Genomic DNA, 121,896 nt, shown 5'->3' with positions numbered 1-121,896 from the left:
TATTGACATGGAAAAATGTCCATGTTATACTGGTAATTAAAAAAAGAAAAAAAAGGATGTTGTAGACACTGTGACCAATATAATCCCATTTTTACTTTTAAATAGAACGATAATATATCGACAGAAAAAAGTAGTTGGAGGAATACATACTTAACTATTGCCTGTGAGATTTTTTGAAAAGTTGAGATTTTGAAGGCATGGATCATCTCTATTATATACTTATGAAATGTCTGATATTTGAATGATGGTTACGTCTGTAGTCAGATAAGTAATAGTTTTTTTTTCAAAGAAGAGAGGGACATGATCTTTGGAGTCAAACAGACTGCTTTTATATCATGATCTACCAACTATCAGCTGGGTGACCTTGGACAAGTTACTTCATGTCTCTGAACCACAATTTCCACATCCATAAAATGGAGAAATTAATATTAGCCTCATAAGAATGTTGTACCTACCTCATCAGTTTCATCACATACCATCATTCTCTTAGTATGCTCTAGAATAGGGGTTGGCAAACTAGTGCCCTTAAGCCAAACTGGACCCTGTTTTTGTAAAATAAAGTTTTATCATACAGCCACAGCCATCTGTTTACATGTCTATGCCTGCTTTTGCACTACAACAGCAAAGTTGAGTAGTTACTACAAGGACCATATGGCTTGAAAGACTGAAATATTCATATCTGGCCCTTTGCAGAAAAAGTCTATTGACTGACCCCTGCTCTAGGAAGAATACACTGGCATTCTTTCTCCTCTTCACCATGGGACCTTTGCACACACTGTTCCCTTTGCCTAAAATGACACTCCCACACCCCACATCTAATCCTTTTCTGTCAGTCTTACTCATCTCTTCATTACCTTGGGGAAGCCTTTGCTGATCCCACCCCACAACTGAACTAGAGTACCTTTCCTGTTATACATTCTCATAGCATTCCTCACAGAGCTTATCATGATGGCAATTACCCTAACTATCTGTGCCCTTATTTATTTAATGTTTGACTCACTATAGACTGCGAATCCATAAAAAAAATTGTCTTTTTCAATCCTGAATCTCCAGTGCCTAACAAAGTACCTGTAATATAATGGATAGGTACATTCATGCATGAATGATATAATTTGTAAAAGGTACTTATTGTCTGATATATACTGTATAAAGTATACTTTATAACAAATACTTTACCTAGTAGACGTGCAAATGGTTAAGAGCATAGATTAGGAGTTCAACATCCTGAGATCAAATCCCAATTCTTCCATTTAATATATGAGGAACATTAGACAAGCCCCTTAACCTTTTTTGCCAGTGTCCCATCTGTAAAATGGGAATAATATTAGTACCAACCTCATGAAGTCTGTAATGAAGATTTATAATGTAATTAATATTATCTACATAAAGCATTTAGCATAGAGCCTGGTACACATTAAGTGTTCAATAGATTCTATCTATAATTATAATTATTAATTATTTTTATGAGTGCAAGTCTTTGATGGACAGCAGATATTGTTACGACCCCAACAAAGTTGACTCCAGCTTGCCTGGAGTCAGGGCTACTGGGACAAGGTGAGCCAAGGTCTCCTCTCTCAGTCCCACTCCCAACACAGCCAAACAGAAATCAAGTCAGAGCCGTGGTTAAGCAATATTCTTTCTTTAATTCCCCTTTGCAAATGGAAGCCCCTGAGCTGGTCCCCACCCCCACCCCTACCCCACACCTTGGGCCCACCCCAGATGAAAGGCCCCCAAATCAACCTGATGGGAGGAGGAGAGGAGCACCTCCTCCCTAGGACGGTCCATTTAAAAAATCCTAGTCATTTCAGAAGTGAGGCTGGGGACAGGAGAAGGGAGCTGGAAAACAAGGCCAGGTAAGGCCCAGCTGGAGATGCTGGGGTAGTTAGGACCCTTGAGAAGGGTTTGCAAGCACAGCCCTAAGCTCAGGGCCTGCATGGCTAAGGAAAAGGAGACAGACAGACAGATAGTCTGACTCCTCAAGGTCCTGCCTGCCTGGTCGTGGACACTGCCACTCACCACCACTGCCACCACCACAGGCCTCCAGATGGAGAATTTTCCAGTTACTCCGAGATAGGGTTTGCTAAGCATCCCCTCTGGCCCCTGATCTGGGGCATCCCTGGGGTCCCTCTGAGACCAAACCTGGGAGAAGGAGGGACTCTAGGAACATGCAAAGGCGGGGAGAAGAGACCCCCGCCCCACCCTGCTGCTCTACAGGATGGTAGCTCCGGCTGCATCTGGGCTCCGAGGGTCCTTCACACCGATGATGAAGTTATTGGTTCTCCGGCTGCCATGGACCCAGGACAAGACGTCTACCTTCTCCACGTGGTGACCCCTGGCTTCCAGGAACTCAATCTCTTCCTCTGTGAACTCACCTGAAAACCATTCCCCAACATATACACATTCAGAGAGTTTAGAGCACTGGCTCAGGGGTCTGACGGTCAGACCTGAGTCCTGGTCCTGGATGTCCTACTAAGGAGCTGTATGACCTTGGGCAAATTGCTTTACTTCTCTGAGCCTCAGTCTCATCATGTATAATAAAATGGGTATTATCTGAGAACCTACCACATAAAGTTGTTGCAGGGATTAAAGAAGACAATGCACACAATGCACAAAGCTCAGAGCCTTGCATATAGTAAGTGATTGATAATGTATAGTCATCCTTAATATTGGAAAAAGGACTTGGCTTTAGGGGTCTTCATTCCACCTGCCTAGGCCAAGCTGCCATCATTACTTGCCAGGATTACCACATAGCCCACCAATGGGTCTTTCTGCTTCCAGTCCTGCTTCCTTACAGCCTATTCACACAGCAGCCATTAGTCAGCCCATGTCACTTGCCCTGCTCAAAACCTTCCAACAACTTTGATGACTCTTAGAATAAAATCCAAAGTCCTTACCAAGGCCTCTAATGCCCAACATCATCTGGAAACTTGTAACTCTCTAAACTCCTCTCCTCATTTCCTTCTACTCTCTCCCTTGCCTAACTCTGCTCTAGCCTCCTTGCTGTCCCTCAAGTAGGTCAAACATGCTCCTACCTCAGGGCCTTTGCACTTGCTGTTCTCTCTGCCTAGAATGCTCTCCTACTAGATAATCACAAAACTGGCTCCCTTACTTCATTCCAGTCTTCAGGAACTTCCTTGGCCACTATCTAAAATAGCGGCCCCTGTCATCTTTACCTTGCTTTATTTTCTTTCAAAGTACTTACTGCTACCTGCATCTTATTTATTTATTTACTGTGTCTCTCTCCACTAGAATGTAAATTTTTTGAAGGCAAGAATGTTGTCTTGTTCACTATTGAGTCCCAGTGCCTAGAACAGGGTGAGGACACAGTAAATGTTAAACAAGTATTTTCTAGATAAATGAACAAATCCCCACTCTCTTGCATAAGTTCAGGCCTTCATCATCTCTTGCCTGGACCATTATCCCAGATTCTTCTTGTGTTTCTCTGACTTAAGTTCTCCTCCCTTCAATCCACCTCCCCTACATAAAACAAATCGAGTCATATCCCTCCCCTGCTCAACTAGATAAAGTCCAGACTTCTTAACATGAACCTCCATGGTAAGCCCTGTAACCTCACCTCCTACTGCTCCTCAACAAAAATCTGATCTTCTTACTTCCCCAAATGGGATGATTTGGGGTAGTTCTTGAGATAAAGACACACATTAAATAGCATTACATCACCAAGTTGGAAATGTATTCCCTTTGTGGTTCACTTTCAATCCTTTTGATAACAGAAAGGACTATGTTCCAGTCTGGTCTCCAACATTTCTAATCTCCTTTAAAAGAGAGCAGACCTCAGAACATTCTATGGGCAAAAATGTCTAACTAAAACCTAGAAACATTTGATTTTTTTGTAGCTGTTTATCATCTATTTGTGGCAAATGATGCCATTTTTCCATTTGTGATTATGATGTAAGGTTTACTTTTAAAATACATTCAGGTTTAAAAGGAAATCCATTTGTAGACACACATCATGTAAATAATGCTTTAGATGGTGTGCAAATCTGTCAAAAGTCATGAAGGTACTGGATAAATTCTGAAGTTTGGGAAACAATGTCTCTAGTCCAGCTGGCTCCCTGGCTGTTCTCTGAGCCATTTTTTCTGGCTTTGCCCAAGCTGTTCCCCCCAACAACCCGACCCCATCCAGAGTGTTCTTTACCTCCACATGCCAAATTCCTGCTCATACATCAAGGTCCAGCCAGTTGTCACCTCTTCCATTAAGCCTCCCGGAGCCCTCAGGTGGGTGAACTTTCCCTTCACCAAGCCTCTGCTCGTCATAGCCTGTCTTAGACTGTGTGCCCCTCAAGGGAGGGCTGGGATGAGCACCCTCACCCCCACAGTAACTGAGCACAGAGCCTTATATTCTACAGAGACCTAAAGATGTTAGTTGAGCAATATTCATTTTCAACGACTTGGCCTCATCACCCATCAGCTGGGATCCAAGTGTCACTAAGCAACCACAGGGTGTGACTACTGAGGAATTAGGTCTGTGGCTTCTACCATGCTTCAGTCCAGGAGGTATCAAGAGCCATGCGGTAAAGAACTGAGTCTTTGGTATGATACCAGGTACGTATCTGATATCAATTCTGCCACTTATTGGTTTGTCTTTGACTAGTTTATAACCTCTGTGAGCATCAGTTTCTTTATCTGTAAAATGGGGAGATTGAATAAGCAAGGACCATGTCTCACGCAATTTTGTATCCCCTTTGGACTAGCATAATACATTGTTCTAATAAAAACTCCTCAAAGGTGCACATACTTTCCCAGTTATGAAATTAAGCTGTGTCCAAAATTAAGCACCCGTCCTTTTTAGAGGAAAGTCTATCTCCTCACCATAATCTGTAAGGTCTATGATCTGGCCCCGGCCTGCTTTCTGATCTTAGCTTACCCTCACTCACCCTGGTTTCCTTTCTACTCCTAAACCACCAAGCCCATTCCTGCAGTGAGTTCTCTGCATTTGCATTTCCCTTGGCCTACAAAGCCTGCCACAGTTCTCTGCTTGGTGGGCTCTTTCTCACTCTTCAGATCTCAGCTTAAATGTCACCAAAGAGGACGCTTCCCCAGTCATCGAGTTAGTCATATACATCATCCTGCTTTAATGCTCTGCAGAGCATTTGTTTTGCTTTTTCATATTTCTTGATTCCTTTTCCTGTCTGCCTGTAAATGCAGTATCCCTAGCACCTAGGATAATACCTAGCACACAGTAGGTATTCAATACAAACTGTTGAATGAATGGTTTGCAAAATGAACAACTATATCTTACTTTACAAATGAGAAAACCGAGGCTCAGAGTGGAGATGTGAATTTCCCAAGGCCACAGCCAGGAAATGGCAGGACAGGTTCCAATCCGCAGATCTTCCACTGTTCCAGTAGGAGTTGGTTAAAAGAAACCAAACTTTCACTGGCATGGAGTTGGTGCTGGTAGAGGCAGGGGCACCCTTGGGAGGAGCCCCTTCCTCCACCCTGCCCTGTGCCCACCCCATGGGGACCTTTGCTCTTCACTCACTGTCCACCTGCAGGAGGTTGGTCTGCAGGTCGGGGTGCAGGCGGCCACGGGCCAGGCTGTCACTCAGGTTCCGGTTCAAGGTCAGGACGTTCAGCAGGACCTGTAGGCAGCCAAGGGGCAGAAGTCAGGGCTGTCCCAGAGGTGTGGGTTCAGGAATCCACAGCCTTCGTCCCTGGTCCAGACTCCTTAGTCTTTAGAACACTTACACCAGGGATGTCATCTGAGTTTCTCAACAGCCCCAGAAAACAGGCAGGCCTGTAATGACTGTCTCCATTTTACAGAGGGGAAACCAAGGGCCAGAGAAGAAAAGCAATTCATTCCAGAGTTTGGAGAGAGCTAGGGAGGAGGCATCACTAGCACCCAGTCTCCTTTAATACAACCCAAGGCTCTCCTCCCTTCTTCTTGGCCAGGAGAGGGCTAAGAGCTGGGGCTGGTCTAGGGCATAATGTGGGTACTTTCAGCTTAGTGGCTGGAAGTATAGGTAGGCTCTGTAACCAAACTGTCTGCCCATTCTTACTAAACTGAACCTAACTTCTTAACTTCTCTGGGTCTCAGTTTCCTCATCTATGAAATAGAAATAAGGATTCCTCCCAAAGTTGGGAAGCTTAAAAGGGTTACCACATGTAACACTGTGCCTGGCACTTAGTAAAATCTCCATAAATGTTAGCTATTTGTTATTATCTTCATTTTACAGATGAGGAGACTGAGGTTAAGAGAGGTTAAGTGAATTCCCCAACACCACACAGTTGGAAACTGGCAGCACTTAGGCTGAGCCCAGAGGTGTCTGATTCCAAAGCTCAGGTTTGTTAACTCACCACCTGCCAAAGTACGGGCCTGACACATATATCAGATGCTCAAGACATTCATGGAACTGTTGTGTTTTAGAAGGTAGCAGGCCCTTCCTTTCAAAAGCAGACTCTAAAGAAAGCTGCTTGTTGTTCAGATGTTGACTAGAGGCATGATGGGACTAGAGATTGACAGAACCCAGGCAGCCCAGATGTTCTATCACCTCTCAATTCTACTGGTCCTGCGATTTCCCTGCAACCTGAGAAGACATGGCGAATCAGGGCTCCCTTTTCGCTAAAAACAATGTAGTTCATGTCCCCAGTGCTCAGGAGGGGCCTGGCACAAAGCAGCCTCAGCCCATGTTTGCTGCGTGAGATAAGGACAAGTCAGAGACATGAGGGGCATCTGCAGCCCAGGTCACAGCTTGCCTCCTGGCCACAAAAGGCCCATCACGGGGGAAAACTCACCTGGGTCAGGCCGCTGAGGCCCCGGGCAGCTCCATTGGCCCCCAGGGCAAGGTAGGTCCCACAGAGTCCTTCTGCTGGCCGGACCACAGTGGGCAGCAGGAAAGACAGTGGCCGCTTCCCTGGCTGCACCGAGTTCTCCTGTTGTCAGAGGACCGAGACCACAGGGGAATAAGAGGCGGGGCAAGACAGGAAAGGGCTACTCCACCACTCTTCCAACATCTCTCTCTCCTGAATCTTCCACAGGCGCAGTCTTCATGGGGACTGGCCCATCCCCAGGCCACAGTCTGCTGTTTGTGAAATGGGCAGGGTCCCTGGATAACTGAGGTAGATAATGGACTCACTGAGCTAAGGGGCTGCTATGGGGCTACCATGGGTGGCAGGAGAGGGATCAAGCCAAGAAAGATGACTATGAGAAAGAACAGAATAATCCCCACCCTGGTCATCTCTATCTGTCTTTGTCCTGCTGGGGTCCTAGCCTGCAGGGAGTTAAGAATGCTGCTCTCACAATAGACAGTAATTCACATCTCCTTTCTTCTTGGGTCCCTCTTCAGTGCCCCTTTAGTGCTCAGCATCACACAGTCATAAACTACTAATGCTGAAAAGTACCCAAAGCATCAAAAGGGGGCCAATATCCTCACTGTAAAGTAGGTGAAGAAACTGAGGACCAGAGAGGGGGCAAGACTTTCCCTGTGTCACACAGTGAGACGGTAGCAGAATGGGACGAGGTTTCTTTGCACCCAACAGGCTCCAAGCCCTGGACTTGGGCTGGAGATGAAGTGGACACCTTGTTTAGGCTGTTTTTCTTTATAATATAATTTCCTAGAAGAAGTGGGGAGGGAGGAGCAGTCATACTACTGCACCTTCTACCTAGCCTCAGGGTCCCCAGGGGAGGAGGAAAGCAAGGCCCTACCAGGCTGGGCGCAGGGTGGTTAGCAGTCCTGTTAGGCCAAGAGAAGTCCAGCATCTGGCTGTTGAGCAGGATCCCCGAGGGGGTGATGAGGCCGCTGCCAAAGGGCCGGTTCAGGGAGCTGGGGGCCGAGGTTAGGGCCAGGTGAGCCCTGTGCCTGCCCTCACTCCCACCCCTACCCCCCCACCTCCTTCCTGGTCCAGATGATCTCTTGTGCCAGGTTCTGAGTCTGAGCTGGCATACCTGACCATGGCTACAATGAAGTCGTCAGGGCCCATGATCAGCACCTGGGCAGCCGTGGGAGCCCCATTTAACTCATAGATGGGCAGGAGCGGGACAGGGGCTGCTTGGGAGTCATTGATCTGGCCCCGGAAGTAGGCAGCCTCCACTTTGCTGAAAAGACAAGAGGTAGGAGATGAACACACAACAGGCTCTCATTACACCCCACCTACCACACTTTGTGCTGTTTGTGCAATTATTTGATTAATATCTGCCTCCCCCACTGAACTGTTAGGTCTATGAGAGCAGAGGCTCATTTATTCCTAGCATATAGGGAATAAACAGGAAATAGTTATTGAACTGAATGAATTTACTTAGGTGTTATTCAGGTTTTCTTCTAGAGGCAGTGTTGAATTTATTTCATGCTTAAATCAAGTCTTTTAGTTACTTGACTATATTCATTTAATCCTTTCTATGAAAGTACCTGGAGCATAGGGGATGCTCAGAAAATATTTGTTTTGAATGAACAAACTGAATTCATTTAACCTAGCGTTTGTAGTCCAGTACTGAAGTTTTATTAAGAGTTTAGCTAGAGGAGGGTTTTGTATACAGGGACCTTTACTTGCTATTAGAATTTTTTCTTCAAGGCACAGGAGGACTTGGCACAGCAGTAACTATTTATTGGATAAATTAAATTAATTTAACATCGGTGTTTGTGTTTTAGAGCTAAATTTGCACTGATCTTGAAAACATGCAATTTTCTATTTTTAAAGTTCAACTGAGGGTTTCTTAGCTGATAATGGTTAGTTAGTTATTCTAACTGACTAGAGAATGACACGTTACCAAGGATTACTGAGGACGTCCATTCAGTTTTCAACCACGAGGGCTAGTGGCCACACAGAGGGTTTTGTTTCAAGTGGTTTGGGGGCAGGCGGGGGGGAAGGCTTGGTTTTTAGGCTTTATCTTTGTGGCCTTGAGCTGGTTTTTGTTTTTGGTTGCTGCTGTTTCTGCTTTTTAATTATTAGCTGTTCATTTAGTCTCATCATTTGCAACTTAATTCATAGAGGGTTGTTTGAGTATCGGTATAAATTTATATGAACTATATTTTTGGCTTCTGATTTTTCCTTTAGCTAGCCTTTAAGTCAGTTATAGTAGCAGCTAAATAGTAATCAATCTTACCTCTATTGCCAATTGAGAATAACAATGATATTCGTTGAATATTTATTATGTGCCAGACAACTTGCTAAGTGCTTTGCATGTATGATCTTGTTTAGTCCGCACCACAACCTCATGAGGCTGGCACTGTTAATGGCAGGCCCTTGTAGAAACTGAGACTTAGAGAGTTTAAATGACTTGCCCAAGGCTGCACAGCTAGTGAATGGTGAGGCTGGGATTTGAACTGAGACAGTCCGACTAGAGCCCACAATCTTACTACTATGTTATGCTGCTAATGTAAGTACATTTGAATCAAAATCCCCACCACCTCTAGTATTTGCTTGGGGGCTCTTTTCATTGTTATTAGGCTTTCTTTTTCTACTCAAAAGGGGGAACAGATGGGTCCATATAGGTGCCCTGCTAGGGCCAAAAACATTTGAGAGCTATATATAGTAGACCACCTTGTTGTACAGATGTGGAAACTAAGGCGCAAGGTGAGGCAACTAGTGTCACACTGTGAGTTGGGGTTGAGCTGAAATGGACTTGGGCCTTCAGGCCTTATTGCTCCACCAGCTGCTTTTCACCTGATTCTTTCCCCACACCTGCCACCGCCGCCTCTGCAGTACCCAGGGTCCTGCCCCTCGGGACCCACCTGAGCATGTCATCCATGCTCTCAGTGATGGTAGAATCGTAGGCGGGATCTCCCAGTCTGCTGGCCAGAGCTAATGCAATCTTCAGGGTCTGAAAACAGAGGAGGGGTGTGGAAGAGGTTGCCAAGCCCCTCCCAGCACCCACACCAGGTGCTGTGTGAGAAAACTTGCAGGTGATTTAGTCAGGCCTTCTGACACTACCCCATTCCCCCCACTCTTAGTGTCCCCAGACCCAGGGTGGAGTGGAGGGGTCAGCCTTACCTCTGCCACCCAGTGAAGAGCCTGTTCTCGGGATACCAGGCTGGTGAGGTTGAAGCCCTCGAGGATGTTGAGAGCACTGATGAGGGCAGGGCCTGTGTGTGGGGGTCGGGGACTGAGAACCAGGTGGCCTGAAAGGACAGGAAATTACCGACAGCAGGGGAGAGGTCAAGGCATCTCCACATCTCTCCATCACACAGACTGAAACCACTGCACTGACCCCCCTCATCAGGTAGGAAAACTACACTGGGAGGCAAAGGGACCCACCCAAGTTCACATGGCAAGTCAAGGGCAGGGCCAGGACTCCAACCCAGAACACTTGTCTTTAGTTTCCTCGTCCATATGAGGAAACTAAGGCTCAAGAAAACTGTGATTTGCCCAGAGTCACACTGCAGTCCATTGGCAGAGCAGGGACAGGTGTCCAGATGTCCAGTGTCCTGGTCCACTATGTGTCTCCTTTCAGCTCCTCCCTTAGGCCAGGATATTATTCAGGGCTCCTGCTGGTCCCACCCCTGAAACTTCCTGGAAACAGCAAACTTCTCTTTCTATTTGAGGCCCCTGTTATTGGATGTCTGGACATCAAAGGAACAATAATAATACTTGACACATGACAGTTACGTTAACTAATTAACTCATTTAATCCTCATAATGGGTTCTGTTATCATCCCCATTTTACAGGTAAGGAAACTGAGGTAACAAAGAGGCAAGCTGGTCCAAAGTTACAAGAGGTAAGGGGAGCCCAGAGTACTCAAGGTACTGGCATTGCCAAGAGAACCCAGGCTGCGGAGGGCAAATGGAAATCAAATACTACACATTCAGTGCCCATTCTGATCAGGATAACTTCCAACATCATCTCATCACCTCCTCGTGGGCACCCTGAGCAGTAGGCACTATTATTATCTCCATTTTAAGGAGGGAAACAAGGCTCTGAGTGGGAAGTGGCTTGTTCAAGGTGAATGGCACAGCTGGTACTCAAACCCAGGTCTTCCTGGCTCCAAAGCTATGCTCTTCCTCTGCTCAGTATAATACCACTTCTGGTAGAAGAATCAGGCTTAAGAGATTGAGGCCTGGAATCCTGAATGCAGAGGCAGCCTCTCCTGGAGCTTGAGGTTATCTGGGTCTCCTCGAGGGGAGAAAGCCTGAGAACCTTCTGAGGGACTCAGGAACCTACCACTTTGGGTTTGCAAACATGGAGTTTACCCATGTCATAAGCTTGGATTTCTGGGTTCCTCACTGGTTTTGAGTTTGGCAGGCTAAGTTCCATTCCTCCCCTGGGCCTCAGTTTCCTTTTGGCAAAATGAGGGGGCAGGTCTCTGACTGTCTTGAAGGGTTTGTTCTAACCTGAAGCTAAGATGGATTTTGGTCTTATGGACTCTTCTTAGGAAGCATAGGGCAGTGAGAGTGGGGCTGGGGAGCGGGCTGAGGCAACACAGACCCTGAATCAAGAAAACCTATGGGGCTTCCCTGGTGGTGCAGTGGTTGAGAGTCCCCCTGCCAATGCAGGGGACACGGGTTCGAGCCCTGGTCCGGGAGGATCCCACATGCCGCGGAGCAACTAGGCCCGTGCGCCACAGCTACTGAGCCTGCGCTCTGGAGCCCGCGAGCCACAACTGCTGAAGCCCGCACGCCTGGAGCCTGTGCTCCACAACAAGAGAAGCCACCGCAATGAGAGGCCCTTGCACCGCAACGAAGAGTAGCCCCTGCTCACTGCAACTAGAGAAAGCCCGTGCACAGCAATGGAAGACCAAACGCAGCCAATAAATAAATACATAAATAAAATAAATCTATTAAAAAAAAAAAGAAAACCTACGGCCAGAACCCCAAATTCCAGGCCTTAGCCTTTGACCAGACCTCCCTCCCCATATCCTAAATATTTGGGGTAACTGACTCCACAACTACTTTAGAAGTAGGCTGATTCTGGCTTGCTTCAACGGTTGGCTGTTTAGGCAGCTCATTGCTTCGGTTTCTCTCTTGTGAAATGGGGAGGAGCCATTAGGCCAAAAGGATGTGGCCGTGGACTGGGAGGCTTCTCCTGAGTGGGGACCCTGGGAGCTGGGGGAGAGGTCACCTCTGTACACGCCACACACAGGCTTCTCCAAGAGGGCACTGTAGTTGCTGAAGTCCTCCTCAGTTATGACACCCCCTGCATGCTGAGCCTGGAGGGGAGAGAATGACCCCCACCACTGTGAGTCACACACCACACTGTGAGCATGCAGTTTAGCCTAAGGTATATGTTTGGATCATACACAGATCAAATGGTTATAAATATTGTGCCTTCTGCAGTTCCCATCATGGCCTTTAGGGACCCCATCAGCTGTGGGTACCCCAGGAAAAAGGAAGGGGAAAAGCACTAACAATAAGCACCCATTATGTGCCAGACATTGTACTGGATACAATCTATGAATGACCTCCTTAGCTTGGCATTCAAGGCCCTTTGTGATCTGGCCCCTGCCTACTTCTCCCACTTCACGTCCTGCTATTCCCCAATGAGCTCTATTCAGCGACCCAGAGTGACTTGCAGGTCCTGAACTCATGACTACATGTCTTTGCACATACTGCCCTCTGCCTATGTAGAAGGAAGATTTTCCACTTACAGCAGCACTTGCCTAGGAGATATCAAAACTGAATTCTGCATTTCACTATAACCAACTAAAGCCACTCCAAAACCATGAACTCTGGATGACCCTCGCAGGACAACCCTTACTGGACGTAACCGAGCACTCTACTGACCAATGATCTAATCTTGTACAAACTGATGGGCTCATTCTATCCAGCATGCTAATTTTTAATCCTAAATTAGCATAACCACTAGGAATCCTCTCCTTTTTTAGTACTTTTAAGTACCTGAAGCTCGTGACTTCTAATCTACCCTCAGTGACCTACACACTGAATTTCTTGGCTTTGTCTGGTAAGTTAATAAACTCAGCTTTGGGTTTTCTCTCTTAAAGCTCTGATGGTCTTTGTTAGAGTTTCCTTCATCCCCTTCTCCACCACCAGGAGAGGATATGCAACCCAGGTCTGGCTAATCAGATCATTCCTTTTCTGTGCTACCATGACTGGTTTGGGAATAGTCATGAGACCTATGATGGGCTGATGAGACATAACCTTGAGGCTTTGCTGGAACTATTTGAATGAGAAAGGCTCATTCTCTGGGACGGCCTGCCGGAAGGATGGCTGGTGGAGAGCAGGTGTGGAAAGGATCTGACAGAATGATTTCAAACAGCGGAAAGTAGAGTTGTGAGACCGAAAGGAAGAGAGACAGAACAAGTCCTTACAATGTAGATGGAGTCCCTGGACCCAGTAGATCTAAAACCAGTATGCTGCTGGACTTTCCAGGGATGTCCATTTGAGACAGGCACCTATCACCACATCCATAACTCCAATGCCCAGCACAGAAGCTGGCACAAAGCAGGCTCTCCATGAAAGTAGAATGAATGATGGACCTGTTTAATTCCCACAACTGTATGGCAGAGATAGATACAACCACCCGCATTGCACAGATGAGACAATCACTGAGTTGGTCTGTGTATCCTTATCTAGAACAAAATTTTCCGTTAGTGGTTTCGAACTACCAACAATAGTTCTCAGAACCCATTATTGCCTCAGACTAAGACTCTTTGGGGTTGGGTGGTAAGCCCTTGTGTCAATCCTCCCCAGTCCTGACAGTCACCAGTGAAGATGGTGTCTCCCTCGGTCCCTAGAAAATCCAGGGAGCAGGGTGGGATTGTGGGCTCAGGGAAGCTGAGGCTGATCATGGGTCTCCACCAGGCCTGGGAGGGCCAGGACAGGCCACTATACAGGTTGGTACCAGCCCTGGGGAGCTCAAAGGTACCGCTCTCAATCAAGACAAAATATTCTCATCACCCTAGGAGGTTCTTTGTGCCTCATCCCAGTCAACCCCTCCAATCCCCCAAACTACTGATCTGATTCTGAGGTTAGTTTTGTCTATTCTAGAATTTCAAGTAAATGGAATCCGCAGTAAATATATGCAGAAAGAAAGACAGGGAAGTAAGGGGGAAGAGGACTTCTCTGCAGTAGGGTCCTCCGCCACAGGGCCGGGGGTGCCCCACACGCTCACCTCTGCCACCATCTCCAGCGTGAGGTTGCCACCGGCATAGAAGGCAGCGGGGCCATAGGTGCCAAGCACATCCAGCACCGCCGCCAGGTCAGGCCGTCGCAGCAGTGAGCCAGGTAGTGGCGGGTGACCCAAGGGCAGGAACGTCTCACGGAAGTGCTCAGATGCATTGGGTGGTGGCTGTTCGGCCAGGGCTTGGGCTGCGGGCAGGGACACGAGGCTGGGGTGGGGGTGTTGGGACTGTACACGCAACAGGTCGGGTGGATGAGGGCTGAGAGGCCGGCCCTAAGCCCCCCGGCCCCCCAGGAGCCTGTTACAGAGGAGGTGGGGGTAGTGGTGGTGTATATGGGCCATTCCCAGATCCCCCCTCCATTGGAGGATCCCTCCCAGTGAAGGTAGGGTGGTGTGGGGAGGGGGTCTGAGGAGCAAACTGGAAGAGAGGCACTTCCTGGCTTAGGACCTAAATCGCAGAGGTTCCCTCTCCCCTCTCCATCAAACTCATGCTTTTCCCTCCACCCCCAGGCCCCACTGACCTAGATCATGGGTCATGTTGAAGCCATCTTGGGCCACAGCTGCTGCGAAGGCGAGGACTTGGGACCATGGCAGCCTGGGGGAGCCGGAGAGCAGGGGGTGGAGGAGGTCCTGGGGGGAGGAAGAAGGGTCCTGGGGGGGGAGGGGGGTTCCAGGGAAGGAGAGTCCTGGCAAGGGAAGGGGATATTAGGAGGGGGGAGTTGGGAAGGGAAGAATCCAGGAAGGTAGGAGAAGGCCACCCAAGGAGGAGTGCAGGCAGGGGCCCCTGGTCCCCAGGGGGAGAACCTTTACCTGCCATAGAGCTGGTGAGCTTCGTGTAGCCCCTTCACCATTCCGGGAACCCCCACCAAGAGCCCAGGCTGGGCAAGGCGGGCAGGTGAGGGAGAGAGGAGACCAGGTCACTGGAAGGGGGGGCGCTGGGCTGAATTCCGCAGAGCCCCAAGCCAGGGATGGGGGGCTGGCACAGGGGAGAGACACAGGCCAAGTATCCCAGAGGAGGGACAAGCTGTCCCCAGCAGGCATCCCTCCCACCTCCCTGACTTCCTATCAGCAAATGCAGAAAGGCCTCCTTTATCTGTCATAGCTGAGGGATTTATAAATTAAGCAAACCCTTTTAAGAGCCAAAACATAACAATTTAGATGGAAAGCTGTCTAGATTGGATTATACCTACTCTTGCCTTTTAAAACAGTGGACAAGTGACCTTCATTTAACGTTTTCATTAACACACCACCATTACTCTGAACTGTGATAATTCAGGGGTGTGTTTGGATTTTGCCACTGCACTAAATATCTATTTTTCCAAGTAATTCTATTTCCTCCTTTGCTCTCAGTAGATAGCGGGTTTGACTCCAGCAGTTCCTCTGTAATCTTCCAGTACGTCATGGGCTAGGAAAGTTACGAATTACAGCCTCAGAATGAGATGTGTGAGTGATAGTGCTGCTACTTTGTAACATCTCAGACTGCTCAGTGGCTCTTTTTCTTCCTTCTTATGTGCCAGATAGGCAAGGTCACCAGAGAAGTAAGGTGGTGCTGCACTGCCTGTTATCAAACATTCAGATTTTCTGGTTCATTATTATTATTATTTTTGGCTGCACCTTGCAGCATGCGGGATCTTTCCCCTACCGGGGATCGAACCTGCATCCCCTGCAGTGGAAGCGTGGAGTCTTAACCACTGGACCGCCAGGGAAGTCCTGGTTCATTATTTTATTTTGGGGGCTGCCTATCTCCCTCAGAGCCTAAGAGCATCCTGCTTAACTCTTTCCCTCACCTCCATAGTAAATATTCAGCAAGGTAATGCTTGGGTTAGCAGAAGGGCAATGAAGGGAGACACCCCCTCTTCTCACCAGGCTCCCCACCTTGGTCTCCCAGGATCTCTGCAGGGCCTCTTCTCTGAGAGCCCCTGGTGCAGACTCCCGGAAATCAATTAGGTGGCTCTTATTCCGTCGGATGTCATGTACCAGCATCACACCCCCACTAGGAGAGACACGGAAGGGGGAGGGTGATGATAAGATGCCACTCCTCTGAACAATTAACCTGCCGTTCCTCAAGCCCCCCACGCTGATGGCTAAAGGTTCAGTCTGTCATCAGGAGTCAGGTGTCTGAGCTCCCTCCCCAGCAGAGATTCAGAGACTCAGCTACCCTATCAGGGTGGGGAGTGAAATCAAGGGGGTGGGGGACCCAGAGTCCATGGACCTCTTCCAGCCCGTTATTGGAGCCTTTAATCCCTGATGAGGGAAAATCCAGAGACTGGGAGAGCGGGATGTTCTGCTCCCCCTCCACCCCCACCTCCCACCACAGTTGGACCCCTGCCAGCTTCCTGCACCTGCCTCTGTGGTACGTCCCTCTCCCTCTCCCAGGACTGAATTATGTAAGGACAGACTGTACACAACCAAAAGTGGAATTTCTTTCATAGGGCCTGGAAGGCTGGTCTTTCAGGAGCCAAGATATGGACTTAGTCAGCTTGTCCCTTTTCTGTGGTTTGCTTCCATCTGAGACAGGGGTTACATCTGAGATAACTGGCCTGCCAGCTAACATAATAGGGAAAGCAGGACAGCTAAACAAAAGGGAGTGGTAGGAACTATGGCCAAGTGGACAGTACAAGCCCCATCATGGGAAACAGCTTCTATTCAGCTCCAGATAACTGCAGCCAGGTGAGAATGTAGGCCCAATGTTATTAGGTCTCCTGATTGTTCAAGAAATGTTAGAAATCTGGATTTTTATGAAAATTCTCAACTTTTTAACATCAACAACCAAATTTTTAAAAATTTAAGTGTGTAAACTAAACCAGGCTGTGTGCCGGGTGTAGCCCATGGGTGGCCGGTTTATAGTCTCTGTTTTAAGAGGTCTTACCCTGGAGTGTATTTTTGGAGGATAGAGGATCCATTGCTTTCATCAGACTCACAGGGATTTGTTTTAAGGATTTGTAAACCCTAAAAGTTGAAGTATCACAGCCTTAATTAATGACAGTATACCCCCAACTGTGTACCTCGCTTTAGAGTTTATGAAATCCTTTTCCCAGTTAAAGAAAAATCTTCTGAAAACACCTCCTTGGACTCCATGTAAACAGAAGGGGTAAGATTGGGTGTAGAAAGAGAAAATGCAAGGAGATGGGGCCCAGTTGCCCCTCTGCTCAAACTTGGAGAAGCGCACATGAGGCCCACAGACCAAGAGACAGAAGGAGGCCTGGGGCACCCCAACCTCCGCAGCTGGGAGCTTCTTACCCGCCCAGGCCAGAACTGTGAGGAGCCACGATCCCCAAACACAAGGCTGCTGCCACAGCTGCATCCACAGAAGATCCCTGTTTACTGAGCACCTCTATGCCCAGCGATGTGCAGTGGGCGGCATCAGTCACCACAGCGCCCTGGTGAAAGATCTGGAAGGGGGAGGGGACTAGGTGGGCGCAGAAGGGGCCCCCTGCCTCCCTAAGGCACCTCCACTAACCCCAGAACCTCCAACAGAGGGTGGGGATGGGAGCCTTGCCCTTTTATCCCCTTGACTCTCCCCTACGAGTCTTCTTTCCTTACCTCAAGTGCCTCCTACCTGATCAGTTCCCTTCTTTGAGCTCTGTCCGCCTCACGCCCAGGAGGCCCCCCCTTGAGACCTTCCTCTCCCATGTCACCGCCCTCTCCCCTTTCCATTTGCTGGCCCCCTTTCACCACTCAGACATTCCTCAGTTCCCAAGGTCTCCTTAAGCGCTTCTTCACCCCTCCTCCCAAGGTTCTCTCTTCTCCCCCTCCGCTTCCTCCTCACCTGGGGGTCCCCGAAGTAGATCTGCATGATGAGCGCCACAGTGACACCGGTGGCAAAGGTGAGGCAGGCCGTGACGATGACCGTGAGCCCGTCCTGGCGGCAGGAGCACTCAGACGCTGCCGCGGAGAACGGGTCTTTGCGCGTCTCCCGCAACGGCGACCCGTCCTGGCTGCCCATCTCCGACGACGACGACGGCAGCCGCTGCAGCCGCGCTGACTTCAGGAAGGAGTCCGGGTCTGCGGGCGGCGGGGGTCGGTCTGGGCGCCTCTTACCCGGCCCTGCCCGCCCTCTAGGCGGAGCTATTCCGTGTCCCCACCTCTCTCTGCCTCCCACCCCCCCAGTCAAACTCCACTAGACAGCACTGCTCCCCTTTCAGCGTCTCCCCATGTACCCCAGGGAGGGCCGTGGGGGGTGGTCCCCGCTTGGAAGAGACAGGCACCCCCAACTGGGCATCAGGGCGGCTGGATTCCGATCCCTAGGCCACAATGCCCGGGACCCAGGACCCAGGGCTGAGAACACTTCCTGGAGAGGCAGGGGTTGGGCCCTCCCTGGAAACCAGATCTTGCCCCAGCTGGGGCCCAGCCTTCTGTGCAAGGAGGCAGCTCCATAAACTGAGCGGAGGGGCCCTGTCTTCCAACCTTGTTTTCGGGTTCCATCCATCCATTCATTCATTCAACAAATATGGAGGGTCTGCTATTTGTCTGGTCCCATGCTAGATGCTAGGGGAAAGGAACAAACAGTTCCTGCCCTCATGGGTTTTGAAAACCAGTGGAGGAAGAAGATAATAAACAAGTAAAGGAGTATATCATTACAAGCTGTGGCAGGTGCTATGAAGAAAGAGAAGGATGACAAGGTCCTACTGTATAGCACAGGGAACTATATTCAATATCCTGTGATAAGCCATAATGGAGGGACTACCCTGGTGGTGCTGTGGTTAAGAATCTGCCTGCCAATGCAGGGGACACGGGTTCGAGCCTCGTCCGGGAAGATCCTGTGCCGGGATGCCACGGAGCAACTAAGCCCGTGCGCCACAACTACTGAACCTGCGCTCTAGAGCCCGCGAGCCACAACTACTGAGCCTGTGGGTCACAACTACTGAATGAAGCCCACGCGCCTAGAGCCCATGCTCCGCAACAAGAGAAGCCACCGCAATGAGAAGCACACGCACCACAACAAAGAGTAGCCCCGCTCGCCGCAACTAGAGAAAGCCTGTGCGCAGCAACGAAGACCCAACACAGCCAAAACTAACTAACTAACTAACTAACTAAATATTTTTAAAAAGCCATAATGGAAAAGAATGTGAAAAAGATGTATATATGGGGCTTCCCTGGTGGCGCAGTGGTTGAGAGTCCGCCTGCTGATGCAGGGGACACGGGTTCGTGCCCCGGTCCGGGAAGATCTCACATGCCGCGGAGCGGCTGGGCCCGTGAGCCATGGCCGCTGAGCCTGCGCGTCCGGAGCCTGTGCTCCGCAACGGGCGATGCCACAACAGTGAGAGGCTGGCGTACCGCAAAAAAAAAAAAAAAAGAAGAAGAATGTATATATGTATAACTGAGTCACTTTGCTGTACAGCAGTAATTAACACAACATTGTAAATCAACTATACTTCAAATAAAAAAAAGAATAGAATTATAACAACAACAAAAAAGGATGAAATGATAGAGAATAATGGTACATGTTGGAGGCACTTAGCTGGGGAAGTCAGGCAAGGACTCTCGCAGAGGCGACTTTTAAGCTGAGAACTAAGGGATGAGGAGCTGGCCATATGTAGAGCAAGGAGTGAGTGTGTAGAGTGTTCCACAAAGAAGGAACAGCAGGTGCAAAGGCCTTAATGTAGGAATAAGTTTGGTGCATTAGAAAACAAATAACCAAGGTTGGGGTGGCTCTGGTGTGCTGAGCAAGGGGAAAGGAAGAGTAGTAGGTGGAGGCTAGGGCAGATGCGCTGGGCCCTGAGGGCTTAGTGAGAAGGTTGGATTTTACCCTGAGAGCCACAGGAGGCCACTGGAAAGTTTTAAGCAAGAATGTGAAGCCCTCTGTTTTGTGTTTTTAAAAGATCCCTCTGGCTGCTATCTGGAGAATGGATCTAAGGATAATAAAAGTAGAGGCAGGGGACATTTGAAAGCTACTTACTTGCTGGGTGACTATGGACAAGTCATTTCAAATCATGAGCCTCACTTTCCTCATCCTAATAATGGAGCTGATCCCTAACTGGCTGGATGGGTACAAGGATTCAAAAAGGTGATGTATACCAGGCACTCTGTAGGTTCTCACTCAAAGTTATTTCTATTTCTTTTCCACCCTGGCCAGGGACGAGACCCTCTTCCATCCCATAGCTTCCTTCCTCTGGGATATATTAGCCTTGAACCTAGGTCTCTAAATGGTCTAAGGGTCCTGGGTGCTTGTGAATAGTAAAGAAATAGCCTGATACCTTGACCTTAATATGTGACTGTACTCAAAATGTGTTTTTAAAAGTTCATTCATTCAAAATATTGTTGAACACTTGCTACTATAGCCTAGGAGTATAACCCCTTTAAAAGTCTGTGGGATCATATTAAGAATTGACTGTTATATTTTCCTGTTTAAAATACTATCATGGTTCATCAATGCCAAAATGATAAAAATCCAAGCTCCTTAACCTGGTGTTCAAGGACCTCCATAATCCATACTCCCCTCTTTTGTATAAATAAGAAACCACATACATATATAGATAATTTTTAGAAATTCTTCATGGTGGTTACTTTTGGGGGAAGATAGTGAAGATGGGAATGAGATGGAGTGGGAGAATTTTTTGTTTAAAATTTTTACCACTTACATATATGTCTTTTGTTTTTTAAAATCAATACATATATTTTTAAATAAACAGGAAAAACTGCAGGAGATAAGAATGGAGAAGAGGACGTTTACTTTTTCTCACTGTTCTTTTTTTTCACCATGAACATATAATTTGTTTTTAAATTTCTATTTAAAAAAAGAGACTTGTCTTCTGGAAGCCCCCCCTCAGTTGATCATGCTTGCTTCTAACCCTCAGCACCAGCACCAGAGTCTGTAAAGAAAACTGATTTACAGTTGATAAACTAATTCAAGTTGATATTTCCAGGCACTTATCCTTAAATCTGTTTTCTCCAATCAGATATGAGGAGCCAGGAGAGTTAGATATATTCAAGACTTGGCCCCATCAGAGTTAGATATATTCAAGACTTCTTATTCTACCAATAATTTATTATGAATATATAATATAAATATAAATGAATATTGTTAGCTATTTATTCAATAAAAATATTTACTGAGTACCAACTGTGTAAGTGGTGGGGAAGCAATACCATTGATTTTGCTGATGTGTAAGGACAACAGCAGGACATTGGGAAAAGGCTAGTTTGGGACCAGAAGAAACAAGTCGTTTGGGAGAAAAAGGGTGAGTTTAATTTTGGCTATTCTGAATTTGTGGGACAACAGCAGGAGTTGTCTGAAGGCAGTTGGCTTAGTAAGCATCTAATTTTTTTTTTTTTTTTTTTTTTTTGCTGTACGCGGGCCTCTCACTATTGTGGCCTCTCCCATTGCGGAGCACAGGCTCCGGACGTGCAGGCTCAGCGGCTGTGGCTCACGGGCCCAGCCGCTCCGCAGCATATGGGATCTTCCTGGACAGGGGCACGAACCCGTATCCCCTGCATCAGCAGGCGGACTCTCAACCACTGTGCCACCAGGGAAGCCCAAGCATCTAATTTTTATCTGCTTGGTCACCATTCCCCACTCAATTTTCTTTTAGAGAACACCAAATCCCCTCTCTCCTTCCTCATTCCCTCATTCCTGATCAGAGTGAGTATATGACCTAGGCCTAGCCAATCAGAACAGGCACCTCTGTACAGTGATTCGTTCAGGTTCACGTGACCAGCACCAGCACCAATGATATTCAAACTCTGTTTTGTTTTGTTTTTTGCTAAAATATTGGGAAAGAGAAAGACTTTCTTGTCTAGATTGCTAACGTGGTAAGATGTAAGCCTGTTGCTGCTGGGGGCATCTTGCTCCCACAAGATGGGAGGTTTCCTGAAGATGAAGCCCATAAAAATGAAGGCAAAGCAAAAGATGGAGAAAATCCAAATCTTTTTCAGGTACCTCAATGCAGCTATGCCTGAAGCCCTATATCCTGAACTTTTCAGTTATGCTACCCAATAAAATTCTCTTTTTAGATGTAGCTCAGTTTTAGCTGGGTTTATGACAAATGAACCCTGAACAGAGTTGACTCGGTCCCTGGCTTGCTTACTCCCCTAAGGGGAGAATCACTAAAGATTTTTGAAACAGGGAGTGACATGATCAGAAAAGCAGGGTGCTGGATGGATTGGGTTGGGAGGGGGTGGGGGAGAGTCAGGAAGCAGGAAGAATAGCTAGAAGCCTATGGGTAATAGAGATAAGAGAGGATGGTGGCTTAGTTAGTCTACAGTGGTGATGACAGGGATGGTGAGATGGAATTTAGAAGATACTTAGGAGGAAGACAGAGAGCATCTGACCACTATTTAGAAGTGAGCAGAAGGGAAAGAATCATGGGTGGCTCCTAGGCTTCTACCTTGGGGACTGGATGGATGGCAGTGTCATTAATTGAGAATGACATTGGGGGAAGAACAGTTGTATGGGGAAGAGAGGATGAGTACAGCATGGAACATGTTGAAGGTGAGGGACTTGCAGGACATCTAGAGGCAGATGTCTGGGAGAGAGAAGAACACACGGGCCTGGAGCTCAGAAAAGAGCAAAGAAAGTTTTCGCCAATCTTGGAGTGGTCACCATCTAGCTCTGTTTTCCACAGGGCCTGCTGTGGGGTGCCTGGCACTTGGTTCTGTGGAATGGCAGGCTAGAGGCTGGCTGGGCACAACCAAAGTCCTGCATAAGAGGATGGGGCAGTACCATCAGGTGGCACCAGCAGGTTGAGAACATAGGGGGTCATGTTAGCCAGCAGGCTGGTCCAGATGGGCCAGAGGAGCCTTGGGGCTTGGAAGTAGTGCTGGGAGACATGGTATTGAAATGACTACACAGGCAGGATGGCAAGGTCCTTGGAACCTTAGTGCACAACTTGGCATAAGGTGCAGCTCCCTAGAAACTCAGGTGACCAGGGTCTCTGCTGGATTTTTATACAGCTGAGGGCAGAGCCTGTATTAACTCCTCAAGGAACTCCCTGAGGTTTGAGAACTCCCTCCCTTGCCATTCTTTCATCCTGAGATCTTCTCTTTCATTCAATTATTTCTTCAACAGTTTTTATTGAGAGCTTAGCACTGTGCTCGATGGTGCAGAAAGGATGGTGAACAAGACAGTCATGATCCCATCCTCACAGGGCTTATAGACATGGGGTAATCAAAGGTTGAACAAATAAATAATCACAGGTTTTGATAAATGCTAAGACATTCATAGGAAAGGAGGATAAAACATATCAGGGGTTTCCAATCTCTAGATTGGGAGCGATAGGCATTCCCAGTTGAGCTGGAAGAGGAAACTAAGACCTAGGTCAGGGTAGGTGTGCCCATTGTCACACAGTGAGTCAGGGCAGTGCTGGGACCATAAGTGGTATTCTTGGCTCCTGAACAAAGGACCTGGTTTCAGGCTGGTATCCACCAGGACACATCCTCCCACTTCTCTCCCTGCTGCCTCCTGATTCCAGGGCTACTCCCTTCAGAAAAGAAGCTTTAATCTGAGGCTTTGACATGTGATGACCATAAGCCTCCCCACCCTCCCCTCAAACCCCCTCCAGGAAGGGTACAAGATAGTCAGGTTGGCAGGGGCTGCTGGTCAGGGCCAGGTGACTGGAGAATTGTGGAGGGGGAAAGAATTTGGGGCCGTCAGGCTAGGAGTAGCCACAGAAGGGCCAGGCCAGAGAGGGCTGGGCAAGAGAAGCAGGATCTGCCAGGCTGGTGAGGGATAGGGCTCAAGTGCAGGCACTGAGAGGAAGAGAGAGTGAAGTAGAAGGAGGCTCTAATGCCAGGAAGTGACGTTGAGGGAATGGGGGATGGAGGATGGAGGGTGAAGAATGGAGGGGAGGAGAGAAGCTGAGCCACATGGACAGGAGAAAGAGCATTAGGGAAGAAATGTTTGGACAGCTCTCAGCCCCAGGTGTCCACCAAGCCCTGTCTCCTCCCTCCCTACTCTCACCCCTTGCAGTTCCCGCAGAGGGTTGAAGAGAATACAGTAAAATTCTGGAGCCTGCTTCCTAGGGGGCAGGGTACCTTACTAACATCCTGGCCTGATCCACTGCTCTGGGAGGGGTGAGGTATCCACAGGGCAGTGAAGGTGCTCTGGTCCCCAAGGACTTTGAGAGGTCATGCAGTCCATCCCCCTGTCTCCCAGTACCCATCACTCGCAGATGGATGGGAATCATATTCTCTTTACCCCTCCCTGGACACGAAGAGATGCTCAGCTTCTTCTCATGGTCTCTCCTTCCCACAATCCCTGGCTGTGGGGAAGTTCTTCTCAAGATCTAGCCTCTATCCATCCTGCTGCAGTCTCTGCCTGGGTTTCTCCTATCCTATTCTCTGTGACTAGAGAAAATTCTCTTCTAGGTGATCACAGCTGTTCCTTAGGAACTCCCCGCCAACATTCCTTCCTTATTAGTTGGTTCTTCCCAAGGGGGTAACCCCCACCCCTCCTACTGCAGTCCCTAGCATCGTTCTCCCTTGTCGCATCCTAAGCCTCCAAGGCAGAAATGCATCCCCAGCCCCACCAGATAATTAAGACACAAGGGAGGAGAAGGGAGAGGTCCAGGAGGAAGGGAATGAATTAGGGAGATGGAGCTGGAGGTGATGCTTCGCGTACATGAAGGAGGACCGGGGACGTCCCAGGGGGCAGGGACGGGGCCAGCGGGCCTCACCGGTATCTGGGTCTCCCAGGAAGGCGTCCTCGTCCTTGCGGCTCCTCAGAGGGGCCGCGGGCGCCGGCTCGTCCTCCGGCAGCCTCGGGAAGCTGGTGATGCTCATGTAGTCCACCGGCGAGTAGGCGCCCAGGGCGCTCTCCTGACTGGCCTCGTTCTCTGCCGCCATCCTCGCCCGCGCCCCCAGCAGCGCAGCGCCTGCCGGAAGTGGGGCGGCGGGGGCCGGGCTGGGGCTGGGGTGGGTGGGGGGGAAGGTGGGGAGGAGGGAGGAGGGCGGGGCCTGAGCTCCTGGACCGCCGGGAGGGGGCGCCTCAAACCCGGACCCTGGAGGGTGTCGGGTTTTGACTCGGCCCCGCCTGCTTAGCGTTGTCAGCCTGCATTCAGAGCGCAGGTTGGGGTGTGGGTGTGGATGCAGAGCCTGGAGGACGGGTCCGGGTCGCGCAGTCGGGGATCAGGAGGGAAGAGCACGCGGTAAGCGCGACCTTAGTGGCTCAGGGCACCTTAACGTAGCCCAGGGACCAAACCCCTTCCTCCTTCCAGTTTGAGCTAGGATCCTCGTCAGACTCCAGGCTCCTTCCTCGGCTCGCAGTCCCTTTCACTGACTGCAAACCTCCTGTCGACCCCAGATACTGTCTCTAATGCCAAACTCCTCGAACCTCAGACCCCTTCTTGGACTCCAAGATCCTTATCCTCCTATCTCAGACTCTTCCTCCGACCCCAGACCCCTCTTTCGACTTCAGACTCCGCCTTCACCCCCGACCCCCAGCCCCAGCCCCTACTTCATGTGCAACCTGCTTCATTTCGAGGACCCTCCTTGGACATCTCTCCTCGGACGTCAGATCCTTCCCTGGACCCCCCACACTTCGTCGACTCCTCTTTCAATCACAACCCCTTCTAGAACCCCTGACCTATCAGCATAGGGCAGTGAGCCTAAACTTGAGTTTGTCTTAGGATCTTAAAAGCGGCTCCCTAGATTCCACTCTAGTGATCATGCTTTAATTGGCTGGAATGGGGTCTCTGGAACTTGCATATTTACCATTATTTAAAGAGCTTTTATTTTATGTGGTTCTGGAAAGGAAACTTTGAGAAAGAAATCATGGTGGTGGTGATATGGTAGGAGTGGGCTGGGTTGGGGGAGGATAAAAGGGTAGGGAATGGGTCTAAAGTCTAGGTATCTGGGTTCTATTCCCTCTGCTACAGCTTACAAACTGTGTGATCTTGGGCAAAACACTTAATCTCTTTGAGTATGGGTTTCTTCATTTGTAAAATGGAGAGAATGACAGTATCCATCTCTGGGTGGTGAGGACTAAATAACACACGGAAAGTTTTTAGTATATGGCTTGACACCTACTTAATACAGTAAATGCCATAATCATTATTAATATTTTTTTCTTAATCTCGTGGATTCTCATCTTGTCCAACCCGATCCATCCTCTTCCCACTGAGGAATTCCAACTACACCATAGTTTGCACTACTACCCCATTTCCAGGGATGGGGTGTTGGTTCCCTATATTATTAGGCCTCTTGTCCAGACTTCCATTTCACAGTCCACAGGCAGAGGGAGGGGACTGGTCAAGCCCCTGGCCACACATCCCCTCCTTCCCCAACCCCAGGCTCCAGGCTCAGAGATGACCTGAAAGGCTTGTAAATCCATTATGGGCCCAGCATCTGCAGTGCCACCTGTAGACAGGAGAGGGCAGCAGTGTGTCGGGAACAGCTCTGGGGCCTGAAAGAAGGGCTGGGAAGAGAGGGAGAAGGGAGAGGGCTGCCCAGAACTTTGTGTGTGGGATGGAAAGATGACCATTTATACTAGGACTGTGTGCCATTGCATGTGCCTTTCTCTTCACAGAGAGGTTCCTATCTCCTCAGTGAGGTCCATAGGGCTTATTATGCTTCAGTGAAGTCTGATCCCTTGAGTAGGGTCTGTCCCCACTAAATAAGGTCTGTGCCCCCTCAGTGGTGTGCATTCCCTCAGTGTAGTAAGAGGCCCTTCAGTGGGGTTGAGTCCTCTCAGTGGGGTTCATGTTTCTTTAGTAAAGTCTATATGTTTTGTATCTCTTTGGAGAAAGCCCATGTCCCCTCAGTAAGGTCAGTGACCTTCAATGCCATTCATGTCCTATTAGCAGGGTCCACAGTCCTTCAGTGAGATCTGAGATGCCCCAGTAAGATCTGTGTTCCCTTAATGGAGTCCACGTACCTTCAGTGAAGTGTGTGTCCCTTTTGTGCAGTTAATGCCTCCTCGATGAAGTATCGTCTTCTCAGTGGGGTCCATGTCTATTCCATGAGGTCTGTATCCCTTCCGGGAGCCCTGAGACCCTTTCCTCAGGATTGGGTAGGCTCTGGATTAAGGTCTGACCATGGAGAGGTTTGTTTGTTTTGTTTTGTTTTCCAGTTTAGGGTGTGCTGGCCTTGCGACTAGCTGGACAAAGAACAAGACTGCAGGTGGGAAGGGAGGCTGGGCCAGGTGGGGTCCTGTGTAGGCTTCAGGAAGTGGGGGCTGCCTGCTTCCGGGCCTCAGAATCACTCTTGGAGTTAGATACTTAAGGATCCTTCCTGCCTTGACGGCCATTCTGTGAACCGATGGGCAAGAGTGGGCCCTTCTTGGTGGTAAGTGCAGGTGGGAGATGGAGGGTCCTGGCTGGTCTCTCCTTTCTGGAGTGGAAGGGATAGAGGGAAGCCAGAGGTATCTGAGCCCAGGTGTGGCAGGGGAAGGGTCTCTTGGTGAAGTAAGAGACTGGGAAGGAAAGAAGGGTGTGAGTGATTCCTTCTACTTGCATAGACTTTGTCATTTCACAAGCCTTAGCGTCAGCCTGGTGAGGCGGTAAAAATACCTGGAGTCAGGAGACCTAGGTTTGGTCCAAGTTACGGTCGTTGTATTTTCTGGGACCTTGTACAAAGCCCTCCCTTTCCCTGAGTTTACCATGTATGCAATGAAATGGGTTTATTAGCAAAGACTGAAGGCGCCTCCTAGTCTTCACTTAATGAGTCTTTGCATTTTAGGTCTGGATGGAAATTCGTAGACCCTGTCACAGCCAGCCTCGCCACGCCCCGTCACTCCATGGGCCCACCCCCTCTCCCGTCACGCCTGGCCCCTCCCCTTCTGCTTTCACGCTGCGGTTCCACCCCTTCCGCAAGTCAGCTCCGCCCCATCACCCAAGCAATGCTCGACTTTTGCCTATCGGTTTCTTTGCTAGCCCTGGTCCCACCTCCACCAAGCATGGCTCCGCCCCTCCGGGCCGCCCCCCGCCACATGCCTAAGCCACGCCTCTGCTGTCAGGCCCCGCCCCTTCTCTGAAGGCCCCGCCCCTCGGTCGGCCTGTTTTCCCCCTCCTGGCAGCCCGCTGAGACCACCAAGGCTGATACGGTGTTCGGAACTTGAGGTGATGGGGCTTCCCGAGGAGCGGGGCCGGAGCGGCGGTGGGAGCGGGGTCCGGGAGGAGTCCGGAGCCCGGAGCCGGGCGCGGAGTTGGTCTCCGCCGCCCGAGGTCAGCCGTTCCGCGCACGTCCCCTCGCTGCAGCGATACCGCGAGCTGCACAGGCGCTCCTTGGAGGAGCCGAGAGGTGAGGCCGGGCCCGGGCGGGCCTGAGAGACGTCAGGGAGGAGAGAAGTGGGGGGCTCACAGGAGAGTGAGGAGTTGGGGGTTCTCTTGGGAAACTGAGGGGTCCGTGAGAAGATAGAGGTTTTGTAAGGGAAGAATTGCGGTTCTTTAAGGGAGACGGAAAAGGGGTTCCGGGAGGAGAGGGGGGTTCTCTGAGAAGGAGGGTTCTGTAGAAAATGAGGGTTCCCTAGGAATTGGGGGGGTTCCTTGGCGGCTTGGGGGTTTCGTGAGGAGTTGCATGTTTTGTGAGGAGAGTGAAAGTGTCCTAAGAAGAGAACAGTTCCTCAGGTGAAAAGGCGGGTTCTTAAGGGCGCAGAGCGCCTTGAGGAGAGGCGGGCCACAAAGAGAATTTTCTTTGCCGCTTTTCAGACCAGCCCACCCAGTGCCTCCTGACACCTTTAACCTGTGAGTTAAGTCTCCACTGCTGCGGGGCAGTAGGGTCCCATCCCGGGGTCCCCAAATTAGTAATGGAGTCCCAGATCTATTTTTAGTATTTCAGAAATCCCAATGGAAACTACCATATAAGACTGAACAAGTCACTAAAATGTTGTCTTTTCAAAAAAATTAGGGATGGGATTGTAATGACTCAGAAATTCTGATAGGTAGTTCCATGTCTTTAAGAACGTGTGGGGAAAATTCCCCACCTGTGCCCTCAAGCTGGGTTAGGGGTCACAACTGTAGCTGAGGTGGGAGGCAGCATGATGTTGGCAGTGGGACAAGCATGAGCCACCGAATCAAACTCAGAAAAATCTAGATTTAGATCCTGGCTCTACCACTCATTTACTGTGTGGTCTTAGGCAGATTTAAAAACCTGTCTGAAATTCCTTTTCTTTATCTATAAGACAGAGGTAATAATACCTGCCTCACAGTTTCGTTTGAGGGCAAAAATGAGTAATAAGTGGCATGTGAATTATAGAGTGCCTGATGCACAGTAGCATCCACTAAATAGCGGTTAGTCTGATAACAATAAGAACAAAGTGGATGAAGCAATTATTGAGTAATGCAGGATAAGACTGAATCAAGTGTAGAGTGGTTGATCGCTGCATGCAGTGTCCAAGTTTGAGTCCTCAGACCTCTTTTATTTTTTTTAAGGTGTTCATATAGATATTTATTGACTAAATTTGCCTACATAGAGAGTGTCTTACTGCTCATTAATGTATACCACACCTTAGACAAATATTACACTTAAAAGAGTCAACTGGTTGGTAATTCTTTCCTTGCCAAAAGTTTCTACTCTTTATAAAAGAATTCACAGTAGGCTTCCTTTAATAGGGAAATGAGCTAATATCTTTAAATAAAAACACAATCACATGGAACTTTCATAAAACACATTTATATCACACACCTGTATCCACCAATCATTCCAGGATTCTGACTTCTTGGGATAACACCATGTTTTTGTTGGGATTCTCTAGGAATAAAATATAAAGACCAATTAATATACTGGTCCTATAATAATATCATATCTTCATTTTTCCAATGGAGACTGCCTGGTTGGCTCTCAGAGAGGTGATCTAATCTATAGTCTCACCCCCTAATCTAAGTTCACTTTCAGGTTAGATGTCCCCAGCTTGTTTCTTTTCTTTTCTTTCTTTCTTTTTTTTTTTTTTAATTGAAGTATAGTTGATTTACAATGTTGTGTTAGTTTTAAGTATACAGCAAAGTCATTCAGTTATTTATGTATATCCTTTTTCAGACTCTTTTCCCTTATAGGTTATTACAAAATATTGAGTATAGTTCCCTGTGCTACACAGTAGTTCCTTATTGGTTATCTATTTTGCATATAGTAGTGTGTATACATTAATCCCAATCTCCTAATTTATCCCTCCCCTCCTACCTCAGACCTCTTTTCACTTCTCTTCCCTCTCTATTTTCTCCTGTCATGAGTTCATCTGTTTCCCAGGGGTGAGCTTTTTTTTTTAATTGAGGTAACATTATTTAAGTTCCCTGTGTACAGTGTTATATTTCTACTTCTGTATACACTACAGTGTGATCACCACCAAAAATTTAGTTTCCATACATCACCATATAGTTACCCTCTTTACTCATTTTCCCCTCCCCAGCCTTCCCCTCTGGTAACCACTAATCTGTTCTCTGTATCTATGTGTTTGTTTTTGTTTAGTTTGGTTTGTTCATTTATTTTGTTTTGTTTGTTTTTTATATACCACATATGAGGGAAAGCATATGGTATTCGTCTTTGTCTAACTGTCTGAAATGGTGAGATTTCATTCTTTTTATGGTTGAGTAATATTCATATATCCATATAATAAATATATATCACATCTTCTTCATCATTCATCTATCAATAGACACTTAGGTTGCTTTCATATCTTGGCTATTTATTGTAAATACTACTACAATGAACATAGGAGTACATATATCTTTTCAAAATAGTGTTTCTGTTTTCTTCAGAAAAATACTCAGAAGTGGAATAATGGATTGTATAATAGTTCTATTCTTTTTTTTTTTCTTCTTCTTTTTTGTGGTACGCTGGCCTCTCACTGTTGTGGCGTCTCCCGTTGCGGAGCACAGGCTCCGGACGTGCAGGCTCAGCGGCCATGGCTCACAGGCCCAGCCGCTCCGCGGCATGTGGGATCTTCCTGGACTGGGGCACGAACCCGCGTCCCCTGCATCGGCAGGCAGACTCTCAACCACTGCGCCACCAGGGAAGCCCAATAGTTCTATTCTTAATTTTTTGAGGAATCGCCATACTCCAAAGTGGCTGCACCAATATACATTCCCACCAACAATGTCTTAGGGTTTCGTCTCTCCATATCCTTTCCAACACGTGTTATTTCTTGCCTTTTTGATAATAGCCATTCAAACGGGTGGAGGTGATATCTCATTGTGGTTTTGATTTGCATTTCCCTAATAATTAGTAATATTGAACATTTTTTCATGTGCCTGTTGCCCATCTGTATGTCTTCTTTGGAAAAATGTCTATTCAGCACCTATGCTCATTTTTAAATTGGGTTGTTTGTTTTTTTGTTGTTGAGTTGTATGAGTTCTTTATATATTTTGAATACTAACCCTTTATTGGATATATGATTTGCAAATATCTTCTCCCCAGGGGTGAGCTATTACTGTCAAAAGAACTCCTTTTCTACATATTTAGCTCTGTATCCAGGATCTCACTTTTGCTCTAGTCTCAAATTTCATAGGTCTGTAGAGCAGTTTATTCACACACCCTGTTGTTATACCATATTTAATATGACTGTGTCTCAGATTTACCAATTTTCCCTTCCAAACCTGCTTTCCTCCCTAATTTTCTAATCCCTGTCAATGGCACCATCCCAAATCTTATCTATCTGTATATCTTATTTATTTATAGATTGCTTACTGCTTACTAGACACAAATTCTGTTTGATTTGATGTAGAGACTATTATCCCCATTTTATGGAGAAGGATACTGAAGCTTAGAGAGGTTAACTTAATTGCACAAGGTCACACAGGTACTTAGTGGTGGAGCTGTGATTTGAACCAAGGTAGTTTTGATTGCAGAACCTGTTCTCCCAATAGCTATGCTGTTCCTCTTCCCTGATCCACAGGCTGCCTTTCACCAAATTCTGTCAAATACTCTTTCAAAATCTCTCTCAGGTTACCTTTTCTTCCATTCCCATAGACCCTTTTAACTCAAGGGAGCAGCCTCCTAATTGGTTCTCTCTCCACTAGTCTCACTCATTTCCAATATTTCTGGTAGATTTAGATTTAGATTTATCTAAACACTCTTAGCCTGATATTATGGAAACACTGCTTTCATATGCCACTTCAAAAACTTGCAATAGTTCCCTATTTCCTACAGCTTCAAATTAAAATTCTGCCTTTCTTTCAGAGTCTCTGGATAACTAGCCCACCCCACCTTTCTATTCTTATCTTCCGCTACTCCCTACCATATACCCCTCATTCTACAACAGGTCATTCTTGTTGATATACTGGATACACAAAAGTCCCTTTCCCATCTCCTTGCCTTTGCCCATTCCCTTCTGTGTTCCTCTCTACTTAGTCAAACCCTAACAATTCCACAGAGCATTCCCTGATCATCCCAGACCATTTTCATCTTTTCCTCTTCTAAACTTCTTCAGTACTTAGAACGTGTGCCAAAGAAACACCCATAGTTCAACAGCTCCACCAGAAAAAAACAAAAACAAAAGCTAAGTGATCATGGACTTCCCTGGCGGTCCAGTGTTTAAGACTCCGAGCTTCCACTGCAGGGCGCACGGGTTTGATCCCTGGTTGGGGAACTAAGATCCCATATGCAGTGTGGCGTGGCCAAAAAACAAAACAAAGCAAAGCAAAACAAAAAAAACTAAGTGATCATAAAACTCAGTTTTCTTCACTCCTTGTTGATGGACGTAAATGTGGTTCAAATATAGTTTTACATAGTTTATGCCTACTAATTATCACTTTAAAATATTTTTGAGTATACACACATACTCAGTGTAGTTGTAACAGCATGGACTTTAGAGTTAGATCCATTTGTTCCCTCTTTAATGGCCATTTAGTATTCTATTGTTATCACTACCAGTATTGCTAGTTTTTATCAGTTTTTTCATTATTGGGCTTTAGTGTTGTTTCTAGTTTCACTATTATAAATAGTGTTAGTATAAACATCTATTGAGTAATCTCTTTTTTTCCTTTGGTATTACTTTCTTAGAGTGGGTTCCCCAAAGTTGAGTTAGCAGATGAAAGGTTATTAAAAATGTTATGATTCTTGTCAGGCATTGCCCTGCTGTTCAGTAAACTGTGCTAATTTCTTATAATGCTGTTATCATATAAGAGTATCTGTTTTCTAGGGCCACTCAGGCATTGAGTTTAATCTTTCTTTTAGTCTTTGCTAGTTTTATTGGCATCTAATGGCACCTTGGGGTTGATTTAATTTGGATTTCTTTAATTCATTGCAAGTTGTACTCCATGCGATTTAGCTTTCAATTATATTCTGTCTTGTATATTCAAAAATATTTTATGTTAGTCTTGTCTCTTTAATCAGATTATATAAACTAAATCATCTAACCTTGAACAAGTCACTTTACCTCTATAAATTTGATTTCTTATCAGTAAAATGAGGGGGTGATAACCTCTAAAGTTCCTTCCATTGTTATGGTTCTAAGTGTCTCTGTCTCCTCTAGCTCCTGATCCAGTACTGAGATTATCCTAGGTGTTCTGCAGTTGTATGTTTAACCTGTTGAGTACTTTTTCTCCAAAGTAGCCAGGCAAATATTTCAAGATTATAAATCTGATCATGTCCTTTTCCTGATTCAACTCCTATGATGGCTTTCCATTGCTCTTAGGGTAAACAGCAAATTCCTTATGCTTAGAAGGATTGCGTTATCTGCCCAGTTTATGCATCAGTTCCTGCTATTCTTTCTGTAATTCTCAGTGCTTCGGCCTAAGGGAGTTCCTCTTAACACATACCCTTGGTTCTTTTCTGTCCCATAGTAATGTCTTTCTTGGTGGGGGAGTGGAGAAAAACTCCTATTCATCTGTCAGATTTTAGCAACAATGTCTTCCTCAGGGCAGTTCAAATGGTGACTTAGTAAATGTATAACCTTGGGCAAATTATTTAACCTCTCTGAGCCTGGATTTTCAAATCAATAAAATAAGAATGGAAATAAGGCCTGCCTCCTAGGGTTGTAGTAAGAACTAAATAAGATAATGCATTTAAGGAGCTTAAAGCAACATCTGGCACTCAGCAAGTAACACTTGGGCAAGTAGTAGTAGGAGAAAGAGATGCTCATTTTAAATAATTGCTGAGAGTGAATGAACAAAGTAAGCCTCCTATGTCATGGAAGGCTCTGTGGGTAAAGGATTTGTTCCTTTCACTAATTAGTTCATTTAAAAAGTTACTGATTGACTACAATGTACTAGGCATTGTGGCTACAATTTAAATAGACAGTGAAGGGCCTCCCTGGTGGCGCAGTGGTTGAGAGTCCGCCTGCCGATGCAGGGGATACGGGTTCGTGCCCCGGTCTGGGAGGATCCCATATGCCGCGGAGCGGCTGGGCCCGTGAGCCATGGCCGCTGGGCCTGCGCGTCCGGAGCCTGTGCTCCGCAACGGGAGAGGCCACAACAGTGAGAGGCCCGCATACCGCAAAAAAAAAAAAAAAAAAAAGAAAAGAAAATAAATAAATAAATAAATAAATAAATAGACAGTGAAAAATGGAGTGGCAGTTTTGAGAAGGGAGGGAAGAAATTTGAGTCAAGATTCAGCCCATGGGAATAGAAGGTGGTTTAGGAGTATGGTGGGTGTTAAGATTTGATAGGTAGGTAGAGGAGGGACCCAGGTGGTAGGTCCTAGAGTACAGGGCAGATTTGTGACTTGGTCCTGTGCATAGACTGGTAAGCCATCTGAGGAGAAATATGTCTGAGAAGCTAAGTGATGTCTGGGCTTCCTTTTCTGTTGCAGAGTTTTGGGGAGACATTGCCAAGGAATTTTACTGGAAGACCCCATGTCCTGGTCCATTCCTCCAGTACAACTTTGATGTGACTAAAGGGAAAATCTTTATTGAGTGGATGAAAGGAGCAACTACCAACATCTGCTACAATGTACTGGATCGAATTGTCTACGAGAAAAAACTTGGCGATAAAGTTGCTTTTTACTGGTAAAAACATCTATTTTATAGCCTGTGGCAGATAAAAAGTCATCCTCACATTTATATAGTGTTTTGTAGTTCACAAAGTACCTTAAAAATCCATGAATTCATTTGTTGCTTACAACAACCCAGAAGAATAAGCAAAGTATCTTTAACTTAATGTCTCAGGTGAGGAAAAATACCTCAAGTAAGTTAAATGACTTCCCTAAAATCACATAACTAGAATGTGACAGAATTGACATTCAAAGCCAAGTGTCCTGACTTCTAGTCTAGTGTTCTCAACTTGGAGAGGAACAAGGTGAGAGGGTAAATGGAAGCAAACAGTACTAAGTAGCTTTCTTTCTCATTCTTGCTTTGGGAGAAAAATGGATATTGGATTTTTTACTACCACTACCACTGTTATCATCATTACCTTTGGTTGAGCTGTATGACAGACACTGTGCTCAAGTGCTTAGCAAATATTATCATATTTGATGCTCACAGCAACTAAGAATACATTATTTATTTTCCTCATTTTACATATGTGAAAACTGAAATTCTGAGATGTAGATAAATGACTTATCTGAAGTCATACAACTAGTAAGAAGCAGGGCTAAGATTCAAACCCCGGTAGCACAATTCCAGAGTTTATACTCTTAACCATGACACTATACTATCCTTTTAATTTCTTATACTAGCCTCCCAACTTAGCTTTGCAAAGTAGGTATTCTTTGCTCCATTTTATAGCTGAAGAAATGAAGCACACATCTGTGCTTCATAGTGAATAAGGTCATAGCATGAGTAACTGGTAGAGCCAGGATTCAAACCCAAGTCTGTCTGATTCCTTGCTTTTAACACAGGCCACACTGCCTCCCCAACTGAAACTGAGAACCCCCCTCCTCCTAGCAACATAGCTTAGAGGAGGTGTAACAAAACTGAACCTGAAATAAGATCTTGAAGTTCCAGTTATTGGAGTGTTGCTTCTGCCACCAACCATGAGCACTTTGGGAATTGATCTATTTTTCTTTAAGTAAGCCAATGGGAGCACGTTGGTATTTCATGGAAGAATTAAATTGGTAGTCAGTAAAAATTTGCCCAGTTTGTGTGATATATTGAGAAAAACCCTAACCTGAGAGATAGGAAACTCAGATTCTTATTCCAACTGTGCCATTCACTTGCTGTGTAACCCTAGGCAAGGCATTTAACTCTCTGAAAGTCAGTTTCCTCATTCATAAAATGGGGGTAATAATTCTACCCTTGTCTTTATCACTAGATTGTTATGAGAATCAAATATGATATTGTAAAAGCATTTATTTGTTCATTGGAAAACAACATACAGATGTGAGTGGTCTGTTATCACATTACCATTGTTCAATTTGGGGTCACTTTGCCACTGAAAGTCATGGCCTATTATGCCTGTTGAGACTTTGTTTAGCTCCTACCCTGGGACTTTATGCTTCAGCTCCAGCTGACACTTGGGCCCACCTCCTAGGTTCCTTAGGGATCAAAAAACCTTTAAAGATTTGCAGAGGAGATGCTTTTGTCTAAATTTGTTACCTGGTTTGAAATAATTCAGGTGCAAGGGGAAAGCACAGGCCAGAGTTGTCCAGTCACTGGATATTGCTGCAGGGTGCTGAGGCCCTTCTTTTAGTTCCCCTACCATCCATACCTGAACAGAGCCTGTCTCCACATTTGTAAAATGAAAGGAGTAGATTAGATCGGTGTTCTCCCAAGAATGCTCTAGGAACCACTCACTAACTAGTAGACATATTAGCAGGGGCTTCTTGATTCATGAAACAAATGAGACTGAGAAGTAATACATAATAAATTACGTTTGTGGGATTCCCAATGTATATTAGTATAGTAAAGACTCCAAGAAGTCCTACAGTAAAGATACCTGATTAATTTTAACATGGGATTTCTAAAGTTTATTTGAGCCTCAAACACATTTTGCAGCATGCTATTAACATCAAAAGAAGCAGTATTCCATGGAACACCAATTTGGGAAGCACTCAATTATATAATCTCTACATTTACTTCCAGTGCAAAATTCTGTAACTCTATATATAACAAGACATTTTCACTCCAGTTTTACATTGGTCACTCAACCAATAAGAATTTTTAAAGATATTGGTTATACAGCCCTATGTTAGGTGTTATGGTACAAGGGTAAGAAGAGTGGAGACAAGTACCACACTGGCCATTATTATTCAATTCTCAAGCTACAGATAAATCACATTTGTTAAAAGAAAGTAAAGTGAAAACATGCGAGATACTTGGTTACTTCCCTTTTTTACCTCCATATTTTAAAAATAATATGCTTAAACTGCTATTTCTTCATCTTTTTTTTAGAAAGTATTGACTTCCTTTTATGATAGATGAGAATTCAGTTCTTGTATATTCCTCCAGCTTCCTTCTCTTATCTCCTCAGTATAATTATACCTCTGTTTTTGAGTTGATTTAAAAATCAATGTTTATGTTAGAATAATCTATCACAGTTGCATTTCCTTTTATGTAAAGATTTTTTTTTCACAGAAGTTAAAAATTGCCTGCCATTTTTCTTGCACTATTTGCCTTTGTCGTACACTCAATTTTTTTCAAACTCTCTATCATATAATTTATTCTCTGAAGTGCTCTTTTTCTCCTTTTTCCTTTGTCTTGGAGCCCACCTTCTTCCTGCTCTAATTTCTATTAATGCTTTTAAAGTGACATCTTTTCAGTGATTTGCTCCAGTTGATATACTTCTTATGGAGCCATAGTATGACTTTCTTTTCAACCTAGGCATTTACATAGCTATTAGAAAACCACATTTGTAGGTCACTTCTTGTTTTAGGGCATATCTTATATACATACTGAAATAATCCACAAAGGAAATAGTGCTCTTAGGAAAGTACTCCAATAAGCCAAAAAAGAACAATATTAAGGAAGAACTTGGCCTTTTACTTTTGGCTTGACACATTGTAAATACTCATGGAAGAACAGTATTTTTAGAATTTGAAGTGACTGTCTTAGAGTCCATCTAGGCCAGCTCTCTTTACAGATGGGTAGATTAAGGATCAGAGAAGCTAAGTGATTTGCTTAAGGGTGATAAACCTGCTTGGAGACAGAGCTGAGACTAATCTCCAGATATCCTCACTCCTAGTCAACTTCTCTTTTTACCATATGATACTACAGTGGACCCTTGAACAACTCGAGGGTTAGAGGTGCCAACCCTTGCACAATCCAATCTGCATGTAATTTATAGCTGGCCCTCCATAGCCTCTGTATCCGAGGTTCCACATTCACGGATTCAACCAACAGTGGATCATGTAGTACTGTAGTATTTACAATTGAAAAAAATCTGCATATAAATGTATTCATGCATTTCAAACCCGTGTTGTTCAAGGGTCAACAGTACTTCATTATTCTAGCTGTGCAGTACTTGGCTGTGACCAGTGAAAAGAGAAATTAGTCCTATTAGTTAAATTAACTTTAAGTTAATTTGCTTAAAAATGTAAAATAAATGGTGTCATCAGGTTTAAATGGCCCAGACCCTTTAATGAATGTAAAATAGATTTACATTCTATTGGGGAAGACCAGACAGGCCTACATGAAACAGCCTGAAAGCAATTATGGGTCAAATTGCAAAGAGCCACTTTTACAAATAGTTCACAGAAGGGAGAAAGCATTGCAGGGAGGCAGTATAACATAAAATTAGGAGAATGTGTTTTGGTGTCAAACTAACCTAATTTGAGTCCTGTTTCTGCCACTAACTAGCTTTATGATTTTGCACAAGTTACTTAGCCTCTTTGAGCCTCAGTTTTCTCAACTGTGAAATGTGGATAAAAATAGTTTTTATCTCATGGAGTTGTCAACTGAACAGGATTGAAAAGGATAACAACCCATGTGTCCAATTCCTGGCACATTGAAAGCACTCAAATATTAGCCGCCATTATTATTATATTGGGACAGTGAGATGACCAAGTCTGTCTAGAGTAAAGGGTTTATGTAGGGAACAATTTATTCATTCAATACTTATTAAGAACTTACTATGTACCAGGAAGTATTCTGAACAAACAGGCAAACTCTCTGCCCTCATGGAGATTATATTCCAGCCTAAGGAGACAGACAATAAACAAACCAACCAACAAATATGTGACAGGTAGTGATAAGTGCTATAGAAAAATACAAAGCAGTTTAAGGAAAAAGGAATGACAATGAAGAATGGGGATTGATAAGGGAAGCACTCTCTGATAAAGGTGACATTTGAGCAGAGATATGAAGGAAATGGAGAGTGTTATGCCCATAGCTGGATTGGGAAAGGGAAATATTCCAGGTACATGGAAGAGCAAGTGCAAAGGCCCTGAGATGGGAGTGTTCTGCTACCTGGGGTGTTTGAATGCTAGCTAGGAAGTTAGTGTAGCTGAAGCAGTATTAGCTAGAAAAACAGAGTAGTAGGGAATGAGGTCAGCAAGACACTAGATTGTATAGAACCCTGAAAGACTTTTGGGTTTTATTAACAGTGAAATGGGGAACCACTGGACAATCTTGAGCATAGAAGTGAAAATGATTTGACTTATGTTTAGAATCTGTCTTTGTGTTGAGAATAGACTGTAGAAGGGCAAGAATAGAAGCACGGAGATCAATTGTGAGGCTATTATAGAAGTCCAGCTGAACAATGATGGTGATTTAGACTTTAGTAGTAGCTTGAAGGTGGTTAAAAGTGGTCAAAATCTGGATTTATTTTGAGTGAAGAGCCCATGGAATTTGCTGACTTGGATTGGATTTGAGGAGTGAGAGAGAGAGGAGTCAAGGTTATCTTCAGCAGTGGATGAGGTCCAGGAATGGGACATCTTGAGTATTTTTGGAGACCTATGAAAAGATTTTATGCAGGGGAATGATGCAGTCACAGCTGGGTTTAAGAAGATTAATCTGGATTCATATGGAAGTGAGAGTGGAAAGTCAGAGAACTGAGAGTTTTGTTATTCAAGGTAGAGATGCCTGAACTGGGATATTGCTGGTGGGAATGGAATTGAACAGTGAAATGTTAGAGTAATTTAGAGGAAAGAAACCAACATAGGTAACTGGGTGTGTAGATGGTGGGGGCACCAACAGAGAAAGTGAGAGAGGTGTCAAGGGTCCCCTTAGTCTATATAACACTTTACCTCTTTCAGAGGCACACAGTCATCTGATCCAGGGGCTAATTTGCCCTCAAGACTTTGGTTTTAACCTCTCTTGCACTTTCTTCCCCCTAACATGGCAGGTAGAAGTGTTAGTGGGGATTTATGTGTATACGTGTGAGAAGGAAATCAGTAACAAAGTTATTAGAAAAGTCATTCAGGGAGAGATAGTCAGTGAGGGATATTAGAGGTAGCTCAAGGAGTTAAAGGGATACTGGCAAACAGTGGGAGATTGGGGGATTAAGTAAACAGTGGGAGATTATGGGGAGTGGGTGGAAAGAGTGGTTGATGGCTATTATTCTGGTGATTTATATGAGCTGTTCAGTCTCTAGGTTATTCCAGGAGAGGAACCCAGTCTCCAAAGCTCAAAATATTTGGTATAGTCCATTCCTTCTACTTTTTGCTTTGGGTTGCCTATGGCTATCGTTATCTCTATACCATCTCCCCCTTCAACCTCAGCTGAAATCACTGAAATATCTCTCCACAGGCTCTGACTATTATTCAGTCCTTCCTTAGAAACTTCTGAGAAGCAGGTGACTTTAGAACAGAAGCTCTGCTCTCAGGATCCCTGTATGTTCCTGAGTATGAGTTCCAAAATATGATATTTAGAACTGTCCAGATCCTGGTGGGGTATGTGTGAGTGTGTGTATTTGAGGAGGTGGGGATGGTTGGGAAGGTGAGATAAGCCCATGGTCTGACAAGGAGAAGATTGTCAAGGTGACGTGGAAAACCAGAGCCCTAGAGTGTGTTGCCTTAGCATTCATGTCCAAGGACTGCGTTAATTATCTAGGTCCATGTTCTGGAGTTCATTTCAGTGAACTAGATGATCACTAGTTGATCACTAGTTCAGTGAACTAGATGATCACTATGGGAAGGGAGGGACTTTTTTGTCCTCCATCTATATCTCCACTGGTTTCACAATAGTGTATTTATTTATTCAAATATACCATTTGACCCTTGAACAATGTGGGTTTGAACTGCATGGGTCCACTTATACGGAGATAATTTTCAACAGTAAATACTACAGTACTGCGTGGTCTGTGGTTGGTTAAATCAGCAGATATGGAGGAATCAAGGATATGGAGAGGCAACTGTAAGTTATATGCAGATTAACCCCTATGTTGTTCTAGGGTCAACTGTACTTGCTAAGGAAAAATACTCATTTGAGAAAGAAGATGGCCTCAGACCATTATCTTCCCCTCTCTGGGCCTTCCCTTTGTGGGAGTGGTGGGAGATGAACTACTGATACTCTGCAAGGTCCCTTTCAACACTGACGTTTCAGGATTCTGTGACTGTTTCTGAAGAGGAAGTTGTTTTTAGAAGTTCTATTGCAACCTGTAGTGACTCTATGGTGACTCAGTAGGCAGGCTGGGCTTCTGTTGAGATGATGAAAGAAGAGGAGGATTTTAGAAGGGATGAAGAAGCTGAGGAAGAGAATCTGATCCCCTTGTCTGGTAATATGAACACTTTAGCATAAATGCTTTAAACTAATGGGAGATATGTGGGGAAATAACTATTGCTGGGAACAGTCTTTCTCCACTTGAATCAGGCGGGCAGATTGTGGAGGAGGACTGGAGGATTTCATGTTTAAGGTGGATCTCTAATTTTCTTCTCTCACTTCCCCTGAGTTTCAGACTCTTGATGCCTTAAAGAGCCACTCCCTAAAGTGATGGAAATGAAACAAGTAGGCTGTGCTGTCCAAGTCACTAGTCACTTTTTGGAAGTAGGTGGGATATGAATAATAAATGTATTATAATAATAATAGTATATGTTATACATTAATATATGTACTAACATATGTAATAATAAGTGTGTAATAAATGGAGACTGTCTTGAGGCCTGACTCAGTGTCCTGAGCCATGTCAGCTACCTGAGTTTGTGTCTGGGCTGACTTCTTATACAGGTATATTAAGTAAATATTTAATGAGGAGAATGGCTTTAGATAATGACCTTTTTCTGAGCCTTCTTTATCTCACTGGTAAACTGTCTGGGGTGAACAGGATACTTGCTAAAGTTACTTCTGTCACTGACCTTCAGAATTTCTATCACAAATGTAGGGAACTGCAGTGGCAAGGCAGCTAGGAGAGGTTGGGAAGGGGAGGAACCCAGTACTGGCCTCTTGTCCTTTGAAGAGAGCAGGTAGTTAGGTGGGAGCATGGGTTCTTGCCTTAGGGAGGCGTCACATTTACAACAGTAAATACAAAAGGCTTGGAGCTGAAGATGGGCCTTCTCCCTTTTCCTGGATTTGGTATGGGAGAGTTTCATCACTGGTAATGATCCCTAGCGTCTGATACCTTGAACCTCTGTGAGAATTTGAGACTCTCACTCCCAGACCTTTGAGGTCCACTTCCTGTACAAAGCAGGAGTTGTAGCCCCAGTATCTCCATCCCCAACAATTCTCATAAGTGATCATTCTGATTCTGGAACACTACCAAGACCACAGAGTTCACACAATACCTATCCCATTGTTAGGCAGCTCTGTTACAAAGTTCTTAGATATATTACCTCTGTATAACTTTATCCCCATTCTATCCTCTTCCCTTGGTCTTAGTTCTCTGCTCTGGGGCCACATAGAATAATCCCATTCTTTTCTCCACAAGGCATCCCTTCAGGTATTTGAGGGCAGTATCCCTTTGCCAGGCTGAATGTAGAATTATAGATATCTAAATCTAGAAGATGCCTTGAAGATCATCTAGTTCAGTAATTTTCAATTTTCTAAAAGCATTAGAATCCTTTTATTCAAATATAATATGTATAGTGATTGACAGGATCTGTTCTATGCTTGGGTTTCAGTAACTACTCCCTCAAATTGAGCAAATTGCCTCACCTTTTTAAACCTAAGTTTTCCCATGTGTAAAATGGGAACAATAATAGTTCCTAGGGACTTCCCTGGTGGTGCAATGGTTAAGAATCTGCCTGCCAACGCAGGGGACATGAGTTTGATCCCTGGTCGGGGAAGATCCCACATGCTGCGGAGCAGCTAAGCCTGTGCACCACCACTACTGAGCCTGCGCTCTAGAGCCTGCAAGCCACAACTACTGAAGCCTGTGCACCGCAAATACTGAGCCCACCACCGCAACTACTGAAGCCCGTGTGCTGCAACTACTGAAGCTTGCGTGCCTAGAGCCCATGCTCCGCAACGAGAAGCCACCGCATCAGAAGCCCGTGCACCCCAACGAAGAGTAGCCCCCTCTCGCCGCAGCTAGAGAAAGCCTCCACACAGCAACAAAGACCCAACATGGCCAAAAAAATAACGGTTCCTAGATTGGTGTGAGGAATAATTGGAATAATCTGTGTAAAGGGCTTAGTGCTTGGCAAACAGTATGTTAGCTATTTTTATCATTATGCCAAAGCCTCATTCCTAAAACAGGAAAAAAGCAGAGCTGATCTGGTTGAAGCATAGATTGGAGGACCAGAGCTACATTCTGTTGGCTTCTTTACCTTGTCACTGTGGTCCCTGTGAGATATGTGTGTGGAACCTCCAGGGATTTGCAGAACTCAGTTTGAAAACCCCTGACCTAGTCAGTGCTCTTGTTTTATGGATGAGGTAGTCCTGAGTCCACATTCCCAGGTTCCTTGTATGATACAGTGTCTTGAACAACTCCTTCATCATGCATGTTGGTCTCCTGTTTACATACTCTAGTTGGCCAATATCATTTACTAAGTACTCTACCTATGGTATGCCCTGGACAGGGAATTATCACCATTCTTTGCTCTGACCTTACATTAGCCCCATTGACAGCCACATTCTACCACTCAATTTACAATCTCCCATAATGCCTAAGACTTTTCTATTTATTCTAATAATAAACTATGTCTCCTCTGTGTTGTACGTGTATAATTGTTCCCTTGTTTTTTTGAACCTAGGTATGGTTCACAAGAACACTTGGCAGATGAGGAGCTTAAGGCTCAGAGAGTGGAAGTGACTTCGCCAGATCACATAGCAGTTGTAACTTGTTCTGGACAGAAGAACACTTACATTCTTTGTTATAGACACTATGCTTCTACTTCACAGACTTAGCTTCTTTGACAATCTGTCACTTATCTAGCCAGTAGTTTACTTAGATGGTTTAGGGCTGGCTTTAGAAATGTTGACTACAATTTATAATGACAGTTTATAAGGCTAAACACATTAAAGGGCAAACCTCAAAGAAATAACATCCTTTCCTTAGCTGAGATGTGTTCATTCATCCATTCATTAAACAACTTCTTTTAACTGAATATCTACTATATATAGTCTGCATACTACCTTGAGAATAGTGGGTGGGAGGCATAGGGCAATAGCAAGGGGACCAGTAAGAGGTCACTGACAACAGTTCAGATAAGATATGATAATGGAGACAACAGTAGAAGCTGTGAAAAGTGGTCAGATTTTTTATTTCTATTTTTCTGGCCGCACTGTGTGATTCATGGTATCTTAGTTCCCTGAGACACCAGGGATTGAACCCGGGCCCTTGTAAGTGAGAGCGTGGAGTCCTAACAACTGGACCACCAGGGAATTCCCCAGATTTTGGAATATTTTGAAGGCAGAGCCAATAGGATTTGCTGATGAACTTGATGTGGGGTATAAGAGAATGGAGTCAAGAAACAAAGGTTTTTGGGCTTCCCTGGTGGCGCAGTGGTTGGGAGTCCGCCTGCTGATGCAGGGGACACGGGTTCGTGCCCCGGTCCGGGAGGATCCCACATGCCGTGGAGCGGCTGGGACGCTGAGCCTGCACGTCCGGAGCCTGTGCTCTGCAACGGGAGAGGCCACAACCGTGAGAGGCCCGCGTACCGCAAAAAAAAAAAAAAAAAAAAAAAAGAAACAAAGTTTTTTTTGTCTGAGCACTGGAAAGATGGAATTTCTATTAGTTGAGTTGGAGAAGAAACTGGGAGGAGAAGCTTTGGGGGAGGATCAGAAATTTGTGGTTCATACACAGAGACGTAAAATTGCAATTGTGACAGGTGCTAGGTAGCCAATGAAGAATTTCAAGTAGAGATATGACATATCAGAGTTACATTTTGAAAAGGTCACTCTCTTGATCATGTATATATTAAAAAAAACAAAAACCTAGAAACCTACCTGAGGATCTGCAGGCAGAGGTCTCAAACATTGCTTTATGACCTTCGGCAAGTGATGACACCCTTCTGAGCCTCAGTTTTCTGACCTTTCAAATGGGGATAGAAAATCTTGTCTTGCCAATCTCAAAAAATTGCTACAAGGATTAGCTGAGTTGAAAGACAAGAAAACACACTGAAAAGATTTATTACTGTGAGATGGTGCTAATACTCATACATATTACACATGTCTAAGGGCACTGTTAGGCAGAAGGATTCAAGACTGGCAGCCACATACGACTTTTCTATACTTTACAAAATGTCCTTCTTTCCTCTGATGAACTTAACTTCTTTTCTCAAACTTGGCTCAAAATCCACCATTTCTAGGAGGTGTTTCATGATTGACCACACTTAAGTTATTTCTTTTGCATTCCTTTGGTGATTTCCTACTCCTGCATTTTCTTGTTCACCTTGATTGCTGTTTCCCAATATTGGCCTGATGTGTGGTGGGTGGTTTAGATCTCTCCAATTAAAGATTTTAAGTTTATGAGAGTAAGGACTAGCCTCTCATTCCCTTACTTTCCTAATTTGGCAAGCAGTAGGCACTGATCATTGGGTGGCACTCTGGCAAAAATCATCCATTTCCAGTCCTCTGTGGCTTGGGAGTTTAGTAGGTAAAAAGTTTTGAGGTGGAGGAAGAGCCTTTAGTCTAGGAACCTCTCTAACTTTTCCTTACCTACAGAATAAAATTTAAACTAAGCATTTGCGGCCCTATATATATGAGCCCTCTCTAGTCTATTTTATGAATCTTTAAAGTTTTGAAACATTCTTATATTTATAGAAAAGTTACAAGTATAGCTCTTCCTCAGTTTCTGGGGCCTGTGCTTAGGTAGAGACAGGAGAGTGGAGCTGACATGCCAGTGGCCTGGTGCTGCGTCTGTAGCAAAACCTGTGTGGCCCCCCTGAGACCTTTTAAATCCCACTTCAACCAAGAGCTGAAGCTAATCAGCAAATATGGGCTCTGAACAAACATGAGGTCTGGAGGGTCAACTTTACTCTGGCCAAGAGCTGCTGTTGAACGCCTCTATTTGAAAGCAACACCCTGCTGCAGTGACTCACCTGCATCCAGGTGCTGTACAAGGGCAAGGTAAAGCTGGATTACCTGGGTCTGAAAATCAAGGATTTTTTGGAGAGGTCTTCAAGCTTGCCTTGGCCAAGTGTATTCACCATGCCTGAGTGCTGATCTGCCAGCACCATATCAGGGTTTGTAACCAGGTAGTGAACATGAGTCCTTCATTGTCTGCCAGGACTCCCAGAAGGACTTCTGTCTTTTCCCTCTTCTCACCTTACCGGGAGGCCTCACAAAGAGGAAGAAATGCCAAGAAGGGCCAGGGTGGGGCTGGAGCTGGCAATAATGAGCAAGTTTAAGCTCCTCCATCCCCTCCAACTGGTGGATTGTCTAATTTTCTAGTCAGATAATAAAACAGGATCAACACTTAAAGAAAAAAAAGGCAAGTTGCAAGTACAATACAAATAACTTGTTTCTTGAACCATCTGAGAGTAAGATGCAGACCCTGAATAGTGTGTATTTCCAGCAAGGACTTTCTCCTGTATAACCATAATACAACTATCAAAATCAGGAAATCAACACTAATACACCACTACTATCTAATTCTCAGACTCCACTGAAGTTTTGCCAGTAGCCCTAATAATGTCCTTAATGGCAGAAGGATCCAGTTCACAATTATATATGACATGTAGTTGTCATGTCTTTTCAGTCTTCCTCAATCTAGAATAGTCCCTTAGTCTTTTCTTGATTTTCATGGCCTTGACATTCTATCTTTTCAATCTTTTTTTAAAACAATTTTTTTAAATAATTTTTTTTAAATTAATTAATTAATTAATTTTTGACTGTGTTGGGTCTTCGTTGCTGCACGTGGGCCTTCTCTAGTTGCAGCGAGCGGGGGCTTCTCTTCATTGCGGAATGGGGGCTTCTCTTCGTTGCAGTGCGCGGGCTTCTCATTGTGGTGGCTTCTCTTTGTTGCAGAGCACGGGCTCTAGGCACACGGGCTTCAGTAGTTGTGGCATGCGGGCTCAGTAGTTGTGGCTCGTGGGCTCTAGAGCACAGGCTCAGCAGTTGCGGCGCACGGGCTTAGTTGCTCTGCGGCATGTGGGATCTTCCTGGGCCAGGGCTCAAACCTGTGTCGCCTGCATTGGCAGGTGGATACTTAACCACTGCGCCACTGGGGAAGTCTGAGATTTTTTTAAATTTTATGAATTTTTCATCAGAGACCCCCAAAGAGTTGCCAATTTAAAATTTTATGAGGTAAGGATATTTTTCAAACCGCAAATATCAACTTATGTCACTATCACTCAATTAAAAATAATTTAACTGCATAAGAATATGCATAGCAAAAAGTGTAGTCCTTTATATCAAATAGATTTAGCTTTATGAAAAAACACAACCGATAGATGAAAATACTAGTATTTAGGATTGTCACTGGCCTGTAGACTGGCCTGTGCTTTTCCACTTCTGCATCTAAGCCACCCTTGTTCCTTTCTCCCTGAATTGGTCTGTTCCTTTTCTGGGCCAATCTAAACCTTGCTTATTCTTTAAGAACCATTTGAAATGCCATCTTCTTTGTGAAGCTTTTCCCGATTCTCCCTTTCCGACTCTCTTTCTTGCTCTCAGCCAGAATGAATAATAAAATCCAGGCTTAGAAAGCACATTTAATGAAATATTCCACTCATTTATAGTTGAGGCATCTGAGACCCAGAGAAGCGAAGTAATTTGCAAAAGTTCTCACACTGTGAAAGGTGGTGAAGCTTGACCTAAAAATCTAGTTTTCCTGACTCCTAATCCAGAGCTCTTTCCCTGTCTATTTGTTTCCCTGTCTATTTGTTTCCCTGTCATTGTAGCATTCTTGCCCAGGAATGAGAGAGCTTTAGTTGGGATGTAAGGCTTTGAGAACAGCTCTCATCTAAGGTTCTAAGGTCTGATCTATTTATTAAAAGCCTTATGGTTTTACTAGAGAATCATTATTTATTTATTTGCCCTGGAATACATAACATAGAGTTGTCCTTGCAGGAAACATTTCTGTAGCATATCAACACATGCATTTCTGATTGATTTTTTAAATTGAATTGTATACTTTATATTTTTTTAATTAATTAATTTTTATTTTTGGATGTTTTGGGTCTGTGTTGCTGCACGCAGGCTTTCTCTAGTTGCGGCGAGCAGGGGCTACTCTTCATTGTGGTGCGGGGGCTTCTCATTGTGGCTGCTTCTCGTTGCGGAGCACGGGCTCTAGGCACATGGGCTTCAGTAGTTGTGGCACACGGGCTCAGTAGTTGTGGCTCATGGGCTCTAGAGCACAGGCTCAGCAGTTGTGGCACACGGGCTTAGTTGCTCTGCGGCATGTGGGATCTTCCTGGGCCAGGGCTTGAACCCATTTCCCCTGCATTGGCAGGTGGATTCTTAACCACTGCGCCACCAGGGAAGTCCTCTGATTGATTTTTGATGAAAGGCTCATTTTTGAAACCAGTGTTTGTTTCTTTTTTGACCATGTTTTAATACATGGAAATCTATCCAAATGAGCAGTCAGACAGGCCTCTTGTGGAACTTTAGTTTCAGTTACTCTTGAGGATTACTGTCTTATCTTTTTTCTTCTTATTATTATTATTGAAGTGTAGTTGACTTATTATATTAGTTTCAAGTGTTCAAACTACAATATTGTAGTTTGATATTTTTATGGATTATACTCCAAATAAAGTTATTAAAATATTGACTGTATTCCCTGTGCTGAACATTACATCCTTGTAGCTTATTTATTTTACATCTAGTAGTTTGTACCTCTTAATCCCCTTCACATATTTTGCTCCTCTCACCACCCCTTTCCCCCGAAGGTAACACTAGTTTGTTCTCTGCATGTGTGAGTCTGTTTCTGTTTTGTCTTATATGACATCCAAACCGACAGAAACCTAATTTTTTTGTATGGACAGCTGTACTCCACAGACAATCCATGAGCTTCTAGCAGCAGAGTTGTTGTTGTTGTTGTTGTTAGATTCTTTTTTCCTTTGACTTTTATTGTTTTAGGTCTTACATTTTAGGACCTTTTATTATTTAGGTCCTTGATCTATTTTGAGTAAATTTTCATATATGCCAGGTAAATACAACTTATGGTCAGGGAAGGGTTCAACTTATGGATAGTCATGCTCCATGGACAATCCACTAGCTTCTAACAGCAGGTTTAAAAAAAATTAATTTTGTAGATATTTATAGAAATGTGTCAGGCACTGTACAAAGTACAAAGAATGTAGCAATAAGCATGAGAAATCTGGTCCTTGTCCTCACGGAGCTCACAACCTGATGGGGGCAAGACTTTTACTTGTGAGCCAGAATTTTATTTAGGAAGGAAATGTTGGGGATAATGTATTTTTCCTTATTTTCAGAGGCAGTGGGGACATGTCTCTAGGAGCAAATGGGTGTACAAGTGCTCCTGTGACACTTGAGCATTGATTGCCAAGGACTGTGAATATAGACATACGTGGGCTTCCTTGCCTGAGGTTTTGGATCTTTCAAAATCTTCAGAATACTGAAGAGGTCTTGGTGGGTATGATCTTGACCATAGGCTAAAGCTGAAAGTGGATGGGAGTCTTCTCTGCTTCTTTACAGTACTCCTGGATTCTTAAGAGAGAGGCTTCTCCATGTTCATTTAGGTATAATCCAAATTGGTATAGTGGAACAGACACTAGCCTGGAAGTCAGAAACCTGGAACCTAGTTACAGATTTCTCCTGAATTCTCCTTGTGTGGCCTTGGCAATCCATGTCCTCTGGATTTCTTGTATCTCTAAAACAGGGATAATAATACATGTTCTACCTACTGCAAACATAGCTGTGAAGATCAGGTGAGGGAACTGTACTCGTGTAATGAATTAGCTGGATTATTATTTGATCTACACAAAAACCGGCGAGGCAGGCATACAGGTTTCATTTTTATTTATTTGTTATCTACCTCAGCTAAGTTTGTTCTTTTTTTTTTTTCCCAAGTAAAATCTCATTTCTCTGAAACTGACTTTTAAGACCCATTCTCCTGCCTCTGAAAGGAAGAAATGATAATCAAGGAGTCTAAGATACATTAGTAATTATCCCCCTCTTCTTGACTCCTTCCTCCCATCTTATACAGAGAAGAAAACAGGCTCAGAAAAGAGGGGAAATTTTGTGCAAATTCATACATTGAATTAGGGGTAAACAATAATCTAGGTCTGGTGACTCCAAATAATTACCTGAGGATCTTGTTAATAATCCAGATCCCTGGACCCCACCCGGCCTATTGAATCAGAATTTTCAGAGGGTAAGACTTCTGACTTATATTTTTAAAACTGCCTCAGATGTTTCTGATGTGGTGGGCAGTGGCAGGGTGTCTTTGAAAAATAATTAGTTAGATTAGTAATCTAATGCCTAAAAGAATTTTGAAAAATTATGTAGCTCTTCACACATTTTAAAGTTCACATTTAAACATTTTATTGTAATATTAAATAATTGCAAAGAATTTAATTTCCAATATGTTTTTTATTGTATACATGTATATATTTTATATATCTTTTTCAAAATCTTGAAACTGCAAATTTAGCTCATATAATTTATAGAAAATGTTTATCACATTACCTAATTTGAACAGCCAGTTCTCACTGTCAACATAGCCAAATCAGATTTACTTTGTTAGAAAACGCCTTACTTCTTTTTCAGTTAAAACAGTTATGCTGATATATGACCTGTGATAACTAATTTAACTTCTGAATTATAATTCTAGGAGAAATAAGGCAAGTAGACTTGCCATGAGTTTGTCAATTAAGATGTTACTCCTTTCAATATTGATTTCTTATGGAAGCTCTCTGATTTGCTTTCTTGGGGCTCTCCCTCTGAAGTTATGCATTTTCAAATTGTCCCTTTGTTTGGCACTCTGGAGGATTTTTTTTAACCTCAGCATTGTATAGGCATAATAAGGTTTGGGATAAGAGAGAGAGATGGCATTTTTTTATAAAGTGGGAGGAAGAAAGTGGGAAAGGAGAGCCAACTTAGATCAATGTTAGGAAAGATTACATATGAAAGTTGAGTCTCTGGACACTTATTCTCTTAAAACTTTTCCTGCTCAGGTACATACAGGAATAGAGTACTCTAGCTTGAAAACTACTGATTTAAACTATGATATCTACCTAAATAACAAAGAACCATTGAAGTGAATAGTTTTGCATGTGTCTGCTATACTTGAGAGACTTGATGTACATGTAGTATGTTGTTCCTGGCTGTTCTTCCCACTTTCTTTTTCTAACCCAGGCATATTCCTGTTTAAGGCAGCATTCCAAATGCTATGGTAATAAAGGAGCTAGGAGGGCTGCCCTCATTCACTTGTTTTGAGGAAGGCTAGCATAGTTGTTTCATCCAGGAACAACTGGATGGTAGGAATGAATGTGTATGATTTCCCTCCTGTAAGCAGGCATGTAGGCAATGGGAAAAGGGTTAACTTCTATACTGGCCCAGGTCTGCCTTCTCAACAGAGAAGACATGTGGAATCCAACTGTCACCAAAGCCACTTTGGCCAGTGGGAACAGGCACAAGGTCTCTGGAGCAAAGCCTGAAAATAGCTGGCAGGAGAACAGGGTGTAATTATAGCTCAAACTGCAAAGCACGTGTCCCACCACCTGAACTGCATATCCAAGGGCTTCTTCCAGTCTCTTCTTTGGCATAGAGTCCAGAACTGAGCCCACTGTAGGGGCTCAAGAAACTCTTCTTGATATGTTTCCAAATTCCATTCCATAAGTTTTAAATATTTTTCCTCTGTGTCTGTTTCCTGCTGCCTGTTTAGCATCTGTCTTCTTCATTTGTATCCTCTATTATCCCCCTCTTTCCTTTCATGTTTTCTCACTCTGATCAGCCTAGATCTGGCTGATCATGTGAGAAGAGTTTATTTGTTCATATTTTTATCCATTCGTTTCACAATTATGTATTAAGTGCCCCCTGTGTGTCAAACTTTGTGCTAGGCACTGAGGAGGAAACAGATAAAAGGATGTCCTGCCTGTCTTTAAGGAACTCACAATCCAGTGAGGGAAATATATGACTATAATGCTAAAAATAAAACAAATAAGTACCAAGTCTTTAGGCAAATAGAAAGAGACAGTATGAATGAATGAACAGTATGAATGAATGAATGAATAGTGCTAAGGTACAATCTTTCAGGAAAGGAAGATTTGTATAGATGTCTGCCTTTTTTCCCAAATTAACTGTGTGCTTTTTGCAATTCTAATCAAAACCACAATAAGTTTAAAATTTTTTCAGATATAATTCATAGCATATAATTTACCCATTTAAAGTACAATTCAGTGACTTTTGGCATATTCAAAGAGTTGTGCAACCATCATCACAATCAATTTTAGAACATTTTCACCACCCCAAAAAGAAACCCCATACTCATTAGCAATCACTCTTCATTTTCTTCCAACTTGCCTTGCCTCAGCCCTAGGCAACCACTAATCTACTTTTTGTCTCTATGGCTTTGGCTCTTCTGCACATTTTACATGAATAGAATCATACAGTATGTGGTCTTTTGTGTCTAGCTTCTTTCAGTTAGCATAATCTTGTCAAGGTTCATCCATGTTGTAGCATGTATCAGTACTTCATTACTTTTTATGCAGAATAATACTCCATTGTATGGACATACCATATTTTATTTATCCATTCTTCTGTTGATGTATATTTGGATTGTTTTCACTTTTTGATACCATGAATAATGCTGCTACGAACTTTGTGTACAGGTTTTTGTAGGGATGTATGTTTTCAATTCTCTTGGGTGATCATAGCTATACTAAAATCCACATTTGGTGGACTTTAACCCCACAGTTCTCAGGACTCCTACACTTTGATTTTCTTCTTTATGCTAATTCTGGTTTTGGAAACAACATTGCCCTTTTGGAGGCCATGTCATTTAGCAGGAGAATGCCCTGAACTAGAGACATATAGACTCTAGAGCTAGCCACGGGTGACTGTTAATACTTAAAATAGATTAAATTAAATTAAATTAAAATTCAGTTCCTCCATCACATTTCAAGTGTTCAATAGCTATATGTGGCTTGTGGCTACCATACCATACCAATAATGCTGCTACTAATGTGCTAAGTAACCTCGAGGCTATCACTTCCCATCTGTGCATTAGGTTTCTCATCTGTAAATAAGGGTGGTGAACATCAAAAGCCCTATCCTCCTCTGGCATTCTAAGTGATTTATGATTCAGTCTTTGGTATTTGCCTCCTCCCACCTCCTCCTCCAGCCTTTTTCCCTGTTCAGCCAGGAGTACCCAGAGGGAACATTAAGCTGCTAATTGGTCAAGTTATGTTGCTCCCACTCCCTGCTCCCTTGGTGAAAGGGAAAGTGACTTGAGGGTATACTTATATCTAAGTGCTTCACATTTGTGCAGTGCTTTATGGATCATAGAACACATTATTTCTTAATTTTACAGAATCAAAGAACCTCAAAGTTGGAAGGGCCTTAAAGGTCATCTCAAACTTCACTGAACATGAATCACATGGTTGCTTATAAAATGAAAATTCCAAGGACCCCACTCCCACAAGAATGATTAAGTAGATGTCAGGGTTTCCCTGGTCCAACCTGCACACTCCTGTGCTTCTGAACAGCTGTGACATTTAGAAAGGCTTTCCTTATATTGAACTCTCCCAATTGACCTAGCTCTTCCATTTATAATTACAAAATGCTAGTCTGCTTCTTTCCCATAATTATCCTTCAGGTTCATTCATTCATTCAGCAAGTATTTATTGAGCATCTACTATATACAGAGTTCCTTGCAAGGTACGGGGGATTCAGCAGTGAACAAGACTAACATGGTCTCTGCCTTCAGGAAGCTTACAGTCTAGTAGGGGAGACAGACAATTAGCAAAAAAAAAAAAAAGTAAATAAGTAAATAATAAAATAATTACAGCTTGAGAAAAATGCTATGAAAAAAATAAACAGTTTTGTGATGAAGAATAACAGGAAGGACTAATGCTACTTGGGGTGGTCATGGAAAGCTTCACTAGGAAGTGACAGTTAAACTGAGATCTGAAACATGAGGTAGAGCAAACCATTCGAAGAGTTCAAGAAAGAAAGGAAAAGAACATGGCATGTTCTGTCGGTCAGAAGGCTAATGTGTTTGGAGTCTATTAAGCAGAATGGGACAATGACCTAAGATGAGTTGGAGAAGATACAAGGCATAGTAAAAGTTTGGATTTTCTTCTACATGCAATGGAAGCCACTAAAGGGTTTTAAGCAGGAGGTGCTGTAGTCTGGTTTGTGTTTATAATAGGTCATTTTGGTTTATGTATGGATTGGAAGGGGGCAAGAGTGAAGTGGAAGACCAGTTTGGGGCCATTGTGGTCATCCAGGCAAGAGATGAAGGTGGCTTCTGCTAGGGTGGAGGCAACAGAGATACAGATATTTGAGACTTACTATCATGCCTCTCAGTATCTTCTCACCTCCAGGCTAAACAGATCAGTCCAGTCTTCCTCTTAAAACAGGTTTGACTCCTCTCATCGGGATGTTTCTCCTCTGGAAGACCTAACCCACTAGGTTAGATCCTGCCTTCTGATGCTTCTGTGAAGAACCCAGTTTTCCCCACCTATTTTTTTCCGCAGCTCTTTCCTCCTATCTTGTGCCTTACTTTTCTGCTAGTCTAGGGAACTAAAATCTCCAATCCAATGACTATCCTTCTCATAATAAGAGGAGAGCTCTAGTCTTCCCTGTCATTAATCAATTATAAGTTTTTCAATGATTTGACCATGAACCTTAAGTACTTACTGTGCCTACTGTGCTCAGAGGAGACAGAAACGAAGACATGATCCCTGCCCTTCAAGAACCCAGGTTATAAGGGGAAAAATAAGGCCCCAATAAATGCAATACAAGGTAAACCAATAGATCACAAGGAAAGTGAGATAAAGGGACTCGGAAGGAAGAAAGAACTTTCAGCTTTGAGGTAGGTGGAGGAAAAGAGAAACTAGGGAAGACTTCGTGGAAGATGTTGTTACCTTGGAGCACCTGGGGCTGCGGGGTGGACAAGAAGTGCCCTTTTATATGGAGTGGTCAAGAATGACCTCACTGAGAAGCCAACATTTGAGCAATAACTCAAAGATAGGGAATAAGTCATGTGGCTATCTGGGGGAAGAATGCTCAAGTAGAGGGCAAAAGCTCTGAGGCAAAGTGTGCTTGGTGTTCTTGCTGAACAGTGTGGAGGCTGTGTAGCTGGAACAGAGAGGGAGAGGAAGAGAGAATGGGAGTACTTGAGGACAAAGAGGTAATGAGGGAATAGATCATGTAGGAACTAGTAGGCCAGTGTGAGGACTTGCATTTTGAGCAGAGGAATGACATGATCTGACTTACCTAATGGTGATTTTGGACTATGATAGTAGAAGTAGATGTGAAAGGAAGTAGTCTAATTCTATATATATTTTGAATCAGTAATGGGTTACAGTAAAATTTGGAGAGTATAAGGGTAAGGTAGTTGCAGAAGTTTTCCTGGAAGAAAAATATGAGAAGATTATATACTTTGAGTTGTTCCATACCATATGGCCTCCAGGTGAGAGGGAAGTAGTTGGGTCTACGGCAAGTGTTCCCAATCTGTAGCCCATCAGCTAAATCTCTCATTAATAGTTTTGTTTGACCACAGTGTTTAAAACTTTTAAAAATTAATTGTCATAAAATAGATAACTAATGAGGACCTACTGTATAGCACAGGAAAGTCTACTCAGCGCTCTGTGGTGACCTAAATGGGAAGGAAATCGAAAAAAGAGGGGATATATGTATACATACAACTGATTCACTTTGCTGTACCGAAGAAACTAACACAACATTGTAAAACAACTATACTCCAATAAAAATAATTTTAAAAAATTAATTGTCAACACTTAAAAATTTAGAAACAGATTTCAGGCCTCTTTGAAAAACTGAAAAAATTGGCAACATTGAGACCTTATTCCCAGAGGGCAAAGTTAATAGACACTAAGTTTAAATACTAGATGCCTCTTCTTGCCAGAGCATGTATTCTCCAGTTTTCCAGTCCCTGCCTCTCCCTATTGTCCCCCCAAAACTAAGTGTCATTGCACATACGCTGCTATTTTCTTTTTTGGATATATTAAAAGGTTTTATTATGATTCAAATTTTAAAATTATGAAACATTCCAAACATATCACTTTCTACACTTGACATATATTGATATTTCACCTAGGCTTTTTCTAATTGAAGTATAATTTACTTACAATATTATATTGGTTTCAGGTGTATAACATAGTGATTCGATAGTTTTATACATTACAAAAATGATCACAATAAGTCTAGCTACCATCTGTCACCATACAAAGTTATAGTATTATTGACTATATTCCCTATGCTGTACATTACATCCCCAAGACTTTTTTATTTTATAACTGGAAGTTTGTACCTCTTAAGCTCCTTTGCCTGTTTCACCCATCCTTCCCCCCTGCCCAACCCCCCAGCAACCTTTAGTTTGTTCTCTGTATCTATGAATATGTTTCTGTTTCATTATGTTTGTTTATTTTGTTTTTAGAGTCTACATATAAGTGAAATCATATGGTATTTGTCTTTCTCTGTTTGACTTACTTCATTTAGCATAATACCCTCTAGGTCCATCCATGTTATCACAAATGGCAAGATTTCGTTCTTTTTTTTTTCCAAATATTTTTCCCATTCTGTGGGTTGTCTTTTCACTTTCTTTTTTTAAAATTAATTAAATTAATTTATCTATTTATGGCTGCATTGGGTCTTCGTTGCTGCACGCAGGCTTTCTCTAGCTGCGGCGAGCAGGGGCTACTCTTCGATGCGGTGCACAGTCTTCTCATCGCAGTGGCTTCTCTTGTTGCGGAGAACGGGCTCTAGGTGTGCGGGCTTCAGTAGTTGTGGCACATGGGCTCAGTAGTTGTGGCTCGCGGGCTCTAGAGCGCAGACTCAGTAGTTGTGGCGCACGGGCTTAGTTGCTCCGTGGCATGTGGGATCTTCCTGGACCAAGGCTCGAACCCATGTTCCCTGCATTGGCAGGCGGATTCTTAACCACTATGCCACCAGGGAAGCCCCTGAACCCTATTGATTTTTGAGTTTGCCGCTCCCAGTTTAGAAGAAAGAGGCCTGGACCCTGAGTCCTGGTCCCTGATCTGCCACAGTCTATTGTACAATGTGACCTTGAGCACAGCAAATGGACTTTTTGGATTTCTTTGGAGTTAGGAGACTAAATTGGATGTTCTTTTATTTTTCTTTTATTTTTTTAACATCTTTATTGGAGTATAATTGCTTTACAATGTTGTGTTAGTTTCTGCTGTATAACAAAGTGAATCAGCTATATGTATACATATATCCCCATATCCCCTCCCTCTTGCGTCTCCCTCCCACCCTTCCTATCCCACGCCTCTAGGTGGTCGCAAAGCAAAAATCTCTTAACATCCTAGAGGGCTGAGACTAGTACTTTGTCCCCTCCCCTCTCCCAACCAGCCAGGGGCCCCAGCTGGGTGTGTATGTCAGAGAAAGAAGACACTGGAAGGAGTAAGGTGCCTATATCAATAATGTATAACTTAAGCCCAGAGCCAGGGAGAGGGATGTACACTCTGTGTGTGTAACTGGAAGTGGGCTCAAGTAAGCTGTTCTTGTATAGATTTGTGCTTATATATTCCTGGGCACCTTCTATGTACCAGGCTCTATTCTAAGTGCTAGGGATGTAGCAATGAACAAAACAGACAAGGTCTTTGTTTTCATGGAGTTTATATTCCAGTGAAAGATGCAGATAATATACAAGTGAATAAAATACATGAGATAATTTCAAATCATAGAAAGTTCCATGAAGAAAATGAAACAGAATAATGTGATAGAGAGTTTCTGGTGGGGCAAGCTGTACACATACATGGGTACGTAAATGTGTGGTACATACATACACTTGCCTAGGTCCATATGCTTATGCCATTTGTGCCTATGTGTGCAAATGAGCAGCTTGTATTTCTACAGTGTTTTGTTTTTTGGGTTTTTTTTGGTACGCAGGCCTCTCACTGTTGTGGCCTCTCCCGTTGCGGAGCACAGGCTCCAGACGCGCAGGCTCAGCGGCCATGGCTCATGGGCCTAGCCGCTCTGTGGCATGTGGGATCTTCCTGGACTGGGGCACGAACCTGTGTCCTCTGCATCGGCAGGCGGACTCTCAACCACTGCGCCACCAGGGAAGCCCTACAGTGTTTTTATATAAGTATATATGATTTTATGTATGTGAATGCATACAGGTCAGCTGGTATGCATGGGTGTGTTGTATATGTTGGCATTTAGCTGTAACTAGAGATGTTCTGGTGTGCCCCTCGTCAGTGAGCCAGTTTTGGAAATGGCTTTTTTGCATCTGGCCTTCAGGGCCATTTGCCAGCTTCCTCTCTCCCCATTCCTTCCCACTTTAGATAGCTCTCTGTGCTTGTCTCCTCTTAGCCCTAGGAGGGCTAAGCCAAGGAGAGGATAGTAACTAACTCATCTAGCCAGGAACTGGAAAGAAGCTGATAATCTTCTGTGAAATCTCCAAAGGCCTGGCTTCCCTGCTAGTCGCTGTCCTTCACAGCATGATGAGAAAGAGTCCTGACTTGAAATCAGAAGACCTGAGGATCTATTCTTGGCTCTGCCACCTATTATTGTGTGACCTGGACCAAGTTACTACATCTCTCTGAGTTTCAGTTACCTCCTTCGTAAGTACTCTGGGTAGTAAGGAAGAGGGAACAAAATGACCTTTATGGGGGGCTACGTGGTGCTGGAGCCTGAAGGAGGTGGGAAGGCATTCTGAGCAGGGGCAATGGCACGATTAAGAGTGTGGACGTGGGACTTTGTGTATAAGGGAAGCCAGGCGGAACCTACTTAGAATAAAATTCAGACTTCTTACCATGCCTACAAGGCCCTATGTGATCTGGCTGCTGCCTACCTCTGACTCTTACCCGCCTTCTTGCTCACTATGCTCCAGCCATACTGGCTTCCTTTCTGTTCTTTGAATAGGCCAAGCTCTTTACCACCTCAGTGCCTTTCCAAATTTTGATGTTCTCTTTGCCCAGGATACTCTTCCCAAGACCTTACATAGTTGCCTACTTCTCATTACTTGGGTCTTAGCTCAAATATCATCTCTCCAGAGAGAGGCCTTCCCTGACCATCTTACTTAAAGTAGCTATCCTCTAATATTTATGAATATTTAAAATGTACATATCCTTTGACTCAACGATTTCACTTCTACTAATTCATCCTACAGGTATATTTTCAAGTGAGTAAATGACATATTAAAAAAGATATTCACTGAAATATTTATTAAATATAAATTATGGCATACACAAACAGTGGAACATTATGCAGATGCCAAAGAAAATGAAATAGCACTGTAAGTCTTAATGGAAAATAATGTCAAGATATATTGTTAAATTTCAAAATAATGCGAGATGATCAAGCTCTATACTTAAGATTTGTGCAGTTTATTGGATGTGTATTATATTTAATAAAAAACAAGATACAGAGTAGTGTGTATCGTATGCCATCATTTGTATAGAAAAAAAAGAGAATACATAAACATAAATGCATGTATATATGCTTGTCTAATAGGCCTGTCCTATTGTTGAAGCAGCTCTTTCCCACTTCCCCATTCTGTGCTTGGTTGGGGACTGTGAAGTACTTATTTCTCTTATGAACAGCATTAAAATTCAGTTTTTTAAATTCATTTTTAAAATTTCCATCTTCAACGATATCCCAAGGACCTTTTGAAAGATGCTAACGGTGTAGCCTTCTTCCAAAGTGAATTCTTGGTTATTCCTCACTAGTTCAGTTGCCCTATACCCTTCATCTTACTAGGAGTGGCCCTGTCTGCATACTATTTCTGGAAAGTTACACAACATAGTAGTTACAATGGTTGCCAGGAGGCAGGGTGATTGGAGGGTAGGGGTGGGAAGGACACTTCTCATTACATATCTTTTTATGCAGTACCATTTGTATGTATTACTTATTTGAAAATCATAAAATTGAAAAATAATACTGAGGGGAATATTCTTATAGTTAAATCTTTGCATACAGTCTGAAAGTTCCTTAAGATGTCTTTTTGAAAATTATTTCTCAGTCATTATTATGTCATTCTTTATATCCTTCATAATGCTTATCATAATCTGAAATTATCTTGGTTATATTTTTTACTTGTATATTTTCTGCACTATCATTGGAATATAAGCTCCATGTTGTCAGGGATCTTGCTTATCTTGTTCATCAGTGCCTTATTTCTATAAATATATATAGCACATAGGAGTTGAATAAGCAAATGAATAAATGAAAGAATGACTGAAAGAAACCAGGCTGAAGCCTAGATAGGAGTAGGAGGCAAGGCTGAGGAGGTAGAAATCAGCTGATAGAGGGTAGTGAGTCTTAACTTTAAATGTGCATCAGAATTACCTACTGATCCTTTTTTTTTTTTAATTCTTTTTGGAGTATAGTTGACTTACAATGTTGTGTTAGTTTCAGGTGTACAGCAAAGTGAATCTGTTATACATATACATATATCCACTCTTTTTTAGATGCTTTTCCCATGTAGGCCATTACAGAGTACTGAGTAGAGTTCCCTGTGCTATACAGTAGGTCCTTATTATTACTGATTATTTATACCTTGTAGTAAAGAAGCAGATTCTTGGACGTTGTGATTGTGATTCTAAATTTGGACTCAGGAATCTACATTTTAACAAGTTCCCTAGGTGACTTGGGTGCAAGTGATCTGGAGACCCCACTTGAGTAACACCAGTGCAGTTGACATCACTTTCAGGAAGAATCACATCCATGATATAAGTTCTCCTTAATACATGCCTAGGATGGAAGAGAGAAAACCATCATCCCATTTTATCAAATTAAATGAGGTTCAGAGATGGCAGTGCATTTTCCTGTGACACACAGCTTGTGAATAAAGTATACCTTGTAAAGCCAATGTATCTGACCAGTCAGCTCAAGGTGTGGTGGCAGATGGCTCACCCTCACGGGACATTCCCAGGCCTTGGTGTTACTGAATGGATTTTATGACTGTTCCTAGTTTTTTGTTTGGGGAAGAGGTCATACTCCCTAATGACTGGCTCTTTCTGATGTATCTCAGGGAGGGCAATGAGCCAGAGGAGACCACCCAGATCACATACCGTGAACTTCTGGTCCAAGTGTGTCATTTCAGCAATGTTCTCCGAAAACAGGGTGAGTGTGGGGATATGGGGAAAGGACTGGAAAGCCCAGCCTTGGGGTATCTGAGGACTTGGGGAAAGTAGACAAGGAATAGAAGGCATCTGGTAACAGAGGAACCAAAAAGGTCAGCTGCGGGGGCGGGGGTGTGGCAGTGGGTAACTGGATGAAAGGGAGCACGTAGCAGCAGGTGGGGTCCACCATGGTCCATGGTCTGTGTCCTTTACCTGCAGGCATTTGCAAGGGCGACCGAGTGGCCATCTACATGCCCATGATACCGGAGCTCGTGGTGGCCATGCTGGCTTGTGCCCGCCTTGGGGCTCTGCACTCCATTGTGGTAGGAATTTGGGCTGGAAAAAGGGGCCTGGTGGGGGATAGGGCTCATGAGAAGTAAGTTGGGCCTGGATGATGGAGGGTCTTAACAACCGGACTAAGGAGTTTAGAATGTCATAGGTTCCTTATCAGTTATCCAGTTTCTTCTATGACCTTGGCTTAGAGACCCTGAAGGTTTTATAAGTGACTCCTTTCCTTGTTCACTCGATCCCTGGGTCGCCCTCTCCTTCAGTCTTTCTTCCCTTCCCTAGTTTGCGGGCTTCTCTTCAGAGTCTCTTTGTGAACGGATCCTGGATTCCAGCTGCAGCCTTCTCATCACTACAGGTGACTACTTCTCTCACCCTTTCTTCAAAACCCCCACACCCAAAGTCTTGGTCTTCAGTCAGCTAGTTGGTATTTGGGACTGTTCGGCGTAAAGGATAGGGACAGCCTACCCTTCGTCTCCTGGTTCCACCTCAGCCTACCCTCTGTCAGCTCAAATCAGCTGGAAGAGCCAGAGACAAGAGGCCTACCCACAGGAGGACTGTGGACATTGTGCTCACTAGGGATAAAGGGCTAGGAGTGTGGTGCCTTCCTAAGGCTTGGAATGTCTGTTGCTCCCCAAAGATGCCTTCTACAGGGGGGAAAAGCTTGTGAACCTGAAGGAGCTGGCTGACGAGGCCCTGGAGAAGTGTCGGGAGAAGTAAGTGTGTTTGGTCTGCTGGCTACTGCTCTGAGTTGACTAGGCATTTCCCCAGTGCCAGGTCCCCTTTGTCCCTCCCACCCTAGATGGACATGGGTGGGTCTTGCCAAATTCTCTTTTGAGCCAACCAGCCCACCACTTCAGGCTTTTCTTTCCTCCAGGGGTTTCCCAGTGAGATGCTGCATTGTGGTCAAGCACCTGGGGCGGGCAGAACTGGGCACAGGTGACTCTCCCAGCCAGTCCCCCCCGATTAAGAGGCCATGCCCGGATGTACAGGTGAGTCTGGTACTTCTATGCCCTCCTCTGGGCTCAAAGTGGCTCCCTCTTCCTGACCAGGAAGTTCCCGATGTTCTTCTTTGTTTCCTCATCATAATGCTGAGGATCTGGGAGCAATACTAGGAATGGCTCCTCTGGCAGGGCTGGCTGGGAGCTGGGGGACTTTGACCTTGGATGTGGGTAGGGAGCCCCTTGTACCTTGGGAACTTAGCATGAGAGATTGTGAGGAAGACTCCTGTGCTTGTTGGGGTATTCTAATGGGCACAAGGGACATTCAGGGCTTGGGCTTGGGTTAGAAATGGGCTGACTTGGGTGACTATCTGTAGTCATCTTGATTACTGGGCTGTGGTTTGGGGTGGGCTACCTGTGTGGTCCCACCATGAAAGGACCGGGATCTGCCCCTCAAGACATGGCCCTCATTAGCTTTGGATACACGCTTCTGATGGAAAAGCCCAATGGTGGCCTCCAGGTCTAAGGGGCATGAAGGATGAAAGCTCCAGGGTCCAGAAGGACAGAGGGTTCCTGAGACTCTGTGACTTGAGGGGCTCCGAGCGGTCTTAGGGCTAGAGAGACTTCAGTCTAGTCTAGGAAGATTGGAGACCCCTGTCTGCATTAGGTGTTCTGAGTGTATAGGGGCTGTGAAGAGGATCAGGAAAATGGAGTCTGGGAGGACCAGTGAGAGAGGGGCCTGAGGGAAAAGAGGCAGCCAGAGGTTTGGGGCACAGTGACCCTTCCCTCCCACTCCCCTATCCTCAGACTCTGCTCACCACCCTTTCCATGGGCTCTTAACAGGATAAGCTGAAAGAGAAACCCAAGCGCATCTGGCCCCAGGTATCCACCTCTGCACTGCCTTGGGCACTGCTTCCCTACATGCTTGTTTGTGTGTCCATCTGCTCTTTGCCTGTTTGCCCCATTGAGGTGGCTGCCAGACCTAACCCCCTTCTCTCTGCTTCTAGGTCCTTTGCCATCTAAGTCACTCTGAAGGGTCATGAAACCAAATGCTTGTTGCTACCTCTCTGAATTGGCATAGAGCATGGATCTCAGAGAGGTAGCAACAGACATTCCATTTCATTCCTCCTGCTTAGGACCACTGTGGGAGAGAGGACCAAGTAAACTGGTCAGAAAGTTTTTACTGTGCACTTAGTTGAGGCAGAACCAGGAGAGACAGGAGGAGGAACAGGTAGAGGAGGTACAGACCTTGACCTTGGGAATTCACCATCAAGTTGGGCAGTTAGATGTGTATTACAAATGAAAACCTAAGTTTTACATAGGGCAGCAGAGAAGAAGCTTCCTAAATATATTTATAAACTACTTTGGGATTTATAAACTCTGATATAATTAAATGCTAAATTGAACAAAAGTTACATTGTAGGTGGTTCTAAGAAGGGAGATCTCTAAGTGGGAACTCAAAGCCAATTAGTATAGGGGAGAGACTGGGCTTGGAGTCCAGAGACCAATTTCTAGCTGTATGACCTTGAATGAGTCACCTCTTCTCTCTGGGCTTCAATTCCCTTATCAGTAATGGAGAGATGAGAGTATATGCTTTAAAGGAACCCGCTTCCCTTACTAAAACAAAACATAAGAGCCACTATTCCTCTGAGTTTTACCATCCTCCTAGGGTGTCTTGCTCTAAATCTGCTATGATCTACCTCTTAGGCTAATGGTAAATATAATCCCCCTTTTCTCTATTCTCATTAGCATGGTGGAGACAGATCTGATTCCCAGGAGACAATGCTTTCATCTTAAAATTCAGGCAGGGACCTAAGACTTTTCTCTTGAAAAAGGAAACAAACTTAGTGGTTAGAGTATAGCCTCTGGAGCCAGACTACTTGGGTTCAAATCTTGGCTCTGTCACCTGCTATTGTGGGAACTTGGGCAAGTTACTTAGGCTCCCTTGCTTCAGTGTCCCCGTCTCTAAAATAAGGATAAAACTGTAGCTACCTGATAGGGTTTTGTCAATGTATGTAAGGTGTTTGGCACATAGTAACTACTCCATAAATGTTAGCTTTTATCATTTCTATATAGCAGACAGGCTGGCATTTCTAAAAGAGAATCTAGAAAAGAAATAGACTCTTATAATTCTTAATACCAGAGACCATTAGGTCACAGGCTCCTGGATTTTTGTTTCTTGAAGGTGAAAATAGCCAGTTACCAAAAAACCAAAGACCATAAAAATTGGCTTACAAAGTCCAGGTCTGAGGACTGCAGTCAAAGCTGCAGAAATCTTGGCAGAGCTCCAAACCCCTTCATCCTTAAGCAATCTTCAAGGGAGGACCTGGTACAGTTGGCAGGTACCTTCCTCAACCATGTTACCTATGAGCTTCCTCATATTTTTCTCTCACACCTGGCGGCTGCCCTCCCTAAGGCTATTCTGGTCCAATAACAAAGGCCAACTCCTCGATTCTTATTTCAGAAAATTCAAACCTTTTCCTGGTTCAAAGCACTGGGCCCTCATAAGTATACACCTAATTCACAACCAACATATGTGCCACTAATTGAGCTCACCCTGCTTCCTGGTTCTGGTTATCAGTGCCACACCTGGAGTACCCACCCCACCCCTTCTTACCCACACCCACAAAAGAAACAGTTTTACAAGATTACAAGAGTCCCCTCACTGCCACAGTATAACTATGCTTTGCCCTTACTTGTACCTAGTGCCTTTTCTATGACAATTCACACCAGCACTGTAGACCAGCGCCATTTGCCCAAGCATTCTTTTTTTTTTTTTTTTTTTTTTTTTGTGATACGCGGGCCTCTCACTGTTGTGGCCTCTCCCGTTGCGGAGCACAGGCTCCGGACGCACAGGCTCAGCGGCCATGGCTCACGGGCCTAGCAGCTCCGCAGCATGTGGGATCTTCCCGGACCGGGACACGAACCTGTGTCCCCTGCATCGGCAGGCGGACTCTCAACCACTGCGCCACCAGGGGAGCCCTGCCCAAGCATTCTTGATGCACTTCTGCTTAAATACATTAATGTCCTCATCTCAAGCAGATCATCTGGTAGGAAAAAAATTATCCATGTGACAATGTATGTGTAGACCCATATGGCTATTCCAGTAAAAAAAAAATAGGGTGTATTTTTGTGTTTTCTAGCTGTGGGCAGCTTCTCTCTCTTCTTTCTTTTTCTTCTTAATGGTGCCTCTCTTGGCCTGGACTTGTGATTGTTATGATGCTTATGTGCCAGAAGCTTCAAATTCTCCAGAGTAAGGGGCAGATAGTACAGAGAGAGGGGAGTTGTAATTTTATAATTTATCAAGGTATGTGTTGTCTAAAACTTTGAGGTTTTTTAATGTGGACACAGTAAATTACCATAGAGCCATATAATGGGAGTAGGGTGTTTCTCTTACACTATCAGGTCTACCTGCCAGCCAGGGCCATAGAACAAGAAGCTAATGAATATGAAAGAGTTTCGTGACAGCTGAAGCAAACCCCCAGTAGTCCCCATCATCACATTCTTATTTCACCTCCCAGAGGAGTTCAGCAGAACTGAAATAACTTCTCACCTTCATGACATTCATCAGTCTTCCCTACACCCCAGGACAATTTTAGGCTTCATGTTTACTAGGTAATACAGTTCTCTTCTGATGTTCCCCAAATCCTGTGACTATTAGGGCAAGAATGACTATCCTCATTTTAAAAATGAGTGACTTGAGGTAGAGTGGCTTACCCAAGGTCATATACAGCTAGGAAGTGGCAGAACTGGGAATCGAAATCCAGTGCAACTTATGGACAAATTCAGGGAACACACTTCACTCAGGAAAGAGTAGACTCAAAAGACCGGATTTTTCAAACAGGCGATATAACTGGGAAAGTAAAGGAGTTTCAAAGAGAGTTTAGAAAAATGTCAGGATGACAGATCCAGAAGTAGTTATCAAACAGACACACACCAGTATACGGGGACATCCCTCTAGTGGGAGAAATTCACCTTGGTCCTTTTCCACCAACTTAAGACAAGGTTTCCTGCTGAATGGAACCTCAAGCAAGTGTCTTTATGAGAAACCCATTGGTACCAGTGGTGTAAAGGCAGGGGCAGAGTTGGGGTAGGAACCTCCAGATGGGGATGATGTCTAGACATGCAGAAAAAGATGCTTGGACTAAGATCTGTTGACTTCTTTTGCTACTAACTAATGGGGCCAGGTACCCGCCTTACCTGTGGCTCTGACTAATTCTGCATTTCTGAATTGTGTGGGGTCCACATTCCTGCTCATGAGCCACTAGTCCCATAAGTACACACGTGTGTACGTAGGCTTGTGTGTGCATATTCACTCATCCAAAAAAACTTACTGAGTGCCTTTTGAGTTCTAGGCATTTTACTAGGTGTTGGGGATTTGGTGGGAGGGGCGGGAAAGACAGACATGCCACTGCACTCATAGAGGTTACTGTCTACTTGGGGAGACAGTAATCAAGCAAAATAACATAACAGCTAAATAAAATAACTGGAAATATGTGCTGTGTGGGAAAGAAATAAGGTGCTGTGATCAAGAATAATAGTAGGGGTGGGAATTCCCTGGTGGTCCAGTGGTTAAGACTCCCCGCTTTCACTGCTAAAGGCCGGGGTTCAATCCCTGGTCAGGGAACTAAGATCCCACAAGCTGCACTGCGTGGCCAAAAAAAAAAAAAAAAAGAATAATAGCAGGGGTGAGGGTGGGGATGGGAACCTACCAGATACTGTTCAGGGAAAGCCCTTCCAAGAAGGTGACATTTAAGCTAGGAATTGAAGAATGAGAAAGGACCAACTGAGGGGCCCTCCTTAGCCTGAGGCCGGGTGAGAGTAGCTCTGGAGCAGGGTGCTGGAAGTACCAAAGAAGCCTCCTGTTCCGCTTCTATTCTCTCTGCCCAATTCCACCCTTGCAGGGCCCTTCCTCCCTCCCAGGACCCCCGTCTGCCAGTCCCACCCTGGCCCCTCCAGGTGCTAAGTAGGGGTGTCCTTTGCCCCCAGCTTGAGCTATTCACAGTTTCTCCCTGCCCATTCCTGTCTTCTTCCCCCTGCAGATCTCCTGGAATGAGGGGGTTGACATGTGGTGGCATGAACTCATGCAAGAGGCAGGGGATGAGTGTGAACCTGAGTGGTGTGATGCTGAAGACCCACTCTTCATCCTATATACCAGTGGCTCCACAGGCAAACCCAAGGCAAGTGTGTGTGTGTGTGTGTGTGTGTGTGTGTGTGTGTGTGTACACATACACTGTGTAGGGGTGAGAAGTGAGTTTCTGAGGAAGCATGTAATGACATGAATTTTACTGTACAACCCTGAGTTTCAGAAATGTCATGTTAGGGGCTTCCCTGGTGGCGCAGTGGTTGAGAGTCCGCCTGCCGATGCAGGGGACACGGGTTCGTGCCCTGGTCCGGGAAGATCCCACATGCTGTGGAGCGGCTGGGCCCGTGAGCTATGGCTGCTGAGCCTGCGTGTCCAGAGCCTGTGCTCCACAACGGGAGAGGCCACAACAGTGAGAGGCCCGCGTACTGCAAAAAAAAAAAAAAAAAAGAAGTCAGAAATGTCATGTTAGGGACTTCCCTGGTGGTCCAGTGGTAAAGCATTTGCCTTACAATTCAGGGTACGTGGGTTCAAACTAAGATCCCACATGCCACGGGGCAACTAAGACCACGTGCCACAACTACTGAGCTCGCATGCCTCAACTAGAGCCCTTGTACTGCAACCAGAGCTCTCGTGCCACAACCTACAGAGCCCACGTGCTCTGGAACCCATGCACCACAGCTAGACAGAAGCCCGCATGCCACAATGAAAGATCCTGCATGCCTCAATGAAGATTCCACACGTCGCAACTAAGACCCGACACAGACAGAAAGTAAATTAGATAAATAAATAATAAATCTTAAAAAAAAAAAGAAATGGCATGTTACCTTTTCTAAATCAAATTGACATAAATCCTCAATCACTGATGGTGAGGCCCTGGGTGAGACATTCAGGTGGAAGCTTTCATGGTGCCCAGAAAAGGAGGAAAGGATCAATCCGTATGGCTGACATCTATGTTCCCTGCCCATATCCACGTGGTTTGGTTGAAGAAGAGCTGCCTGTAAAGTCAAGGCCCAGAGTAGGCACAAGGATCACTCTTGGCCTTCTCGACTACAGCTCTTAGAGTTCAGTCCCTTCCACTTGCCACACTATTAACATCTAGTACCTCCCAGGGCACAGTGTGGGAGCTGGAAACACTTAAAACTCTGACTCGTCCGTTGACTTGAAAGATATGTCACTCTACCTTCCACTCCCCCATCCATAAATTATTCTCTCCACATGCTTTGGATATTCCTCAATGGACCTTTAGAGACACAATTTGGGCCTCTCTTTCCTAGGGATGGTGTATCGATGGAGTAAGCAGAGAAGATTATCTTTTTTTTTCTACTCTCACTGTGTCAACATATAATTGAGTGTGTGTGCACAAACACACAATAGAGACACTATTAGATGTGAGTGTACTAGAACTGTTCATGTATGTGAGAGTAATGTGGGTGGTTCAGAAATACCATCTTACGGTGTGGGTGTGAATGATGGACTGACTATAAATACATGTGGGATGTGAGATGGGAACACGCAAAGAGGGTGGAAGAGAGATGGATGCTGTGAGAGGGATGCTGTCAGGACCAGAAGCCCTGAGGAGGCTTTTCCTCTAGTTCTGTCCAGCCTATTTGGTAGTCAGTGGGGGTGAGCCCAAGGCTCCAACCTGAGGCCCTGTTTTCTCCCCAGGGTGTGGTACACACAGTTGGGGGCTACATGCTCTATGTGGCCACAACCTTCAAGTATGTGTTTGACTTCCATGCGGAGGATGTGTTCTGGTGCACAGCAGACATTGGCTGGATCACTGGCCACTCCTATGTCACCTATGGGCCACTGGCCAACGGTGCCACCAGTGTTTTGGTAAGCAGGGTGCTGGGACTCAGGGCTACTTGGTTTATTTAGGGGATGGACAAGATGATCCTGGGTGACAACCTCCCAAAGCCACTTGGTCTAGAGGCAGAGGGACTTATACAATGACCTGTTTCCTGGAGAAAGAGGAGTTCTTAGGGGGTTGTATATCCTGACTGGGAAGGTCTCTTGGCTTGTCTGGTAAGGGAGTGAAGCCATGGATTTGTCAGAAAGGGCAAAATGCTGAGCCTGAGGGGATGGTAGGGGAATGGAGGGACTATTGAGAAGGACCAAAAATGACCAGCCATTACTGGGGTCAGTTTGAGGGGATTCCCACATACCCGGACATGAGCCGCCTATGGAGTATTGTGGACAAGCACAAGGTGACCAAGTTTTACACAGCACCTACAGCTATCCGCCTGCTCATGAAGTTTGGAGATGAGCCTGTTACGAGGTGAGACCCCTTCCCAACTGCTGCCCCATAGGTGTCCCTCAGAGCTGGTGCTGGCCTTTTGTGCACAGTCTTTTCCATTCCATTGTTCTAACACCCTGGCTTGGAATAGGGGAGGGGGCAGGAGAAGAGCCTGTGCATGTCTTCCTGGCTCCCAGTGGTGCTCAGAGCCTTCCTCTCTCCCCATTCCCCTGCCCAAGGCATAGCCGGGCATCCTTACAGGTGCTAGGCACAGTGGGCGAACCCATCAACCCCGAGGCCTGGCTGTGGTACCACCGGGTGGTAGGTGCCCAGCGCTGCCCCATTGTGGACACCTTCTGGCAGACAGAGACAGTGAGTAAGGGGTTCAGGAGGCTGGGGCTCAGGGACAGTGTGGGAAGACTGACTCAAACCCCTGATCTCTGACTCTACAGGGCGGCCATATGCTGACCCCCCTCCCTGGTGCCACACCCATGAAGCCTGGTTCTGCTGTGAGTGAGGCTCCCTTGGCTGGTCCTGGGCTGGGCAGGAGTGGAGTCTTGGGGCATTTGGCCTAGGGAGAGGGTGGGGGACTGGACTGATATGTGTGAGGAATCTGGGGCTCTGGGGCTCCTTAGGAGAGGTGGAGAGTGGAGTCAGAGTTGCCTCATTCCTCCCTGTGGGTCCTGTCTCCTGTTTGCTTCTAGACCTTCCCATTCTTTGGTGTAGCTCCTGCAGTCCTGAATGAGTCTGGGGAAGAGTTGGAAGGTGAAGCTGAAGGTTATCTGGTGAGATCCTGGCCCTTGTGGGTCAGTGAGGAGGAGGCACGGGGGAGGGTCCACAAAGGGGTACTGGACTCTCCTTTAGAGCTTAGAACCTAATCTTTCCCGGTAGCTGCTTTTGGCGAAAGCTCCATGGTTGAGGGTTTATCATCTGCAGAGAGACCCTAGGGGGGAATCCTTCTGGATACTTTGCCTGCCTCTCTGCCTTTTGGCTCACAAAGTTCTTAAGGGCTCTGCTCAAAGATACCTGATGGTGCCTTTTCGGGTCTGGAAGACATCGTGGAAAATCATATAGGCTCCAGGGTCAACCTGGGTTCAAATCCTGGCTCTGCCGCTTCTGTGACCTTAGTTAGGTTACCCAACCCCTCTGAACCTAAATTTCTCACTTGTAAAACAGGGTTATAATAGTACCTGTGTCTCCTGTGGTTGCTGGATTGATTAGATAATCCATGTGAAGGTTTTACTTAGCACAGAACCTAACAGTTAGTGCTTGATAAATGTTAGCTGTTGTTGTGATCGTTTTATCAACAGTTGTGGGGAGATCATCAGCCCCCACCCTCCACCCCACTTCCTTTTTATTAAGAGCAAGTTAGTAACAAGGGCAAGACTTGAATCCAGGTCTTCTGACTCTTAGCCTAGAATTTCGTCCATCCCGTCAATCTGCTGCCACAGGATATTATTGATTGGGGCAATGATTACTTACTTATGTGTGGGTCCCACATTTTAATATAACTGCTTTCATTTGCATCAAACTGGACTGGCATCCCTGAGGGATTACCTAAAAGGAGACTCAAATTTACTAAATGCTTATTACTAACAGAACATTGTGCCAGGCAGCTTCCACATACTATTAACTTAATCCTCACAATAAGTTTGGGAGGTAGAGATTATTTTCTCTAATTTACAGGTAAGGATCCTGAAGTTCAGAGAGATAACATTACTTACCTGGGGTCACACAGCTAGTAAGTGGCAGAGCTGGGATTCCAAGCCTGGATTGTCTATCTCCAAAGCCTGTACTTTGTCCTACTTCTCAGGAATGGCATTCAGGCTATTTCTCCTAAGGTTTGACAAAGCAGTAATTGTCTTCCTGTAAGACAGTGTAGCAGATGTTACCACTGTGTCTTCCTCACTCTCCAGGTGTTCAAGCAGCCCTGGCCAGGGATCATGCGCACGGTCTATGGGAACCATGAACGCTTTGAGACCACCTACTTTAAGAAGTTTCCCGGGTACTATGTGACAGGAGATGGTGAGCCTTGGCTATCCCCTTCCCAAACCTCCCACTGAGATATGTACTGTCCCCTTTCATTTCCAAGAAGAGTTGGTTAGGGATGTGCCTTATGTATCAGTGTCTAATATTCAGTCAGAACTACAGAGAAGATTATAAGAACAAGTGTTGCAGGAAGGCACTCAGCATGGTGCCATCTGAGATTTGATGTATGAGGGAAAAAGTTCTTATTTCCCTCGCTGCTAGGCTGAAAGAGATGGGGCATATGGCAGTATGTATTACTATGTCATGTGTGTCCTCATGTCTGGAGCCTATGTTTGCCCATGTGTCCACCCACCAATGCATTCTTCCATAAATATTTTATTGACCACCTACTATGTCCATGTACTTATCTAAGCACAGTACAGCTCTCATGGGGCTTACATTCTAGTAAGGGGAGACAGGCAATAAATTCAGCAAATAAATACTGCAGGGATGGCCACCATAGATGGGATGGTGAGAGGTTTCTCTGAAGTGACATTTGACCAGGGACCTGAAGGGTGAGAAGGAGGCAGGCATGGGAAAATCTGGAGTAAGAATGAATGTTCTGTACCAGCGAGACACAAGCTTAGAATGTCTGAGGAACAGACTGAAGCTTGTGTAGCTGGAATGTATTGAGCAAGGGGAAGAATTTTACATCAACTTGGAGAGGGAGATAAGATAGGGCCTCGTGAGCCATGGTGAGGAGTTTGGATTTTATCCAGGGTACAGTGGGAGACCATCAGGGGTTTTAAGCAGAGAAGTGATAAGAATTTATTATTTAGAAAATAACTTTGCTTGTTTTATGGAGAATAGACTTCAAGTCAGTATGTTAGTTATCTATTGCCATGGAACAAATTACCCCCAAACCTGGCAGCTTAAAACAACAAATATTGTATTATCTCATACAGTTTCTGAGGACCAGGAATCTGTGAGTGGCTTAGCCGGTGGTTGTCATTCAGAGTTTCTCGTGGGTTGCAGTCAACCTGTGGTCGGGGCTGTAGTTATCTGAAGGTTTGACTGAGCCTGGAAGACACACGTCCAAGCTCACTCAAGTGGCTTTTGGAAGGAACCTTCAGTTCTTTGCCACATGGACCTTTCCATAGGGCTACTCATGACAGCTGGCTTCCCCAGAGCAAGTAATCTGAGAGAATGCAACCAACACAGAAGCCACAGTCTTCTATAATCTAATCTCAGAAATGACATCCTATCATTTCTACCAAACTCAACTGATCACAAGACAAACCCTAGTACACTGAGAAAGAGGACTACACAGGGGTATGAATACCAGGAGGTAGAGATCAGTGTGGCCATCTTGGAGCCTGCTACCACAGCAGGCAAGAGCAGAAGCAGGAAGACTTGTTAGGAGGCTATTGCTGTGGGTGTAGCAGTTTGGTAACGTGGATCTTGTATCCTACTGTGGGGTACTTATTATGTTGCACATTTCTTCTCTTCCCAGGCTGCCGGCGGGATCAGGATGGCTATTACTGGATCACTGGCAGGATTGATGACATGCTGAATATATCTGGTGAGGGCCAGGGACCATTTTCCCTTCTTATTTACCCTGCTTTCCCAGCAACTCCCAGCCAAAGCCTTCTGAGAGAGCCAGGATATCCTTTGGCCAGACCATGCCTGGAGTACAGCATTCAGTTCTGGACCCGGGTGTTGGAAGAAGAGTGATAAACATTGAAATGTACCTGGAGGAGTGGAACCAGGATGGTGGGACAACTGAAGTATGTCCTGTGAGGAATGAATGCAAGGCCTTCCCCCTTTGACCAGACCAGGACTGCCTTATTGGGACAGATGGAACAGGGGCTGGGATCTCTCTCATGGCACTTCCTTTCCCTTGACAAGGACACCTGCTGAGCACGGCAGAGGTAGAGTCAGCACTTGTGGAACATGAGGCTGTCGCAGAGGCAGCTGTGGTTGGCCACCCTCACCCCGTGAAGGGCGAATGCCTCTACTGTTTTGTCACCCTGTGCGATGGCCACACCTTCAGCTCTACCCTCACTGAGGAGCTCAAGAAGCAGAGTAAGGAGCTTCCCTGGGCAGGGATTGCCAGGTCTCTCCTGATGGCCCAGGTTGCTGGGGAAGAGCTATAGTGAGCTGCTTCTCAAACCACAAACAGACCCCAGGGGGCCTTAGGTGCTAACTACCCTCTTCCCACCCAGTCTCTACTAGGTTAATAATGATTGACATTTATAGAATTCTTTCTCTGTGCCACCACTGAACTAAGTGCTTTAAATGCATTAATCTATTTAATCTCTATAATCACCTCCATGAAACAGATCCTATTGTTGCTCTCACTTTAAAGATGAAGAAATCGAGGCTCAGAGAAGTTAAATCTCTTGTCCAAGGCCATACTGCTAGTAAAGTGGAATTTCAACTCTAGCAGGCTGATTCTAGAGCTTGAGTTCCATTAAGGTGAATTAATATAAAATGAGAGTGTAAAGAGACAATGTGTTAAAAGTGAGAAAGTCAGAAGTGAGCCTGAGAATGATTGTGGGCAAAACCTTGAAGAGGAAATAGGTTGCAAACAAAGCCATCTCTGCCTTGGTTTGGGGCAGCCTGGCTAAGGGTACTGAAAAAATGCATAATGATTTGTTGGTTACAGTTCGAGAAAAGATTGGCCCCATTGCCACCCCGGATTACATCCAGAATGCACCCAGCTTGCCTAAAACCCGCTCAGGTATGTTCAGAGGCCTTGAGGGATTGGGACTGGATTGGCCAAGGCCCAGTGGTGGGGGAGTGTGTGTGGATGGAAGCTTTGGGCCGGGCTGGAGTGGGTCAGTGTTGTCACCAGGTAACCAGAAGCCTGTGGTCCCCCAGGGAAAATCATGAGGCGGGTGCTTCGGAAGATCGCTCAGAATGACCACGACCTGGGGGACGTGTCCACCGTGGCTGACCCATCCGTCATCACCCAGCTCTTCAGCCACCGTTGCCCGACCATCCAGTGAACAGGACCCTGCCCATTACCCAGGATTCCCCCTGCTTGGCTTTCCAAAGTTTTGCCCACCCTCCCTGCCCCCATCCAGGAGTACTCAGGGCCTGTGCTGACCCACACCACCTCCCCGACGCGCTGTCTGGAACTGAGGACGAGCTTTGCCTCTGGGTGCAGGCAACTTCCTGTGACTGCCAGGCAGGTGGGACAGGGCCCAGGTCAGCCTCAGGCTGCTGTGCCCACAGACTGCAAAGAGCCATTAGCGCCCAGAACAGGGACCTGAAGGTCATATCCCAAACCCAAGTTAAGTGTTCAGTGGGCAGGTGAGGGCATAGACTGAGGCAGGGAAGCAACTCTGTAATGCTGTGTCAGCTCTCTCAGGAAGCATCAGTACTTATTCTGGGCATGCACTTGCCCTTAGAAATGCTTGTTTGTGAGTCCTGGAACAACTGATTATTATTTTTTTAAACACTTTGCTGCTTCTGTTATGGATCTGCATTCCCTTTTGTGCTAGATGGCTTGTCTGCCATTTGTTCCAGAGGCTGTGCAGGCAGGCTCAGTTTCCAGAGGGTTTTCAGATCATTTGTGTCTTAGCAGGAGTAAATGTGTTATGTTCCTAGGACCAGAGGAGCTTGATTTTCTTGTCCTCTTTTCCCACCTTCCCCTGAACAGAGTCTTGCCCATGAGAGACATTCTCAGACAAAGCTCTCTTTTCTTGCCTGTTGTACTCAAGCCCTGTGGTTGTAGGAATAAAGTCTGTGACCTCAAGAAGGTGGTGACTTGCTTTCTTGGTTATCTTACAGGCTGTGTACTTGCTAGCTGTTCTGACTTGTGTGGGGGATGGGAAGGGGAGTGGTTTTCCTCAGGAATACCCCAATATTCACCTTCTAGAACTTTTGGTTTAGGCAGAGCTAGGCAGGGCTTCCAGGCCCTTTGACAAGCTCCTGAGCTAATCAGGAAAGCAAATGAAGCAAGATTACAACTGTGATGTCCCATCATGGTTGCCTTCCCTCCTGGGCTCCTGCTAGAGACCTTGTCTCTTCCCTATGATCCTGTGGGCGCATTAGTGAGTGACTAAGGATTGAAATTTCAGGGTCCCATCCATAGGGTCAGGAGCTAGGGAGACTCTGATTACAGCCAAGTTACTTCCCCTGCTCCAAGCTACCTGAAGTGGGCCGACTCAGATTATAGCTTCTCCCTCCCCTAAATGTACAAACCAAGGAATCACAGAATCAACAAAGTAGTTTTATTTAAGGCAGAGGTGGGAAAAGGCTGTGCCCCTCTACCCTTTTCCTCCTACCCCTCAGTCTTATCCCAAGTCAGACACTGGAACTTGCTGGAAAGGCTGACAATGGGCTAACAGGAGGGTGGCAGTGTTATGGTCCCTTACCTCAGATCCGCTTCTTTTCAGCTGTACCCACACCCTGAGGATTTAGGGGCCTCTAGATCACACCTAAGGGAAACACAGCTTTTCTGGTTCTCAGATGGAAAAGCTGTGGGGAAGGTACCCAGCACTGACCCTTCCATGAAGACCGTGGAAATCTCTAGAAGAGATCAACCTTCCCAAGGTAAGGGGAGGGCAGCCCCTCAGGAGGGCTAGGAGAGGAATGATAAGTACAAAGGATAGAAGGTCTTTCGAGTAAAGTCTGGGCAGGCCTCGCTGTGTCCTCACACAGGGTATGGGTTGTCTAGGACTGCCACTCCTGCTGCCACACCACCATCGGCATGCTCGATGGCTTTGGTTCGAAGCAGATGTCCCACGTGCTTGTTCATCACAAGTGTCTTTCCCTGCCTATAGAAATGGGAGCAGGAGACACACAACTCCATCACCTGGACTCAGCCCTCAAACCCAAGACCTTCACTCGTCCCAGCTGAGCTGTACATGGGTGACTGACTACACCTGAGAAAGTGCTAGGATTTTTGAATCAGATTTGGGTTTGCATCCTAGCTTGGATATTATTAGCTCTGTGTCTTTGAGCAAGTTACTCAGCCTTTCTAAATATCAATTTCCTCAGTTTAAAATAGGGATAATACCTCTCACTTTGCAAGATGGTCACAAGGACTGAATAAAGCAGGAACAGCACTTAGCATGATGCCAGGCTCACATTTCATGTTCTGTAGCTGTAAATGTCCTTCCTACCTCTCTCTCAAGATGGCTGTGGTGGGGGTGGGGTGGGGGGCTGGGGAGGAACTTGCCAGCAGAGATGCTGTAAGGGGAGTGGTTGGAGGGGAAGATAATAGAGAGGGCAGGCTCTGGTGGGGAGCATGGTAGGATCTGGAATTCCTTCCTTGCGCTGACCATGGTGTGAGTATTTTGCAGGAAGTGGTATGAGGGACCAGGAACTGTTCCTTACAAATTCCCCAGTCTTCCTCTTCCTGATTCTTTAGTGCTCAAATCCAAACCCAGGGGCCACTCAGCTTTTCAAAGCCACTGAGTATCCTCTGGCTGGCCCATCCCACCTTTTCCCAGAATCCCCAGTGGCCTGGGACTGGACCCAAATTCTTTTCTTCCCTGGGGTTTCCCAGTCCAGGGTTATTTTCTCACCCATCTTGATACTACTGGGAATTTCCCTTATAGTTTCAAAGCACTTCTCAGCTGGGCTTCATTTGATAGCCTTGTGAGGTGGGCAGATCTTGGATCCTTGGCCTCATTTACTAGATAAGGAAACACACTGCTTGGCTCACCTGACATAGACCCCGAAGATGCCCAGCTCTGAAATGCATTGGACCACTCGGGCGGGGCTGCCAGGTCGTAGTAGACAATTCCCAAAAGGTTCAGGTTCTATCTTCTCCATGAGGATGTAGGAGGCTCTCTCCTCACTGTCCTTCAGCCGCTCCAGGGCCTGTACCATCTCCTCCCCGTATAGGTTGTTACCTGCAATTCCACTAAGCAGTCACCCTGGACCCTCTCCCCACCTTCTCCACCCTGTGCTCCCACTTCTAGGGCCATGTGGGCAAGTCAGGAACCTCAGTTCCTGACACCAGCTCAGTGAACCCAGGGCAGGCCTGGCTTCCAAGGAAGAAATGTCACCTTAACAGGAGAGCGCTTACACAAGCGAACACACCTTCCACCACACCATCCTGCCCTGGTTCTCTTCTTACCTGTTTATGGCTGTTCCTTCTCAGCCTTCCTGACTGGCTCCTGCCCCTCTTAAATATTGGGGTTTCCAAGGAATCAGTCCTTCACCCTTGTTCTCTCCTCCATGTATATACATTTTTTTTTTCAGGGAGATCTCTTCCAAGGCTTCATCTGTATCCTATAACTTGTTTACTCCCAAATCTCTAACTAAAGCTCCCTGCTCTAGACATCACAGATATCCCATGGGCTCCCCAAATAAACTCAACATGTCCAAACAGAACTCATTACTCCTGCCTGACTCTGCTTCTCCTGGACCTTCCTACCCTCAATCAAGTGAAAGGCATTCTTGAGTCATTTAACTCCTCTCTCTCCATTAGCTGTCATGAGTCGGACATGTCTCTTCAGTGTGTACTCCACACTGTCATAAGCCCGAGCCCAGCCTTCTACGTTGCTCTCTGGACAACTATACCCGTCTCCTCTATGGTCTCTCTGCCACCAGTGTCTCCCTACATTCCAGGACACGCTCTACCATGGCTGAAACATGGATCCTAGATCAATCATGTGTCCCTTCCCTCCTTAAAACTTTCTAATGGCTTCCCGCTACCCTTAGGATAAAATCCAATTTCCTACATATATTCAACGTCCTTTATAATCAGGTCCCAAACCATCTTTTCCAACCCAAATCCCTGCCTTCTCTCACCTCCCACACTGCACTCCAGCCTGACCAGTTACTCATTAATCTCCAAACATACCACATTTTCATGGGCCAGTGCCTATGCCTGAGGTTGCTTCTTCTGTATGGAATACTCTTCCCCCTTTTCCACCTGGGAAACTCCTACCTAACCCTTAAGGCCAAAATCAAAAACCATCTCCTCTGGGTCAGGAGACAGACATGAGGCAGATGTGATCCCTGCCCTCAAGGAGTTCAAACTAAGCAGGAAGATATCCAGCCTCCTGATATGCCCCCATCCTGCTTCCCCACAATTCACCCTCAGGCACCTCAGACTACACTTGCCCAAACCCTCCAGTGCTGGTTAATCACATTCCCTTGTGCACGGGCATTTCTGTAGTGTAGTGGTTATCTCGTTCGCCTCACACATTCCCTTGTGCTCCACTGCAGTTGACCACAGGGTCTCCTGGGACACTGTCCAAGGTGGGGACATGTGTCAGTTCCTCTTGGATCCCCCAGAGCCCGGGACCGTGCCCATAGCAAGTGCAGATCAGCACTGGTGACAGCCTGCTGGCCCCCTTTCACTGAGCAGCCCTGCAAAGGGGGAACCACCTACCTCCACCCTCTCTCTGGGGCTTTAGCACGAAGCAGCTAGGGGCAGCAATGGCCTCAGTGATAGCCTGGTCCCCTTCTTCACCCTGGCAGGAGGCAAGAAAGCAGTCACTAGCAGTCTTGGGCCAAAGAGGCAGGAGCCAAGGTCCTGCTGGTTGTGTAGAGCAGCATCAGAGGAAGAGCAGGAGGAGGAAGAGCCATAAGCCCCTTTAGGCTGGATGCTACTATCTGGATATGACCCCAGCAAGCCCCCTGTAGCAGTGAGTACAGTGACAACAAGCTTTCTTGGGCAACAGTTCAGGAGCAGCAGGAGGTCTGGAAAACGGGTACAGATATTCCTCAATTCTTGCTGTCTACCTCAGCCCCTTCCCCTGGTTACCGTCCCCATCTCCACCTTTGCTGTGGGAGCTTACAATGGATTCCAGCCCTCCTTCCCAGGGCTCTAGGGGTTTTCTCAGAGTATCACTGACCCAAGTCCAGCCCAGTGCCAGTTCCAGCCTCCACAACACATTGGGCTCTGGGTCCCTGATACCTAGGGGGCCTGTGGTGGGAGAAGTGGGCTATCCACGCACCATGTCCAGTGAGTAGAGGCCAGCAAAGGTGGCACGGAGGCGGGCCACGGCCTCAGGCTGGCCGGGGAGCAACACCTCCAGCATGCCTGATCTGCTCAGCTCCTGTTGCACCTTCTTAGTCCCAGCCAGCTGTGTGGCAATGTCTGGGCACTTGACAGCACATGACCTCTCCAGCAGCAGCCGTGCTCCCCAGTTCTGCAGAGAGAAGAAACCAAAAGGAATTCTACTTTATTTTACGTTGGCTGGCCTTTAATGAACATCCATCAGGTGCCAGGTATCCTCACATTCATAATCTCCCAGGGTCATTGCAACATCCTGGTGAGGCAGGTACGGCCCCTCCTGTTATGCAGGATTCTTGCCCTTACGGAGCTTATGGTCTAGCACAGTGACACATGACTATAATTAAAAGGGAAAATGAGGGCTTCCCTGGTGGCGCAGTGGTTGAGAGTCCGCCTGCCGATGCAGGGGACATGGGTTCGTGCCCTGGTCTGGGAAGATCCCACATGCCGCGGAGCGGCTGGGCCCGTGAGCCATGGCCGCTGAGCCTGCGCGTCCGGAGCCTGTGCTCCGCAACGGGAGAGGCCACAACAGTGAGAGGCCCGCCTACCACACACACACACAAAAAAAGGGAAAATGACAAAAGGTGAAAAGGTGTAGAACAATTGATGAAGAGGTTTGAAAGGGGTGGGACACTTGTTTATGAGCTCAGCTTCCTACTGTACTACAAATAAAATACAAACTCCTTACCACGGCCTATAAGAACCTGTAAGGATCTGCCTCGTCTCCTTTTCAACCTCATTCCATGCCATCCTTCCACCTCACTCCCACCTTGCAGCCACACAGGTTTGTCAGTCCTCAAACACAAATGTCATTTCCACCTCAGGGCCTTTGCATTTGCTGCATTTCCCTCTGCCTGGAATTCTTGTCATTTTGGCTTTTCTGATGGATGGCTGGATCCCTCTCATCTTTAAATCTTGGCTCAGTCATCTTCTCAAACCACCCTATTTAATGTGGGTTTCCCCATAATTCTCTGCGTTTTCACCCTGTTGTTTCAAAGAGTTTCCCCCAGCTAGAAAAAAACATTTTTTCTACTTTTGTTTACTTTCTTTTTTTTTTTTTTTTTTTTTTGCGGTACGCGGGCCTCTCACTGCTGTGGCCTCTCCCCGTTGCGGAGCACAGGCTCCGGACGCGCAGGCTCAGCGGCCATGGCTCACGGGCCCAGCCGCTCCGCGGCATGTGGGATCTTCCCGGACCGGGGCACGAACCCGTGTCCCCTGCATCGGCAGGCGGACTCTCAACCACTGCGCCACCAGGGAAGCCCCTTTTGTTTACTTTCTGATGACCATCTCCCTGACCAAACTGTGAGCTCCATGAGGACCCTTGTCTGTCTCATTTCCTGTTGTATCCCTAGTGTCTAACACAGTGCCTGAAGCTTTGTAGGTGCTCAATAAATATTTGTTATTGTTGTTTAATGAGGTGAAATTGAGTGGACAGGTAGTGTCTGACAGGTGAGACTCAACAGGGAAGAGGTATTAAGGTTAACAGGATAATATGAGCAAAGGTCTGCAGGTGAGTAATCGCAGGATGAATAGTCTGGTGGGCCAGGAGTTTAGGGTGTGAGAGGCAGGGAAACAGCAGAGGATCATGCCTCCCAGCTCTAGTCCCCATTCTCAGGCACTAGAGGGACAGTCTGTCCTTGACTCCAGACCACATCAAACTGCCCACAGCAGGATCAGGGCTATGGCCTGAGGAACACCACCACTACCCCAATCCCACTCTCACCCCCCACGCATGCTGTTCTTTCTTTGATGTAGTCAGTCCACCTGCAGCATCTCCGCCTGGTCTTCACCAATAACCCCAGCCACCTAACAACTAGGCTAGTGTTTTGGGTAGAGTTAAAGGTACCCTGAATATCAGAGAAAAACCCAGAAAAGTACCCCATTGTGGAAAGTAGGGAAAGCAAAACTCAGAGATGAGCAGGGCCTTGCTCATGGTCACCTAGCAATTCACTAAGCCTAGCAGATTCACCTCCATGTCTAAAACTGGTCTGAGTTTCTCAGTTCCCTAAAAATGTTCTCCTCCTTATGCACTAATTTCCCTCCTTGTTAACTCATCAAAGTTTTCTTTGGCCCCTTCCCCAAACCCCTTTCCTGGAACCAGGACATTTTCCCAATAGACAGTGGATTGACAAACCTGTGTGGCTGCAAGGTGGGAGTGAGGTGGAGGGATGGCATGCAATGAGGTTGAAAAGGAGACAAGAGGCAGATCCCTATACAGCTGGGCCTTAGGGAGGATCTTACATTCAAAGAATTATCAATCTGAAAGGAGCTCCCTCAATATTCTAGTGTAGTTCCCTCACCTTACAGAAACTGAGCCCAGAAAGGGTCAGGAACCTGCCCGTGGTCACACAGAGGCAGAGCCAAATGCTCATGACCCCCAGACTACTGCTTATGGTATTTTCTAACTTATTTTCTCCTTTACCTTCTCCCAACTGAAAGTAGGGCTTCTTAGCTTCTCCATGCTGTGGATTAGGGGCAGGGGGAGGAGAATTATATACTAGGAAAGCCACTGGACTGAGAGTCAGAAAGTGTGGGAGCTCTCTGTGGGACCTTAGATAAGCACCTGCATCTCTCAAACCTTAGTTTCTCCATCTATATAATGGGGATAATTACACACCTCACAGAGTGGTTATAAGGATTAAATGAAATATTGGATGTGGAATGTAATTTTGAAACTACCTGGTAGGATAGCAAGCTAAGGTGATATTATCATTACTGTCGTTAACATGAATGGACAGCAGATAAAAACTTTCTGATGCAGATAAAAGAGAAGTAAGAGTTGGCAAGAAGGAAATGGTGTAGTGGCACTGGTTTGCACTGGCTAGTGAGAGCTGACTGGATCCATCTCTTCCCAGCTCTGTTCAGAGATGTTAAGATGGGTAGCTTTGAAAGTGGCCAGGATGGGAGTAGTTACAACCTAGAAATCCGAAAATGCTACAAATAGGGGCTTGTCTCCACAGAAAGATTATTGTTACACATTTATCAGCATATCCCTACAAACAGTGTGAATGGCTGGTGCATTGTGGTTTCCTGAGGATTCAGATTCTAGAAGATTGTGTGTAGAGAGTGAGAGGCAGCAAAAAGCTTGTGGGAGGACAGGAAGTTCCAGCAGCAAGTTCCCTGAGGAAGAACTGAAGCCAGAGCTCAGGAAATAACCTAGGTTGTTGTGACACCTGAGTTGAATCTCTGAAGAACGATGGTAGGTCCCAGAGGCAAAGAATGGTCTAACAGAAAGTACCAACCTGCAGACTGTAGTGACTTGGCATGTAGCCATCCCGGAAGTAAACCACAGCAACTTCCTGGCCGTCCCTAGAACACAAGATGGAGAAAGCTGTTGTGTTAAATTAAAACTGATGTGTTCAGGGACTTCCCTAGTGGAGCAGTGGTTGAGAATCTGCCTGCCGATGCAGGGGACACAGGTTCGAGCGCTGGTCCGGGAAGATCCCACATGCCGTGGAGCAACTAAGCCCGTGCGCCACAACTACTGAGCCTGCGCTCTAGAGCCCGCGAACCACAACTAGTGAAGCCCGTGCGCCTAGAGCCCGTGCTCCGCAGCAAGAGAAGCCACCGCAATGAGAAGCCCCCACACCGCAACAAAGAGTAGCCCCCGCTCGCCCCAACTAGAGAAAGCCCACGTGCAGCAACGAAGACCCAACACAGCCAAAAATAAATAAAATAAAATAAATTTATGAGATAAAAAATAAAATAAAACTGATGTATTCAGTGGTTCAATCTATTTCAGGGTGTAGCAAAATGCATTTGGCTTCTTTGAAAGTCAGTCCACAGGGGTAGCCTGAACAGGGATTCATTGGAAGTATGAAAGTAGACACCCACACACAATCAATGCTTCCACTAAAAAATGGAGGTATGCAGTGGGGAATGCTTTCTAATATTCCAGATCTAGAGTCATTCTAGTAAGGCCGAAGGCAACCAGAATCAAATTAGGTAAATTTTTTAAAAGTGGGCTCAAAATTACTGAGCAGCAGAATCATATTGCTATATATAATCATATTGCTAGCAAGACACACTTGTATTTACACTGCTTAAAGTAGCTGATTTTTTAAAATGGTAGGGGGTGAGGGTGGGGAGATGCAAAATATGAATCTAGTTAAGCCACATACTGTCTTTTTGAACTTCTTCCTCTTTTCTTTGATTTATTTGATATTGTTTGATTTATCTGGAAAGTAAATTAATGACTTTGTTTTGTTAAGATAGAACCACACTTTGAAAATAGTAAGTGGTATTGTGAAACGCCAGGAGGTTCTTAATTTTAAGAATCACACATTTCCAGGTCTAAATATGTGTGCTGTAAGCAATGCTACCCAAATATGTGATACTGAAGTCACTTGGTGGTGGCCCCTGAAGGGAAGCACAGGGCCTGGCTTGGAACACAAATCCAGGCCCTTTGAGGTCTTGCATGAGACTTCAGAGAGCAACTCCCAGACCAATCAAAGAATGAGCTGGCTACTCCTCTTCCTCCTTGACTGCCCAACCCAACTGCCCAGGTCTGGCTTGACTAGCCAAGAAGGGCAAGAAAACTTTTGGGAGCCCAGAGGCATATGAAAACCAAGGTTATCCAGAATGTCAATAGCTCTGATACAACCCATTAGAAGCAGAACTTGGCTTCTCCAAAATTTCCTGGGATGGTGGGATATTTTCAGAGTTCACCCTAAAGTTCAGAGAGAAGGAAGCAAGCCATCACATCTCCCAGAAGAAAGGATTATTTAGGGGAAGTGGGCAGCAGGATGAGTTTCCTAAATCAGCCCTCTATTGGATCCTTGGGGAATGCTCCCTGGACACTTACATAAACAGTCTTCGGTCCTGGTCTAGAGACCCCTTTTCAGAGACATCTTCGAACTTTCGCCGGATTACATGGATATTCCTGGGAAAGATGGGCAAGGCTCAGAGTGGATGCTCTGTTCTGAGTGGCTCTCCCCAGTCCTGGGGCTACATCTGGAGGTCTCCCCTCCTTTACTTACCTGGCCAGTAGCTCATTCTCTATGGCACGCTGGTCAAATATATTCCTTTCCTTCTCTTGGGCAATCAGTAGCACCCGAGCGCTGGGGAAAGAGCACAGGTGGCCCAAGGTGGCTACAAATCTTGTCTTCCCTCCATCCCACCCCCTCAGAAGTGAGAATGAGAACATGGCTTCCCTGAAAGAGTAGATATTCTCTCTACTCAGGACTGCCTCAGGCATAGACACCTGAGGCCACAACACATTATTTCCTGAATATAGAAAACTTGAAAAAATGGACATGTCTCTTCCCCTTCTCCAGTAGGTAGATGAAATATTGTAATGATGTCAAACTTCTGTGCAAATTAAAATTTAGATTTAAAACCATCTCAAAAACCCAAGAGGACTTTTTCTTAGAATTTAACATAATGATTCCAAGTTCTTCTGGAAGAATAAAGAGGTGAGAGTACTGAAGAATATTTTGTAAAAGAACAATGCTGGGGGTTAGGGGATAATGACACACTATTGCTAGATTGTGAAGCATATTATAAAAGAGTATGTGATTCTTTCAAAAAGAAAAAAAAGGATAGCTCAACGGAATCCTCAACGGAATCCTACAGAAACACTATAGAGAAAACTATGAATAAGGCATTATCTCCTGGGGCCTCCCAACATTTCTGTGAGGTACACAGGGACACATTTGGTCCCACAGTATTAATGGGATCACTGGGGCTTACCTGGCCTCTTCCTTTCTGCTTATCCACATGTTTCTTAAAGGAGCAAGAGCTCCAGGACTCAGGGAAATGCTAATGCCAAAGAATTGTCTGTTTGGCTACCAACCAAGCTGTTTTCAGTTGTCAAGAACAGGTCCAGGTGTCTCCCACCAGACTCTCTTACTGTCACTGCTCAGCAGTACCAAACTCCATTTTTGCTGTAGTTGTATTGCTCTGTGCCCAAGGCTTTTCTTGCTGAGCTCTTGGGTGGGCAGACTTGGCTTAGGATTTTAAGTGTGGATTCCTGACCTCCCATACTTGGCCTCTTGTCTATCTCTGCTTCTCCCTCCCTCAGCTGAACCTCTTGGACTACACTCTGCCTGACTCCTTTCCACTTAGCCAAAACACAGGTCCTAGTATGCCCCTTCTCCTGGCCTGCCTGAAAACTCTTGAGGTCAGACATGACATTAAGCAGTCTTGGTTTTGAGTTGGGTATCTGAGAGACGACCTAGAAATGGTGCTTTCACAAGCCATCTTGCCCTGAGAGAGTCCCGAGGGCCAATGACCTTGCTCTTTACTTTGTAGCCTGATCTGCTCTGCTCATGAGTGGGAGGTGGCACTTGGCCCATGCTAGCCCACCTCCAGGAAAAGGTGGAGGAGAGGCTGTAGGTTAAAGTGGAACTGCATGCTCTGGTTAATGAAGCCTCCTGCCAAATAATCGGACTCAGACTCGGAAAACATATTCTACCTCCTCCTGCCTTTAATTCTGAGCGTCTCTTGATAGCAGGTCTAGGAAAGTTATCACCTAAGGGAGGTGAAGTAGCAGTGGCATGCTGACTGGGAATAAGGACTCCAGAGTCCCAGTGCTGGCTTTGCCAGTGATCTATGGTATACCCTTGGGTAAGTCAGTTTCTTTCCTTGGGCCCTGATTTCCCCATGTATAAGATAAGGGCGTTAAATAGATCATAGTTCCCAACATTTTATATCAAGAATCCCCTTTTCTTATTGCTACTCATTCTAACCACAGACACTATATTTTGAAAGAGTTTGAATAAATGTCTAAATTGAAATCATGATTCATTTTCCTGGCTTAATTTTTAAAAATTCTTAAAAAACATATGAGATGGGCTTCCCTGGTGGCGCAGTGGTTGAGAGTCCGCCTGCTGATGCAGGGGACATGTGTTCGTGCCCCAGTCCGGGAGGATCCCACATGCCATGGAGCGGCTGGGCCCATGAGCCGTGGCCACTGGGCCTGTGCGTCCAGAGCCTGTGCTCCGTGACGGGAGGGGCCGTGGCGGTGAGAGGCCCGCGTACCACACACACACACAAAAAAAAAACAAAACATATGAGATAATTGATGAAAATTCATCTGCTCTACAAATGCTCGCACCTCAGTTTTTCAGTCTATACTATGGGGCAATTCCTTTCAGAAGAACAGTGTAGTAGAGAGAACACAGGCTTTAGGGGCAGGTAAACGTGAATTCTAAACTTACTAGCTGTGTGACTTTGGGCAAGTTATTCAACCTCTCTGAGCGCTCCGTTTGCTCTTCTGTAAAACAAAACTCTTTAAATGGTAGTAATTATTACTATCATTATTGTTATTATTGAAAGTACCACATAATGACCCTCACTGAATTTTTTAAAGCATTTTTCAAATCTATGATTTCATTTAATTCTTACTATCATCCTTTTAGGTATTATTATTACCCCTGTTTTACAAGTTCGGAAACTGATGTTCAGGGAAAAGAACAGACTTTAGCCAAGGTCATTTGGGTCAGAAGTGCCTACTTGACTCTCAAAATGAAGGAATCCACTCCTGGCTCAGGGACCCCATAGCTCCTACCTACCAGTGCCTAATTCTGAGCACACAAGTCTTTTCTCTCCATGTTATTCACAGCCTGGCTAGAGAAACCCTCTGCAACATTCGTCTATCAGCAGTTCCCTAGCTGACCCATCTCCTGGCTTCACTCTTAAAATACAACCTAGCCAAGAGTTCTACTTGACAAAATATTTGTCTGATGACTTCCAAATGCTCAGAGTCTGAGGTTTCTTGAGTCTTAGTGAGGCTTAATAAGCCCAGAGAGGCTCTCTTGGAGGTAATAAAGTGATGAAGAATGCAGGTTCTTGAGGGAGATGGACTCTGGGCTCTACCACCAACTCACCACTTGACCTTGAACAATGCACTTCACTTCTCTGAACCTCAGTTTCCTCATCTTTAAAATGGGGGAGATGAATAATATCTACCTCAGAGTGTTTGAAATGAGGATTCAGTGAGATCCTGTATGTGAAGAGCTTAGCACAAAGTGTGGCACTAGTAGGTACTCATTAAGGGTAAACTCTTAATGCTATATTAACATAGCAATAACTGTTAGTACAGTGGCCGCTCACTTATCCAGAAGTCATATCCGGAACATCTAGCATCTTTACACATCTGGAACACGGTTGAGAAATAGGAAGGAAGCAAAAAAATGCCTCTGAACAGTTAAAACAGATACTATAAAATCCCTAAATCAAAGTTTACACATTTACTCATCAAAGAGGCCCTCACACTCATTAGACACAAATATAACAGATCATTTGCTTTCCCAAACTACAACAAATCAGAAAGGAGGTATAAGGATGGCAGCGGAGATTCTAAATTCAAGCAAAATGACAGCAGTCAGAAGTAAGAGCTATTAGTAGGAAAACAGACAGAAAAACTATGAAAAAAAGAATAAGAGCATAAAGCCTAATAACTGGGGCCATTAGTGCAGGCAAACAACCTCACATGCCTCTCTCACTCTAGGTAGCACTCCTGCATTACATCAAGATGCAATCCCTGACTGTCAAACGATCACCTGTAGCCAATGAGAAAAGATTAAATTATTATCAGCATCTCTTATTTAAGAAGGAAGCCCAAAACTCCATTAAAATAATTTTGGTACTTCAAAGTATAAGCTTCTATTTCAAGAAAAATTCCCTCATGATTTCCTAATGATGTCAGGCAAAGAAGTTGCTGCATCCATGAATGCTGAATCTAAAGCAGGATTCTGCTGACACTTTTTCTTCCCCTTACTTGGCTGAGCCGTAGAGTTCCCAGGCTTTGGCAATCCCCATGGACAATCCCTTGCTGGGATTATTGGAGAGAATCTTGGCAGCTTCTTTGGTCTTACCCAGGACATTGAGAACATGTCTGTTGAAAGAGAGATGCCTACTTAGTAACTGGATGGACCTGGAAGACCCTTCTGCCTGTGACTCATAGACAATTATAGGAACATCACTTTGAGAGTCAGCTGAGCACTAAAAAGCATCCTACCATCATGCTCTTGTAGGATCCACCTCAGGCTGGAATGTGTTGGGCTGCCCTAAGCCTGGCCCCTGGTGTACATGCCCAGAGGAGCCCTGAGACCCTGTGTTTCCACTCCACACAAGCCTCCCAATGAACTGAAACCCCTTTCCCTGAGCCCCAGGTACTGTCTGGAATCCAGCTACAGACCATCTGGAATCACAGCAACCTGGAGCATCACTACTGACTAGAAGTGGATGTTGCTAGGGTCCAGCGCTCAGAAGGGAAGCCCCTGTTCCCTCTCTGCCTTGGATTCTGACCTCCTTTCAGGCCTCTTTCTTACCTCAGGACCCTCACAGATACTGTTCCTTCTGCCTGGAATACTAACTTGTACAATGAAGGGGCAGGACCAGATGAACCCTGAGGTTCCTTCTTTTTCTGACACACCAAGACCTACTTACAAGTGGAAACTGTGCTACGAGGTGGAAACACATGACCCAAGGCCCAGGAAGGCACAGTCAGCATTCGAGATCCCTGCCCCCACCTATGACTGTAGGCTCATCAGGCTGACACCTCACTAGTGTGCCCAGGATTGCCCAAAGGACCCACCGATGCACAGCAGGGGTCCGGGAGGCTAGGCCCCCAAAGCTGGCAGAGATGGTGTTGATTTCAATCTGTTTCAGGGCTGCAGAGCCATCTGCGTTGCGCTGGAACATGTAGTCTGAGCGATTCAGGCCCAGGAACACCGTCTGTGGGGAAAACTGAAGGCTGAGGACATTTGCCCAGGGGCTGACTCTGAGGGCCTAGCCACAGAGCTAGGTACCATGAACTCTACGCAGAGGTGCCAGCTAACACTCCCAAACCCAGTGGAATCATTCTTTGGGACATTCCAGGATTGGCCACTAATGTATAAACCCAGTGGGGACCAATGAGAGGCAGATTCCCATGAGCTCAGGGACTAGGCCAAATTCTTCTGGTTAAAACAAAAAAGAGAACGAGATGGGAGGGGCAGGTCCCAGACGGGGGTGAAGTGGGGAATGGTTACCTGGGCAATGCCCTCTTTCAGGACTTGCTTGTGGATGTCAAAGAGATGAGCAGTGAAGTTGTCCCTTTTGATGGTGCTGAAAGAGGACAGAGAATATTTTCTAGGCTACATCGAACATTAAAGGTCAAGGATTCCCATTGTCTCCTGAATCCTCTCTGGGTCTACTGGCTCAAAATCGAACACCCACACCAACCCTGTAGAGAACAGTGGTTTAGAACACAGATTTAGAGCCAGATGACTTGGGTTCAAATCCCAGCTCTACCACTCACTATTGGGCAACCTCAGACAATCATGTCACCTCTATGCTTCAGTTTGCTCATCTGTAAAATGAAGAGGGATATAATTATATTTATAACAGAGAGCTGTAGTGAAGAGTAAAGGTGATATTACATGTACAGAATTGAACATAGTGTGTGGTCCCAAGAAGAATTCAAAACTGGCATACGATATGACCATTCTGTAGTTGTAAGCTTTCTAGTTGACCTAACATTAACTCTCCGTAGCTTCCCCTATGTTCTGGGACCTCCCAAGACAAGTCTTTTCCACCTCTTCCACGGCAGCACTCAGAGATTAGAAGACAGCAGTTATGCCCTGTGCCCCAAAAGGTTTTTCTGACTCAAGCTAAATATCCTAATTTTTTTCTTCAACCAGTCCTTATATGATGTGATTTCCTCAAGGAAGCCTTCCCTATCTGGGTCAGATCCCCCTGGTATGCACTCTCATAGCACTGTGGACCTCTCCTTTACAGTACTGATTGCAGTTGTAATTTTCCATTTTATTTGTGTGATGACTAGTATTATCTCTCCTATTTGACTATAAACCACATGAGGATGGGGACCATGTCTCTGCTAGCTCATCATCATGGCCCAGTGTGCTACTGTGACATGTGACATGAGGTAGGACCCAGCCAGTATGGTTTTCTGGAGCCTTAAGGAAGAAACACCCACAGGTAACTAACTTGTTGCCTCTCAAGATTCAGGGTGGTCTCTGCATGCCTGCTCAAGTCTAACTCTCAGGCTCACCTTGTTACAGGGACCCCACTGAGCCCATGTAGCTCAGGCCTGCCCTGAAGTTCCTCTCTCCCCAGCCAGCTCTCATGGGGTTTCGCAGCCCTTGGTGAAGAGGAGAGTCCCTAAGCTGGGACTCTCCTAGGCTGTTATTCTAGCTCATGGGACCCTGGGCCTTTTCTCCCTTACAGGCTAGGGTTTGTGTGTATTTCAGAGGAGAGGGTAATAGGGAAGACAGGGGTTGCAGAGATGGGCTGCAGGGAAGGTCTCACACATAACTGCAGCTTTAGGATAAAGGTCATAAATCAGGCTGCTCATATTTCCCACAAGCTAGAATCACAGGTACAAAAGCCGGGCCTATCCCGAGAAAGATCTGAGGAAAAGGTGGTGGAAAGGTTTGTACATTCAGGACTCAGTGGGTTTCTAGCTGCAAGTCAATGGTTTCCAAACTTCTTACCATTATGAACCCTTCTCGTTTTCACCCTCACACCAATGTGCACATTTTTAAAAGATTTTGTGGGGACTTCGCTGGTGAGCCAGCGATTGAGACCCCGAGCTCCCAACACAGGGGACCCGGGTTCGATCCCTGGTTGAGGAACTGGATCCCGCATGCTGCAACTAAGATCCAGTGCAGCCAAATAAATAAATATTAAAAAAAGAAAATTTGTGTTTAACAAAATAGTTTTCTTTTGAAAAATTAATGAGACATGCAATCATATATATATATATATACACACACACACACACATTCTCTCTCTCTCTACACACACACACACACACACACACACACACACACACATATTTAATTCTAATTTAATTCTAAAATAAAGAAATTTCCCTTGCCCCAGGGCCTCAAGGGGAAAAAAGATCAAGGGAGAAGAGACAGAGAGAGGGGGATAGAGTGAGTCATTTCAGGGGTTCTGTATCCTTGTGAACTGGGTGTGGCCCAGTCTGCACCCCGTCCCACCCAGAGATAAGAGGCCTGAAGTGACAAGAAAGGGTCACTGCTTAAGAGAAGTAGGAAATCTGATTTTAAACCCATAACCCCTCCTGCCCTCTGTTTTCTCTAAAACTAGGTTGACTCTCCCTAATTACAAATGGAGATTTCAGTCTTCAAAGCAGGGGGGTCATGGGTCAGAGAATCACAGAATGTCAGTGTTGGAAGGGACCTTAGATTTAGGCCAACCTCCCATTTTACAGATGAAGAAATTGAGGCCCAGAGAAAGAGAGGAACTTGCTTGAGGCCATATAAATAAGTGGTAGAGCCAGGGTTAGAAGCCAGGTCTCCTAACTTCTATTCTACAAATTTTTGTTTCTCCTGGGGAGTACCTGTCCCCCACCCCAACAAGTCACCTGCCCTGAGTAATAGCTCATGACTCCCCAGTCTTCCAAGCCCTTGATTCTAGCACCTCACAGCCCCCGAAGCCCCACTGCCCTGTACCTGGAGAGAGTTTGCTCCAGAAAGGCAGCGTTCTGGCTGACAGCATCCACCAGCAGGTTGAAGTCCATTTGTACAGCATAGGCCTGCTCCAGCAGGGCACTCGGGACCAGTGAGGGGAAGAGTGTGAATGGGGCATAGCTCACCACCTGATCGAGGAGAGAGAGTGGGCGCGGTAGAACACCTGTGAATGGGCTGTCTTCCTGCAAACACAACCCCATGGAAAGTGTGCCCTGCATTGACTGAGGACACACAAACTACAGAATAGTGGTTACCTCTGGGAAGGGAGGGAGGAGAACAGGACGAGGAATGGGTATAAAGAGAACTTGCAGACTTTGTTTTTGGCCATTTTTCTTCTGATCTTTTTTTTTTAATGTAAAGAGATCAAATATTACAAAGTCTAGAAGACAAATAAACCAAAAAATTATTGAGCGCTGACTGTGTGCTCAGCACTGTTTTACATACTTTACATGGATTCATCATTTAACGCCATGAGAAAGATACTATTATTATCTATACCTAATAAATAGATAAGGGAACTAAGTCTCAGAGATGTTAAGTAACATGTCCAAAATTATATAAAGCTAATAGGTGACACTGGGATTTGAACCATGAATGTTACTAAACAACAACCACCATACACACACACACACACGCACACACACACACACATAACTCTTAGCCAGTTCACATCCAAGCCCAGTCCTCTTGCCTTCTGGTTGGGGGCGAGGGAGAGTCCTGCAGGTAGGGCTGCAGCAGAAGTGGACTCTGGTCTCCAGAGAAGGAGCCTGGAGTGCTTTGCCCCCAGTATTGGAGATGGTGACCCAGGTTGCCAGGCCTGGAGATCAGCTGCATTCTGAGTTCTCTGGACTTTGGCAGAGCCAGGAAACCCAAATACCATCTAGAATACTATTTTTAGAAGGGGATAATGCATTCTGAGATTTCCAACAACAAATGAACTAGAACTTGGGTAAGAGAAGGTAAGGTGACTTTGTGACTTATATCATGACTTTGTGCTTATATTATGAAGCATTCCTGAGTCTAACCTCTGAGTTATATGCTTGTCATTATAATAGTATGAGTTAAGGGTGTTAGAACTTGGCATTCATATATTAATTTTTTTAATTATTATTTTGAATGGATAATACAAACACATGATATAAATTCAAAAAAGACACAAGGATACATAGTGAAAAGTACATCTCACTACCACCCTAGCCCCAACGACCCAGTTCTCCCCAGAGGCAAATGGTATACCAGTGTCTCACATATCCTTCTAGACTAATGTATATGTATACATACATATTTTCTCTCTTTTTTACACACACACAAGCATATAATACATACATTGTTCTGTCCTTATATTTCAGAGACATTTCTGAATACATTCAAATAGAGCACTCTCATTCTTTTTATAATTTTTTTAACATCTTTATTGGAGTATAATTGCTTTACAATGGTGTGCTAGTTTCTGCTTTATAACAAAGTGAATCAGCTATACATATACATATATCCCCGTATCTCCTCCTTCTTGCCTCTCCCTCCCACCCTCCCTATCCCACCCCTCTAGGTGGACACAAAGCACTGAGCTGATCTCCCTGTGCTATGCGGCTGCTTCCCACTAGCTAACTGTTTTACATTTGGTAGTGTATATATGTCCATGCCTCTCTCTCACTTCGTCCCAGCTTACTCTTCCCACTCCCTGTGTCCTCAAGTCCATTCTCTATGTCTGTGTCTTTATTCCTGTCCTGTCCCTAGGTTCTTCAGAACCTTTTTTTTTCTTAGATTCCATATATATGTGTTAGCATAGGGTATTTGTTTCTCTCTTTTTGACTTACTTCACTCTGTGTGACAGACTCTAGGTCCATCCACCTCACCACAAGTAACTCAATTCATTTTTTTATGGCTGAGTAATATTCCATTGTATATATGTGCCACATCTTCTTTATCCATTCATCTGTTGATGGACACTTAGGTTGCTTTTTGAATTATGGTTTTCTCAGGGTATATGCCCAGTAGTGGGATTGATGGGTCATATGGTAGCTCTATTTTTAGTTTTTTAAGGAACCTCCATACTGTTCTCCACAGTGGCTGTATCAATTTACATTCCCACCAACAGTGCAAGCGGGTTCCCTTTTCTCCACACCCTCTCCAGCATTTATTGTTTGTAGATTTTTTGATGATGGCCATTCTGACAGGTGCAAGGTGATACCTCATTGTAGTTTTGATTTGCATTTCTCTAATGATTAATGATGTTGAGCATCTTTTCATGTGTTTGATGGCAATCTGTATATCTTCTTTGGAGAAATGTCTATTTACGTCTTCAGCCCATTTTTGGATTGGGTTGTTTGTTTTTTTGATATTGAGCTGTATGAGCTGCTTGTAAATCTTGGAGATTAATCCTTTGTCAGTTGCTTCATTTGCAAATATTTTCTCCCATTCTGAGGGTTGTCTTTTGGCCTTGTTTATGGTTTCCTTTGCTGTGCAAAAGCTTTGAAGTTTCATTAGGTCCCATGTGTTTATTTTTGTCTTTATTTCCATTTCTCTAGGAGGTGGGTCAAAAAGGATCTTGCTGTGATTTATGTCATAGAGTGTTCTGCCTATGTTTTCCTCTAAGAGTTTGATAGTGTCTGGCCTTACATTTAGGTCTTTAATCCATTTTGAGCTTATTTTTGTGTATGGTGTTAGGGAGTGATCTAATCTCATACTTTTACATGTCCCTGTCCAGTTTTCCCAGCACCACTTATTGAAGAGACTGTCCTTTCTCCACTGTACATTCCTGCCTCCTTTATCAAAGATAAGGTGACCATATGTCCGTGGGTTTAACTCTGGGCTTTCTATCCTGTTCCATTGATCTATCTTTCTGTTTTTGTGCCAGTACCATACTGTCTTGATTACTGTAGCTTTGTAGTATAGTCTGAAGTCAGGGAGCCTGATTCCTCCAGCTCCATTTTTCGTTCTCAAGATTGCTTTGGCTATTCGGGGTCTTTTGTGTTTCCATACAAATTGTGAAATTTTTTGTTCTAGTTCTGTGAAAAATGCCAGTGGTAGTTTGATAGGGATTGCATTGAATCTGTAGATTGCTTTGGGTAGTAGAGTCATTTTCACAATGTTGATTCTTCCAATCCAGGAACATGGTACATCTCTCCATCTATTTGTATCATCTTTAATTTCTTTCATCAGTGTCTTATAATTTTCTGCATACAGGTCTTTTATCTCCTTAGGTAGGTTTATTCCTAGATATTTTATTCTTTTTGTTGCAATGGTAAATGGGAGTGTTTCCTTGATTTCACTTTCAGATTTTTCATCATTAGTATATAGGAATGCCAGAGATTTCTGTGCATTAATTTTGTATCCTGCTACTTTACCAAATTCATTGATTAGCTCTAGTAGTTTTCTGGTAGCATCCTTTAGGATTCTCTATGTATAGTATCATGTCATCTGCAAACAGTGACAGCTTTACTTCTTCTTTTCCAATTTGGATTCCTTTTATTTCCTTTTCTTCTCTGATTGCTGTGGCTAAAATTTCCAAAACTAAGTTGAATAAGAGTGGTGAGAGTGGGCAGCCTTGTCTTGTTCCTGATCTTAGTGGAAATGGTTTCAGTTTTTCACCATTGAGGACAATGTTGGCTGTGGGTTTGTCATACATGGCCTTTATTATGTTGAGGAAAGTTCCCTCTATGCCTACTTTCTGCAGGGTTTTTATCATAAATGGGTGTTGAATTTTGTCGAAAGCTTTCTGTGCATCTATTGAGATGATCATATGGTTTTTCTCCTTCAATTTGTTAATATGGTGTATCACATTGATTGATTTGTGTATATTGAAGAATCCTTGCATCCCTGGGATAAATCTCACTTGATCATGGTTTATGATCCTTTTAATGTGTTGTTGGATTCTGTTTGCCAGTATTTTGTTGAGGATTTTTGCATCTATATTCATCAGATATATTGGTCTGTAATTTTCTTTTTTGTAGTATCTTTGTCTGGCTTTGGTATCAGGGTGATGGTGACATCGTAGAATGAGTTTGGGAGTGTTCCTCCCTCTACTATATTTTGAAAGAGTTTGAGAAGGATAGGTGTTAGATCTTCTCTAAATGTTTGATAGAATTAGCCTGTGAAGCCATCTGGTCCTGGGCTTTTGTTTTTTTGAAGATTTTTAATCACTGTCTCAACTTCAGTGCTTGTGATTGGTCTGTTTATATTTTCTATTTCTTCCTGGTTCAGTCTCAGAAGGTTGTGCTTCTCTAAGAATTTGTCCATTTCTTTGTGGTTGTCCATTTTATTGGCATATAGTTGCTTGTAGTAATCTCTCATGATCCTTTGTATTTCTGCAGTGTCAGTTGTTACTTCTCCTTTTTCATTTCTAATTCTATTGATTTGAGCCTTCTCCCTTTTTTTCTTGATGAGTCTGGCTAATGGCTTATCAATTTTGTTTATCTTCTCAAAGAACCAGCTTTTAGTTTTATTGACCTTTGCTATTGTTTTCTTTGTTTCTATTTCATTTATTTCTGATCTGATCTTTATGATTTCTTTCCTTCTGCTAACTTTGGGGTTTTTTTGTTCTTCTTTCTCTAATTGCTTTAGGTGTAAGGTTAGGTTGTTTATTTGAGATGTTTCTTATTCCTTGAGGTAGGACTGTATTGCTATAAACTTCCCTCTTAGAACTGCTTTTGCTGCATTCCATAGGTTTTGGGTCATCATGTTTTCATTGTCATTCGTTTCTAGGTATTTTTTTATTTCTTCTTGGATTTCTTCAGTGATCTCTTGGTTATTTAGTAGTGTGTTGTTTAGCTTCCATGTGTTTGTATTTTTTTACAGATTTTTCCTGTAATTGATATCTAGTCTCATAGCATTGTGGTCGGAAAAGATACTTGATATGATTTCAATTTTCTTAAATTTACCAAGGCTTGATTTGTGACCCAAGATACAATCTATCCTGGAGGATTTCCCATGAGCACTTGAGAAGAAAGTGTGTTCTGTTGTCTTTGGATGGAATGTCCTATAAATATCAATTAAGTCCATCTTGTTTAATGTATCACTTAAAGCTTGTGTTTCCCTATTTATTTTCATTTTGGATGATCTGCCCATTGGTGAAAGGGGGGTATTAAAGTCCCCTACTATGATTGTGGTACTGTTGATTTCCCCTCTTATGGCTGTTAGCATTTGCCTTAGGTATTGAGGTGCTCCTATGTTGGGTGCATACATATTTATAATTGTTATGTCTTCATCCTGGATTGACCCCTTGATCATTATGTAGTGTCCTTCTTTGTCTCTTGTAATCATCTTTATTTTATTTTATTTTATTTATTTATTTATTTTTTTGTGGTACGCGGGCCTCTTGCTGCTGTGGCCTCTCCAGTTGGGGAGCACAGGCTCCGGACGCACAGGCTCAGCGGCCATGGCTCACGGGCCCAGCCGCTCCACGGCATGTGGGATCCTCCCGGACCGGGGCACGAACCCGCGCCCCCTGCATCGGCAGGCGGACTCCCAACCACTGCGCCACCAGGGAAGCCCCTCATCTTTATTTTAAAGTCTATTTTGTCTGATATGAGAATTGCTACTGCAGCTTTCTTTTGATTTCCATTTGCATGGAATATCTTTTTCCATCCCCTCACTTTCAGTCTGTATGTGTCCCTAGGTCTGAAGTGGGTCTCTTGTAGACAGCATATATATGGGTCTTGTTTTTGTATCCATTCAGCCAGTCTGTGTCTTTTGGTTGGAGCATTTAATCCATTTACATTTAAGGTAATTATTGTTATGTATGTTCCTATTACCATTTTCTTAATTGTTTTGTGTTTGTTATTGTAGGTCTTTTCCTTCTCTTGTGTTTCCTGCCTAGAGAAGTTCCTTTAGCATTTGTTGTAAAGCTGGTTTGGTGGTGCTGAATTCTCCTAGCTTTTGTTTGTCTGTAAAGTTTTAATTTCTTCACTGAATCTGAATGAGATCCTTGCTGGGTAATCTTAGTTGTAGGTTTTCCCCTTTCATCACTTTAAATATGTCCTGTCACTCCCTTCTGGCTTTCAGAGTTTCTGCTGAAAGATCAGCTGTTAACCTTATGGAGATTCCCTTGTATGTTATTTGTTGTTTTTCCCTTGCTGCTCTTAATATTTTTTCTTTGTATTTAATTTTTGATAGTTTCATTAATATGTTTCTTGGCATGTTTCTCCTTGGATTTATCCTGTATGGGACTCTCTTGGCTTCCCAGACTTGACTGACTATTTCCTTTCCCATATTAGGGAAGTTTTCAACTCTAATCTGTTCAAATATTTTCTCAGTCCCTTACTTTTTCTCTTCTTCTTCTGGGACCCCTATAATTCGAATGTTAGTGTGTTTAAAGTTGTCCCAGAGGTCTCTGAGATTGTCCTCAATTCTTTTCATTCATTTTTCTTTATTCTGCTCTGTGGTAGTTATTTCCACTATTTCTTTTTAAATTTATTTATTTATTTATTTATTTATTTTTGGCTGTGTTGGGTCTTCATTGCTTCGCGCAGGCTCTCTCCAGTTGCGGCGAGTGGGGGCTACTCTCTGTTGTGGTGCACAGGCTCAGTAGTAGTGGTGCACGGGCCCAGCTGCTCCGCAGCATGTGGGATCCTCCCGGACCAGGGCTCGAACCCGCGTCCCCCGCATTGGCAGGTGGATTCCCAACCACTGCACCACCAGGGAAGTCCCTTGCCACTATTTTATCTTCCAGGTCACTTATCCATTCTTCTGCCTCAGTTATTCTGGTATTGACTCCTTCTAGAGAATCCTTAATTTCATTTATTGTTGTTCATCATTATTTGTTTGCTCTTTAGTTCTTCTAGGTCCTTGTTAAATGTTTCTTGTATATTCTCCATTCTATTTCCAAGATTTTGGATCATCTTTACTATCATTACTCTGAATTCTTTTTCAGGTAGACTGCCTAATTCCTCTTCATTTGTTTGGTCTGGTGGGGTTTTACATTGCTCCTTCATCTGCTGTGTGTTTCTCTGTCTTCTCATTTTGCTTAACTTACTGTGTTTGGGGTCTCCTTTTTGCAGGCTGCAGGTTCGTAGTTCCCGTTGTTTTTGGTGTCTGCCCCTAGTGGCTAAGGTTGGTTCAATGGGTTGTGTAGGCTTCCTGGTGTAGGGGACTGGTGCCTGTGTTCTGGTGGATAAGGCTGGATCTTGTCTTTCTGATGGGCAGGACCACGTCCGGTGGTGTGTTTTGGGGTGTCTGTGACCTTATGATGATTTTAGGCAGCCTCTCTGCTAATGGGTGGGGTTGTGTTCCTGTCTTGCTAGTTGTTTGGCATAGGGTGTCCAGCACTGTAGCTTGTTGGTCATTGAGTGGAGCTGGGTCTTAGCATTGAGATGGAGAACTCTGGGAGAGCTTTCGCTGTTTGATATTATGTGGAGCCGGGAGGTCTCTGGTGGACAAATGTCCTGAACTCGGCTTTCCCACCTCAGAGGCACAGGCCTGACACCTGGCCGGAGTACCAAGACCCTGTCAGCCACATGGCTCAGAAGAAAAGGGAGAAAAAAGAAAGAAAGAGAAAATAAAATAACATAACATAAAGTTATTAAAATAAAAAAATTTTCAAAAAAAGGAAGAAAGGAGAGAGCAACTAAACCAAAAAACAAATCCACCAATGATAACAAGCGCTAAAAACTATACTAAGAAAAAAAAATGAAAAAGAAAAACGGATAGACAGAACCCTAGGACAAATGGTAAAAGCAAAGCTATACAGACAAAATCACACAAAGAAGCATACACATACACACTCACAAAAAGAGAAAAAGGAAAAAAATGTATCTTTTGGGAAGTCTGAGGTCTTCTGCCAGTGTTCAGTAGGTGTTCTGTGGGAGTTGTTCCACATGTAGATGTATTTCTGATGTATTTGTGGGGAGGGAGGTGATCTCCACATCTTACTCCTCCGCCATCTTGAAGGTCTCTCTCATTCTTTTTAATGGCTGTATAGTATTCCATTCTTTGTATATACCATAATTTATTGAATCTAGCCTTCTATTATGAACATCAAGGTGGTTTCCTTTGTTTCCTCCATTACACCTCGATGTTTTAGTGAACATCCTAGAATATACATTCTAGGTATTTTGTGTCTGAGAAGGTTCATAAATTGTAAATTTCTTAAAGTAGAAATGTCAGGTAATTAATGTAAATCCAATTAAAATTTTCTAAATAATTCCCAAATTGCCATCCTCAGCATCAATTTAAGACAAAATTAAGGAAGGGTGTTTGTGAGAGTAAGGTTTTTTTCAGCTTGAAGCCTTTAGGAGTTAGAGTGGGAAATATTGCACATATGTAAGGGGTGACTTAATACGCTGAGTGCATGTGTGACAACTGCAGGGGTATTTCCTTGGTTTTAAAGCTCAGAACTCTGACTCCTCCATCAAATCCCATATGGCATGAAAAACTCCTGAAGAGTTTCTCTGTTAAGACTTCCTTCTGCCTCTGTCCACATGACTCATTATGCCCACTTGGATTTGGGATCAATAGTATAGCACTGTTCTCTGCTGTCCATAGGCTAAAGGCTGAAACACAGTCTTTTCACTTTCGATAGACACACAGACATAGAGTCATATTCTTCTATTATAAGAAAAACTATAGCACATGCATGGCAATAAACACTCATCTTCATAGCCAGGAAAACAATACAACAGAGAGTGACAGAAGTAAGAATTCCCATCTTATCTAAAGGGGGCAGTCATAACTCCACTCTAGCCAATTGCTGCCATGAAGGAAAGTGAGCCAGGATTGCCAACTGACCTGATTTTTCAAGATAAGCTGGGTATCTAGAGTTTTTTTTTTTAATTTCATGATTTTAAAAAATGTTGAATAAACAAAATAAGAAATGAAAGAGGAGAAATAACAACTGATACCACAGAGATATAAAAAATCATAAGAGAATACTATGAACAGTCATATGCCAACAAATTGGACAACCTAGAAGAAACAGACAAATTTCTTGAAATATACAGCCTGCCAAGACTGACTCAAGAAGAAACAACTTGAACAGAGCAATCACTAGAAGTGAAATTGAATTTGTAATAAAAATACTCCCAGCAAACAGAAGTCCAGGACTGGATGGCATCGTAGGGAAATTCCACCAAACATATAAAGAAGAACAAATACCTATCCTTCTCAAACTATTCCAAAAAATTGAAGAGACGGGAGCACTCCCAAATTCATTCTACGAGGCCACCATTACACTGATACCAAAACCAGACAAAGACACTACAAATAAAGAAAATTACAGGCCAATATCTTTGATGAATATAGATGCAAAAATTCTCAACAAAATATTATCAAACTGGATCCAACAATACATAAAAAGGATCATACACTGTGATCAAGCTGGATTTATTCCAGGGTCACAGGGATGGTTCTACATTCACAAATCAATCAATGTGATACACTACATTAACAAAAGGAAGGATAAAAATCACATGACCATCTCAATAGACACAAAAAACACATTTCACAAAATTTAACATCCATTCATGATAAAAACTCATCAAAGTGGGTATACAGGGAACATACCTCAACATAATAAAGGCCATTTATGACAGACCCACAGCCAACGTAATACTCAACAATGAAAAGCTGAAACCCTTCTTGCTAAATTCAGGAACAAGTATGCCCACTCACACTGTTTCTATTTAACCTAGTATTGGAAGTCCTACCCACAGCAATCAGACAAGAAAAATAAATAAAAGGTAACCGAATTGGAAGTGAAGAGGTAAAACTATCACTATTTGCAGATGACATGATACGTTATATGGAGAACGCTAAAGTCTCCACCCCAAAACTATTAGAACTAATAAATGAATTCAGCAAGATAGCAGGATACAAGATTAATATACAGAAATCTGTTGCATTTCTACATACTAATAATGAAATATCAGAAAGAGAAAGTAAAAAACAATCCTGTTTAAAATCTCAAAAAAATAAAATCCCTAGCAATAAATTTAACCAAAAAGGTAAAAGACTTATACTCTAAAAACTATAAAAACATTGATGAAGGGAACTGAAGATGATTCAAAGAAATGGAAAGATAGCCCATCATCTTAGATTGGAAGAATTAATATTGTTAAAATGGCCATACTACCCAAAGCAACCTACAGATTTAATGCAATCCCTATCAAAACACCCATGACATTTTTCACAGAACTAGAACAAATAATCCTAAAATTTATACGGAACCATAAAAGACCCTGAAATGCAAAGCAATCCTGAGAAAAAAGAACAAAGCTGGAGGTATAACCCTCTCAGACTTCAGACTATACTACAAAGCTAGAGTAACCAGAACAGTGTGGTATTGGCACAAAAACAGACACATAGATCAATGGAACAGAATACAGAGCCCAGAAATAAACCCATGCACCTATGGTCAATTAATCTACCACAAAGGAAGCAGGAATATACAATGAAGAAAAGACGGTCTCTTCAATAAGTGGTGCTGGGAAACTGGACAGCCAAATGTAAAGCAATGAGATTAGAACATTCCCTCATACCATATTCAAAAATAAACTCAAAATGGTTTAAAAACCTAAATGTAAGACCTGAAACCATAAAATTCCTAGAAGAGAACACAGGTGGAACACTCTTTGACATAACACAAAACGAAAGACAACCTATGGAATGGTAGAAGATATTTGCAAATGATGCGACTGACATGGGGTTAATATCCAAAATATACAAACAGCTCATATAACTCAATATCAAAAAAACAAACAACCCAATCAAAAAACGGGCTGAAAACCTGAATAGACATTTCTTCAAAGAAGACATACAGATGGCTAACAGGCACATGAAAAGATGCTCAAGATCGCTAATTAGAGAAGTGCAAATCAAAACTACAATGAGATATCACTTCACACCTGTCAGAATGGCTATCATCAAAAAGACTATAAATAACAAATGTTGGAGAAGATGTGGAGAAAAGGGAACCCTCATACACTGTTGGTGGGAATGTAATTGTTTCAGCCAGTATAGAAAACAGTATGGAGGTTACTCAAAAAACTGAAAACAGAACTACCATATGATCCAGCAATTCCATTCCTGGCTATATATCCAAAGAAAATGAAAACACTAATTCAGAAACATACACCCTAATGTTCACAGCAACACTATTTATAATAGCCAAGATATGGAAGTAACCTAAGTATCTATCAACAGATGAATGGATAAAGAAGACATGGTATATATATTCAATGGAATACTACTCAGCAATAAAAAAGGATGAAATTCTGCCATTTGCAACAAAGTGGAGGGGATTAGGCTTAGTGAAATAAGTCAGTATGATATCAGCATTCTGTATAATATCACTTATTTATAGAACCTAAAAAATAATACAAATGAATGTATATGCAAAACAGATTCACAGACATAGAAAACAAAGGGGTTTCTATATGTGGTTACCAAAGTGGGGAGGGACAAATTAGGGGTATGGGATTAACAGAAACAAACTACTATATATAAAATAGATAAGCAACAAGAATATACTGTATAGCACAGGTAATTATACCCATTCCCTTGTAATAACCTATAATGGAGTATAATCTGCAAAAATACTGAATCACTATGCTGTACACCTGAAACTAACACAATATTGTAAGTCAACTGTACTTCAAAAAAAAAAATGTTGGCTCTGACTTTTTAAAGACAATCTGGTGAAAAAACTGTTAACAATGCTTGCCTCTGGGGAGGGAAAACCATTACTGGAGGAAGGACTTATTCTACACTGAATACCCTTTTGAATTTTGTACACTGGTCATGTATTTTAAAAAATAAGTGAACTCTCTAAACACTGCAGGAGTCAACTATTTAATCTGCACGTGGTTGGTCTGTAGGCCTGATCTACAGGATAAAGTTCACACTCTTCTGCCCAGTACCCTAAGCCTCTTGGCTGTCTGACTTTGGCCTGACTCTTTCCCACTATATCCACTTATGTCCCCTGCATTCAGCTGCATTCTCTTGAACATGTTTTGCCTTTTCCTTCTTTGGGGTTTCTGCTATGCTGTTCCTTTCTGTGATTTGTCTTTTAAGATATAGTTCAAATACTACTAATGAATTGATCCTTCTTCCAGGTGTCCTATACAGTATCCTGGGAGAGGCAGTAAAAAATGTAATTTCAGAGCATGGACTCAGGAGGCAAACTCCTCGGATTTGAATTCTGGCTCTGCCAATTATACCACCATTTAAACGACCTCAGGGAAGTTACTTAAATTCTCTGGGCCTTGGCTTCCTCATCTCTGCTGTGGTGAGGATTAAATGAGTTAGAGATTCCAAAATGTTTAGAATAGTGCCTGGCAGGTAGTAAATACTCAATAAATGATAGCTAATATTGTGTAGCAGGTGGCCTATATTTCTTCATAGAACTGACATTATTATTATTATTATTTTTTTTTTTTTTTGGCGGTACGTGGGCCTCTCACTGTTGTGGCCTCTCCGTTGCGGAGCACAGGCTCCAGATGAGCAAGCTCAGCAGCCATGACTCATGGGCCTAGCCGCTCCACGGCATGTGGGATCTTCCTGGACCAGGGCACGAACCCATGTCCCCTGCATTGTCAGGTGGACTCTCAACCAATGCGCCACCAGGGAAGCCCTAATGCGCCACCAGGGAAGCCCTATTTTTTTAAAGACTTTTTTTGATGTGGACCATTTTTTTTTTTTTTTTGTACGCGGGCCTCTCACTGCTGTGGCCCCTCCCGCCGCGGAGCACAGGCTCCGGACACGCAGGCTCAGCGGCGATGGCTCACGGGCCCAGCTGCTGCCCGGCATGTGGGATCCTCCTGGACCGGGGCATGAACCCGTGTCCCCTGAATCGGCAGGCAGACTCTCAACCACTGTGCCACCAGGGAAGCCCCTGATGTGGACCTTTTTTTTTTTTGATGTGGACCATTTTTAAAGTCTTCATTGAATTTGTTACAATATTGCTTCTGTTTTATGTTTTGGTTTTTTGGCCATGAGGCATGTGGTATCTTAGCTCCCCGACCAGGGATCGAACCCATACCCCCTACACTGGAAAGTGAAGTCTTAACCAGTGGACCACCATGGAAGTCTCCAGAACTGACATTATTTAATTTTGTCTTGTGGTACATTCTCCAACTAGACCATGAGCTCCAGAGGTCAGAACCTCTGGCTGACTCACCTGTGTCTTCAGTGCCTAGAATGGCTGGGCATAGAACAGGCACCTGGTAAAGATTTGGAATGAAATCCCCCACACATACATACACACACACACATTTCCTGTCTTTTTTCTCTGGACTGGAAATCTCACTGAGGACTGTGCCTTTTCTAGGCTCCACTGACTTCCAGAAGGACCAGCTGTTTGACCTGCACACAATACCTATTGATTAACAGAAGAAATAAAATCTCGGAGTGGAAGGTGCTTCATCATGGGTTCACACAAGAAGTTCACAAAATCTGAAGTTCACAAACCATGCAATTATATTCCCAAAGCCAGAGGCAGACTTTTTATAATATCAGCCTACCTTAGGTGACAGCCATTCTCATTCACTTGGCCCTCAGTAAACAGTTATTAAATTTGGACTCTCTATCAGGCCCTTAACTAGGTTCTGGGCACACAGAGACAAAAGAGTACGTGGCTTGGTAAAAAAAGTATGTGGCTTTGGACTTCCCTGGTGGCGCAGTGGTTAAGAATCCACCTGCCAGTGCAGGGGACACGGGTTCGAGCCCTGGTCCAGGAGGATCCCACATCCCACATGCCACAGAGCAACTAAGCCCGTGCACTACAACTACCGAGCCTGTGCTCTAGAGCCCGCGAGCCACAACTACTGAGCCCATGTATCACAACTACTGAAGCCCACGCACCTAAAGCCCATGCTCCACAACAAGAGAAGCCACCACAATGAGAAGCCCACGTGCCACAACGAAGAGTAGCCCCCGCTCACAGCAACTAGAGAAAGCCTGCATGCAGCAACGAAGACCCAAAGCAAAGCAGCCATAAATAAATAAATTTATAAATTTGTTTAAAAAAAGTATGTGGCTTAGTTACTAATGTGGATAATCATAAGGTATATGTTAAGTCTAGAAGAGGTTGTCTAATATGCTTCTTTGTGTAAAAAATGGGGAAAAGGAATATATACGTATTTTCTTGTTATGAGTAAACTAACTAAAAATATAAACAAGAATACTAAAACACGGGATGCCTTCAAGGAGGGAGAACTGAGTGGCTAGGGAATGTGGAAGGGAGGGTTAAACTGTAAACTCTTATACCCTTTGAATTTTGAAGACTGAAAATGTCTTACTTAGTCACAAAATTAAAAGTTTTTCTTTTTTAAAGGATGAGATTTTTTAAAGATGTGGTTTAGACTAAGCAGTTCTACTTTTATGTATCAACCCTAGAGAAACACTCATACAGGTGCCCAAACAGGCATGTATGTGGATGTTCCCTGTAGGGCTATCTGTAGTCATAAAACATTAGAAATCACCAGAATAGCCATCAGTAGAGGAAAGCTAAACTGTGATCCATTCACACTTGAAATCCTATGCATCAGAATGAAGCTGACCTTTACGGCGGGAGTTGGAAAGAGTTCAAGACAGACCGTTAAATGAAAAGAAAACAAAAGTATATCACAGCATAACATATATTATCCAATTTGTCTTTTAAAAACTATATACAGTTGACCCTTGAACAACATGGGTTTGAACTGCACAAGTCCACTTATACGCAGATTTTTGTCAATAGTGGATGCTACAGTACTATGCAGTCTGAGGTTGGTTGAATCCATGGATGCTGAACCTCGGATACAGAGGAACCGCATATATGGAGGGCCGACTATAAGTTATATGCAGATTTTCAACTGTGCAGAAGGCTGGCACCTCTAACCACAGCACTGTTTAAAGGTCAACTGTATTTCTTTATATACATATATATGTATGTAAATGCACAGAGAAAGACCTGGAAGGATATACCACAAACTAATTACAGGAAAGGCAGTGTGACTAGGGGGCCTTAAAAAATAACAGTTTACTGGGCAAGGTGCTTCACATGAATTACCTTCTAATTCTCTTACCAACTCCATGAGGTAGGCCCCATTATTATTCCTTTTTATATTTGAAGAAACTGTAGCTGAGAGAGGCTATGTAACTTGCCTAAGTCACACTTCAAGCCCCAGACTTAAATTTGATTACTCTAGCATGGTGCTTTTTAACTTTACATACTTCTAGAGATCAATTTTAGTTATTGAAAAAAAAGATAATTCAAAGGAGCTGCCTCCAGCCTGGCAGGGGCCTAGTAGGATCCAAGCAGTGTGGTCAGTGCTGTGAGGAGGGGTCAGGGGCTTACATCCGAGGAGCTGGGCTCTTGTGAGGTCCTTAGCAACACTCCCTCCGCCAGGGCCCGGTCCACAGCCTGCCTTGCTAGCTCCTCCAGCTGCTGTTCATCCTGCAAGAGGCTCCCCCAGCCGGTGGCCATCCCGACCTGCAACAGAAGGAGACAGAAGGGCTGACAGATGGCCTGGGGCCCAGCAACTGGCAGTGTGGTACAGGGGAGTGAACACTGGCTGGCAGTTCTTTACAATTTCCATGAGCACAAAATGGAAAGCTTGACAAAGCATTTCCATTGACACTCTTTCTTTTGAGTCCTAATCCAATGACAGCCTTATTCTCACAGTAAGGAAGCGGAGGCTCAGAGAGATGAAATGACTTGCCCAAGGTAATGACTAGTAAAAGCTGGATTTGAACTCGGGTCTCTGGACTCCCAGCCCAATGCTTTCCATTGGAGAAAGAGGCACTAATAACATATGTGATCGTGGCAAGTTCTTTCTCCTCCCAGAGCTGCAGTTTCTCTCCCTGCGAAACAAGGGGTCTGGGGTAGACCACGGTTTCCAAACCGGCTGAATATTCTGGAGAGCTTGGAAAATAATACAGATTCCTGGGCCCTACTAGAGATTCTGATTCAAGAGGTCTGAGAGGAGGGAAGGGCTGAAGCTCTGTATTTTTAATAAATTTTCCTGGGATGGGAACTGCTGCAATATATTATTAATTTCCTTTCTAGCTCCAACAACCCATGTTGGCAGGTTTCAAATAAATTATGTGGGAGTGGGGGAAAGGAGCTCTTTGTGGAATACTATTAAATGCAAATAAGGTGAACTCCTTTCTCATACTAACCAGAGGCAAACTCACTAGCAGGAAATGATTACATTACTTGTATGGACATCTATCATCATAGAACCAAAAGACAGAAAATATTCTTGAGAAATCATATTAGGAGGATAGAAATCATTGAAACCCAAGTGCCCAACGTAATAGGAGGAGTCCAACTGGCTGCCAGAGACACACAGCGTGAACCAGCTCACACTTTGACACTCACTGATTTTGCAGCAGGCCCCAGGGGTGTAAGAAAATCTGGATAAAAATCTGGAAACACCAGTCATTAGAACATGGCTGCCCAGCTCAGTGGTCCCAGGAAGAGAGCTGGAGAATGACAAGTAACCTCCATCACATTCAGCTCCATCCCCCACTCCCCATGACAGAACTGGTGCTAGACCAATAATGATAGTCTGTCGGCCTCAGCACAATGTTTTGAAAGAATGAGCATGTGATTTCAAGAGGGTCCTGACAACAACCCTGTCAGGTGAGACACAGATAAGGGCAGTCATAGTAGAGAACAAAGCTCTGAGGTCAGTCAGACCTGGGTTTGAATCCATAATAATTACTTCCTTTATAAATAAGGTCACCATGTGGATTAAATGAAAAAAAAAAAACCTGTGTGTAGTTCCTTAGCAGTGTTTGAAGCTCTATACATGGGAGCTTCTTTTTTGGCTGTACCTACTTTACAGGTAGAAGACTTGTCAGAAGTCAACCAGCAGCCTGGTGGCAGAGCCAAGACTAGAACCTGTGACTCTGACATTAGAGCAATGGAACCCTCCATTGGCCCCCATCTCTTCACAACTCTGGGATTCTATCATCTCCGCCTGCTGTTGGGTTTTTGTTTAGCTGGCACAAACACTGATTGGCGTCTAATGCCAGGACCCTGACTGAGGATGCAAAGAAAGATAAGACAAAAATAATTACTATGAGAAGTGATAATTGGGCCCTTTGTTTTTCTCATTCTACAGTCTCAATCCTTCTTGTGGCTTTATTTCTGTTTTGCTGATGACACTGGAATCTATAACTTCACTGCAGTGCTTTTCCTGACCTTCAACGGAGAATATCCAACTGCTTACTGAGCGTCTCCCCATAAATCTGCTCCTACTCTTGATGAACCCGACCCAGGCACCCAAGCCTTGTACATACGTCTTTCCTACACCCCATTCTCCCCAAATCCTGTGGATTCTATCTCAGTATACAGTACTCTGAATTCCTCGATTTCTCTCCACCTTCACCGTTAGGAGGCGTGGTTCCGCCTACCACCATCTCTTCCCTAGGCACGAAACAGATTCGGAGTAATGTATCTTCAGGACACACCAGCTAGTCTCCCGCTTCCAGGCCTTGGCATTTGCTGTCGTCTCTCTTTGGGACAGTCCCCACCGCTCACGACTTAGTTTCAGAAGCCGTCCCTGTTCCCCGCCCAGGGCTTCTTTCTACGGCCCATTAATTTTCCCTGTATCATTGGGAATAGTGTTTCTTGATCACTTCTCTAGCTCCAGCGCCTACTACTGTATTCAATGAATGTTAAATGAAAGAATGATGAATGAATGACATACTGGAGCCAGATCACCAAAAGCCTTAACACTCCCACAAGAAAACCCCGGTCGGACTTAAAAGCCAAGGGCGAGGCCAATGCCTGCGTGAGGCCCGGGGCAACAACACGGTCTCCTGCCCAGGCCTGCCCCACCTCACAGCCCGCTCGCTCCCACCAGAGGCAAAGTTTGGTTCTAATCGCTTCCACTTTTGTTGTTTAAAAAAAAACAAACTCCGGCTCTAGTCTCACCGGCACCGAGTGCCCGACACCAGCACAATGTGGAGTCAGGAGATCTAGGAAATCTGCAGTCAAGACGCACCAGCCCCACCCCCTCACTGGACACCAGCTTCTAGGTCCCTGCCATGGGTATGAGCTGCGACATCTCCTGGTCTCCGGGGCTCCAATCTCTGACAGACCCCTCCCTCATGGCCTTCCTCCCGAAGAAACGTGACCCTTGCCGGCCGCCGTTGCCGTGCCCCAACCTACTCGTTCGTCGTCCTGCCGCTCTCCGTACTCAGGCGCCCTCGCGCCTTTACCGGAGCTTCAGGGGGCGGGGCCTCTATGTGATCCAACGCGCTTGCGCGCCCCACCCCCCTTCCCGGGCAGGGCTTAAAGAGCCCCGGAGCTGGACGGTGGCTGGGAAGGGGCGGTCCGTGTGAGGGCAGCTTTGGAACAGCACCTTGGGAAGGAAAGGACGAGTCGTGTTGGGTCCGCCGGGAGCTACGGATTTGCAAAGCTAAAGCTCGTAGGGCGTCAGAACTGCTGACTTCCGACGCAAGATGGGGAAACTGATACTCAGAATGGGACAGTCACTACCTTGGGGACACACAGTTGGTGGTAGTGGGTGTGGTAATAGAGGCCCAGAGACAGAGACAGAGCCCAGCGCAGGGTCCCATAACACGTTAAAGGCTGAGCCAGTGTTGGAACCCAGCTGGGTCCCAGAAAGGAACACCCGATTTCTCCAACCCTGGGACAGCTGCAGGAAAAGACTTAATGGCAAAAGGAAAGTAATTTCATTTTTCCAGCAGTTTTAAAGTTAGGGACGTTTGAGGGTGATCCAGTGTTTCACAAAATGTCCAATATCACTTGCATCAGGATCTGGTGCAATTTTTTTTTAATGCAGATTTTTTTATCCCTACCTCCATCTCACCCCTTGGCAGCTCCCCAGTTCTTTAAGTGTTCCTTCTTTCTGGATTGTGATAGGATTCTTCTCAGTCTGAAGCACCTGATATGAATTTTAATTAAACTGAATTTATCAGTCTGGGCTCTGGGGAATTAACCATGAATAAGACAGAGCCCCGGCGTTCACATCTGATTAAAAAGGTAGACAGGTAAACAGTGTTTTTCTGGGGAAGTAGGGAAGGCTTTTGGGGTCTTGAAGGACAGGTAAGCATGTGTAAACAGTGAAGGAAGTAGGGGTGGAGGTTAGAGGCAGGAAAGGGGCTAGTGTACCAAGTAGCAGGAGCAGAAACAGCGAAGGCAAATAATTCTGAATGTGGCTAGTCTTGTTTTAGAGACAATGAGGAGTTTGGTGTAGATACTGAGGAGGGTCTGGGGGTTGGAGCAGGCTTTTAGGAGCTCAGTCTTTGGGAGGGAGCCTTGGATGCTAGGTTAAGAAGTTTAACATTTGTCCAGTGAGTTGTCTAAGGATATTAAGGAAGAGGGAGACATGGTGTGTTAGGTGCTGGTTACAGCATGGCAAATGGTTTGTAAGTGGGGAGACCAAGGCCAGAGAGAGATCTCAGAGGTAGTTAAGGTGTGAGATGATGAGGCGGGGCCGAGCAGATGGAGAGAAGGGGACAGATTAAAGAGAGATTTAGGAGAGAGAACTCCGACTGATTATAAATCAGCAGCCCAATCCAGGGTACAGGATGTTTCCAACTCCTTAAATAAAGTATGTGGGACTTCCCTGGTGGTCCAGTGGGTAAGACTGCATGCTGCCAATGCAGGCGAACCGGGCTGGATCCCTGGTCGGGGAACTAGATCCTCCTGCATGCATGCCTCAACTAAGAAGCCCACATGCCACAGTGAAGATCCCACTGGGCTAACAAGGAACAAAGGAAGCTATTTCTAGGGCAGCATGAAATTAAAAATAAAAAATCATGACCCAGGGTTCTCTGTGCAGGTTCTCCTCTTCCAAGATGGGTGCCAAATGATGTGTATCATGTGCCTATTTGTGAGATTTGGGGAGGATCCCAGACCTTAACACCCCTTTGGTTGTGTCCTCTCACATTGTGGCAGGTAAGGTATTTTCATTCCCATTTTGTAGATGTGGCAGTTGAGCCTCAGAAGTTATGTGACTTGTTCAAGGGGATCCAGTTTGTGGTGGGACTGGAAGTGAGGGGCTCTTGGCCAAAGATGTTTCCAGCAAGGCTTTGCCTTTCTTGCTCTCTCTGCCCAGATGCTTTTCCTCTAAATCTTGGCATAAGTGGCTCCTTCTTGTCATTCAGATGTTTCCTTCTCAGATGACATCCCCACCTGATCAGCTTGTATCACATTTTCCTGTGTATTTTCTACATAGCACTTATTAGTATGTGAAATTATTAATTTTATGTGTTTCCCTCCACTAGAATGTGAGCCCCATGAAAACAGGGGCAATATCTGTCTTGGTCACCACTTTACCCCCAGCACCTGGAATAGTAGATACTCAATAATATTTGCCGACTGATGGAAATAAGCTGGGGAGGGAGGAAGGGAAGGAAACCAACATTAAGTGAAAGCTTGGGATGTTTCAGGTGCTTCTCATAAACTATCTCATTTGATCCCCTCACAGCCTTTCCAGGTGGGTACTGTATCTCCATTGGCTGATAAGAAAACATGGGAAGTGAGGTCAAGTCAGTCGTTTGTTACTTCTGAGGCCATAGGCTCCTTTGAGAATCTCCATTAGACACAAACTTTTAGCAGACCATGTGGGGGAATTCAGAGACCTCTTCAGGCCTACTCAGGGATCCAAGATCAAGGAACCCAGGATTAGGGAACTTGCCCGAGGTCTTTCTGGCCTCAAGCCTTTGCTGGTTCCTCCCTCCATGGCAAGGATAGATTCCCTTTAGTGGACATCAGGGAAGCTGCTGAAGATTTTGGAGCAGGGCGAGTGTATGATGTCTTGAGCCTTTGATGTCTCCGACCTGAGTTCAAAATCTGACTCCACAAACTATCAGTGTGACTATGGGCAAGACTTCTCACCTCTCTGAATCCCACTTCCCTCACTTTCAAAATGGAATCTGTTTTTCGGTTTTTTTCTAACAATACCTAATCTTTATCTGATCTGCTCATTAAGTGCCGGGTACTTGGCTGCTGGCTTTACAGTTATCTCACTTTCACCACAAACCTGTGAGGTGAGTACTGTTATCATGTCCATTTTACAGCTGGGGACTGGAGGCTTGAAGAAATGCCCTGACTTGCCGAAGATCATGCAGCTTTACACTCTTAGCCATTGTGCACCTACACACGTACCTTGGGATGTGCCACGAGCTCAGGCTTCCCAAAGCTGACTTCTGAATCCATTGCAAACTCTGTTGGGTTTGTGGGAACATTTGAGTCTAAATTAGTTTAAGAAAAAGGCAAGGAGGGCTGCACTGCAGTGTGAGTGGAGGCCAATCTCTTTGTATGTTGCCTTTCCCCCGTAAGGGCCTCTGGCCAAGCCTAGACTGGGCCTCTTGACTGGGACATCTGTGTTGTCCCAGGGTCTGCATTGCACGGAGGTCTGCATTTGTGCACGTGGCTGCTCTCTTTTTAGCAATGACATCACTCTGCCTGGAATTATGAGGCTGTCTCCACACCTGGCTGGGGCCACTTCTTGGCCGTTAGGAGTGGAATTCCTGTGTCTTCCAGCCCCTACCTACGACAGGCCTGGCCGAGCCATGCTGCTCAGGAAATGCCTTTGGAATCAAAGGGAGGACTCGTCCATGTGTTGAGGATTTACTGTGTGCCAGGCCTATCCCGGACACTTTACATGTGTTATCTCATTTACACGCCCCAGTAATCCTGGGAGGGAGAAGTTACTGTCTCTATTTTACTGAGAAGAAACAGACTCAGTTGGGCTTTGCCTTAGGCCCACTTCAGGTGATTGATGGCACCAGCACTGACTCTAGGGCCTGTGTGCTCATCGTGCACGATGAATTCTTGAGGCTGTGGGCTGATAAAGGGGAAACATTCCTCAGCACCCAGGATCCTCAGAGACTTTCTATCAACAAGCTTCTAGTCCAGCTCTCATTTCATCCATGAGGAAACAGGAACCCAGAAAGGAGCGATGACGTACTCATAGCCCCTCTTTTCCGCTTACTACTTATCCGTTGGTTTTTTTTAAAAAAAATATTTATTTATTTATTTATTTATTTATTTATTTATTTATTTATTTATTTATTGGCTGCATTGGGTCTTAGTTGCGGCACACAGGATCTTTCATTGCGGCGCTCGGGCTCTTCGTTGTGGTGCATGGGCTTCTTTCTAGTTGTGGCTTGGGAGCTCCAGAGCATGTGGGCTCTCTAGTTGTGGTGCACGGGCTCTCTAGTTGTGGCTTGTGGGCTCCAGAGGGCATGGGCTCTGTAGTTGTGGCACGTCGGCTCAGTATTTGCAGCGCGAGGGCTTAGTTGCTCTGTGGCATGTGGGATCTTAGTTCCCTAACCAGGGATCTAACTGGCATCCCCTGCATTGCAAGACAGATTCTTTTTTTTTTTAATTTTTTTTATTTTTGGCTGTGTTGGGTCTTCGTTGCGGTGCACGGGCTTCTCATTATGGTGTCTTCTCTTGTTGTGGAGCACGGGCTCTAGGCACATGGGCTTCAGTAGTTGTGACACATGGGCTCAGTAGTTGTGGCTCACGGGCTCTAGAGCACAGGCTCAGTAGTTGTGGCTCACGGGCTTGGTTGCTCCGCGGCATGTGGGATCCTCCCAGACCAGGGCTCGAACCCGTGTCCCCTGCATTGGCAGGCGGATTCTTAACCACTGTGCCACCAGGGAAACCCTCAAGACAGATTCTTAACCACTGGACCACCAGGGAAGTCCCACTACTTATGTTTATCTACTTCCTTTTGGGCAGGGTGAGATGCAATTTTACTCACCATTATACCACCCAGGTAGCCCAGTGCCTGGTCCTACTTGACACTCAGTAAATGCTTTTAAATTTTATTTATTATAAAAGCATTGAGAAAAGTATAAAGGTTAGTATAACAGACACCCATATACCCACCACCCCGCTTGCGAAATAAAAACTGCTAATATAGCTGAAGGCCCCCGGTGTGCCCCTCTACAACCGCACCTCCCCAACCCCTAGCGAAGTTAAGAGTCTCCTGAATTTGGTGTTTATTATTCTATGCCATTTTTTATTCATATATCATAAAATTCAACCTGCTTAAGTGTACAATTTAGTGGCTTTTAGTGTGTTCACAGGATTGCGCAACCATCACCACTAATTCTAGAACATTTTCACCCCCAAAAGGAACCCCATACTCATTATCAGTCACTCCCCCATTCCTCCCTGTCTCCAGCCCCGGCAATCACTAATCTGCTTTCTGTCTCTATGGATTTCCCTATTCTGGACATTTACTATAAATGGAATCCTGTATGTGGTCTTTTGTGTCTGGCTTCTTTCACTTACCATAATGTTTTCAAGGTTCATCCATGTTGTAGTATGAATCAATATTTCATTCCTTTTTATGGTATGGTATTCCATTGTGTGAATACAGCTCGTTTTGTTTATCCATCACTTGGTGGACACTTGTGTTGTTTCTGCTTTTTGCTATAAATAATGCTGCTATGGACAAGTTTTTGTGTGGATATATGTTTTCAATTCTCTTGGTTATATAAGTGGACTTGCTGGGTCATATGGTAACTCTATGTTTAACTTTTTGAGAAACTGCCAGACTGTTTTCTAAAGTGGCTGCACTGTTTTCCATTCCCACCAGCAATGTATGAGAGTTTCAATTTTTACATCTTCACCAACACTTATCTCTTTGATTATGACCATCCTAATGTGTGTGAAGTGGTATCTCATTATGGTTTCAATTTGCATTTCCCTAATGACTAATGATATTGAGCGTGTTTTCGTGTGCTTATTGGCCATTTGTATATATCCTTTGGGGAAATGTCTATTAAAACCTTTTACCCATTTTAAGGGCAAAAATATTATTGAGTTTTAAGAATTCTTTATATATTCTGGATCCAGACCTTTATCAGATATATGATTTGCAAATATTTTCTCCCATTCTGTGGGTTTTCTTTTCAGTTTCTTGATGTTGTCTTTTTTTGGGGGGGGGAATATCTATATATTTTATGCAGCCTCTTTGTATTGAAGAAATCGGGGTTTTTAAAAATATCTTTATTGGAGTATAATTGCTTTACATTGTTGTGTTAGTTGCTGCTGTATAACAAAGTGAATCAGCTATACGTATACATACATGCCCATGTCCCCTCTCTCTTGCGTCTCCCTCCCACCCTCCCTATCCCACCCCTTGATAGTGTCCTTTGAAGCACAAATGTTTTTAATTTTGATGTAATCTAATTCATCTATTTTTTTTCTTAGGTTGCTTATGTTTAGAGTGTCATATCTATGAAACCATTGCCTAATCCAAAATCAGGAAGACTCACACCTGTCTTTTTCTGTGAGATTTATGGGTTTTGCTGTTACATTTAGGTCTTTGATTCATTTTTACTTAATTTTTGTATATGGGGTGAGGTAGGTCGTATGCATTTTTAGTCCTTTTACTAGGTGTGTGTTTCTAAAAAAAAATATGATACTGTTTTTCCTGTTTGGGGGACTTTAAATGGTAACGTGTGTTCTTGTGCAGCTTGATTTTCTCATTCAGCCTTATGTTGGGAGATTCATCCATGTTGATAAGAGTAACTAGTTCATTTGTTTTCACTGCTCTATAGGTTTCATTGCATAAAAATACCACATTTCATTTACCTTTTCTCCTGTGAATGATCCTTTGGGGTTGTCTCTGCTATTTTGCTATTACAAAGGGTAAACAGTCTAATATGTGCCTCCTTGCGCAATATGTTGAAGGTCATGGGCATATTCAGATTTACTAGATAATACAAAATTACTCTCATAAGTGGTTTTACATATTTGCACTCCTGCCAGGAATGTATTAGAATTGCCCTTATTTGGCATCCTCACCAAGACTCAGTGTTGTTGAGCTTTTTTGATTTTGCCAGGCTAGTGGGTGTGAAATGATATCTCACTAGGATTTCCCAGATTAATAGCAAAGTTTATTTTTCAGTAAATATTTGCATGGTTGGGTGGATGGCATGAAAGTAGAATGGATTCAGCTCTTTGATGAGGAGATGACCCTCTATTCTTCCTGTGGCTAGAGGATGGCAGGGCTCTGGGCCTAGACTGCCAGCTGTTTGTAGGGAGACCCTGGAGCTAGGAAGCACTAGGTGAGACCAACAACTCTATATATATGGGGAAAGGCAGTTGTCACCTTGAAACCAGCAATGGGAGCCTTACCCCAGGCAGAGGCTATAGTCTTGCCCTTCCATCTCCCCACACTTTCACCAAGAAGGGAGGGAGCTAGAGAGAAGCCAGAAGGGAATCGTGTAATGATGAGAATGGGGTCCCATGGTCTTAGGAATCACCCTTTCTTGAGGACCTTCTCATGGTCTCTGTATTGGTGGTATGTATTTCCCTTGGTTTTTTGTTTTGTTTTGTTTGTTTTTAATTTTTATTATTTTTTGGCTGCACCTCACGGCATGCGGGCTCTTTGTTCCCTGACCAGGGATCGGACGTGTGCCCCCTGCAGTGGAAGCTCAGAATCTTAACCACTGGACCGCCAGGGAAGTCCCTGTATTTCCCTGAGTTTGGGGATGATGATGATGATAATAAGAAAAATAATAGTAAGGATTGTGTATTGAACACATATGCGAGGCATTGTACCTTTTTCTTTTTATAGGTGTTATTGAATTCCCTGTGGAGTAGGTGCTGTTATTATTCCCGCTTTATAGATGAGGAACAGAGAATCAAAGGGACAGAGTAACTGCAGGTTTGTACCCAGGCAGTCTGACTCCAGAACTCTTAAGCACTGTGCTGTATTGTTAGCCTGGCTCAGCTAAACCCAGGACAGCAAAGAAAGGAGAAGCTTGCCCAGGCTTGGGTAGGTGAGAAACACAAGTCACAATATCCACTGGGCCTGGCTTGGAGAAGGCAGCAGGGAGCAGAGTGAGAGGCCCCTGGGGAAGATGGTTCTTTTTTTTTTTTTTTTTTAATATAGGGTGATTCCAGTTTACACTTTCTTTTGTTGTTGTTATACATTTATTTTATTTAGTTATTTTTCACTGCATTGGGTCTTCATTGCTGTGCACAGGCTTTCTCTAGCTGCGGCGAGCGGAGGCTACTCTTCTGTTGTGGTGCGTGGGCTTCTCATTGCCGTGGCTTCTCTTGTTGTGGAGCACGGGCTGTAGGCGCACGGGCTTCAGTAGTTGTGGCGCGTGGGCTCAGTAGCTGTGACTTGCAGGCTCTAGAGCACAGGCTCAGTAGTTGTGGTGCATGGCCTTTGTGGCTCCGCAGCATGTGGGATCTTCCTGGACCAGGGCTCGAACCCGTGTCCCCTGCATTGGCAGGTGGATTCTTAACCACTATGCCACCAGGGAAGTCCTGGATTATTTCTTATAAATTATTGTAACTCTACAATTATCTCAAAAATTTCAATTGGAAAATGACATTTAAGGCCCAAAGAATTAGGTAGGAAAATAGAGATATTTGTAATAACAACATTTTCAACCCATTAAAAAAAAAACACTGAGGGCTGTGCTCAAGGAGACCTCTCACCCTTAAGTTAGCAACGTGCAGATTCGCAGAGAGGTTTGCAGTATACCCTGAGATGTGGGAGAGCGCAGGGTCACCCTGCACACCTCACGATACCCAGGGTAGACCGTTTGGGTTGGTTTCCAATCCCAACTCATTGAGCCTCTCTCTGCCCTTCACCTACCAAGCTGACTGACCATGATCACGAGGGCAGAGACACAACCTCACCCCACCGTCCCACTCTACCTCTGATTGGTCTTCTGAGAGTTCTTCCCCCAGTCTCCACTCTACCAGACAGACTCCTCCTTAGGAGCAAGCCTACAACCAGTCCCAATCTGGGTGGCATCAGAGAGTGTTTGTTGAACTCAACAAAACGGGAAGCTGACATAGGCTGGGACAAGCCTGTCTTGATCCTGAGACCCGAGGCAGGGCCAAGGCTTTGGCACAGGATTTTGGCAGTGGGGTGGCTGTGGTCTTATAAGACCCTGGGATTTTCCTCCCACGTGGTATGCCCACAAGGATGTCTCTTCCAGAATGTTGGCTGCCCTGGGCACTACCTCAAATTCCATCCCCAGAGTGGCAGACCCAAGGCCTCCCCGCCAGACTACCCCAACATACACATCACCACAGGGCTGGCGTGTTCACACTGTTGATCTCTTACTGTGGGCTAAGCACTCTGGTTCATTTATCTCTCTCAGCAACATTATAAGGCAGGTACTCTTCGTATATTTTGCAACGAAGGACCCAAGGCTCAGAGAGGTTAAGTAACTAGCTCACGGTCACTTAGCTTGTAAATGGCAGCGCAAGGACTCAAAGAGGCAGTCCTAACATGTGCCCAGCCTAGTCCCTGCAGGTGCAAAGCTAAAAAAGAACCATTGCCTGCTCAAACAGAGTCAACGATAATGTCGTCAGACATTTACATAGGGCTTGTATATATCAGGCACAGGCTAAGCTCTTTACATACATTATTTCCTTGACTCTGCTTAACAACCCAATGGAATAAGGTTATGCTCATTTTATGATGGAAATTGAAGCTCCAACAGGAAAAGGTCAAGGTCACATAGCAAATAAGGGGCAGAGCTGGGCAGTCTGACTCTGGAGCCAGAGCTATCAGACCCTCTTCTGCCATCTCTTCCTCCTTTTTTTTAGCGTCCTCCCTCCCCTATGCACTGACCCTCCCAGGCTTTCCCTCTGCTGCTGTTTCCACTCTCCCCACCCCCCCAGCTCCCCAGGCTAACCCATGTCCGGAGCCCCCAGCCCTTTCATTCATATTCTGAGCATAGTTGGAGGCTGAGGTCGGGTCAGCCTATCTGGATGGTGACCTCCAGGGGTCAGCCCATGCCCAGGGTGTCCTTTAGCTCTTCCTATTTCCACTTGGCTGCCTGGCAAGGGAAGTCTTGGAGGGGCCCACCACCCACTCCTCTTACCTACCTGCAGTGGCCTGCGGGATACGGTGGATAGAGTGAGCAGGACGCCCATACCTTGCAGAGAGGCCAGCGTTCTGGGGGTGGGGGCAGCACTGGGCCTCTCAGGACCGGGTGGCTCTGGAAGCTGATATGAGCAGCAGCAACTGCTGGCATTATCTGGGTTCTAAGAATAGCTTGGGCTGAAGAGTTGGGGGCTGGGGCCAGGGAAGAGGGCAGGAGCCTTTTCCACTGCCCCTTCCACCCCTGCTGCTTGGCCTAGAAACTGGGAAGCCTTCCTTCTGGCTTACAGTTTGCTCTGGGATGATTTTGCATGGATACATCTTGTCCACCTTTGGGTTGGAGGACAGAGGGTGTCCCAGGGACTCAGACCCAGGGCTGAGGGCACTGAGCCCACACCCTGAGGACCCGCCCTCCTCCCGGCCCTCCCCTCTGGCACAGAGTAGGGGCTTACTTTTTCAAGGGTCGATATGTTGGAAGCGACCTTTATTCATTGAGCAAACACTTAAGAAATAGGTAATACACAGACATGATTCAAAATTCAAAGGTATAGAAGGATACACAAGGAAAAAATATCAGTCTATCCCTTTCCTAGCCTCCAGCCACCTATTCCTCTCTGCTCCTCCCTTTTTTTGTTTAATGAGATATCTTTTTTTTTTTTTTTTTAGATGTTGGGGGTAGGAGTTTATTAATTTATTTATTTATTTTTGCTGTGTCACGTCTTCATTTCTGTGCAAGGGCTTTCTCTAGTTGTGGCAAGCGGGGGCCACTCTTCATCGCGGTGCACGGGCTGCTCACTATGTCGGCCTCTCGTTGCGGAACACAGGCTCCAGATGCGCAGGCTCAGTAGTTGTGGCTCACGGGCCTAGTTGCTCCGCGGCATGTGGGATCTTCCCAGACCAGGGCTCGAACCCGTGTCCCCTGCATTGGCAGGCGGATTCTCAACCACTGCGCCACCACGGAAGCCCCTAATGAGATATCTTTAAAATAACAACAATAATGTAAATAACAATATAATATGAGGGAAACCCACGTTACATCATGAGTCTCCGCTATGTGCCAGGCACTGTTCTAAGCACTTGGGATGTTTTAACCCATATATTGCTCATCCGAATCCTATGTGGTGGGTACTTTGTACAAATCTCCATTGTTAAGAGGTTAAGTGATTTTCCACGATTTCATGGCTGGTATTTGGCAGAGCCAGGATTCAGTCCCAGGCAATCTGACATTAGGTAAGGTATTCTTCATCACTGCTCCGTACTGCTGCTCACACTTATGTCATGTCACTACGCAGCACACCCTTGCTCTTCCTAAGGGCCAAGGTCAGAGATGTACTATATATTGAACACGTGCCATGGCCAGGCTCAGGCTGGTCTGCAGCAAAGAATAAAAGACTAGGTCTCTGCCCTCATGGAACTGGCATCCCAGTGCCCATGAGTGTCTGTCAACCAAGGTAGGAGGAGGGAAACCCACGTGTCACTCACATGCCTGTATACCGTCTGCTGTTCACACACACCCTGTCCCTTATCCACCGGTCCTTCACTCACTCAGCCTCTGAGCTGGAAGGCCTTAGAGCCCAGAGCTATAGGTAGGAACATGGAGATCCAGACAGAAGTAGACACGAGAGATCACAGTGTGGCCCTTGTAAGCCTCATCCCCTGCCCCCGGGATCCATTTCAGCAGGGCTGCTGGGGGGTGCCTCTAATCCAGGGCCCAACCATTGTTTGATGTTGGGAACAATTGAAGGGCAAGGGAGCTATAGATAGATCCACAGCTGCTGTCACCTGTTCCAGCCTGGGCACTGGGCCCAAGCGTTGTCTACGTGGGGGTACTTTACCAGTGAGGGCCCCCTGGGAGTGGGAGATTGGTCCAGCCTAGCTCAGCTCTACAGAGACTGAGTCAG

The 121,896-nt window shown here is 44.8% G+C and overlaps 3 protein-coding genes across 13 annotated transcripts; 1 reads left to right on the top strand and 2 right to left on the bottom strand.

Moving 5' to 3' along the window:
• Positions 1–1,697: 1,697 nt before the first annotated feature.
• GGT7 (gamma-glutamyltransferase 7) lies at positions 1,698–24,870 on the bottom strand. Of its 5 annotated transcripts, none has more exons than XM_060077662.1 (16): positions 24,646–24,870; positions 17,802–18,037; positions 17,273–17,424; positions 15,896–16,025; positions 14,843–14,910; positions 14,554–14,627; positions 14,024–14,220; positions 12,014–12,101; positions 9,949–10,076; positions 9,690–9,778; positions 7,907–8,056; positions 7,667–7,784; positions 6,757–6,894; positions 5,504–5,603; positions 5,261–5,358; positions 2,221–2,372 (listed from the first exon to the last, which is right to left on the bottom strand). In XM_060077662.1, the coding sequence occupies exons 1-16, from the start codon at positions 24,812–24,814 to the stop codon at positions 2,310–2,312; spliced, it is 1,998 nt and encodes a 665-aa protein (XP_059933645.1). In that variant the 5' UTR covers positions 24,815–24,870; the 3' UTR covers positions 2,221–2,309. The 5 variants fall into 5 exon arrangements, with proteins under 5 accessions (XP_059933644.1, XP_059933646.1, XP_059933647.1 ...); XM_060077665.1 differs by having other exon boundaries at positions 15,908–16,025; XM_060077661.1 differs by lacking the exon at positions 5,261–5,358 and having other exon boundaries at positions 1,698–2,372; positions 24,646–24,869.
• Positions 24,871–25,045: 175 nt separating this feature from the next.
• Positions 25,046–75,536, top strand: ACSS2 (acyl-CoA synthetase short chain family member 2). Of its 6 annotated transcripts, none has more exons than XM_060078174.1 (19): positions 25,046–25,116; positions 34,649–34,844; positions 61,180–61,271; positions 61,490–61,593; positions 61,841–61,913; positions 62,196–62,271; positions 62,433–62,547; positions 63,340–63,378; positions 67,539–67,676; positions 69,248–69,418; positions 69,727–69,860; positions 70,058–70,190; positions 70,271–70,327; positions 70,523–70,603; positions 71,735–71,843; positions 73,300–73,368; positions 73,695–73,871; positions 74,455–74,529; positions 74,670–75,536. In XM_060078174.1, exons 2-19 carry the CDS (start codon positions 34,756–34,758, stop codon positions 74,795–74,797), a joined length of 1,860 nt encoding a protein of 619 aa, XP_059934157.1. In that variant the 5' UTR covers positions 25,046–25,116; positions 34,649–34,755; the 3' UTR covers positions 74,798–75,536. The 6 variants fall into 6 exon arrangements, with proteins under 6 accessions (XP_059934157.1, XP_059934154.1, XP_059934155.1 ...); XM_060078171.1 differs by lacking the exon at positions 25,046–25,116 and adding an exon at positions 27,946–28,207; XM_060078176.1 differs by lacking the exons at positions 25,046–25,116; positions 34,649–34,844 and adding exons at positions 41,297–41,427; positions 58,611–58,768.
• Positions 75,537–76,013: 477 nt separating this feature from the next.
• On the bottom strand, positions 76,014–110,382 carry GSS (glutathione synthetase). 2 transcript variants are annotated; one of them, XM_060078028.1, is made up of 13 exons: positions 110,314–110,382; positions 107,488–107,622; positions 92,199–92,344; positions 89,751–89,826; positions 89,315–89,454; positions 88,496–88,612; positions 84,753–84,833; positions 84,578–84,655; positions 83,016–83,082; positions 79,715–79,909; positions 79,147–79,228; positions 77,467–77,656; positions 76,014–76,573 (listed from the first exon to the last, which is right to left on the bottom strand). In XM_060078028.1, the coding sequence occupies exons 2-13, from the start codon at positions 107,614–107,616 to the stop codon at positions 76,450–76,452; spliced, it is 1,425 nt and encodes a 474-aa protein (XP_059934011.1). In that variant the 5' UTR covers positions 107,617–107,622; positions 110,314–110,382; the 3' UTR covers positions 76,014–76,449. The 2 variants fall into 2 exon arrangements, with proteins under 2 accessions (XP_059934011.1, XP_059934012.1); XM_060078029.1 differs by lacking the exon at positions 110,314–110,382 and adding an exon at positions 110,077–110,198.
• Positions 110,383–121,896: the final 11,514 nt, after the last annotated feature.

Source organism: Mesoplodon densirostris, chromosome 16 (genome assembly GCF_025265405.1).
Source record: "Mesoplodon densirostris isolate mMesDen1 chromosome 16, mMesDen1 primary haplotype, whole genome shotgun sequence".
Lineage (NCBI taxonomy): Eukaryota > Metazoa > Chordata > Mammalia > Artiodactyla > Ziphiidae > Mesoplodon > Mesoplodon densirostris.
The sequence above is the reverse complement of the archived record's forward strand: the minus strand, read 5'-3'. Positions and strand labels throughout refer to the sequence as shown.

Bases quoted from the DNA above. Each gene is read 5' to 3' on its own strand.
- ACSS2 (XM_060078171.1), top strand. From the start codon at position 28,030: ATGGGGCTTCCCGAGGAGCGGGGCCGGAGCGGCGGTGGGAGCGGGGTC. The intron at 61,272-61,489 runs GTGAGTGTGGGG...CTTTACCTGCAG, and splicing joins CAATGTTCTCCGAAAACAGG to GCATTTGCAAGGGCGACCGA. The intron at 70,191-70,270 runs GTGAGTAAGGGG...CTGACTCTACAG, and splicing joins CCTTCTGGCAGACAGAGACA to GGCGGCCATATGCTGACCCC.
- GGT7 (XM_060077661.1), bottom strand. From the start codon at position 24,814: ATGGCGGCAGAGAACGAGGCCAGTCAGGAGAGCGCCCTGGGCGCCTAC. The intron at 14,628-14,842 runs GTAAAGGTTCTC...CGGCTCCCCCAG, and splicing joins GCTCACCAGCTCTATGGCAG to GCTGCCATGGTCCCAAGTCC. The intron at 9,779-9,948 runs GTAAGGCTGACC...CTCTGTTTTCAG, and splicing joins CTCTTCACTGGGTGGCAGAG to ACCCTGAAGATTGCATTAGC.
- GSS (XM_060078028.1), bottom strand. From the start codon at position 107,616: ATGGCCACCGGCTGGGGGAGCCTCTTGCAGGATGAACAGCAGCTGGAG. The intron at 84,656-84,752 runs GTAAGTAAAGGA...CATCTTTCCCAG, and splicing joins GAGAATGAGCTACTGGCCAG to GAATATCCATGTAATCCGGC. The intron at 79,229-79,714 runs GTGCGTGGATAG...GCCTCCTGCCAG, and splicing joins GCCTCTACTCACTGGACATG to GGTGAAGAAGGGGACCAGGC.